Below are 144,179 nucleotides of genomic sequence, written 5' to 3' on the forward strand. Positions count from 1 at the left end.
CCCTTGCCCCATACATGCACAGCCTCTCCACTATTAGCACCTCGCACCACGTGGCACATTTGTTACAACCAATGAACCCACACTGACACATCATTACCACCCAAAGTCCATAGTTTACATTAGGGTTCACTCTTGGTGTTATACATTCCATGGGTTTTTGACAAATACACTAATTAATAAATTAATATGGTGATGGCTTTTTATTGTGTAAGAACATTTAGCACAAGATCTGCCCTCTTAACAAAATTTGAGTGCGCAGCACAGTGCTGTTAACCATGGGCACGGCGCTGTGCGGCAGGCTCTGTGTGACTGAAATGCTATGCCAGTCGTGCAGCTCCCTCTTCCCTCTTCCTCCGTCCCTGCTGACCACCATTTCCCTGTTTCCATGAGTTTGGCTGCTATCAACAAAAGATAACAAGTGTTGGTGAGGATGTAAATTGGTGCAGCCACTATGGAAAACAGTATGGCGGTTTCTAAATAATTAAATAGAACTACCGTATAATCCAGCAACCTGACTTCTGGGTATGTATCCCAAAAAGTTGAAATCAGGATATCTCAGAAACATATTAGCATTCCATAATCACTGCAACACTATTCACAAAAGGCAAGATGTGGAGGCAACCTAAATGCCCATCAACAAGTGAATCCTATATAATAAAGAGGTAATATTCTAATTAGACCAACTGCAGAATGACCTTCTGGAATGACCAGTGGGCAGGAGGCGGGACCTCAGGGCCACAAGGTGGGGCTGTGAGGGCCGAGGCAGCCAGGGTTGCAAGGGCCAAGCCCTTTGCATGAATTTTGTGCATTGGGCCTCTAGTTAATAAAGAAAATGTGGTTTATACACAGAGTGAAATACTGTTTGGCCTTAAAAAGAAGGAAAGCCTGCCATGGGCAGCAATATCTATGAACCTTGAGGACATTATGCATAGCAAGAAAAATCAGTGACAAAAGGACAAATACTGCACAGTTCCACTTAGGCGAGGTATCTAAAGTAATAACATGTAAAGTATGATTTTAAAAATAATTAAAACATTTAAAAAATAATTTAAGAGTGCATTTAAAAGTAATATTTTGAAAAGCATCATATTTTATCATATACTGTTCTGTGGCAGGTCGGGGTAAATAAATATTATCAGCTAGAGTTTATAAAGGCAGCGCTTCCACCACAGGGACACCCGGGAGAGAACAGGCAAGGCCGTCACCCAGGCGCTGCTGACTCGGCCGGTACCGGAGCAATGTGCCCAGCAGGCTGAGAACCAGTTCAATGTGTAAACTAAAGGCCTTCTATTGTGAAAGACATTTTCAAAACGCATAACTGCAGAGGAACTGCAAACACAAATACAGACATGTGCCAGCCATGCTAAATACAATGATAACCGCATCTACTGTTTGTAACATACCTGCTCTGCTAAGAAATTTACATACCTTGTTGCTAATTATCACCAACCACTTGCATAGTTGGGACAACTGCCCTGATGATGCAGAAGCAGAGACTAAGGTTCAACGACGTTTGTAACTAAACAGCTAGGCCAGTGATGGCGAACCTTTTGAGCTCGGCGTGTCAGCATTTTGAAAAACCCTAACTTAACTCTGGTGCCGTGTCACATATAGAAATTTTTTTATATTTGCAACCATAGTAAAACAAATATTTATATTTTTGATATTTATTGTATATATTTAAATGCAATTTAACAAAGAAAAATCACCCAAAAAAATGAGTTCGCGTGTCACCTCTGACACGCGTGTCATAGGTTCGCCATCACGGAGCTAGGCAGTGGCCGTGGTGGATTCTGAGCCGAACTGCTGGTGTCTGACAGCAAAGCCCATGCTTTTTCCTTTGCACCTCAGTACCTCACCACCACCACCAACAACAACAGCCATAAGTAATTCTCTGTTCATTACTCACAAAAATCTTCCTGGGAAAAATGAGAATTGAGTGTCTTAAAGGAGAACGAATAAAGGTGAGTCACCAGTGTTGAATGCATTCTGTTCATTCTCGAGAATGTAAGAGCTCAAACGAAGTCCCAGAAACAGTGGTGAACAAGAGAACATGTTCAAATGCTTGAATTCAGCTGGGAGGACTGTAGGTATTTGAACAATCCCCTTCTGAGATAACTATGAGTTGTAACTATGTTGTAGCCAAATAAAAAAGGAAAAAGAAAAGAAAAGAAAAGAAAAAAAGTGTGCCATTTCTTTTCTTCTTCTTTTTTTAACGTTGGAGCCTTCTTTTTTTAAAATATATTCTTATTGACTTCAGAGAGGAATAGAGAAGGAGAGAGAGATAGAAACATTAATGAAGAGAGAGAATCATGGATCGGCTGCCTCCTTCAAGCCCCCTAATGGGGACCGAGCCCACAACCCAGGCATGTGCCCTTGACCGGAATCGAACCCGGGACCCTTCAGCCCACAGGCCGAACTCTATCCACTGAGCCAAACCAGCTAGGGCTAGTGTGTCATTTTTATCATTTTTAACAATTTGTGCAATTCTGTAATCTACCCAGAGACACAAACGTAGGTAATATTCAGTAGAGTAGTAAAACCTAGATGGAATGAGTCAAGTTCCCATCATCATATTACACCCCATTACACTACTGCTTCAGCAGTAATGTCAGTGATTAGAGACTGGCTATGCACCTAAATGCTGGTCCGGATCTGTAGTTTAAATACATATCATACGGAATGTGTCGCTGTGCCACAGCCAAGAGGTATGCAGTGGTTGGCATTTTCTGTCTTCCTGTGACACAAAGGAGCTTATTCTGTTCTCTGGTTCACAGGTGTAATGTTGGAAAATGCCTTGAAAGTTCCACCGTGCATTTGTCTGGGAAATTAACTGACATTTTTAAATTATAAAAATATACTGGCTTTCCCCTCTGAGTGGGTGGATAGAAATGGGTAGAAATGTGCCATTTCCAGCAGATATGTTTATATTATTGAAACCTTGGAAACATTTCAAAGTAAACAGCCCTAAATAGTCAGGCTAATAGCCTGAAATGTTTGTCACACTTTTCTTTTGCATTGAATCTTCACTTGTACAAATGAAAATTAGATTAAGACCTTTTTAGTACATTTGGAACTTGGCTTTTCAAAAAAATCCCTTGTTATAGATGCAAGGTCAGGAAAAACTCAAATGTTTTCTTAAACTTAAGTGCAGAGAATTTATGGCAAAAAATAATTTTTAAAAATATATCTTTATTGATTTCAGAGAGGAAGAGAGAGGGAGAGAAAGATAGAAACATCACTGATGAGAGAGAATCATTGATCAGCTGCCTTCTCTGCACACCCCACATTGGGGATTGAACCCACAACCCAGGCACGTGCCCTTTATCAGAATCAAACCCGGGACCCTTCAGTCCGCAGGCCGATGCTCTATCCACTGAGCCAAAACAGCTAGGGCAACAAAAGAATTTTTGAAAACACAGCTGGGAAATGGCAATCTCACTATGAACACCTTCCCTCCCCACACCGAGTGCCAGACAAATGGGAAGTGTTACATATCATCTGCATACAGTATCAGTAGTTGGACTTACACTTCATTGCAAAATGGCCTTGGTAACAACTTGGGCTGTTTACACAAAGCCTATTTCAATTCTCCTGAGCCCAAATTCAACAGTCTTAGAATATGGTACTTACAAGGAAAGGAAAGGTCTATTTATTTGATATCATGAACCAAAAATTAAAGATGTAAGTGGCATTGATACAAGCGGCATCATCTTTCTATACTTACTCCCCTGGTCCAGGGCAGTACTGTCTCATTACCTGGGCACTCTTACTCAGGATGTTGTAGGTCAAAGAAGCCATGTCAGTGACTTCTCTTAATCACTGGCTTGGCACTGTTGGTCCCCTGTTTACTGTGACTTGTCTTATTCTCTTGGGGCAGTTGAGAAGAGGGATACAGGTCTTCAGGCATAGTGGCAGATTGCTAAATGGAGCCACAGATTATTTGTAGCTTCATTTGTCAAGAAGTGGAGCCTCTTCTCCGCCTCTTAAAGTTGGGATGCTCATGACCTCTCTGATCAATAAAATGCAGTGGAGTTAAGGTGTGTACCTTCCAAGCCCAGGTGTCAAGAGGCCCTGCTGCTGCTCCTCTTGCTGCTGGGAACCTCTGTTCCACCATGTAGACAAGCCTATACGGGCCTAATGAAGGAGAGGGCCTGTCATCACAGTGGTGCCCGCCTTCCCAGCTGGGGGCCCAGACATGTGAGTGGGCCTAGCCTAGAAAATCCAAGCTGGGAACAGACAAGAAAGGCTCCTCAATGGGCTCCATCCAAATGGCCTAAGTTTGGGGTAATCTGTTACACAGCAACCGGTAACTGTTACAAGCACTGTCTGCAATACAGGTGTGCCCCATGCCAGCACCCTTATGATTCTGTCTCCTCTCTCCTTTCCATTGAAAGGAGATTGTTTCTTTTTTTTTTAATTAAATGTACCAGGGTAAGATTGGTTAATAACATTATATAAGTTTCAGGTGTATCATTCTATTAACACATCATCTGTATATTGCATTGTATGCTCACCCCCCAAAGTCTAGTCTCCCTTCCCTTCTGGTAACCATCATACTGTCGTAGTGTTTGAGAGTTTGTTTGTTTTTTGTTAGGTTGTTGCTTTCAGTTTTATATCTCACATATGAGTGAAATTATAAGCTCCTTGTTCTCTTCTGTCTTATTTCACTTAACATAATACTCTTAGGATCCATCCATTTTGCTGCAAATGGAAAAAATTTATCATTTTTTATGGTTGAGTAGCATTCCATTGTATATATGCAATCATTCATCAAAAAACACGTAGGTTGTTTTCATGTCTTGGCCATTGTGAATAATGCTGCAATGAACATAGGGACACATATATCTTTACAATTAAGAGACTTCAGATTTTTAGGGTAAATACCCAGAAGAGGAGTTGCTGGGTTGTATGATAGCTCTATTCTTAATTTTGTTAGTAGCCTCCATACTGTTTTCCATAAAGACTGCACCAATTTACATTCCCAGCAGTAGTGAACAAGCATGACTTTTTTTCTAGCAATCTCTCCAACACTTGTTATTTCTTGTCTTAGTTATAATAGCCATTCTAACAGGTATGAAGATACCTCATTGTGGTTTTGACTTATATATCCCTTATAGCTACTAAGGTTGAGCATCTTTTCATATATCTATTGGCCATCTTGGGAAAAGTGTTCAGATCCTCTCCCCATTTTTTAATTGGATTGTGTGTCTTTTGTTGTTTTTGTAGTTGTTGAGTTGTATGAGTTCTTTATGCATTTTGAATATTAGCTAAAGAAAGATTATTTCTAACAGATCCTTATCTGCCAAAGGCATATCAGCACCTGCTTTACCTGCCGAGGGAAGACACACTTACTGGTGAAAATCAAAAGGTTTCTCTAGATAAGGTATGCTGGTCAACAACAACAAAATAACTCTATTGTACATATCAAATCCAAAGAAAAGCATTCTCCTGGGTAGAGAAGACTTCAAATTAAAGGTGACAAGAATCCCCAAGGAACCAACAGAAATGCCCCCCAAAAGAAAGACTAAGTTTTACAACTCTGCCAGCATCAGAGCACAAGGCTGTCCTGGGGCGTCCCAGTGAGGCCGCGCTCCCCTGCCCACGCCGCAGCCTGTGCTCCACTCCGCTTTGGAGAGCAATGGGAACGGAGCTGAGGGAGAGAAAAGGATCATGCTCCTTTCCTGCCTTCCTGTAGAAGACACAGCTGGGAGGGGAGGCAGTTTTCAATTAATTCAAGTTTAAAGACAGCTATTGTAGACAGGAGGGCACACCAGAGGGATCCACTCCTAGGCTTGAAACTACACCTCTCCTGCCCAGTAAGGACCAGAACTAGTGGAGGTGATAACCACACTGTCTTAGTACTGCATTCGAAAAGGGAAACTGGTGTTTTCTTTGACTCGCTTTTGTTCTTGGTGTCCTAAGCCTGCAACTTAAAAAGAACCAAAGCATCACCTGGCTCAGAGATGGCAAGTTATTTCTGAGCTTAGTAATCTCCAAAATGTTCCTGGGAGGGTATGTTTTCACATCAGTCCTGTATGTCAGAGAGCCAGGCAGGAAGAGGGAGGAGAAGGCATCTCAGATGACACCCAACATGTTTTACCTGCAGTAACAGTCATGGGCTGGTATTGGTAGTATGGCAGGAGATACAACAGACTTCACTTAGCACCAGATTTACTTACCTTTGAAAACAGATACAAATGCGTCACAGACTTAAATATAAAACGTAAAACTATAAAACTGAGAAAAAAGTAGCATGGGACAAAATCTTCAAGTTTTTATACTTGGCGCCAAAAGTGTGATCTACAAAAGAAAAATGTAATATATTAGACCTTAACAAAATTAAAAAACATGTGCTTTGTGAAAGTGGATGAAAAGACAAGGCACAAAGTAGGAAACTCAGATCTGGAATATATAAAGGAGTCTCAAAACTCATCATTAAAAAATATCCATTGGAAAATGAACAAACATTTTGCTGAATTGGACATACAGATGGCAAATGAGCACGTAAAAAACTGTTCAGCCTTGGCCACGAAAAGTTTGCCAGGTTTGGGTTTGATTTCTGGTTGGGGCATGTGCAGGAGGCAGCCCCTGGATGTTTCACTCTCACATCAATGTTTCTCTCTCTTCCTCCCTCTACCTCCCTCTCTCTTTCTGAAATCAGTAAAAATGTTTAAATAAAACAAACAAAAATGGATACAGGATGGGCGATAAAGCACACACCGGAATAGCAAAGACGAGGCCTCGTGACTCCAGGCACATGCTCCTTCCCATACACCTGGCATTCATTCGGGATGGGTCAGGGAGGTGAGGCTGAGAGATGTACACTCATGGAGGCCTTCCTCTGGTTGGACCTATGGCGCCCATTCTCCAGGGCAGCTTCACTCCGACAGCGGGGTGACTCCCCACTCAGCAACCTCAGCAGTGAGGACAGGTAGGTCCTGGCACATAGACCTGGGCTCACTTCTCACGTACCTCAGACTTCTTACAGATCTTTCTCACAGATCCCATGTCAGTATTGGGGAGGGTCTTCAAGCCAGGCTCAAAACCTCTGGCATCCCCGGAAGAAGCTGGAGTCAGGGCCACACAACCAGCAGGTCACCCTGCCCGCCCAGTGACATTAACTAAGAGCTGCCAGGCATCTGGACTTGGTCTGTGCAGTGACTTTCAGTCTAAACTCAGGGATATGTATGAGAAAGAGCGTCCAGCAAAATGAAAATGATCACTGCCCGGGGCCTAGGGGACTCTGCACACCCTGGGAATGGGCAGGCGCCAGCTCCTGGATTGGCTCTTTCTCATTCTAGGAGGAAGAGCATACATGTCAGACACACCTTTTCATTGCTCGTCAGGGAGATAGAGCATCATTCTGAAAACTTAGAATCTATTTCTAAAAATGACTAACTACGGAAATCAGAAGACAGTTTAAGGAATAATTGGGCGACTTTATTGGGGTTAAAAACAACCATGTCCTCAATGACACCAGAAAAAGGAAGTCATAATAAAATGCTACACCAAGATGAAAAGAAAGCTGGAAGGGACGAGAAAGTGTTCGAGGAAATCACACGGCCAATAGCACATCTATAACTTTCAGTTTTTAGAGGATGGAGTAAAGGAGGATTGCACTTCCCCTCCTTAGAAATCCTCCTCCGGTACTCAGAGAATAAGTTTGTAGAAGAGCATTAAAATAATAAGAAACAGAAGACAAATCCATTTTCAATGAAACTGGAAGACATCTGTGACCTTGAACCACAACATACGAGGAAAATAAGAGGTCACATAGAAGTGCAGAAGGGAGAAGGGAGGCTCCCCGTGGCAGAACTCCGGCGGCACGGGCAAGGCATGAAGCCACTCAGCCGCAAAAGCAAGGCCCTTCTCACGCTCTGCGCTGCGGAGACTCTGCACATCGAATTCTCCTAGATCCTGCTGCTGGGGGCGGGGGGGCGGTGCTAGAGGAAACCAGAAGCTGGAAGAAGAGAATTTCAAGGGCTGCAGTTCATCCCAGGGGTGGCAGTGGGTTCCAGAAACAGTTGATTCCCGTTTCCAGTTGTTTCTACATTCCCAGGACATCAGCCTCATCTGACCGCCTCTGAAATGTCAGTAACCACTGTCTGATGCTTCTCCTTAGCGGTCTGCCTCCCAACCCCCCAAGCTTCTAGATTGGAATAACTCCAAGCTGTCCCTTTATTCCTCCCAGACTAAGAGTAGTGGCTGCCTCCTGCAGTTACCGTCTCTAGGTGAGGTCAGTGGTCCTTTTTCCATTTTATATCCTCCAGAATCTGTTTAATCGAGTTCTTATAATAAATTCACTCTGTTGAAATAACTGGTGGAATTCTGTTTGCCCACTGGACCTCGAGTAACACAGTGTGGAGGGCAAAATCAGTAACTCCTGGGGGCTGGGTGATGGGCGGCCCTGACCTTAGTTTGAAGTGAGGCTTCCAGAAGCAGGAAGGGTGCTGCCGGATACACCATCACATAGCCAGTGACGGCGAACCTATGACACGCGTGGCAGAGGTGACACGCGAACTCATTCTTTGGTTGATTTTTCTTTGTTAAATGGCATTTAAATATATAAAATAAATATCAAAAATATAGGTCTTTGTTTTACTATGGTTGCAAATATCAAAAAATTTCTATATGTGACACGGCACCAGAGTTAAGTTAGGGTTTTTCAAAATGCTGACACGCCAAGCTCAAAAGGTTCGCCATCACTGGCATAGACCATGATTGGAAGTGGGAGGGAGGGAGGAGGCTCGGCCACAGGAACTGACTGCAGGGCTGAGGTCCCTGGTCCAGGCAGGCGTCACCAACAGAGACTCACACTGTTACATCGCGGGGCTCGCCACCTGGAGCGGGACCCTGCCTGCCTCCAACACGCACCTCCATAGACAACTGGTCCAGGAAGAGTGCGTCTCCTTCACGGTGAGCAGCAGTCCTAAACGCAGTCGGCAAGTTCTGTGCAATACAGCCCATGTCCTATGTGAGAAAACAACAACGTCAAAATAACCAAAACTCTAAGAAAATATTAGCAAATGGAGTCAAGCAGCAAACTAAATCAGATTTAGTTTTTAATTGATAGATGCGTCAGCACTAAAAACTAAAACTGTTACATTATTAAATGAAAAATAAAAGCTAAGTAACAGGTGGTGACTTAATAAACACAAAATAGCTCATAAAATTCTGTATCTATTTATTAAGAATGTTTAATAAAATAAAAATATTTCCTTAATTATTTTAAACATTACTTATCAGAAATCAATAGTAAAAAAAATTCTGAAAATTTAAAGGCATTCTGACTAATGCCAGCAGCAAGAGAAGTGTGCTGTCTGTATTAGCTAAAGAAAATTGAACATAATTCCTAGGGTCTCCTACTAAAATTTAATTTTCTCTCGGCTGAAAAATACCACAGGCAAAGTGAAAAGTAAATGACAGATCAGGAGAGAATGTCTGCAACTCCCAGAACACAGAGTGGCCAGCTGGGCCCTGCGCCTGCTTTCACCTGGAGGGCACGCCATGCACCTGGTGAGCCCACTCAGGTTCCACCAGCTCAGCAGAACAGGAGCCGAAGAAAGGGCCAAGGTAGGAGCTAAGGAGGACCCTCTCTTTCCCCCTCCACCCCCCCACCCTCCCCCATGGGGCATCAAAGAGCTACAAGTTCACTGCAGAGTTAGACTGAAACTAACACTGGCCCTACTACATTGAACCATAAAGATACTACCAATCTCAAAAGTGGTTGTCAAGTAGCATAACTAAACCCATTCTTAATGTGACCATATACCCTGAATTCATCTAAACGGGATTTCAAAAAGCCTCCAGCCAAGAATTTAATTTACAATGGTCCTGGGCTGGTAGTGTCCCCAGAAATCTGGCAAAAGCAAACTCAAATCCTTTCTTCAGAAATGCAACTTCATCCCATGTCCCAAGTATTTCCCTCAAAGCAAGCAAACAAACAAACAAACAAAACCACAAAAAAACAAAAACACAAGCAGAGAAAGAGACAGAGAGAGACAACAATGGCTAGAAAAATTTCACCTACAAATACTTGGGATCAGTTTTCCTAAAAATATGATCCCTAAACTAACAGCATCAGTGTCACCTTGAATGTGGAAATATACATTCCCAGAGTCCACTCCATACCCCCTGAAACTGTAGAGGCAAGTCCAGCAAGCTGTGTTTTAACGCGTTCTCAGTCATTCTGATGTACACCTACATTTAGAAACCATTGCTTTAAATATTAAATTTAAAAACCCAATATGTAGCATAAATATGTTAATGTTTCCTAAAGAGGTGTGAAGACATAACAAAAGCACAATATTGAAAAAAACAAGCATAATTTTCAGGAGTGAAAAATAAAATTACTGGAATTTAAAATCCAATTGAACCATTCAGCAGCAGACCAGATGGACAGCTGAGGAAAGAACGAGTTGCCTGGAATATAGAACCAAATAAATGCTATAGAATGAAGTGCAGAGTGATAGAGAAGGGAAAGTATGAAAGTGAGTTTAAAAGATATGAAAGCTGCCCTAGCCAGGTTGCTCAGTGGTTAGGGCGTCGGCCTGTAGACTGAAGATCTTGGGTTTGATTCTATCAACGACATGCATCTCAGTTTCAGGTTCCCAGGCTGGTTGGGGCACATGTGAGAGGCAACCAATCGATGTGTCTCTCTCACACAAAAAAGCTTATAATATTGAGTTAGACTAAGGTTAGTAGAGTTGGAGAAATCTTATATTTGCATTGCTTTTAAGAAATGAATGTAAGAGAAAATTATCGAATTTCATTTAGGCTTAAAGAAAAATGTCTTGGCTCTTTCCTCCAAAAGAATTCAAGACATTTATTTACTAGTAAATTGAAGAGTGTGAATTAGAAGTTGTTTATGGTAATCAATCCTTACAAATAAGCAATACTTACAAGTAATCTATTATATGCAGATTTTACATATTTTAGAAAGTATATGGTTAAAAATTAATATTTAATTTATAATGAAAAAAATACAAAAACACTCAGAAAACCAAAAACAGAAAGCTATCTCCTGGACATGATAAAGAAAATCTAACTTAAAACAACAGCCAATATCATACTTCCACAAATCACCCAAGGGGTCTTCATTGAAGACTGATGACTGCTGCCCACAGATTATTTATTCTCATGTAAGAGTAAAACAAGAAAATAGACTAAACAACTCTACCAGATTAATTTATAGAACCCATGAGAAATTAAAATAAGTATAGTTGAATAGGTACATGAATTTTCTTCTTTGTCTTTGAGATTCTTTAATTTTACTATCTTGTACTTAGATGTAGGATTTTATTACCCATTCTGTGAACTCTTTCATTCTGTGATGTCGTTCATACTTCTTTTATTCTAGAAAATAGGATATTAAATTCTATTTAATAATAGGCAGTCATTTAAAAAAAAGAAACCAAGTGGAAATAATGATTGAAACTATAATTGCTGACATAAAAAAAAACTGGATGGAGGGTGTGAATCTCAGAGAGTATTCTCCTGGGGGAAAAAAAAAAAAGGCTTCTCGATCAGATAAGATTAAGAAATCCTCCCATAAGGCACTAGGAAGTAATGAAGAGTCAACATGCTGATGATAGGAGTGCCAGAAGGAGAAGGAAAAACAGGGCAGGACACATGGGAGAACACTGATGATGATTGAGAATTCTCAAAACTTACGTAGACAAAGCAAATCACATACAGAGAACCAAAGTACATCAGACTTCTCGACAGCATCTTTGGCATCAAGAAGACAGTGGTGAGACTTTAAAGAGATCCAAAGAGGACAGCTAAGTGAGTCTGCATAAAACATAGGAAGGAATTTCTTTTTGCTTCTGAAGAACAGGAAAAGAAGAGAAGAAAAGTGTAGAGAGAGAAGGTAGCGGTGGAAAACGCAAGACAGTCGGCTGGAGAGGATGCCCTAAGAGGCAGCCAGAAGAAATTTTCTGATTGGCAAAGTAGCCAAAGAATATTTAAAGACACAGTTTTCAAGATTGAACCTAAGGTGATTCACATTGTTCTCCGGAAACTACTCTCCAAGGCCCAACCCCCCTCGCTTCAGAAACGTATCGTAAAATATACTAACTACTCTCCTGAATGCTTCCTATGGGTGTGAGTGTGTGTGTAGACCTAACTCATGGAAGAGGCTGAACAGTCATATCTGGATTGGTGTGCGTGGATAAGACAGCCTCACTTGAAGAAGGAGTTTGGAGCCAGAGGTGGCCGAAAGGATGTAAGTTCTCGAGAATTGTTAGAAATCTTGAGAGGAAAGAGTGTAGAACTTCCACAGAGTTTTGAGCCAACCCTGTCTGGATAACCAGGGCCTGGGAGACTTCATTTTAGCTGGAATCTGGTTTGTGTAGCCTTCCACTTCCAGAACAAAACTCTCCACAGCGGCTCCTGTGCCGTGGGATCTTTCTATAGGAATCTCCTGACATTCTTTTCTCTAGTTCTGGTGCTCAGACCTTCCTCAGTTAACTGCCGTACACCCAGCTGTTCATCTTGATTAGCATGCCTCTATCCCCTTCCTTTTGTCAAAATCCAGCATTTCCCAAGGTCCCCAAGCATTTTCTCAAGGTTCCCCAAGCATTTCCCAAGGTCCCCAAGCATTTTCCTAAGGTTCCCCAAGCATTTTCCTAAGGTTCCCCAAGCATTTTCCTAAGGTTCCTCAAGCATTTTCCCAAGGTTCCCCAAGCATTTCCCAAGGTTCCCCAAGCATTTTCCCAAGGTCCCCAAGCATTTCCCAAGGTTCCCCAAGCATTTCCCAAGGTTCCCCAAGCATTTTCCCAAGGTTCCCCAAGCATTTTCCCAAGGTCCCCAAGCATTTTCCCAAGATTCCCCAAGCATTTTCCTAAGGTTCCCCAAGCATTTTCCTAAGGTTCCTCAAGCCCGGCTCTTCTCATTCCCTAGCTCGTCGTCTCCTGAGGCCGCCTGAGAAACCACTGCTCACACGGTTTCATGTTAAGTACTAGTACATATACAAGAACTTCCCTGAACTCAGGTCTACAAATCCATCATGTGCTTGGGAAGAAGGGGTACTTTGTTATACTATTCACTTCATTTCAGACTTTTTAAACTTTTCTGTAAAGTTTAGCAACTATTTTAGATCTTACACGCCATATGGCCTCTGTCGCAGCTATTCAGTTCTGCCATCTCGTGTGGAAGCACCACAGCAGTGTGTAAGCAGATAGTTGTGCTGTGCTCCAGTAACATTTATTTACAAAAGCAGGCGAGGAAAGGATTTGGCCCACACGCCTGAGTTTGCTCTAAGCAAGCACCTGCCAGTGATTACCAGTCTCCTAGGACGTGGAGCATCGTGAAGGCCTTCAGACCGCAGGGTCGGGGTAACCTGGGCCTGATCTTCCTGTGGATGTCCAACCCCTGCCCCATGTTTTACAGGTTCCAAGGTTTCTCAAGATGAATCTGAGCTCAGACTTCTGCTTTTGTAGGGGTTGCCTCTGTTTTGCACCTGGCCTGCCCTGATTTATGCATATAAACTATTCACGGACTTATGCACCTACTAAGCTATTCACGCCATAGTTTGGGAAATAGATCAGTTCAACAGGGTTAGCGTAACAAAGTACCACAGATTGGGTGACTTAGCAGAAATTTTTTTTTTCAAAATAATTTCTGGAGTCTAGAAGTCTAACAGGATCAAGGTGTGGGCACGGTTGCTTTCTTCTGAGGCTTCTCTCCTTGGCTGGTAGGGGGCCACCTTCTCCCTCTGTTTCCACACGGTCTTCCTTCTGTACTTTGTCTCCTCATCTCCTTTTCTCATAAGGATACCAGTCGTATCGGACTAGACCCCCACACTAATGAGCCCATTTTAACTTAGCAGCATTAAAAAACTAAAAATATTATGTCACTAAACCAAAAATAAAAGCCAAATAACTTGTGGTGATTTTATTTTTTCAATAGATACAAAATATTTAATAAAATTTTGTATCTGTTTATTAAAAGTGTTTAATAAAATTAAAAAGTTTTCTTAAATATTTTAAACAGTATTCATCAGAAATCAATAGTGAACAATTCTAAAAATGTAAAGGCTTTCTACTAATGTCAGGAACAAGACGAGTGTACGCACTGTCTGTGTTATTCAACACTACTCTGGACAGTAAACTAATGAAATGAATCTAGAAAACAAAATGAAGAAAAAATTGAAGATCCTTTTGTTGTCATTGGAATGTTGACAGCACACAGAGTAGTTTCTACTCATCTATCCATAGGAACCTGGTTCTTGGGAGGCTTTTTGTAAACTGAAGGTTTCAGATAAGTAAGACTAGTGATCCCAGTTGGCTCTGAAGGTACATTTATAGCTTACTTTATTTTTTAAAAATATATTTTTATGGATTTCAGAGAAGAAGGGAGAGGGAGAGAGATAGAAACATCAATAATGAGAGAGAATCATTGATCGTCTGCCTCCTGCACGCCCCACATTCAGGATCAAACCCACAACCCAGACATGTGCACTGACCAGGAATTGAACCCTGACCTCCGAGTTCATAGGTCGACGTTCAACCACTGAGCCACGCTGGCTGGGCTATAGTTTACTTTACATATACAAAGCATTTTAACATAGAGTTGCATTTTTCAATTATGAAAGGATTAGATGTTCAAATAAAACATTTACAATGTACAGGAAGAAGGAAAAATCTCCCAGTCACACCAGACTGCTTAGCCACTATTAACATTCCGGTTTTTACTTCAAGGACTTTAACGCTTCTTAACACAGTGGTGACTACAACACATATACATCTTCGTTTCTTGCAAAGAATATTTTTATGTCCACAAAGATAATTAACTGGGTTACTGGGTTTATTTCCACTTTATAGTTTGGAATTACATCTCACCAAGTACAAGGAATTTATCAGTACCTTGTACCATTAAGAGATGGCCCACCATTCTCACATGGCTATTTGTCTGATGGATAAAAAACAAAAATTAAAGCAACAGTAGTTACAGTTAGTATTCACTAATAACTTATCCAATAGTCACTATATTTTAAGTCAGCTAATGGAGAATTAAGCATTACCAAGGCCTGTTTTGCGACTTAAGAATTATCAGCTTCCTGATAGTTAACTTTTGGGTTGAAAAGGTTTTTCAAAGGAAATGTGTGCATTTGATGAATGCTAATTACCTAGTTCCAAATTCTTTAGCCAATCCGTTTCAGCTGTTATCAAATTATTTTCTAAAGGTCTGAAACAGCTGTCAACATTCTGAGGGGGAAGCTCTTCAATCAATGAATTGACAGAAATGCAATACTTAGATTTTTCTGAGCAGAAGGCAAGAAAACATAACATACATCTATTTAGTGATGTAGCCAGCAGTGAAAGGCAATGTTTGATATTGCTATTGTTTTAAAGTGCTGAAAATTTTCACCTTGTGGGCATGGAGAAGACATCATCAGAGCACTCTACTGGCGGGGAGGCCACAAAGTCAAATGGGACGTTCCAGTGTCCTAAGGATACAAGCAGTGCAATCTTATTTCCCATCAATAAGGATGCTTCGAGTGGTGTATAGCAACATTGTAAATCATATTTTAATTAAAATTTTAGTACTTGATGTCATTTGTTTATTGTCTCAATAAAACATTTTTAACAGATGACATCTGGACATTTTGCTTAATTTCTCTCATTTTTTTCTCTATAAAATTCTTTAGTAAATCTAATTATTGAGAAAGGCATCAAACTGACAGTTCTGGAAAATGAAGCCTTTTATTCAGTCTATAATCCATGTGTTCAGAAAAGAACTGCCTTCATGCTACTATTAGCCTCAATTTCACACTAGAGAGACAAGGTCTTAAGAGAGGGCTTAGGTCACTTTTTTAAAAAATATGTTTTCATTGAAGTTTTAGAGAGAGAAGAAGGGAGAGGAAGAAAGAAAGAGAGAAAGATCAAAGTGAGAGAGAAACATCAATGGGTTGCCTTCCATACGTGCCCTGACTGGGAATCAAACTCACAACCTAGGTTATGTGCCCTGACCGGAAATGCACCTTTTGGTGCACGGAACGGTGCTCCAACCAACTGAGCCACACCAGCCAAGGCTCAAGTCACTTTTAACTTTAATCTAGCATTTGCTTCTGTGCTACGATTGCAGCCTTAAGTGTAAAGATGTGCAACTCTTATAGTAGTGCTTAGATTGAACCCACTATGTCTTACCATCTGAAAGTGGCCCAAAAATGATGCTTGAACTACCATGACCTACTTAAATGTTAGACAATATGCCTGAATTGTAAAGTGAAAATGAATGCTCATTCAGAAATCATGAGCTCCGTCTTAGAGTATAAAGATGTCTGAGCAGTCATATTCTGAATAGCATGTTTATTGCCATGAGGGAAAGGAATAGAACAGAGATTCCTATGCTCATTAGAATCACCTGGGGAGTGTTTAGAAATGCCAAAGCCCAGGTCATTCAATACCCCTGACCACTTAACCAGAATTTCTGGGCATGGGAGCAGACATCAGTGCTTTTTCAACATGTAGCCAATGTTAAAAACCCTTGGCATAAGCCTGGTACTGGCACAAGAATAGGAATTTAGATCAATGGAACAGAACAGAGGCCCCAGATATCAATGGTCAATTAATATTTGATAAAGGAGGCAAGAGCACACAATGGAGTAAAGACAGTCTCTTCAATAAATGGTGTTGGGAAAATTGGACAGATACATGTAAAAAAATAAAACTAGACCACTAACTTACACCAACACAAGAATAAATTAAAAATGCATAAAATACTTAAACGTAAGTCGTGAAACCATTAAAATCCTAGAAGAACTATAGGCAGCAAAATCTCAGACAACTCAGGTAGTAGTATTTTCACTGATACATTTCCTAGGGCAAGAGAAACAAAGGAAAAATAAACAAATGGGACTACATCAAACTAAAAAGCTTTTACAAAGCAAAATAAACAATCAGTAAAATTAAAAGGGAGAACATATTCTCCAAAGATACATCTGATAAAGGGTTAATATTCAAAATATATAAAGAACATATACACTCAATGGAAGACAAACAACCCAATTAAAAAATGGGTAAATGACCTGAATAGACACATCTCCAAAGAGGACATACAGATTGCCAATAGACAGATGAAAAAATGCTCAACATCAATAATCATCAAAAAGATGCAAATTAAAACTACCATGAGGCATCACCTCACATCTGCCAGAATGGCTACCATCAGTAAATCAACAAACAACAAGTGCTGACAAGGATGTAGAGAAAAGGAAACCCTAGTACACTACTGGTGGGAATGCAGACTGTTGCAGCCATTATGGAAAACAGTATGGAGTTTCCTCAAAAAAATTAAAAATGGAACTGCCTTTTGACCTGGTGATCCCACTTCTGGGAATATATCTGTAGAATCCCCAAAAAGCAACTAAAAAGAATGTATGCACCCCTATGTTCATAACAGCGTTATTTACAATAGCTAAGATCTGGAAACAGCCCAAGTGACCTTCGGTAGATAAGTGGATAAAAGGCTGTAGTACTTTTACATAATGGAATAATATGTGGCTGTAAAAAAAAGAAAGATCTCTTACCTTTTGCAACAGCATGGATGGAACTAGAGATTATTATACTAAACAAAATAAGCCAGTCAGAGAAAGACAAATATCACATGATTTTAATTATATGTGGAATCTACAAACTAAACTGATGAACAAAATAGGTCCAGAGACATGGATGCATGGACTGACAGATCTCAGGGAAGAAAGGTGGGTGGGTGGGAAGAGATTAACCAAAGAACATACAGTATATGCATATTAGAGCCCTGGTGCACAAAAATTTGTGCACTCTGGCGGGGGCGGGGGGGGTCCCTCAGCCAGGCCTACACCCATTTGCAGTCCAGGACCCCTTGGGGAGTGTCCACCTGACTTAGGCCCCCTCCCCGGGGGATCAGGCCTAAGCTTGCAGTCAGACATCCTTCTGGCATCCAGGGAGCCCTCAGGGGATGTCCGACTAAAGGCTTAGGCCCCCAAGGGATCAGACCTAAACCGTTAGTTGGACATTCTTAGTGCTGCCACAGAGGTGGGAGAGGCTCCTGCCACCACCTCTGCACTGGCCAGGCATAAGCCAGCTTCTGGCTGAGTGGCACTCCCCATATGGAAGTGCACTGACCACCAGGAGGCAGCTCCTGCATTGAGCGTCTGCCCCCTGGTGGCCAGTGCACATCATACTAACTGGCCATTCTGCCGTTCAGTCAATTTGCATATTAGCCTTTTATTATTATTACTAGAGGCCCGGTGCACAAAAATTTGTGCACTCGGGAGGGGAGGGGAGTCCCCCAGCCCGGCCTGTGCCCTCTCGCAGTCTGGGACCCCTCGGGAGATAACGACCTGCTGGTTTAGGCCTGCTCCCGGGTGGCAGAGGGCAGGCCCAATCCCTAGGTGCAGCCCCTGGTGGGGCTCAGAGCAGGGCCGATTGGGGAGTTGGGGCACCGCCCTGTCATGCACAGAGCAGGGCGGATCGGGAGGTTGCGATGCCACCCTCAGTCACACTCAGGGTAAGGCTGATTGGGGGGTTGGGGCACCGCCCCGTGTCACACTCAAGGCAGGGTCGATGGGGAGGTTGTGGTGCCACCCCCTGTCACGCACAGAGCAGGGTCGATCAGGGGGTTGGGGCGCTGCTCCCTGTCACTCACAGAGCAGGGCCGATCAGGGGGTTGGGAAGCTCCCCCCTGTCGCTCACAGAGTAGGGCCGATAGGGGAGTTGGGGCACCGCTCCCTGTCACAAACAGAGCAGGGTCCATCAGGGGGTTGGGGCGCTGCACCCTGTCACACTCAGGGCAGGGCCAATGGGGAGGTTATGGCTCTACCCTGTCACACACAGAGCAAGGCCCGTGGAGGTGGGTTGGGGAGCCATCCTATATCACCCACAGAGCAGGGCCGATGAGGGGGTTGGGGCGCAGCCACTGTCACACTCAGGGCAGGGCTGATGGAGAGGTTATGGCTCTACCCTGTCACACACAGAGCAGGGCCCGTTGGGGGGCGGGGGGGGTTGGGACACCGCACCCTGTCAAACACAGAGCCGCAGGGCGATCAGGGGGTTGGGGAGCTCCCCCCTGTCACACACAGAGCCGCAGGGCGATCAGGGGGTTGGGGAGCTCCCCCCTGTCACACACAGAGCCGCAGGGCGATCAGGGGGTTGGGGAGCTCCCCCCTGTCACACACAGAGCCGCAGGGTGATCAGGGGATTGGGGAGCTCCCCCCTATCAGGCACAGAGCAGAGCTGATCAGGGGGTTGGGGCGCCTTCCCCTGTCACACACAGAGCAGGGCGGATAGGGAGGTTGTGGCCCCACCCCCTGTCACTCACAGAGCCGCAGGGCAATCAGGGGGTTTGGGCGCTGCCCCCTGTCACGCTGATCCCGGTGCCGGGAGCCTCTCGGCTCCGCTGATCCCAGTGCTGGGAGGCATATTATCCTTTTACTATATAGGATAGAGGCCTGGGGGCCGGCTGGTTTGCCCTGAAGGGTGTCCTGGATCAGGGTGGGGGTCCCCACTGGGGTGCCTGGCCAGCCTGGATGAGGGGATGATGGCTGTTTGCAGCTGGTCACACACCCTTCAGAGTGGGGGTCCCCACTGGGGTGCCTGGCCAGTCTGGGTGAGGGGCTGAGGGCTGCTTTCAGGCTGGCGGTTGTTGACTGAAGCTCCCAACCGCTCCTTTTTTTTCTCATTTTTTTATTTTATTCTGGGCCAGCTTTAGCTCTGGCTCTAGCTCTGAGGCTTCCGCTGCTGAAAGCAGGTATCTGGTTTGTTTGCGTTCTATAATTGAAACAATGTATAACTCCAGCTCTGAGATCCCGGCCTTTTGAAAGCTGGTTTCTGGGGTTTTGTTTAGCTTCTATATATTTGTTAGAATGTTTCAAACTGCCAGCTCAGAGGCCGGGAAGTCAGGCGGGGAACGTTGGAGTCTGCAGTCACTGGAGCATGCAAGCCTCATGTTCGCTTCCAGCTGCCTGGCTGCTGGCCGCCATCTTGGCTGACAGTTAATTTGCATAAGGTTATGTTGATTAGCCAATGGGAAGGGTAGCGGTCGTACGCTAATTACCATGTTTCTCTTTTATTAGTGTAGATATAGGATGTCCCTATTTCCCCCCTTTTGTCCCCTCTACCCAACTCTTGCCCCCCACTTCTCTCTGGCCATCACCATACTGTTGTCTGTGTCCACGGGTTGTGCATATATTTTCTTTGGCTAATCCCTTCTTTAAATTCACTTCTTTAAATTTTTATTTTCAGATAAGTGCTTATAACTGCACTATTATATATTTTCTATTATATCATTTAGAATTAAGATATTTTTTAATTGAACCCTTGTAAATTTTAGCACAATTTAATAAATTATGCTAGAAGCAATTAGGAGATTTTTCATGTAATGCAGATACATTTCAATTAATATTTTATTAATTTTTAATTTTTTAATATTTTAATTTGAAATAATCTCATACATGTAAAAAAAAACTATAAAATACTACAGCATATTATATGTATTCTTCACCCAATTTCTTAAGTGTTAATAATTTAAACATAACCATTATACAACTAACAAAATTGGGAATATATTTTTCTTATAATCTCTTTAATGTTACTTAATCCATTTACTTTGTTTTTGTTAAACTTCACCCAAGGATATTTTTCCATTGAATTTTAGAGAAAGTGAAAAGAAAGGGAGAGACACATTGATTGGTTGCCTCCTGCACATGCTCTGATAGGGACTGGGGATCAAGCCAGCAACTGAGGTACATGCCCTTGACTGGAATCGAACCTGGGACCCTTCAGTCCACGGGCTAATGTTCTATCTACTGAACAAAACAGGCTGCAGCTTAATTCATTTACTTTTAATCTATATGTGTCTTTATATTTAAAGTGGGTTTTGTTTTTTGTTTGTTTGTTTTTTAAATTCAATCTTTATTGTTCAGATAATTACAGTTGTTCCTCTTTTTTTCCCCCATAGCTCCCCTCCACCCAGTTCCCATCCCACCCTCTGCCCTTACCACTACCCCCCCGCCAATGTCCTCATCCATAGGTGTATGATTTTTGTCCAGTCTCTTCCCGCACCCCCCACACCCCTTTCCCCCCAAGAATAGCCAGTCCACTCCCTTTCTATGCCCCTGATTCTATTATATTCACCAGTTTATTCTGTTCATCAGATTATTTATTCACTTGATTTTTAGATTCACTTGTTGATAGATGTGTATTTGTTGTACACAGTTTGTATCTTTACCTTTTTCTTCTTCTTCCTCTTCTTAAAGGATACCTTTCAGCATTTCATATAATACTGGTTTGGTGGTGATGAACTTCAACTTTTTCTTATCTGTGAAGCTCTTTATCTGACCTTCAATTCTGAATGATAGCTTTGCTGGGTAAAGTAATCTTGGTTGTAGGTTCTTGCTATTCATCACTTTGAATATTTCTTGCCACTCCCTTCTGGCCTGTATAGTTTCTGTTGAGAAATCAGCTGACAGTCATATGGGTACTCCCTTGTAGGTAACTGACTTTTTTTCTCTTGCTGCTTTTAAGATTCTCTCTTTGTCTTTTGCTCTTGGCATTTTAATTATGATGTGTCTTGGTGTGGTCCTCTTTGGATTCCTTTTGTTTGGGGTTCTATGCACTTCCTGGACTTGTAAGTCTATTTCTTTCACCAGGTAGGGGAAGTTTTCTGTCATTATTTCTTCAAATAGGTTTTCAATAGCTTGCTCTCTCTCTTCTTCTGGCACCCCCCATAATTCGGATATTGGTATGCTTGAGGTTGTCTCTTTACACTATCTTCATATTTTGGGATTCTTTTTTCTTTTTGTTTTTCCTGTTGGTTGTTTTTTGCTTCTTCATATTTCAAGTCTTCGACTTGATTCTTGCAATCCTCTAGTCTGCTGTTGGAACTCTGTATAATATTCATTATTTCAGTCAGTGTATGCTTAACTTCTAGTTGGCCCTTTTTCATAACCTCGAGGGTCTCACTATATTTCTTGAGGGTCTTACTAAATTTATAGGCGGTTTCTAGAAAATTCTTGAAAAACCTTATAAGTGTGGTTTTGAACTCTATATCCAGTAGTTTGCTTTCCTCCATTTCTGTCATTTGTGACCTGTTTCTTTGTCTCCCCATTTTTTATGCTTCCCTGTGTTGATAGAGTGGCTTTCTGTGCTAGGTGTCCTATAGGGCCCAGTGGCTCAGCCTCCCCAATTACCTGAGGTGGACACTCTTGGTGCATCCCCTTCGTGGGCTTTGTGCACAGTATTTTTGTAGTTAAGCCTTGATTGTTGTAGGTATCACTGGGAGGAATTGACCTCCAGGCCAATTGGCTGTGAGAATCAGCTGTGTCTATGGTGGGAGAACTTCTGTGCTGGAGACACCCTTCTGGGGCAAGACTTGCTTCAGTGGGGCTTTGGTGCTCACTGAGTCTGCCCCCTGAGTGTGTCCCTTATGGATCTGAGGAGTTGTAATCTGGATGGTCCCACTCTGACCACTGGGTACGCTGGCTCTTGGATCTCTAAGGAGGTGCTAATTTAGCCTCTACCTGAGGCTACCCAGCAGGAGCTATGGAGAGATCTGCAGATTCTTCTTCTTTGTTTGAGGTTTGGAGGTGCCCAGATGAGGCCCAGCTGTGAAGCAATGCAAGCTGCTGTGGGGCCTTGGGCCTTCTTTTGGAAGTTCTTGGTCTCTCTGACCCAGCTGCAGTTTTTTAGGTAATTTTCAGATTGCAAAGGGTGAGGCCTTTCATGTGCAAAAGCATCTGTGCACAGCTTGGGTGGGGCAGGGTCTCAGGGAATCAACAGAGTGGAGCAAACAGCTATGGCTGCTCCTCAGTCCTACCCTAAGAGGCCCTGTGTCTCAGTGTCCTGGTAATCGCCGCAAGCACCTCTGAGAGAAAGCCTTCCCCGAGTTCCAATGGATGCCAGATAGTCCAGTTTCTCCCCGTATAAGTCTGGATCCCCAGAGACTCACCCGGAACTGGAGTTCAGAGCAGTTGGGAGCTTGAGACTCCCTCCTGATTGAAAAAGACAACCGTGTCCTCGGTTGCTAGCGCTTTCCACATGCGCCTCCATACCTCTGCACTTTACTTCCACACTGCACCTCCTCTGAGTCTCAGTGTGCTTTTCTCTTTCCTTCTAGTTGTAGAATTTCCACTCAGCCAGCCTTCCTGTGGTTCTGGATGATGTCTGTTTTGTCTTTTAGTTGTATTTTTTAAGTAGTTGTTCGAGGCAGCAATTTCCAGTGTTTATCTATGCCGCCATCTTGGTTTCTCACGGGTTTTGTTTTTGATTCACCCTCATAATCTGTCTTTTAATTGGTGCATTTATGCCACTGACTTTGAGTGCTTACTGATAGAGTTACTGCCATATCAGGTGGCTTCTGGGGCTTCTGGGTCCGGCCAGCGGCCCAGGATCAGATCCGGTCACAGGCAGCAGGCAGGCAGCTTCTGGGGCTTTGGGGGCTTCTGGGGTTGCACACAGGTGCCAGCCTGCGGCCTAGGACCAGACCTGGTCATGGGCGGCAGGCAGGCAGCTTCTGGGGTTGCACACAGGGGCCTGGATGGTGGCTTGCACTGGCAGCTCATGCTGTCCCACCTTGCCTGCAGTATGCAAATTAGCCGCCATCTTTGTTAGCAGTTAATTTGCCTATTGTGCTGATTAGCCAATGGGAGGTGTAGAAAAGGTATGGTCAATTACCATGTTTGTCTATTATTAGATAGGATATGCATAGCCCACGGATACAGACAATAGTGTGGTGAAGGCCTGTAGTGGGGCAGGGGCTGGGTGGAGAGGGGAAAATGGGAGGGAAATGGGGGCATTTGTAACACTATCAGCATTTTTTAAATCATCTCAATAACAATGAGAATAAAAAAAGTAATTCGCCCCCCCCAAAAAAAAACCTTTGACATAGAGTATAAACACAATATTAATGGCACCCCCAAAAGGTGTAGCTGCCTTACTTAAAATGGTTTTTATTTGTAAACACAACATTCTGCTCCTTGATATACTAACATGTTAATGGGAAAATGTCTTGCTTTGGGCAAAATCATCAGCCTTTTCCCCCCATTAATATATTATTGAGCATTTATTTTAAAACTGTTTAACTGTGCAAGGACAAGCGATTAAGAGATTTGCAGAAATATACAGGAAAATATTTTTACTATTTTAAAATACAAAACAAAGGGGATTAGTTCAAGAAATAATAAGCTACTGTTTATCTATAATAATAAAAGCGTAATATGCTAATTAGACTGAACAGCTGAATGAACTTCCTGACATCATTCCGGACGTCTTTCTGGACTAAGCCACTGTGGCAGGGGCCGAGGCAGAAGTGGTTAGGGGCAATCAGGCAGGCAGGCAGGCAGGTGAGTGGTTAGGGGCAATCAGGCAGCAGGCAAGTGGTTAGGGGTGATTAGGCAGGCAGGCAGAGGCAGTTAGGGGTGATCAGGCAGGCAGGCGAGGGGTTAAGGGGCGATCAGGCCAGCAGGCAGGTGAGCGGTTAGGAGCCAGCAGTCCCGAATTTTGAGAGGGATATCCCCTGAGGGGTCTCAGATTGCGAGAGGGTGCAGGCTGGGCTGAGGGACCCCCTCCCCCCCGCATGAATTTCGTGCACTGGGCCTCTAGTCTTTTAATAAAGGGCAAGTTCTTGAAAGATGGCAGAATAGGAAGCAGTAGGAATCTAACTCCCTGACTGGGCAACAATTGCACTGGCAGAATCTGTCTGATATAACAATTTTGTAACTGGAGTCAATTGAAGGCTACCAACTTCTAGGGGAAGGCTTGGGTGGTAAATTGCACATAATTTCCATCAATTTCATGGTAACAACTATCCATGTCCCAATCCTGGCCCCACAACAGGCATCTGTGCACACGTTTCAGGAGCAGCTTGCACACAGCTGAGTGATCCAGGATGATAATAAGGACCCTGCCTCCAAATATCAGGGATCTGTGCTCTGATCTCTGCTACTTCTGATCATAGAGGTGCAAACACAGAGTGTGACACAGAATCATCGCTGTTCTCCTTCCACTGTTCAGGCTGAAATTTCGTTCAGAGGGTTTAAAGGGCCAGTGTCTTTTTACAATTTCTTTTGTTTTTCTTCCCCTTCTCAGTTTCCTTCCCCGACCCTGCCTTTAAAAGCCAGGCATTTAAGGTCTAGGACATTCAAAAATCAAACACATACAGGAATTTAGAAAATCATCATGCATGCCCAGGGAAAGGGGCAGGTTCAAAAAAAGACCTGAGAAGACCTTAAGTTTACACCTCTGGTTGATCCCCAGCACAGAGATGGTCTATAACAATCAAAAATAAAAAACAATAACACAAAATTCAACAAGTAGAGGAAGAGGAAGAATCTGCTTTCCAAAGTTATCATTATTAGCTTCAAATGTCCAGTTTTCAACAACAACAAAAAATTTGTAACACATACAATGAAAGAGAAAAGTATGGCCATAAATAAAAAATAAACCAAAAAAAAGCTGTCCCTGAGAAAGAACACTTGGAGAAATACCTAAACAAATACTTTAAAAATGCCTGTTTTAAAGATGTTCAAAGAGCCCAGCCAGTGTTGCTCAGTGGTTGAGTGTCAACCTATGAACCAGGAGGTCACGGTTTGATTCCCAGTCAGGGCACATGCCTGAGTCATGGGCTTGATCCCCAATTTGGGGTGTGTGGGAGGCAGTCTATCAATGATTCTCTCTCATCATTGATGTTTTTTTATCTCTCTCTCCCTCTCCCTTCCTCTCTGAAATCAATAAAAATCTATTTTTTTTTAATTTTCAAAGAATTGAAGGAAGATGTAGAAAGAATGGAGAAAATGATATATAGCCCAACTGGCATGGCTCAGTGGTTGAGCATCAACCTATGAACCAGAAGGTCACAGTTCAGTTTCCAGTCAGGGCACATGCCCAGATTTTAGGCTCAATCTCCAGTGTAGGGTGTGCAGGAGGCAGCCAATCAATGATTCTCTATCATCATTGATGTTTCTCTCTCCTCTCTCTCTCTCTCTCTTTCTCTCTCTCTCTTTCTCTCGCTTATCTATCTATCTATCTTATTTCCTATCTCTGAAATCAATAAAAACATATTTTTAAAAAAATTATGTATAAGCAAAATGAAAATTACAAAGAAGAGATAGAAAACCAAAAGAAAAAGGAAAAAATTTCTGGAACTGAAAAGTACAATAACTAAAATAAAAATGTCAATATCAGGATTTTAAGGCAGGTTTGAGCAGGCAGAAGAAAGAATCAGTAAACTTAAGATAGGGCAATTGAAAATATTGAGTCTGAGGGAAATATATATATATATATATATATATATATATATATATATATGAAGTGAACAGTCTAAGGAACCAGAGGGACACCATAAATAGCTCAACATATGCATATGGGAGTCATGGGAGGAGAAAGTAGGAGAGACAGAGAGATAATTTGAGGAAATAATGCCAGAACTTCACAAATTTGATAAAAGACAGGATTATAAATATCCAAAAAGTTCAACGAACTCCAAGCAGAATAAACTCAAAGAAATTCACACCAAGACACAGAGATAATCCTGAAAGCAGCAAGAGAAAAATGACTCTTCACAATGAACCTCAGCAGATTTCTCATCAGAAACTTTGAAGACAGAAGACAGTGGGCTGACATATTCAAAATACTTAGTGAAAAAGCCATCCATAAAGAATCCTATGTTCGGCCTGGCTGGCGTGGCTCAGTGGTTGAGTGTTGACCTTTGAACCAGGAGGTACAGTTCAATTCCTGGTCAGGGCACATGCCTGGGTGTTGGCCTCGATTCCCAGAGTGAGGCATGCAGAAGGCCACCAATTCTCTCTCATCATTGATGTTTCTATCTCTCTCTCCCTCTCCCTTCATCTCTGAAATCAATAAAATATATATTCTTTTAAAGAATCCTGGAGAACCAAGATGGCCATGTAGGTAAATGTCTATACTCACCACCTCCCACAACCACATCAAAATTACAACTAAAATACAGAACAACCATCATCCAGAACTGCCTGAAAGTCCTACAACTTCCATTCAGAGAAGTAAAGAAGAAAGCACATTGAGACTGGTAGGAGGGGCAGGGGCGCAGAACAGGCTGGACTGGCACCCACCTGTATTGCTTTTATAATCAGGAGGGAGGTCATCTCTGCGGAGGCCATCCCTGAAGACCAAGGGGTCCCAGCCCCACACCAGACCCCCAGCTCTTTTCCCCAGAGCTGGGAAAAATGTCCCCATAACTGCGGACTGTAAAAACCAGTGGGGATGGGGGCTGAGTGATACAGATGCCCCTGGAGAGCCAGCTGTTTCTCTTAAAGGACCAGCATAGGAACTGAACTTACAAGGTACTGCTTCCTTTGAGCTCCAGTGCCAGGGCGAGGCTCTGGGAGGACACAAACATATACAAGGAGAAACTGGATTGTCTGGCATTGGGGAAGGAATTAGGGGGCAGCTTTCTCCCAAAGGGATGCACTCACAGGAGTCATTGTTCCTGTGCTGGGACCTTCCTGGTTGCAGGCTGACTGGCAGCCTTTTCTATTTGCTCCACCCTGGTGATTCCCTGAGGCCCTGCCCCATCCAATTTGTAACCCCACTCAACCTGTGTGCAACAGCTTTTGCATATCAATGGCCTGTCCTTGCTCAGGCTTCAGACTGATAAAATCTCTCAAACAAGCTGCAGCTGGGTCAGGGAGCCCCAAACCTATCAATAAGAGCCCCAAAACCCAGCACTAGCACCAGCCTACCTTGCTTCACAGCTGGGCCTCGCCTGGGCACTTCCAAACCCAATACAAATAGGAGGAATTTGCAGATCTCTCTGTAGCTCTTGCTGAGTAGCCTCAGGCAGTGGTGACTTTGCACCGCCCTGGAGACCCAAGAGCCAGTGCACCCAGTGGTCAGCATCAGACCATACCATATTGCAACTCTATATATCTATCAGCAACACACTCCAGGGGTGGACTCAGTGCGCACCAAACCCCCACTGAAGCAAGTCCTACTCCATAGGGCTATCTCCTGCACAGCAGCTCTCTCACTGTAGTGCCAGTTGGCTCTCACAGCAAATTAGTCTGGAGGTCAATTACTCCCAGTGACACCAACAGTAATCAAGTCTCAACTACAACAGACTGTGTACACAACCCACAAAGGGTGCACCTAGAGTGCCCAGCTCAGGTGATTAGGGAGGCTAAGGACTCCTACTACACAAGGCGACTCTACCAACTCCAGGAGACATAGCAGCTCTACCCAATACTTAGAAACAAACACAGGGAAGCAGCCAAAATGCAGAGACAAATAAACATGTCACAAATGAAAGAAATGGAAGAAAGCAAACTACTGGATATAGAGTTAAAAACTACAGTTATAAGGTTACTCAAGAATCTCCATGAGACCTTTAAGGGACTTAGCAAAACTTTCAAGGAACTTAATAAGAATGCCAAGAAAATGGAAAAAGACCAGTCAGAAATTAAGCATACACTGACTGAAATAAATAATACACAGGGATTCAACAATAGAATAGAGGATTCTGAGAATCAAATCAAGGATTTGAAATATGACAAAGCAAAAAACACCCAATCAGAAGAGCAAAAAGAAAAAAGAATCCAAAAATATGAAGATAGTGTAAGGAGCCTCTGGAACAACTTCAAGCATACCAACATTCACATTTTAGGGATGCCAGAAGGAAAAAGAGAGAGAGAGCAAGATATTGAAACCCTATTTGAAGAAATAATGGCAGAAAACTTCTGTTACCTTGTGAAAGAAATAGGCTTACAAGTCCAAGAAGCACAAAGAGTCCCAAACAAGATGAACCCAAAGAGGCCCACACAAAGACACATTAAAATTAAAATTCCAAGGGCTAAAGACCAAGAGAATCTTAAAAGCAGCAAGAGAAAAACAGTTAGTTACCTTCAAGGGAGAACCCATACTGATTTCTCAACAGAAACTATGCAGGCCAGAAGAGAGTGGCAAGAAATATTCAAAGTGATGAATAGCAATGACCTATAACCAAGATTACTCTACCAGCAAAGCTATCATTTAGAATTGAAGGTCAGATAAAGAGCTTTCCAGACAAGAAAAAGACTAAAGGAGTTTATCACCTCCAAACCAGTATTACATCAAATGTGGAATTCTTTAAGGAGAGGAAGAAGAAGAAAAAGATAAAAAATATGAGCAACAAAAAAGCAATAAATACATTACCAACAATTGAATCTAAAAATCAAAATAGATGAATAATAAATCTAATGAACAGAATAAACTGGTGAATAAAATAGAATCAGAGGCATGGAAGTGGAACAGACTGAAGGTTCTTGGAAGGAAGGGGGTGGAGGGGTGGGAAGAGATTAAATAAAGATCTTATATGTATATATGCATTACCTATGGACATGGATAGTGGGGTGGCAAAGGCCTGGGGCACGGCAGGAGCCAGGTGGAGGTGGGCAATGGGGAGAAAGAAATAAGAGGGACTCTCAACAATAAAGATTTTTTTTAAAAGCCCTAGCCAGTTTGGCTCAGTGGATAGAGCTTAGGCCTGCAGACTGAAGGGTCCCTGGTTCTATTCCGGTCAAGGGCACATATCCAGGTTGCGGGCTCAATCCCCAGTAGAAGGCATGCAGAAGGCAGCCAATCAATGATTCTCTCTCATCATTGATGTTTTTATCTCTCTCTCCCTCTCCTTTCATCTTTGAAATCAATAAAAATATATATATTTTAAAAATATTTTTTAAAAAGGAATCCTATGTTCGGCAAGAATGTTCTTCAAAACTGAGAGAGAAATTAAGACATTCCTAGATAAACAAAAGCTGAGGGAGTTTGTCATGTCTTTTTAAACCTGTCCTGCAAGAAACGCTAAATGGAGTCCTACAGGTTGAAATGAAGGACACTAGACAGTAACTCAAAGTTATAGGAAGAAATAAAGAGCTCAGTGAAGTTAAATACAGGGGCAATTATAAAAGCTAGTACTAATGTAACTTCAGTTTGTAACAATGCTTTCTGTTTTCTACATGATTTAAGAGACTATACCTTAAAAATTATTAGTCTAAAAGCCAGTATCACCTTAACTTTGGTTCGTAACTCCACATTTTGTTTTCTGCATAATTTAAGAGTCTAATGCAAAAATTATTAGTCTATGTTTTTGGGACACAATGTATAAAAATTCACAATGTAATTTTGTGACATCAGTAACTAAAAGTCAGTGGGTATGGAGCTGTACAAGGGCAGAGTTTTTATATGATGTTGAATTTAAGCTAGTTTGATTTCAAATTAGAGTGTTATAAATTTAGGATGTTCAATGTAATCCCCAAGGTAACCACAAAGGAAATAGCTATAGAATATATACCATAGGAAATTTAAAGGGAATTAAAACATTTTACTGCAGCCTGGTCAGTGTGGCTCAATGGTTATGCATCAACCTATGAACCGGAAGTCACAGTTCGAATCCCAGTCAGGGCATATGCCCAGATTGTAGGTTTGATCCCCAGTGTGGGGCATGCGGGAGACAGCCAATCAATGATTCTCTCTCATCATTGATGTTTCTCTCTCTACCTCTCTGAAATCAATAAAAATATATTTTAAAAAAAACACTTTATTGCAACAAAAAATCAACAAAACTCAAAAAAGATAGTAATATGGGAAATGAGGGACAAAAAAGCTATAAGCCATATAGAAAACAAATAGCAAAATGACAAAAGTAAGTCCAACTTACCAGTAATTAAGTATAAATGGATTAAACTCTCCACTCAAAAGACAGAGATTGGCAGAATAGATTCAAAAACATGATCCACCCTGCCGGTGTGACTCCGTTGATTGAGCATGTACCAAGAGTTTGCCGGTTCAATTCCCTGTCAGGGCACATGCCCAGGTTGTGGGCTCAGGGTTGTGCAGGAGGCAGCCAATCAATGTTTCTTTCTCTCCCTCTCCCTTCCTCTCTCTCTAAAATCAATTAGAAAAACACATTTTTTAAAAAATGATCCAATTATATGCTATCTGCAAGAAACTCACTTTACATCAAAGACACAAATATCTTGAAGGTGAAAAGATGGTAAAAAATATCCCGTGCAAATAGTAACTACATACCAGTATTATTCACAATCATTAAAATGTGGAAGCAACCCACGGTCCACTGACAGATGAATGGTTACGCAAAATGTGGTATATTTACAAATTGGAATATTATTTGGCCTGAAAAAGCAAGGAAATTCTGACATATGCCATAAGATGAGTGAACTTTGAGGATATTATGCCTAGTGAAATAAGCCAGTCACAAAAAGACAGTATATAATTCTACTTACCAGGTATATGACATTCCCTAAGTAGTCAAATTCATAAAGAAAGTGGTTGGTGTCAGGGGTGGGGGAGAGAGGAATGGAGAGCTATTATTTTGTGAGTTCAGAGTTTCAGTTTCACAAGCTGAGAAGAGTTCTGGATATAAATGGTGTCATGGTTGCACAACAATATGAATGGACTTAATGCCACTGCGCTGTAGACTTAAAATACTTAAGATGACAAACATCATATAATGTGTATTTTACTACAATAGGAAAAAAAGGGACATCCCTATCAAGCTAAGTGAGAGAAGGTTGATGTGGAGAGTATAAAATCAATGAAGGGAAATGGCAAGAATGTGATAGAAGGAATATCTTAGCCAGTTGTTTTTCTAAATCTTTATTTTTTGTCACTCTTACTCTGAATTTGGAGAATAAGCTTGAGGCCCTGGCCAAAGGAGAATTTCATGAAACCTGTATATAAACATGTAGGGCAAATCAGTGTTTGTGGTGATAAGATTATTTCAAAAATCACTAAAGGACTTTAAAATATTATTCAGGGTAATTTTATTTATGGTGTGTGTGTGTATATGTGTGTGTGTGTGTGTGTGAAGGTATTAAGAACATTTAAGAAAATTTAAGAGTTTATTCTGTTTTCAAAAACCAATCTACCCTAGATACTTCATTTTTCCTTTGAAGTATTTTATTTTCATGGTATTAACAGGTTTTTTCTTTCTTAAGATAAAATAACACTGTTCCACTGTTAATATGTGATTTTAGCATTTAAAATATGCAAACCAGTGTATCCAAACTGACATAGTTTCTAGGATGCTTAAAATGTAATTAGGCTGTTATGAGAATCAAATAAGGCAAAAAACATTTAAAACACTTAGGAAAACATAAATTACTGAATAAATACAAGGTATACATTTTGTTCTAGATATGGTTATAAATCTAATTTTGGAAGAAACACGTCTTACAAAATGCAAATTTGTAAAATAAAGTATGGAGTTGGGTATAATGCACAATAAATTAATTTTCATTTTACTTCAATTAAGTAATCATTATAATAATTCATTTATATAAATATGCAGGTGCTGGGTCTACACATAAAATAAAATTGAGGTTTCTACAAATTCTGAACAGAAAATGAAACAGCAATGATTTTTTTCAGGAAAGGAAAAATTAGAGTTTTTAAAATAATGAATACAAAAATAAGTGAAAAACCCCTCTTATTAATATGGAAACAAGAGAAGGAGGCATTTGCTAAACAACTACCGGTTCTTCTTATTGTCCTTCCCCCCAAACCACAGAAATAAAGCCGCATCAAGAACGTGATATTTGGAAAACTGATATGACTGTTGTTTTCTGATTAGTCATGTTGCATTCGCCTTGCTTTAAAAGCTAACGTTATTTTCAGTGATTAGAAGGAAGGCATCTTCTGCAGGGAGGATAACTTTTCAATGATACTTTCTGTGCAACAAAAATCAAAATGGACCCTTAGACAACTACACTCTTCTTGTGAATACCAGCTTTCCACTGAGTTAACTGAGCATGAAAATAAATTGAGCTTAGTGTTTGTGGTGATGAGATTGTGCACACAACATACTCACAAATCCTCATTTGTATACATTCTCAATTTAGGAAAAGGAAATCAAATGACAAAATTACCACATATAATAGCTATGTGATATTAACAAAATTGGAGAATAATCTGTATATAAATTTTGGCCACTGAAGAAACGTGGCGATAGGAGGAAAAGACAACTTACATCTTATGTAATCATTCATTCAACCAACAAGCATTTATTGATTGCCTAGCATTGTGCAAGGCACAGTCCAGCTGGGGATACAATATGAATAAAGACAAGGACCCTGCTCTCACGGGATTTGAAAAGGACTTTAAATTTATCTCATATAACCTTTTACCAGACACTTAAGCCCCCTTTAAAGCAATATCCTCATTAAGTTGTTGCAAAAACCATGAATTAGCTTGCTCAGCAACCCTTCTATTTCTTTCCTTCAATAAACATGTGTGGTCCAGCTTCTAGATACTGGGTACTGTTTAGAAAACTGTTAGGAATAGAGCAGGAAGCAAAACAGTTAAAAAATTACTTCCCTCCTGACTGCTAAAGCTAGAATGTTAGACTCCTTTGCAGCTAGAGTTCCATAGTTTCTGCCAATCAGAGGTATTCACGTGAGACGTAAATTTGTAACTGGATTAAGTGGGGACAGATGGGCAGAGCATGAGGCATCCACTTGTTCCTCCAAGTTCAGCTACAGCTTGACCCATCTACTCTTTCAATCATTTTATAAATTAGTTAATGCCTGGTTTAAAAAAATCCCTGTGCAATTGAGCACAGATGAATACAATATTCCTAACCCAGTATTTGTGCTCACTGTTTAGCAGAAATTCCTTCCTGCTGATAGGAAGGTATGAACCTACAATTCTGATTGCTCACATAACAAAAGACAAAATATGAAAACTAAATTCCCATTTTTTCCCTTGTGTTTTCTTTTTCCAACATGGGCCAAATGTATTTTTTAAAATCTGAAACTTATACTAACTCGTACTATTAATTTTATCTTCCCTGTTATAAATTGCATGAATTGTTGAATTCTTAAACTGAACTCTTGATTCCGACATAAAGAAATCCTATATAATAAAGAGCTAATACGCAAATGGTCATCACATCCTCATACCCTTGCACCCTTGGGGCCTCGTGCCCTCACACTGGGGCCATGGGACCTGAGGCCAGGCAGGGGGACCTGAGGCTGCGCCCCCCACCCCAGTGCCAGGCCAGGGAACCTGAGGCCACGCCCCCCACCCAGCACTGGGCCAAGGGACCTGAGGCTGCACCCCCCTCCTGGTGGGGCTTGACTGGGGACCTGAGACTGCACCCCCTGCCCTGCGGGGCTTGACGGGGTTGGGGCCGGCCGGGTCTAGGTCTCGTGCAATTTTGAGGCATGCACGGATGGGCGGGGTCTTGACTCTGGGTCCCCTGGCACAGCCCAGACTCTGACAAGAGGGAGATTTTCATATACATTTTACTAATTTTCTTTCATCTCTGACACTTCTATTATAGAGAAAGGGCAAATAGCAATGCTAAATTATTTTCTCTAATTAATTCCCTTTTAATGTGCATGAATTTTGTGCACCAGGTCACTAGTAAGTTATAAAGAATACGATTATTTGACAAGTGTATGCCTGAGGTCAGAAATCTGTATCTAAAGAGAGCTGGCTATATAAATGAAATGATAAGAAATCATGGGTATACCATTTAGCCATAAATATTTCTAAGCTTTAAAAGTCATTAAAAATGTAACTCTTATAGCTTCATTTGAAAACTGATGTTTTCATTTTAGGAATCTGTTTTTGCAGGATAAAATGTTCCTTTAAGTCTAAAGTTAAAATAACACCATGCAGGTGTTTACAATTTAATCATAGCAAGCTTTATTCATAAAGAGATAAGATACTTTAATCACACACGAGGCTGTGACATGCTTGTTGAAATTGGACAAATTTCAGATTTCAAATATGATACTTTATTTTGTAAAACACTTGGAAAATGGGCCAAGAAAGTTTCTTCAGTGAAAGTAGAAAAGGTGGAATGCAAATCCTTAAGAGTCATCCTATATAATAAAAGCATAATATGCTAAGTGTCCAATCATCCATTCAATCAATCAAAGAGTAATATGCTAATGATATGCTAAGGCCTCTCAACCGCTTCCTATGATGTGCACTGACCACCATGGGGCAGACATTCAACTGGTCGACCAGTCGCTATGACATGCACTGACCACCAGGGGGCAGACATTCCAACTGGTAGCTTAGTTTGCTGCTGGGGTCTGGCTGATTGGGACTGAGCAAGATGGGCCGGACATGCTCTGGAGCTCTCCCATAGTCCCTCCCCGGCTGGCCAACCTCCCATGTCCCTCCCTGGTCCTGATCATGCACTGGTGGGGTCCCTCGCTTGGCCTGTACCCCCTTGCAATCTGGGACCCCTCGAGAAACGTCAGAGAGCCTGTTTCGGCCCGATCCCACAGGCCATGCCAAGGGACCCCATTGGAGCACGAATTCATGCATTGGGCCTGTAGTTTAAGAATATTTAAGAATTAGAGGCCCAGTGCATGAAATTTGTCCACTGGTGGGGCATCCCTCAGCCCAGCCTGCGCCCTCCTGCAGTCTGGGAGCCCTCGGGGGATGTCCGACTGCCACAGAGGCGGGAGAGGCTCCCACTGTGCTTGCCAGTTGTGAGCCCGGCTCAGGGCTTCTAGAGGAGCGGCACTCCCCCTGTGGGAGCACACTGACCATCGGGGGCAGCTCCTATATTGAGTGTCTGCCCCTGGTGGTCAGTGTGTGTCACAGTGACCAGTCGTTCTGCCATTTGGTCGATTTGCATATTAGCCTTTTATTATATAGAATAATTTTTAATCACCTGATTCGTTAAATTGAGATAGAAAATTCAACTTTGTAGGTATTATATGATGGGGTAGGTTAATTGCTTTCAGAACAAGTTTGGAAGTGGTTCTGCAAGATGGTAAATAAATGAGTTAGATGGTTTCCTTATTTTGATTTTCAGTTCTATAAAACTTGTAGGAACTCTTGACCCATTTGGCAAGCAGTAATGTTTTCCTTTTCAAACTCCCACATTACTTTACAATGCTTTCATGACTATATCATAGTCTTTCTAAAATAATCATATTTGTGTATCACCCCCCCCCCATATCTATCTAATCTATCTAATAATAGGATAATGTGCAAATTGGTCGGGATGCCGTCACATAATGACCGATCAGCAGGCTGCATCGCTGCCCCCTGCGCCGGCCCGGAGACATGAGGTTTGCATCCCTGACCCCAGTAACGGGCCCCAGGATGTGAGACGCGTGTCCCTGTCCCCTGCACCAGCCCGGAGACAGGAGGCTCGCATCCCCAACCCCGGCAACGGGCCCTGGAATGTGAGGCTCGCATCCTCACCCCCTCTGCCGGCCCGGAGATATGAGACTCGCGTCCCCAACCCTGGCAACGGGCCCCGGGCCCCAGGCCCTGGGATGTGAGGCTCTTGTCCCTGCCCCCTGTGCCAGCCCAGAGACATGAGGCTCGCGTCCCCAACCCCGGCAATGGGCCCTGGGATGTGAGGCTTGCGTCCTTGACCCCAGCAATGGGTCCTGGGATGTGAGACTCGTGTCCCTGTCCCCTGCGCCGGCCCGGAGACATGAGGCTCGCGTCCCCGACACTGGCAATGGGCCTCAGGACGTGAAGCTCGCGTCCCCGCCCCCCTGCACTGGCCCAGGGGTCTGCACACCTCCGCCACAGGCCCAGGCGGGAGTCCACAGGCCAGGGGAGGGCAGTTGGGGTGATCGGGCCAGCAGGGGAGGGTAGGTGGGGGTGATCAGGCCAGCAGGGGAGAAGTTAGGCATCATCAGGCTGACAGAGGAGCGGTTAGGAGGCAATCAGGCTGGCAGGCAGGTGAGCGGTTAGGAGCCAGTGGTCCCGGATTGTGAGAGGGATGGCGGAGTGGTCCCAGATTAGAGAGGGTGCAGGCCAGGCTGAGGGACAACCCCTCCCCACGTGCATGAATTTTGTGCACCAGGCCTCTATTAAGTTTATAAGCTGCTGAAAGAGTTACCATCTGAATACCCATTTCAGAGCCTTGCAAAGTATGTATCGATAAATACTGGATGATAAAGATAAAACAGTCTTTATGTAAATTATACTCTTAAGTATCAAAATTCAAGTCCCAGCTGGGCAACAAATTCAGCAGCAATGCTGGGCAGGTTGAACCATGTCTCTGAGTCATGAAATACCCAAGTCCCTGGTTAGCCTTTCTGGAAGAATCTTTTGTGTCCTAGAGCCCCAGCATTCCTAACCATCTTTGAGTAGGCAAAGGTGGAATGGTTTGGTGCTCATGCTTGTATCAGAAAGTATTCGTCATGTGCATAGTGTAGCACTCATAGTGGGCACCATGAGAGCTGGGATATAACAGGAACGTGGAAGTAAGGCACCAAGAGTGATGGGGACATGATAAATGGGGGTGCGGTCAACCTTATTTAAATTTTTCACACACACACACACACACACACACACACGCACACACACTCACACACACACACACGCACACACACTCACACACACGCGCGCACACACTCACACACACACACTCACACACACACACTCACACACACACATGCACACACACGCACACACACTCACACACACGCGCGCACACACTCACACACACACACACACTCACACACACACACACACACACTCACACACACACTCACACACACACACTCACACACACACACACTCACACACACACACACACACTCACACACACACACTCACACACACACACACACACTGTGCAGGCCAAATAAAACCTCTGAAGGACAGTTTGGGACCTCTGCAAAGCTACGTAGACAGCTGTGACCTCCTGTGCTTACCCAGGCGATAGGAGAGGCGAGGACAGTGAGAGCAGCAGACACAGGGAAGTGGGGTTGGGTGCTGAGGCAAGAGCACAAGTGCACTGGGTCCTGAAGCGAATGGGAACAGTGAGCAGAGGCCATGGGTACAGGCGAGAGGGAGGGCTCTTAAGACACCCCTGCCTCACTCACAATTCTGTGTAGTCTTGGAGATGGTAGAGAGCAGTGGTGCTAAGTGTGTGGACTCCTGAGTCTCGCTGCCTGGCTCCGTCCCTCCCTGGCTGTGGGGCCTTATGTAAGTCATTTAACATCTCCATGCCTCTTAATAAGAGGATAATAATAGTGTCTTCCTCATAGGGCTCTTGCTATGATTAAATTAGGTAAAACTTCAAATAGTGCTCAATTAATGCCATATGTTATATAGTGCTTTTACTTCTCAAATATTTTATATGTGTTTGTGTGTATATGCATGCAGAATTTTATTCTCATTTCTATTTCTTAGACTTGTATCTCATGGTGCATCTAAACCCACACTCTTTCTAATAGGGACACTAGAGATGGGCTGCTCTTACCATTATTTATTTCCACAAAAGAGTAAGAATGAAAATTACATTTCTCATTTTTCAGGTTAGATCACAATCTTCTTTTCCTTATTTACATTTTTCAGGATGCATCATTCTTAGGAGTCTCCCTAATGTGTAAAGTTATATTTCCTCTGTCCTAAAATAGTCTCTTTTATGCCTCCAGAAGTTCACTTTGGGTCTAGTGTTATGGAATCGAATTATTAAGTCTGTTTGTATTAGCCAGGCTCTCAGTGATTATATTGATTTCAATTATATATATTTTTTCATTCTGAAGACCTAGTGCATTGACTATATTCAGTTTATACTTTGACTATTTAGTTCCGTTTCTAGGTCTTCTTTACCTCCATGCAGCATCCACCACAGGGGCTCCTGTTCTGAACCCAAATCTATGCTTAGGGCATGGGTAAAAGAAATAGCCATAATGTCACAGAATATTTCCTACACACTATTATTTCTTTTTTTTATGGAAATGAATTTCCCAATTTAGCAAATTGGGAAAAAGAAAATATAGAAGGTGAAGGTAATAAGTAATTTTGAAAGATAATAAAAATAAGAATAGTAATATTTACAGTCCATGTACAATATTTTGATATGCTTTTTATGTTTCTTTCCTTCTGTGTCTTTTTAAAAGGAGAGAGAGAGAGAGAGAGAGAGAGAGAGAGGGAGAGAGAGTGAGTTAGTTCTCAAATAGGGGAACCACTCATATTCCAACCAACCTAAGAAAATAATTACTTTCACTGTCTACATGCAACTTTTAAAAAAATGGCAGAATCTATGCAAAGTAAGTGTAAGTGTGGTGAGGAAAACACCAGGCCTAAGCACACTGCCCTGAACTTGCGCATGTTGGAAGTCATTTTCAATGCACAGCGAATGGTGTGATCAACCCGTCTTTACGTTCCATGTAAATTTGTTTTATTTTTGATAATGAAGCTTGGAGAAATGATTCTTGAAGCATTATAACAGCTTTGACTGACAGCTCCCTTGGTGCTGTCTCTTTCACAGCAAGCATAACTGACAGCTTGTATGTGGAGAGCACATGTAGATAGATTGAGTCCGTAATGGGGGAAAAACAAAGAAGATATTTGTTCTATTTGTTATTTATTAAAATTCAGCTAATATGGTAAAATATATGCATCTTGGCAGAATAGATTTAATTTGTAGGCTGAGAGGGTTTTCTGTTATGGAAGCTTGATATATAGCAATTATGTACTAAAATTACTTCTCATAAATATTTTCAAACTCCAGTGAAATTTACATTACTCTTTTTCATACCCATGAATACCGTTTATTTAGCTGGGTATGGTCTAGATAATTAAAGACTTTTCAAGTTGCATATTTAAATTTCATTCAAGTTATCTTTTGTGGGCACCTGCCTGTGTAGATTAAGTTAGAAACCTTGTCACATCAAAAACAAGAATTCTGCAATGCCACTTGTAGGTATAGACCGGAAAGAACTGAATGCAGGGACTTGGACAGATACTTGTGCACCCACATCCATAGCAGCATTGTTCACAATAGCCCAAAGGTAGAAACAATCATGTGTCTGTGGACAGATGGATGGATGAACAAAGCGTGATATATACAAAGAAATATTTACTTAGCTTTAAAAAGAAATGAAGTTCTGATACATGCTACATTGTGGAGGAACCTTGAAGACACCATGCTAAGTGAAATCAGCCAGGCACAAAAAGAACAGTCATCTAATGATAAGGAACACTGGCAGGTGCAGCGATGCCACCCTGTGTGCCTTGCTCATGGCTTCATTCTCCTCCTCCCTGGATATTCTCTGTCCTGAAGTTTGGATGTATCATTCTCTTGCTTTTCTTTATTGTTTTACTACATATAAATAAATCCTTAAACAATATATTGCTTGGTTTTTGAACGTTATATAAATGGAATCATACTATGTAAGTATATGTGTCTGTTTTTCCCTCCTGGTGAAACTCATCCATATTCATATGTGTAGTTCTGGTCCATTTATTGTCATTTCTCTATGGTGCTCTTATCCATCCATCCTCTTATCCATAGACAGATATGTTTGTTGTTACAAAATTTCTGTGCAAGACTTTCTACGGTGTATATACCTAGGAATGTAATTGATAGATTGTAGGGTTTGCTCATCTTAACTTTAGGTCATTGATTCATTGGTTGATTTCAGGAGAGCTGTACCAATTTATTCCCCCACAAGCAGCATCTAACAGTTCCTCCTATCTCACATCATAGCAACACTTGCTGTTAGCCCAACATTCTGACTCTCCTATGTTTACATTACCAGATGACTTTAGAACCAAATCCTCACATTGGACGTGACTCCACCATATTGGGCTTTAGGGACCTGATGCTTGATGCCTATGCCATGCTTAGTAAATGATAGAAAAATTAAATGAATCTAGACCGGCCAGTGTGGCTTAGTGGTTGAGTGTAGACCTATGAATGGTTCGTAGGCTCAATCCCCAGTAGGGGGTGTGCAGCCATTCAATGATTCTCGTTCATCATTGATGCTTCCATCTTTCTCTCCCTCTCCCTTCCTCTCTGAAATCAATAAAAATATTTTTTTTTAATGAAATGAATCTAAGCTTTAGGTGTTTGGTAAAATTATGGATTTTTCATATTTTAAATGTTTATCAAATTATTATTCTAATCATTCTTTCTCCTCCTAATTATGTACCCAATATCAACCTATTAACGGTGTATCTGTCCCCAAACGCAAATGCTACACAGGAAATTTAATGCAGCAGTCCACGTGTTGCCCGTAGAAGTGGGAAATGTATTATATTTGCTTTACTGTAATCTAATAAAAGACTGTAACATGAATTTTAGGGGGAAAAAAATAAAGAATAAAATCTGCAAAATTCTTAACCTAACTTCAGTACTTAACATAGTTCTTATATGTTCCAACATACTTATTTAAAAATTGGCATAACCTTCCCCCAGTGGCTGTCAACCCCGCTTCTATGTCACGGTGGGCACAGCACTCCTTGAACCTCCATGCCCGTGGCCACTAGACTCAAGAGGCCCACTTTCAACTCCTGCTTTTCCTCCTTCACAGAACAGACAACGAGGGCATGCGTGGCACCGGTGAAAATGTGTCTACATGCAAGAGGTCTGCGGTAAGCATTAGCTTCTGGGATGACCTTTTCATCCAGCATTTTGTGAAACTGTCTAAAGAAAGAAAGGGCCCTGAAATTAACAGTTATTTTGCTTGAGTCCATGGCACTGGTCAGCTTGCAAAGGCATTTATACAGGCATGAAATATTTTCAAGGTGACTTTCCAATGACAGTCATGAGAAAGCTACACAGCATCAAATTCAAACCTCTCGTAGCAAAACCCATTTTAGAATTACATTCAAAGGACACATTTCAAATCGATGGACTCATGTTGGATTCAAAGAGATGTGGAGCAGATCTTCAAGATTGACCTTAACTGAAGAGAAACTAAAGAAAAGTAGTATGAATACACAATTGTGACTGCCATCATAACTGAATGTGTGCTGGTCTACAAGACTCTGGGGCGGTCTGCAAACCTGATCAAGCGGAAAGCCAACAGTGTTGGGACTGCCACCGTCATAAACTATGAACAGGTGAACATGGATGACCGGCTGGGACACCTGCGGAGGCGACAGTGTGACCTGGCAGGGGTGGAAACCTGCAAGTCCTCAAAGTCTCAGAAAGAATGGCTCCTGTTGAATGGGTGGGAAACAGCATCAACCACTAATATTCTGGAATTGTGCAGCAGATTACTTCAGACCGAAGTCGGCAGAATAGAGCCCCTTGAATCCTGGAAAAAATGGAGCTTCGAAGCAGTTCATGCTGCATTACTGCCCGTGCTGGGCGACCAGACGAGGAAGTGTGCTAGGTTTGAAGATCATGGACTAATCCATTTCAGGCTCATGCTGAGCCCCAAGCTATAGCCACTGGCCTCCCCCGAGTTGGTACACTGAGCTTCCTGAGTGATGGCCAGGCCCCGTCTATCAGCCCATCGCACACTCGAGAAACCTGTCACTACGGCTGCTGAACCACTTCCTGTTTCTGTTGACTTGTTTAAATAAATCTCATTTGCCAATTGAAAAAAATATGGTATAAATTCTGCTTCTACAAACTTATTTGCTTGTTTCTACTTAAACTTCCACAATTAAATTAAAATTTTTTTTACAATGTATAGAAACTGTTATTTAGAGATATCTATTGGGGGGGGGGGGGGAGAGAAGCTGAATGAAAAAAGGTAAAGGGATTAAGCAAAAAAAACCCCAAAAACCACCATATATATAACACAGACAGACACAATAGTATGGTGGTAGTCAGTGGATAGAGCGTGGGCCTGCAGACCAAAGAGTCTTGGGTTCGATTCCAGTCAAGAGTACGTACCTTGGTTGCAGGCTCCTCCCAGGCCAGGGCCCTGGTCTGGGCCAGTGCAGGAGGCAACCAATCTATGTGTTTCTCTCACATCGATGTTTCTCTCTGTCTTTCCCTCCCTCTTCCGCTCTCCCTAAAAAAGTCAATGGAAAAATGTCCTCAGGTGAGGATTAACAAAAATAAATAAATAAATAATACTAAACAAATAAAATAAATCAGAAAAAGAGAGCAATCATTAGCTCAAAATTCAGACCATGAAGTCTGATGTTTGAATTTAAAAAAAAGACAACTATTTATGCCACCACCGCCCCCTCCCAACTTGCCCCTGTCCAGATGGGGTTGGGGATCAAGCCTGCAACCAAGGTATGTATGTGCCCTTGACCAGAATCGAACCCAGGACTTCAGTTCGCAGGCTGATGCTCTATCCACTGAGCCAAACTGGCTAGGGCAAGACATCTACTTTAATAACCTATAAAGTTTGGTTCCTGGACCTCTGCCAATTTGATGTAAGTTTCACTATCCTAAAAGGTAACAAAAGAAAGAACAACTGAGTGAGCTTTTTGTACAACTAAATGCATTCCATTTAAAGGACTGCTCTTTATTCTGAGATTATGTCAGTTCTACCTTTTTAATGTTGAAATGTTCTGCATTTTAGGAAATGATAATAAATGGTATTTATTTACTTGATAACTTTGTATGACTTCAGATTTTCTGTATGTCTGTGTTTTAATTTTACTGGTCCTTCAAATCTAAATGTTTAGGAATCCTTTCAGAGCCGTTGACTACATCATTTACTATGTATTCCGTGTAAAGCAACCTGGAGCTACTGCCAGGAGGACCGCAGTCCCAGAAGGGAAAGCATACTCATCTCTAGTTAACACCTACTTACTTAATTCTGATTGGGTTTCAAGTGAGGCTCGGTACCCACACTATGGGGAGTGACGTGCAAAGATGGGTAAGGCAGCATTTCGTCCTCACCGGTGTCCGGCTGGGCCTGGTAGAGTGATTACAGTCAAAAAACAACGGAAGAGCGAATGCCTTGGACCTAGTGGTCTGGTGGTTGCCGGAGGAGGTGGAGACCCTGGACCCTGGGAAATGGGAAACGCAGGAAGCGGGGCAAACCCATGCGAGGGAGCGAAACCTGGACTCCACTCCTGCGTGAGGAAGACGGGAGCTACGGAGCGTGGGAAGACAGGATGGAGGGAAGAAGGTGCAGCGATGCGCCGGGAAGTCAGACGGTACCGAGGAGACCCGGCCAGCGACCTAACCCGAGGGCCGCAGGAGAGGCGAGCGCACGCACCACCCACGGCCTCCCCGGGCCAGGGGTGGGGCCGGACACGCCCCGCGGGCTCGCGCGCCCTATCAGCCGCCTCGGGGCGCAGGACACGCCCCCTGTCTCTTCTGGCCGGAGCTTCCCGACCAGCCCCGAACCGACCCCGGCGCCTGCGCAGTCCCCGGGCCCCGCCCCCGCTCAGCCAAGATGGCGGCCTCCTGTGTGTCCTGCGGTGCCGTGGTTTCCCAGCGGCTCCTTCTCCGGCCAAGGGTTAGCCTGGCCCCGAGACAGGTCCTCTGGAAAGCCGCGGAGTTGCAGTCGGTTCCCGGGCCCCAGGTAAGGCTGGGCGGAGGGAGTGCCGGGCCCTGTAGCGCGAGGATAGGGAGCGGGCCCTGCTGTCGCGCGCGCGGGCCTCCCCGCGACCTCGGGTCCCCGGGGCTTGGCGGCAGAGTCGTGAGGTTAGGGAAGCGGGCACTGGTCCCGCGGCCTCTCTGGAGGTGGTTTCTGGGTTCGCGGGGTGTGAGGGGAGTTACCTGGAGCGCCCCCCGCCCGCCCGCTGGGTCCCTGCGTGGGTGGGGGTGGTCCCGGCCTCCGCGCGCCCTGCCCCGAGGGAGGAGGCCGGCCGGGCGGTGCGCGGACCTGGGCTCTCGCCGGGACCGGAGGGCCCGGTGGGGAAGTCACTCCGTGGGGAGGGCAGTGACTTCAGGGTGCCTCGCATCTGTGCAGCTTCTGTTCTCTTACATTTCCCCAAACTCTGTGGCGAGAGGAAGACAGACTTGCCCCTTTCGCTAACCCTGAGGGCGGTGGGCGGCTGCCTTCCACGCGGGGGGTGAGGACGTTCACGGCCTCGGGATCCGGAAAGGAGAGCAGGTTTGAGAGGAAGGAAAGGGGTTTCCTTTTGGGTATGTCAGCCCCTGTGGGTGCGCACGTGGGGTTCCAGGAGGCGCGCAGGTGGGGAAGTCTATTCAGAGGGAACTGGTCTACGGGCCCCGAGTCGCCCTGTGGGTGAGTGAGGCCCGGGCCACGGTAGGTCGCCGAGCAGAGGTGCTGACGGGGAGCGAGCAGGACAGGGCCCCGAAGGCAGGCAGACAGCACAGAAGAACCCCAATGGATGAGCGCGGACTGCGGCGTGGAAAACTGGAAGTGTTTCCGGAAGGAGAGTGCTTAACTTACCAAATGCTGTGAAGTCAAGTACTATGACCTAAAAACTATGTTGAAAAAGACTTCTATCATTTTCCTATCTTTTTAAATTGCTTTAACCTAAATCAACCCATCTATCCATTCATTTATCCACCAACCTTTATTTTTCTTATTGGAAAATATTCTGGGAGTTATTTTTTCTTGCATCTCTTTTGAGTATGTCTTTGCTGTTATAAACCCAAGTATCTAAAAAGGACTATAGCATACAGAATATTAGAATATTTTTATTCGTTAACACTTCGTGTGTGCCATGTGGGGGAGTTGCTAACTTTCCTTCCCTGGGACTCCTGAACCTAGGTGTCTTCTGTGGCTTTCTCTGTGTTCTTTTAGTCATACACAAACATACATGCATATGTATACTTTTTAAAAAATGGATCTCATTGTATTTTTACTTCTCTAAACTTAAATATATAGTAGAAATCCCTCCAAGTCATTTTGAATCTAACTGCTGTCTAATATTCTTGGTGTGAGTGTGTCAGTGTTAATTTAACAATTGATGGGCATTTGCTTTGTTTCCATTTTCTTCCACTAACAAAGTATTCAGTAAACCTCCTGGTACAGTTCTTAGGTACTGACTGATGCTTTTATTTCTGTGGGAGAGAGTTTGAGTTTTGAGGTTATTGCTGCAAAGGATGTATACATCTTAAATTTTTTGCAATATATGTTTTTATTGATTTCAAAGAGGAAGAGAGATAAAGATAGAAATATCAGTAATGAGAGAGAATCATTGACTGGCTGCCTCCTGCACACCCCCTCCTGGGTATTGAGCCCGCAGTCAAACCATGACCTCCTGGTTCATAGGTCAATGCTCAACCACTGAATCACACTAGCCGGGCTACATCTTAAATTTTAATAGTTATTCTTACATAGCTTTTCAAAAAGGCTGTGGCAATTCACATTCCATCATTGAATTATGAGTGTGCCCCTTTTTCTATCTACATTAGGTATTACTATGTTTTCAATAAGATGGGTGACAATTTCTCCTTGTTACTGTAATTCTCATCTCCCCGATTATTCTTGAAATAAATCCTTAGTCCATATGGAAAATGTTTACTGAGCACTTTACTTGAGCCAGACACTGTGAAATAAATAAAAATCAAACAAATACCAGACAGTATGGACCCTTAGCAATCCCCAGATTCCTAAATACCACCCCATTAGGGGGCGGGCTGGCTGGCCAATCTCCTGCAGCCCCTCCCCCTGCCCGGCCCCACCCCATATCAGCCCCCCTACCCTGATCAGGGGCAGGGACAGCCGGCCAACCACCCATGGCCTCTCCCCTAGGCCGCTGGCCCTGATCAGCACCCCCCACCCCATTCGGGAGAGGGGCCCACTGGCCAATTGCCCACTGCCCCTCCCCCCAGCTGGCCCTGCCCTGAGCCCTGATCTGGGTGGGCCAGCCAGCCAACTTCCCACCATCTCCTTCTCCTGATAGGCCCAGGCCCAATCTGCCCTGATTCGGGCCGGGCTAGCAGACCCCACCCGTGCCATGAATTCGTGCACTGGGCCTCTAGTATAATAATAGTAAAGTGCTTCTCGTACAGGATAAGTATTTTTTACATTTTTTTAATGTGCTAGTGTATACTAGGTGGTGATATAAACAGTAAATATTGTGGGTCACAGTGAGAAACACTGATACAACAAGGAAAAAGAAACAAGTTTTGTTAAGCAGTGACTTTTGAGTGCTCAATTGGGACCTCACTAGCAGATTTCCTCTTGCATACCAATCTTGTGGCACACATGTTTCATATTCCGATATATAATTGCAAATATCTCAATGTCCCAAATTTTGGGTGGAGGAGGGAATCTTGCTCGTGATTGGCTAAACTTTTTGGATTATAAACCCATGATTATCAGGGATCTATATACAGTGTACTGTAAGATTTACAGAGGTAAATATGGGGGAGCACAGAAGTGCAATGCCTAATTCAAAGGAGTGGTGATGGATAGAGTGGTGGGCAGCTTCTCAGAGGAGGTGAGAGTAGTCTTCAGGAGCAATTAGGAGTTTTGTGAAAAAAGGTATTCTGTTCTAGGAATGTAATAGGTACACAAGGGACAGAGTTGTACAGAGTGGATTTCAATTATAATTGATATAATGGTGAGAGACAGGATTGGAATGTTTGGCATACTATTTTGCTATACTAAGGCACTTGAAAATTTTTTAAAATCTCTCATATATTAGATTTTTATCTATATAATAAAAGCCTAAGCGACCGTACAGTGGAACAACCAGTTGCTATGATGCACACTGACCAACAGGGGTCAGACACTCAGCACAGGAGCTGCCCCTGGTGGTCAGTGCTCTCCCACAGCGGGAGCACCGCTCAGCCAGAAGCCGGGCTCACGGCTGGCGAGAGCAGCAGTGGTGGCAGGAGCCTCTCCTGCCTCTGCAGCAGCGCCAAAGAGCGGCGAGCCGAGCAGTAAGGAGCAAGCAGGCGGGTGGTAAGGAGTGAGCAGGCGAGTGGTTAGGAGCAAGCAGGCGAGCATTTAGGAGCGAGGGGTCCCAGACTGCGAGAGGGATGTCAGCCTGCAGGTGGACATCCCCCGAGGGCTCCTGGACTACAAGAGAGCGCAGGCTGGGCTGAAGGACCCCCCCCCCCCCCTTCCCCAGTGCACAAATTTCGTGCACTGGACCTCTAGTATATTATAAGCAGTTTACAGTCATGGTATCCTATAAAGGTTACCCATGAATTCTTAAATCATGTATCAATATAATTTAGGAATGCTAATTTAGCTTTCTATAATATTTATTATTTATAAAAAGGAAAAGCAGTAGACCAATTTCTGTTTTGAAAAATATTACTACAAAATTTTGGTAATATTCCCTCTTACTTTTATTTTCTACTAAGCACTTTCTATTTTTACTGAGCCAGTATGCTCTTGTTGAATTGAACTGTCTGCCAGAATGATCGATGGCATATGGTTGCTTAGCCCTTGTATATTTTGGTTTTATCGTAGAATCATTGCTATCTTTGTCTTAAGTATCTGTTTTTCTCATCTCTCATCTTATAGGCTCTTGGAGGTTGTAATATCCTATATTTGTACACATTTTCTTTAATCTGTATATGTCTTTACCTTTTCTTTTATTCCTCAAAGTATTTTTTTGCTTTTTCTATTCAAATTAGCAACAGATTCTTTTTGTTCCATTTTTATCCAGTTGAACAAATACTTCATACTTCTGTGATACCATTAAGGTAGTGTGTAGCACTGGCATTTGGCCAAATTTGGGACATCACTGCTTTGTCAGGATGTGTCTGCTTTTTTGGCAACCTGCTGGATTAAAATTACAGTTGCCTGACATACTGATTATCTTTAAAAAGAAACATATCTGTCAAGTTGTATCAATACAGTTCCATGAAAACAAAGTCTGAGGGAAATTCTCTGTCATAGCTTCTCAGATGGAAATAGAATCTGCAGAAAATTTTGTTGGGAGTTGTACTTAGTGGCAAACCAGAATCTCTCCAGGGATTCTTACTGTTCTCAGCTAAAGGTCTAGTCGGTTTGCTTGAAGCCTCATCTTACTTGATGGCTTGTACTGATGAATAATGGATGCCTTTGAATGTAAGTATTTTTTGTGTGAATTCGTTGCTGAAATAATTCACAACACTTAATAAATATATTTAGTAGTCTGGTGCTGATGCTATGATGGCTTTGTAACTTAGTCATAATCTTCAGCAATATGTACAAATGTTTTTTAAAAGATCCTAAAGAGATTGAAAAATAGCAAATTAGGAGCATGTTAAAGAAAAAACCCTTTATGAACAACAATAAACATTTTACAGATCTTTTTAACGTCTCATTTATGTTAAAGGTACAAAAGCTACTACCTCATGTCACAAACTCCAGAGAATAGAGAAAGACAAAAAGTAATTTTATATTTTTATTGATTCCAGACAGAAAGGGAGAGGCAGAGAGAGAGAGAGAGAGAGAGAGAGAGAGAGAAATGGTGAGAGAGAATCATTGATCAGCTGCTTCCTGCATGCCCTCTACTGGGGATCAAGCCCAAAACCCAGGAATCGAACCTGGGACCCTTCAGTCCACAGACTGATGCTCTATCCACTGAGCCAAACCAGCCAGCGCAAAAAGTAATTTTAAATCAAGTGAAGAATTGAGTTTTCAAGCCAACAATCAACTCTTTTATTTGAGATGATGCTAAAATGTAGGAACAAAAGAGGAGCAGTGTGAAAAAGAGATAAAGAAAAGGCAAAGGAATATTTACTCAATAAAATGGAAGTTATTTTAATTACTTAACACTACCAAGGACATTTTTTAAAATGTTGGGTGAGGGAGAGTTCTGTGAAACAGATATGATTAAAATAAACTGTTATGGAAAGAATTTTGAAGATGGACTAATGATATATAGTGAGAAGCTAAAAACTGAGAATGACTGCAGAATTGGCACTGCAGAGAAAGGGGAAAAACACACACCAAGAAACCAAGGAGTAAATGTTTATAAATCATACAGAATGCAGAAAAAAGGGACAAGAAATAAGACTGAGTGGGGCCATATATATATATATATATACATATATATATATATATATATATGGAGGACAGAATAATAGATAATTACTGTGATTGAAAAAGGAGATTAGTAGGTGAAGAGTTCATTGGGTATTGTTTTATTGCTGAAGTTGGTAGGAGAAATACGTGTAAACATTTTATCAGAGACGTGGATGAAAACTAGTAAAATAAAAACAGGCTATGTACTGTCTAAATTGCCAGATCAAAAAATGAATTTTAAAAAGCACAGACCATATAGCAAAAGAATGAAAACAGGAAGGAAGCATAAAAAATGTAAAGATAAAATAAGATAAAAAAATAAGACAATATCTATTAAAACCCACTTAAATGGGATAATCTCATATTTTTAAAAAACTCATATTGGGCCAAAAGAACAAAACCTAAGATGACTAAATTTAAATAAAAAATGTGGGCAATGACATTCAAGGGTAGTCCTAATGGGAGTTTAAAATAGAGTTGCAATACTGTGACCCACTAGAACTGAGTTCAGGATAGAAGTGTTATGTGGGAATGGCACACTTTATAACGCTGAAAGGTACAGTCTGCCTTCAGATAAAACTCTCCTGAACTAAGTAGTGCATTGAGTATACCACTGAAACAAAGGAAATATATAGGAAACAAAAATATAACTGGTGAAAAAAATTTGCACATAGTATAAACCATGTAGATTTTTGTTTCTTTGATATTATTCCCTTGGCTAATATTCAGTGTAAATAGCCATATAAGTTTTGTTGTTGTTTTTTTTCCTACTTTTTCCCCCTTTGCTCTGTCTACCCTTTACAACCACTGTTTGGATATGAAGTGTGCAGTCCATCAAACCTATCACTTCTCACCCTATAGACCACCTCATGACCTACCTCACAAAAGAAAATAGTGGCCAGAAGATATAAGTAACCTTACTTCTCCACCTACTCACCCTCACAAACTATTTTGCTTCTTTGCATAGAAGAGATGTTTCTCATTGGAACACTAATGCCTGCCATTTCCCCTGCTTCATGTCCCATGTGATTAACAGACCATATCTCTAGCTCAGATCTTTCCTGTGCCACACACACACACACAACACACACCACACACACACACACACACACACACACACATACACACAGCCATCTGCCTCCTAGACCCCTCTCCTGAGATGCCCGTAGGCATCTGGAACCCATCATGCCCAAATGGAACACATTCCTTTTCCTCCCTAATGTTCTTCCTCTAGCATTCATTATGTCAGTGAATGGAGCCATGTTCACTGGAAGACTCCTTTTCTCCTCCTGAGGGTTGTGGTTGGTGATTGGTGGGAGCCATAGTGGATTTGTTTGTATTATGAATGGATTGTTTTAGCTATGGACAAAAATATTTGTCATACTATTTACAACACCAGCAGTGTAATCATTTTGGCAATGAACATTTGGAAGAATTAGCTCTACTCTATGACTATTATTTTTATTCCCCAAATTCATACCTTTTACCATGTCTCTTGGGGCAGAAAAGCATTTTCACTTTGAGTATGGGAAGTAACTTTCTCCACTGTTCAGAGAAGACAGTGGGATCTAAAGAAAAGCCTGGGAAAAGATGATAAAACTATTGACATAGGGAATTGGGGCTGGTGGCACTTGGCTGTGGGGAGAGGTAGCAGGGGTGTGAAAACAGGCTCTCTATAAAAGGGCAGTCTAACTATATACATAAGCCAGTTTGGGTCATGGTTTTACTCATTGGTAGTAACATTGTGTCTTCATAGAGCATTGTAAGAAAACAATTGTCTGTTCATAATACCGAGAGAAACTGCTCTGTGCTTTCCCAAGGAAAAGTGAACTATAAAGTTTCATGGAATTTTAAATTGCTCTTTCTTACTCATCAAAGAATAATAAGAAACTATTTTATCACTTTAAATTTGTGAGAGTTTGGAACATAATTTTTCTATTAATTGGATATTTTAATATTTGTCCTGAATATTTTTTCCTTTTCTATTGTAACTGTGGTGACAAATTACTATAGAGTTATTTGAATCTCTGATTCTCAAAGGGTTGCAGCCGTGGGCAAACTGGCCCGCGGGCCGGATATGGCCCGTTTGAAATGAATAAAACTAAAAAAAAAAAAAAGACCGTACCCTTTTATGTAATGATGTTTACTTTGAATTTATATTAGTTCACGCAAACACTCCATCCATGCTTTTGTTCCGGCCCTCCGGTCCAGTTTAAGAACCCATTGTGGCCTCGAGTCAAAAAGTTTGCCCACCCCTGCGTTAGGGAATGGATGCAGGAGGGATGGTGCTAGTGGTGTCTCACATCTTTGTCTCTCTTTCTGTCTCTCTCTCTCTCTCTTTGCCTCCTCTCTCTCCCTCCTCCTCCCCCGCTTGCACTCTGAAAAGCACTGAAAAAAATTATCCTACAGTGAGGATTAAAATGTATACATACATATATCACAAGTAGCTGAAGTTGATATATCAGTATCAAATATGAATGTGAGTAGTATTTTTGTTTTTAATGTGTTGAAATGCTAGTCACTTAAACTACTTTGTAAGCACAGGCTTTAAAAAGAGATTTTTATGTTTATGAAAAGGGAATTAATGAGTTACTAAGTCTAAATATTGCTTAAGAGTGTTTAAAATTGTTGAGGCAGGAATCAGGTTGAGAACCACAGATTAAAGATTTTGAGAAAAGCCAGGACAAGATCTGTTGTAATTCTCTCCAGCAACTGAATGGCCATTTGAAAACATTTTTCAGGTTCTTTTCCTTTGGCCAGGGGAGGGATTCCTATTGCCACAGCATAAAGGATTCACAGCAGCAAGTGCGATATCATTACTGATAGTTTAAAAGGATGTGAAAGCCCTTATTTCTATTATTTCTACAGAGCATATTGAACCAAATTAATACTAAGAAATTGACTTTATTTTTAGTGAAGCAGTTTCTTCATTGTGTCAATTTAAAATAAGGACCATGGAATAAAGTTTCAAACTAAGCTAAACCTATCACTTTTAAGGCATTTAAAGATAGGCTGCATTTGTACCCTAAACAGGGTGAGTGCCTATATTCTAAGGCAGTGGTTCTCAACCTTCTGGCCCTTTAAATACAGTTCCTCATGTTGTGACCCCCAACCATAAAATTATTTTCGTTGCTGCTTCATAAGTGTAATGTTGTTACTGTTATGAATCGTAATCTGATATGCAGGATGGTCTAGGCCACCCCATGAAAGGGTCGTTCGACCGCCAAAGGGGTCGCGACTCACAGGTTGAGAACCGCTGGTCTAAGGGTGCATGTCCCTTTACCCCCACTTCTGCTCGTTAGTTTCTGTCTGCTGGTACCTTTGCCTCTTTTTAAGTAAGTGGCACGGTCACTCTTCATTTCGTGTATGTCAAATATCACAAGTAGCCCTGGCCTGCTTGCTCAGTGGTTAGTGGCCCACAGACCAAAGGATATTTTTTCCATTGCTTTTTAGAGAAAGTGAAAGGGAGGGAGGGGAGAGAGAGAGAGAGAGAGAGAGAGAGATTGATTGAGATTGAGTCAGAGACATCGATGTGAGACACATTGACTGGTTGCCTCCCACCCACACCCAGCCAGGACGAACCACAACCAAGGTAACCATAACCGAGGTACCCCCACTGAGGTATGTGCCTTTGACCAGGAATCAAACCCGTGAACAAGTAGTTGAAGTTGATGGATCAGTATCAAATATGGATGTGGGTAGTATTTTTGTTTTTATTGTGTTGAAATGCTAATAATTTAAACTACTTTGTAAGCATAGGCTTTAAAAAAACAAGTTTTTGAGCAAGGGACAATTCTAACAGCTTCCTTCACAGGCCTTTTACCTGGTTTGCAGATTCCTGCCAACTGAGTTCTATAATAAAGAAGACAACTATTTGAATATCCCATTTTATTTAGAGACAATGGCCTACAGATCATTGTTTAATATAAATTTTTTTTCTTTTCTTTCCACATATATTTTCTGCTAGATATTGAGGCTAAAACATGTCACAGTTGTAACAACAAAGAAAAATGTTAAAGCCTTAAGACGTGAAACCTACACAGTGGATTTTATTAAAAAGCAGATTGAGGAGTTCAACATAGGGAAGAGACATTTAGCCAACATGATGGGAGAAGATCCAGAAACTTTTACGCAAGAGGATATTGATGTAAGTACAGTTGCTCTGTGGAAAAGTAATTGCTGTAAACTTTTAGATGCTGAAGGCACTGTTCTTCACCCCGAGCCCTTTAGGTCTGTGTAAATTTTAATCAAACTGTCAGAATAAGGAAAAGTACTTTGCAAGTGGAAACTATAGTTTCAAAGAGAGATTCTACTCTGTATTTGAAGCATAATAAAGTGTGGTGAGTTTTAGATTTCAACTAGAAATGCATGTTTTCCTTGATTTAAGGTCATAGGAGCCACTATGAATGCTTATACAGAGTTTGGAAACATTTATCCTGTAGGTAGTCTTAAATTTAGCTTTCTTACAAAATGATAAAACAAATGGTAATGGAAATAGAGTCAGGTTTATAGGAAATCCCATAAATAAATCTAAGCCCAATGTTTTTTATCAACTTAACTATATATTTGAATTTTTAAAGTAACAGCATGTCCTAAGTGATTTGAGAATAGGTTAGAATGCTAGTCACATGCCATTCTTGAATTATAATCCTGAGAAAAGTAGTAATAATATTACTTTTATGCTAGACATGCCAAAATAGCTAGCAAAAGAACTTAACAATTTAACAATTTTGAAGATTGTTCTAATTTTATAAAAAGTAACGTATGATATCCAATGGCGATCTATATTTAACAGAATAACATCTTTGTATAAATTTAACATTTTATAATATTTCAAATATATAATTATTTTAATCATTTTGTGTTTTTAGACATTTTAGTTTATTTTCCATCTTTTTGTATGCCTTTCTTAATTATTTGTAAATGGTACTTCAGTATCTTTCTGAGGCACCAGACCAACATGTTTGACTAAGCTAGAAGGATTTCTTATTGCCCTTGTAGGTCCAGGTGACTTAGAGTTATGGACCTCTTAGCTGCTATCCTGTTTTTTGAATTTTATGGTAATCTGGACAGTATTTAGGGATATTGAGAAACCTGTATTTTTATAAGAGTGATTTTAATCAAAGGTCCTGTTCCATTTTTAGAAGAGGAAACTGAGGCACAAAAAATAAGCATCGTATTTAAATATCTAAGTATGGATAAAGGGGAAACATTTAAAACTTCAAACTGTGAACCTTCTATTCTTTCTTCATATCTGCCTCATTTCATAGATAATGGATATCTGACAGTATCCAGAATGTATAACATAATTTTTAGCTACATACTCAAAATATTATGATTTTCAAGAAGAAAGGGGCAACTTTCAACAATAAAGATTTATTTTTAAAAAAGGGCAAAAAGTAACTAGTGTTTGTATACTCAAAAATTTTTTATTTTTTAAAGAAGAATTAAAGGACCAAAAACTAAATAAGGTCTTCTTCTGCCTTTAATAACATGTGTCCTTCTAAAACATAAGGGAATAATGAGCATCTTAGCATAGTAGTAATGCTACAGAATTATGTTTTTCAAAGAGAAATACACTTCCATATCTCTGCGCCTCTAAATCTTCTCTCTTGAGATAACTTTTGCTGTTTACTTGTTTTTTGTTTTTGTTTTTGTTTGGTGGCTGCTTTATTGAGACATACTTCACGTACAATCTCAAGAGTGTACTTCACTGGTTTTTAGCCTGTCCACAGAGGTCTACAGCCATTACCACAGTCTAAGTATAGACCGTTTTCATCACCCCATAACAAAACTTTGTACCCTGTAGCAACCACTTTTCAGCTTCCTCCATTCCTCTCAGCTCTGGGCAACTAATTTCTACTTTATATCTTTATAGATTTGCCTACTCTGGACATTTCATATAAACAAAATCATAATTCTTGGTCTATGGTGATTGGCTTCTTTCACTTAGCATATTGTTTCAAGATTTACCTATGTTTTATCATGTGTCAGTTATGCATTCCTTTTTATTGCCAAATACTTTTCCATTGTATGGATATACTACATTTCTTTTTAATCCAGTCATCAGTTGATGTGCATTTGGATTGTTTCAAATTTTGGCTATTTTGAATTATGCTGCTATAAACATGTGTAAAAGTTTTTGTGGCGGTCACATGTTTTCAATTCTCTTGGGTATGTACCTAAGATACCATTGCTAATTCAGTCTTGAAGATTTACACGTATGTTTTTTTCTGAGAGGTTTATAGTTTTAGTTTCTTACCTGAGTCTTTTGTTCATTTTGGGGTAATTTTTATATGTAGTATGAGATAGGGGTCCAGTGTTACTCTTTTACATGAGGCTATCCAGTTGTCCAGTGGCATTTGTTGAAAAGACTGTTGTTTCGCCATTGAATTGTTTCATCACCCTTAATGAAAATCACTTAGCTGTAAATATAACGGTTTATTTGTGAACTCGCAATTATGTTTTCTTGATATGTATGTTTATAGTTACACCAGTATTCACTCTCTTGATTACTGTAGCTTTGCAATAAATTTTGAAATTGGGAAGTACTCCTACTTTGTTCATCTGTTTCAAGAACATTTTTGCTATTCTGTGCCCCTTGAATTTCCTTAAGAATTTTAGGATGAGCTTGTCAGTTTCTATAAAGAGCCAGCTAGTATTTTAAAAGAGATTGTGTTGAATCTCTAGGTCAGTGATGGCGAACCTTTTGAGCTCGGCGTGTCAGCATTTTGAAAAACCCTAACTTAACTCTGGTGCCGTGTCACATATAGAAATTTTTTTATATTTACAACCATAGTAAAACAAAGACTTATATTTTTGATATTTATTTTATATATTTAAATGCCATTTAACAAAGAAAAATCAACCAAAAAAATGAGTTCGCGTGTCACCTCTGACACGCGTGTCATAGGTTCACCATCACTGCAGGTCAATTTTGGGAGTATTGCCATCCTAATATTATCTACTGATCTGTAAACATGGATGTCTTTCAGTTTATTTAGATCTTTAATTTCTTTCAGTGATAAGTTTCCAGAGTTTAAGTTTGGCATTGTTTTTCTAATTCTTAAATTAAAATCATTAATTTCTTTTTAAAATTTTAAGTGGAATTGTTTTCTTTCTTTTATTTTTTTTTAAAATTTATTTTATTGATTTTTTACAGAGAGGAAGAGAGAGGGATAGAGAGTTAGAAACATCAATGAGAGAGAAACAGCAATCAGCTGCCTCCTACACACCCCCTACTGGGGATGTGCCCGCAACCAAGGTACATGCCCTTGACCGGAATCGAACCTGGGGCCCTTCAGTCTGCAGGCCAACGCTCTATCCACTGAGCCAAACCAGTTAGGGCTCTTTTTGGATTCTTTATTGCAAGTGATTGAAATACAATTAATTTTTGAATATCGATCTTAAATCTTTCAACGTTGCTGAATTCATTTACTAATTCTTATAGTTTTTTAGTGGATTCCTTAGGATTTTATGTGTTCAAAAGGTCACCTGCAAATAGAAATAGGTATAGTTTTTCTTCTTTTCAGTCTGGATGCCTAATTGCCCTGGCTAGCATCTCCAACAATGTTGAGTAGACATGATGAGAGTGGACATCCTCATCTTGTTCTGATCTTAGGGGAAACCTTCCAGTTTTCACCATTAAATATGATGTTAGCCAGGGGTTTTTATGTAGATGCTCTTTACCAGATACAGGAAATTCCTTCCATATATAGTTTGTTGAACATATTTATCATAAAATGATGTGGGATATTGCCAAATGCTTTTTCTGCTTTTATTGAGATGATCATTTCTTTTATTGGTATGGTATATCATGTTAATTGATTTTTTCTTTATCTTTATTAAATTGAAATAGTATCAATTACTTTCATATTGTTAGTATTGAAGAGATAAGCAAGCCTCCCCAAAAGCTTATGACATAACAAATCATAGAGTCAGTCATAAAGCACAGTCTTATATTGTTACCTATAGATTTGTTCTAGGAATGATAGAAGCAAATCTAGATTTTTGTTTGTTTTTGAATATTGCTCAATGAAACATTACTTATTAATAGTAAAACTTCTAACAGGACCTAACACAAAGCATAGGATGTCAATTAAGGTTCATAAGAATCATATTTTATTCTGTATCATACTTTTTGCTCATATACATATATTAGATATTTTATTCATAAACATGTAAGGATTTTTTAACAAGAAGATTTTTAGATTAGATTTTTTAAATGTATTTGGGGTTATATAAACTTCAGGTGCACAGTTTATAATATGGCATCTGCATACTCCATTGTGTGCTCACTATATGATGTCTGTCACCATATATTTGACTGCCTTTACCCTCTTTTTTTTTTTTTATTCTGTATCAAATTTAATTAAAACTTTAAAACAGTGATTTTCCACCAGTGTGCCACAAGAATTTTTAAAGCCTATGATATCTGACTATTTAGTCAGGGGCACTGACTTTTTCCTTTAGATTGTTAAAAAAAATGACAACAGCCAACACAACAATAGCTGTCCGATGTGAAAGAATCAAAATTATACCTTTTTTTTTTTGTCAGATTGGCAAAAAATATAATATGGTTTTTGGTGTGCCACACAATGTTAGTAATTAGTTGACTAGTATGTGTGCTATGATATAAAAATGGTTGAAAGTCGCTGCTTTAAAGAATACAGGTTATTTGGTTTTTTGGTGTGTTTTTTTTTTTTTTACATTGATTGATTTGAGTGTTTAACTTTGTGTTCCTGGAATAAGCCCCACTCTGTCAATGTGGATAATAATTTTTTATGTGTTTCTGGATTAGGCTTGCTAGCATTTTGCTAAGTTTTACTTCTAATTGATACTGGTCTGTAGTTTTAATGTCTTTGTCTGATTTTGACATCACAGTAATATTGGCCTCATAGAATGAGTTGGGAAATGATCTCTTCCATATTTAGGAGAGTTTGTGAAGAATTGGTAGTAATTCTTTAAATATCTGGTTGAATTAGTGAAGCTATCTGGGCCTGGCAGTTTTGTAGGGAGGATAAAACTGGTTTTAAAATTACTTTTAAAATTAGTTTGCTTTTTTTTTTTAAACCCGAGGGTATGTTTTTATTAAATTTAGAGAGAAATGGAGAGAGGGAAAAACATCGATTGGTTGCCTTTCATATATACCCTAACTGGGATCAAACCCGAAACCTGGGTATGTGCTCTGACCGGGAATTGAACCCTCGACCCTTCGGTGCAGGGGAGGACACTCCAACCAATTGAGCCACACTGGCCAGGGCTTGTTGTTTGCTTTTTAAAATGGTCCACCCCTCTCTCCTGTGACCTCTGTGTTCCTGAGTTCTCTGCAAGATCCCACTATCTAACTGACTTTACCCGCCTTTACAACCTTTTGGGATGTACGAATGGCATATTTAGCTCACTGAGAGAAACAGAATCAGTCAACAGGTTTGTAATTGTATCTGAAGGGATAAACATTTTCACAGCCTAAGTATAAAAATGAATTAGGTTGTTTGGGATGGTTAGTTCATTGCTTGGATATTTAATCAGAATATTACTTAGGGATGTTAAAATTATTTTCATGAGAATTTAATTTCTACAAAGTAGACATGATCTATAATTTAATTCAACTCAGTTAACTCATTAAAAGTCTAGGCTCACTGTATGTATAATGTTCATGTAGGTAAATTAGGTGCCATTGTATTTAGATTAAACCATTTATTCTTTTATATATTGGAAAGTTTTTTTCTACTGCTTATTAATAATTGCTAAAGTAATGATAGCCAAAACCATCTATGAAATTAATTTAAGTAAATATTTTTAAGATTTAAAATCTCTGCCCTGGCCAGTGGTCAGAATGTCGGCCCGTGCACCAAAGGGTTATGGGTTCAATTCCTGGTCCAGGGCACAAACCTGGGTGTGTGTGTCTCTCCCTCTCCTTCTCCTTCCTCCCTCCTCTCCACTGGCTCTTAAAAGCAGTGGGGAAAATATCCTCGGGTGAGGATTAACAATAACAAAAAAATGTTTTCTTAAGTATCTATTTTCATATATGAAATATCTTTAAATTTTTGTTTGTTAAGGTGTTTACAACAGACATACATTGGTATTTCCATCTAGAGTATACTTTTTATATTATTTAGAGAAATCTTAAAGGATTCTATCATTCAGTCAGAGACAATATGTTTAGTTCTGGTTTTTAAAATATAGAATTGTTTTCCAGAGAAGACATGTTAAACATCACTATGTAAATGTATTAGATGTTAGCTATTCTGTACTTTTAAAACTGTATGTGTGTGTATGTATATATGGTGAAAGTAAGTTGATGTAATTTTGTGTCATTGTGCTAATAGAATATAACTTTTAAAAATCTTCCTTAGATTTAGGAAAAAAAGTAATGAAATCATGAATTAATATGAAAAAATCTCTAATTACTTGTTTACAGTATAGAGGATCTTCTTAAATGAAGCTTAATTTCTTGTATTGTGAGGGATATAGATGCAGAGCATGTGCAACTTGTTAAGTGGATTTTTAAAAAAATAAGTTCATTGTTGTTGAAGTGATGTTGTAGGAAGATGCAGAGATTTTTTGTGGTGTCACTAACTAGCACTGTAATATTAGCAAGTCACAGCATTCTGTCACTTGTTTTTCTGGTCTCTAAAGTAATACCAGCTGCTTGCCTAACGAAGAATATAGGAATGTGAGATTAATGCAGTGTATTAATAAATAAATAAAATCTACCGTAACCTGAATCACTTCCTAGTTTTCTAATTTCCTTTGCAACACAAATCTTCCATGCCATCTGACACTGAATGTTGGGGAGAATAATCTGAAATACTGTTGAGTACATTGCTTTATCACTGAGTGACATAAACTGGAGGTTGTGTTGTATAATGGGTTGGTGTTTTGTCTCACCTCACTAAAAGCCCGTGTGAGGAAGTGTTGCCATTTTCCTGACACCAGTGACCTAATTCTGCTATGCTAGACCTTCCTCAAGTGATTGATCTGCTTCACTAAGTCTCACGTATTATATCAATTAACTGTTGGCATTTTATTAAATTTAGTGGACCCCGGTTGGCATCTGAGTAGATATGAAAGCAAAGAGGACAGTGACAACCAACTGTTATCAAGGCATTAAAATTATACACCCATTCTGGTTCCTATTTTCAAAACTATTTTTATAAGAGGTTTCAGCTGTGTGTATAACTTGAAAGACATTATAACTGATGAGTCTTATTTAATTTCCATACTGACATAATGTTTAATTATTTCTAAACACAAAAATAAATGGTTTAATATCCAAAATCAGGAAAATACGTTAAGCCTCCAAATAGTCTTTGGAAGAGCATTGCAGTTGCTGCTATATCGAATTTACAATGCTTTGTATAATGTGTTTGGCTTTTAACATATAAATTAAAACCAGGTTCAGTAATTTTTCTTTTATTTAATATGATCATGAAATTAGATAGTCCACATAACGGAATTTTTCCGAAAAGGGAATCCTATTTTTAATGATTTGTAATGAAAAATGCCACCACTTACTAAATATTGCTTATACATGTTCAGTTTGCTGTCTGGGAACCTGATACACATTATCACATTTAATGTTTATAAAATCCGTATGGGGTAGTGAGTATTCATTGTTGAAGAAACCAAAGCTATACAAGGTCTTTCTGAACCCAAAGGCTATTTTTCTATACTTTCAAAGATTATTGTTTTGGGTAACATTTTCTAAGATAAGTTGTAGTTTCCCCAACCTTATATGTAGAGTTTAGTGAGTATAACTTAATCTTACAGTGCCTTAGGATTTTCCTTTATAGTATGGTTGTTAAACAATGATACCCGACTGTGGCTCATAGTGAATGTTTGTTCCTGTACTGAATGGCCTGGCTGTGCTTTATTCTGGATCCTGCCATCTCCTTTCCTATCAAAATGTCCATGTATATGTGTCTGCCTCTAGCCTCCCTCATGACTTCCAGCCTTCTAGCATAACTGGACTTGTTAGTTATGTGAGTTAAAACTAAGGGCCATTGGCCTCAGCATGAGGACCTATATGACATTCCTGCTAAATAAAATCATGAATTTATGTCAGCTATTTCTGCTCTTCATAGGCTTTTTTGTTGTTGATTTCTAAGTTTACAACTTTGTTCCCGAAGATTGACTTGAATAGAATTCTGGCCTCTGGCCTCACTGAGTGTAGTGTATATAACTTACCTCTGAAAGTTGTATTTAGCTAATCTTACATGCTAGTACAGCCTTAACTTAATAAGGCTTTAAAAAGAGTTAAGTTACATTATTTAGAAGATTTTAAATTATTAAACCTACAGCTTGTGTATCTGCTACAATTTTTTTTTGCAGAATTTGCTATATTTAATGCTCAATCTTGATATTAAATTTATATGAAAAAAATATTTTTAGTTGGTAAAATACCAAATTAGCTAAAAAGAAATTGGTCATGGACAGGTATAGATTTTCTCCATTTCAAAAAGTTTAATTTTTGGCTGATTTTTTAAAGTATATTGAAAAAAAAAGAAACCACTTATTGCTCTTTCACGGTAAACCACTATGGTGTTACTGATAACCTTCAGAAAATCTAATAAGAGAAAACACAGGTGAGTAGTGTATATGGTGTCTTGCTGGAAGTGCTTAGAATACAAGCTAAATATTTTGAAAATAGATCGTAATACAGTGGCTCTCAACTCCTGTTCTCTAAACCATTCACTGGTAACTGCCAAATGCTGATTAGTGTATATAAAAGAAGTATTTTTGGCTGTAACAGTATATATTACTATGAGGGGGAACCTGTCAACTGAACATTGAGCTGAGTGGGTTTTGTAATTCAATGTAAAGCCGTTACACTTTGGTCAAAACAAGAACCATCCTATATAATAAAGAACTAATATGCTAATTAGACTGAACAGCAGAACGTCCAGACATTCTGGATGACCATCTAGACCAGTGGTTCATTACGATTCCTAACAGTAGCAACATTACAGTTATGAAGTAGCAACGAAATAATTTTATGGTTGGGTCACAACATGAGGAACTGTATTTAAAGGGCCAGAAGGTTGAGAACCACTGATCTAGACAAACTTTTGGACGAAGCCGGGCCTGCGAGGGCTGAGCCCCTTGCACAAAATTCGGTGCATCAGGCCTCTAGTAAAGAAATAAACTTCATAGTCTGTCACAGAGGCAGGGCAGAAAACACTTGTCCTTAAAGAGTGACCGAGGCTAAAGACTGGCCAGTGAATAGTCAGTGTCCATAGAATTTTATAGACATTATAACTCATTGTTATGCTAGAGTAGATTCCAGGTTACAGTGATTGCTAACATGTTTAGTATTGTTTAGTCTTTTAATCCTTTCACATGTACCATCAAAAATCATTTTTTTCAAAATCATGCTATAAACACAGAGAAGTTGAGGGCCACTGATATTTGCATTTTCTTTTTTGAATTAGGCAGTATCAGTTATAAATATTTTGGAGACATTTCAGTTATATTAAATAATATGAATGCAGAATTGCATTTACATATACTAATTGTCTTTATTTGGGAATTAAAAGTTAACTTCTACATTACTACAGAATTTCAGGAAAAAAGCCAGCAAATTGATATATAACACTGTTGAAGTCTACCAATTACTTTTTAATTGGTACTATAGACCTCATTCTGAAACCAGAATGTTTTATTCTCCTAAGTGTGAATATGCTGTATGAAGTTTCCCTAATTGATTTGCTGTGCCCATTCCATTTGATGTATCATTTTTCACAATATTTCATAATTTGTGCTCACTTCTAATGAACAGAGTCGTTAGGACAAGCATGTCTAAGTACAACTGACAGTTAACATTAGGTGCCAGATGCAGTTTATAAAGTAATGTAGAAATGTAGAGAACAGTTTAAATAAATTAGCACCTGTACATTAGTCTCACTTGCTGGTAATTTATAAGCGCATCAGTAGAGATGACATTTAGGTAAGTCATTGATCAAGTTAACAGCTGCAAACCCACTGCCCAGCTGGGATACCTAATTAATTGAGATTGCATTCCTGACCCAGAGCTTCTCCTGGGTTCAGCCTGCAGTCCTTTTATACTTTGACATAAAACTAAGAATATAGTTAAATATTCTGTCTTCATTTCAGGGAACCAATATTCAGTTACCAATATTCTAGTTAAAATCTAAAAAAGTAAGAATTATGTTTACAAATGAGAATTACTCCATGACTTATTTGAATTAATTTACGAAAATTTTTAAATTCTTTACTTTTGTCAGTACTTTTTGTTTTAGATTCAAGTAAGTCTTACTGTAGTCTAATAAATCTCTAAAGGATTCTATCTATACTTATCATTAAATGTATATAGATGCTTTTCAATGTACGATAATGTTACATCTTAATAAACCCATTGGTAAGCTGAAAATATGTCAGAAATAGAATGTTTTAAAAAAAGACAGACTACACCTAACATACTGAACATCATAGCTTATTAGCCAGCCTACCTTAGCCTATAGTTGGGCAAAATCAGCTCACACAATGAACATACTGTGGAGTGTGTTGGTCCTTTACCCTTGTGATGGTCTGGCTGGCTGAGAACTGTGGGCACTGCCACTGCCCAGCCTCAGGGGAGAGTATCATACTGCATATTGCTAGCCTGGGAAAAGATCAAAATTGGAAGTATAGTTTCTACTGAATGTGTATTGCTTTTGCACCTGTGTAAAGTCAAAAAATTGTAAGTCAAACCATCATCAGTTGGGGACCATCTGAACTTCACCATTTTTTTTCTCAGAAGAAGCAGGAGTTTTTTTGTGTTTTGTTTTATTTTTGTGCTAACCAATCATCAACCAAAGCCATGTATGTAACAATTTTTTCAAGTGTGAGAAAAGTTTAAAAGAACTTTGCTAGGTTGAATTCCATAAAAATTGAAGTACTTAATATAGGAACTATTAAGGTTGAACTTATTATAGGAAAACATCCTTTGTTTTCTATTTCTATGGCTCAGATTTTTTTCTCTGTGAATATAAAGCTGAAAGATTAAGGCATGAACAACCTTAAATCAAAGTAATAATTTTGTATGTATTTCTACCTGTTCATGGATGTTGATATTTGAATACCAGTGTGTTAACTACAGGCCACATCTAAAGTCTGGTTCCTAAGCTGAGAAAAGGTCTCTTGACACACAAATGATAATTCTTAAACAAAAATATTAGGCTAGTAATACTGTGTTCAAGCTTCTTGAAAAATCATTGAGTTCCAACGGATAGACATATTTTTTATTTTTGTGGAAGGATTAGGTTTCTTAGTCTAAAGAAAAGATTGGGTAGATTGTTCAGAAGTGAAAAAGTATTTATTTCAGATAATTATGAAATTTCTGTTAATTCTGTCATGGTTGATAAACTTGGTCCAGGTGGGCCAAACCCCAGTTCTGATATGGAATGCCAATTTTCTGTAATATTAAGGCACCTGACGGCCTACGCTGTTTCCTGCTGATTCTTTTCCCCTTGTGCCTGGGAGGTGCCACATATGAACCAGGATGTGATAACACAGAGCAGTTGACAGATAGTTGAACGTTAGCAAAGAGTCAAGTGTTTCCTCCAGTGGCTTTCTGGTTGACTTAATTTCACCTATCATAATATTTCAATTCTGCATTTTTATTGTGCTGAGATAGGTCTTTTTGAATAACATTGCCAGAAAACTGCTAAAAAAGCCCAAGTATTTTTACACTTTCTTTACCTTAGTGTCTTATTTTCTTTTCCAGCTGTACTCTGAACCTTTCCTAACCAAATCTTTACCTTAATTTAAAATTATATATGAAATCGTTCATTTATTCCCAACCATGTTACTTATTCGTCATTATAATTCTTATCTGAAATACTCTCTTTAGCTTTATGTTGAATTGGAAAATTGTAATTTTGAGAAGCCCCAAAGACTCAAGAAATCAGCCTGTGGGAAATTTTATCTTCCATGAAATGTTTCCCAGTGTGGGACAGAGGCTGTCCGGTGTAAGGAGTGAAGGCAAAGTTGTCTACCATCTGCAAGCAGAGCTTGAGAACTCTCTTGAGCTTTTTGAGAGGAACTGCTTGAGGAAGCCAAAGAGGCAAACTACTGGGGATAAGGGTAGAGGTGGAGAGTTTAAATTATATTTGGAAGGGCTTGAACAGATCCCTTTGTACTAAAATCAATGTCAATGCCCTAATAAACCAATTTAGGGCCAAGGAGTATACTTGCCACTGACCTAATTTCTCCTAGCCTGGCCTTGAATTAGGGCCCAGTAATCCTGGTCAAGTAAGGTGAAATCTTAACATTGGGACTTGTGGGGTGGGAAAGGAGGAAAGCTGTTGTACTCCTTTAGTGGGTCTTCCTCCCATTACAAGGCAAATTGGGATCAGTGCCCTTGTAGCTCATACAGAGCTTCCAGTAACAAGAGATTGCAGTAACTCCAACAAGATCGTGCTGGTGACATTGGTGCTGAAACAGATGACTGCAGTACACGTATTTTCATGCTGTATAGACATGTAGCCTTTCCAGTAGCTGCATCACTACCAGCAGCAGGCTTTGGAAAGAAAGATGATATGCCCCTTCCTCCCCCTACCATCCCCATCCCTACTTTGAAGATGGTGGTAGGAAAGAGTTACTCTGGACTTGGACTGAAAGTCACAATGGAGAGCCAGGAGGGCACTGCCTTGCGGGCATGTTGCAAACAAAGCCCTGTTCTTGCAGGATCATGTGCCTTCAGGTGAGCCTCCTAGGAAACGAGGAGGTGGGCATTTGTCATTTTTGTCATTGTTATGTTTGGTTGGTTTTCCCCGTGCTTTGTTTCTAGGAGGAAGGAGTTACAAAACATGCAGAAGGAATTTTCAGTATTTGTCAACAACAACAAAACAACACAGCTTTTTCTTTTCAGTGGTAGGTTAAGATTAACTACAGAAAGGAACAGAAGGTTGGGGGGACAACTAGAGCTGTGCCAATAAAGACCCTTGAATTATTAAAACTACAAGAAGGCTCACTGGGGACCTGGAGACTTTGGTGATGTTACTCTCATTTTCAGCCAGATGTATGTTTGTGAGCATGTCCATTTTTTAGCGCTTTCAGTATATAAATGTTTCCCACTCCTGCCCCAGCTTTGAAACTCAGGTTGAAATGGGGTAGTTAATACAAGCTCTCTTGCCTTAGACATGGTAAATTCGGGCCGTCTGGTCAGTAGCACATGGCCTCAATAGTGCCAAGAGAGTTGTCAGGAAAGTTAGCATTCCGGATGGTTCCTGGGATAGCATTACCCATGCAAGCCCCAAGGAACCAAGTCATAGGTCAGAAGTATCAAAATGCCACTGTCCAACCCTCTTACCTCACACAGAAGACAAAATTAGGAATGCTCACGACCAGCTTCACTGCAGAAATCTTCTATTCGAAGACTATTTGGTTGTTAATACTCTCTTGTGACAGTATATGCTTATTAATTTAGACCAGTACAATTTAATTACAAACTTTGTAACCATTTAATGACATTTAAAAACCTTGCCAAAATATACAACAGTAACATCAGTACAGTGCTAGCTATACTGCATGAAAGCTTTGGTTAAAATAGTCAAGCGCTGTATGGTTGCCACTAGCTGTGTGTTTCTAGAGAGCTAGAAGGGGAATATGGCTATAAGAGAGGAGAAGACAATGACCTCAAATGGAAGAGATCTAAAAAGAAGCCTTGGTGATTCCTGACAAAGCAGTTGCAGGATTGGAATTACCGTGAGGCTAGATTGAATTGTGTCAGGAAAGAATGGGTTATTTCAATAGGTGAGTAATTGTTACCCTAAATGTAAATGGTCTGAATTCACCAATAGTAGCAGAGTGGATTAAAAAAAAACAACAACCATATCCTGCCTACAAGAGACATCTCTAAGCCTTAAAGATAAAGGCAGATTCGCAGTAAAAGGGTGGAAAATGATTCTCCAAGCAAATAACATCCACAAGAAAACAGGTGTAGCCATACTTATATCTTCAAAATAGATTTAAAGATAACAAGAGACAAAGATGGGCCTTAATACTACATTGACAGCACTAGACAGAAGAACCAAACAGAAATTCAATTAAGAAATATCAGCCCTAGAGCCAAATGGTGGTATAGTAAATGCTGATACTCGCTGCCTCCCACAACTCCATCAAAATTATAACTAAAATACTGATAAACTATCATTCAGAACCACCTAAAAGCTGGTGAAATGGAAGGCCTACAACTAGAGAAGTAAAGAAGAAAGCACATGGAGTCTGGTAGAAGGGGTGGAGTTATGGAACGGGCTGGTCCGACACCCATGTGTCTTTTTTTTTTCCAATTGGGAGGGATATCTCAGCTGTGGAGGCCTCCCATGAGGAGCAAGGGTTTCCCAGCCCCACACCAGATCCCCAGCCCAGGATTCCAGAGCTGGGAAGAGAAGTCCCTATAACTTTGGGCCATAAAAACTAGCAGGGATTGTGGCTGAGTGACACAGGCTGCTGGAGACTCATTCAGTTCCTGGTTCATGAACTTATATGGTCCCACTCCCTCTGACCTCCACAGCCCACACAGGGCACAACTAGAGTGCCCAGCTCAGGTGATAGGAAACTAAGCCATTGGGCCCTAAAGGACACCTACTGCACAAGGCCACTCTACCAATTCCAGGAGACATAGCAGCTCTACCTGATACATAGAAACAAACACAGGGAAGCAGCCAAGATGCAGAGATAAAGAAACATGTCACAAATAAAAGAACAGAAGAACTGTACAGAAAAAGAACTAAATGAAATTGAAGCAAGTACACTACTAGATATAAGGTTCAAAACAATAGTTATAAGATTGCTCAAGGATCTTAATGAGAGCTTCAAGGAACATAGTGAGACTTTCAGGGATCTAAGTAAGAATTTCAAAGACATGAAAAAGGATCTGTCAGAAATTAAGCATACACTAACTGAAATAAAGAATAATTTACAGGGATTCAACTGTAGAGTAGAGGATTCTGAGAATTGATGATTTGGAATATGAGGAAGCAAAAACCACCCAATCAGAAGAGCAAAGAGAAAAAAGGAGTCCAAAAATATGAAGATAGTGTATGTAGCCTCTGGGACAACCTCAAGCATACCAACATTCTCCTTATAGGATTGACAGAAGGAGAAGAAAGCAGACAAGCAAGCAAGGTATTGAAAACCTATTTGAGGAAATGACAGAAAATTTCCCCTACCTGGTGAAAAAATAGCCTTACAAGTCCAGGAAGCATAGAGAGGCCCAAACAAAAGGAATTCAAAGAGGCCCACAACAAGATACATCATAATTAAAATGCCAAAGACAAAGAATCTTAAAAACAGCAAGAGAAAAACAGAAGAAGAAGGAAAAAAAATAAAGGTCTAAAATAGGAACAATAAAATACATGTCTATCAACAATTGAACCTAAAAATCAAAATAAATGAACAAGGAATCTAATGAACAAAATAAACTGATGAATAAAATAGAACCAGAGGCATGGGAACATGAAACAGACTGACAAATTTCAGAGGGAAGGAAGGAGGGAAGAGATTACCGAAGAACTTAATTGCATATATGCATGACCTGTGGACACAGAGAGTCGGGTGGTGAAGGCTTGAGTGAGGGTGGGAACCAGGTGGAGGGGGGCAAAAAGGAGAAAGGGGGAACATCTGTAATACTTTCAACAATAAAGATTTTTTAAAAATAAAATACATGAATAAATAAAAGAAATATCTGCCTTCAATGAAGCACTAGACCAAATGGACATAATTGACAATTACAGAACCTTTCATCTGGAACATCAGATTATATATTCTTCTCCAGTGCACATGGAACATTCTCAAGGATAGACTATATGTTGGGTCACAGAATGAGCCTCAACAACTCCAGAAGATTGAAATTATACCAAGCGTATTCCCCGACAATGATGCCTTGATATATTAGAAATCAACTACAAAAAGGAAGTAAAGAAATGCCCAAGTGTGTGGAGATTAAACAACATATTACTAAAACATGACTGGGTCAAAGAAGAAATAAAAGATGAGATCAAAAGACATACAAAGACAAATGAGAATGATGATACAACATACGAAAACTTCTGGCATGCAGTGAAAGCAGTAATAAGAGGGAAGTTTACATCATTGCAAGTCTATCTCAAGGAACAAGAGATATCCCAAGTAAACAACCTAACATCAAATCTTAAAGAACCAGAAAAAGAAGAACAAAACCCAACATGAACAGAAGAAAGAAAATAATAAAAATTAGAGCAGAATTGAGTGAAATAGAGAATAAAAAGACTCTACAAAAATTTAAAACAAAGAGCTGGTTCTTTGAAAAGATTAATAAAATTGACAAACCTCTGGCTACACTCACTAAGGAAAAAAGGGAAAAGACCCATATAAACAAAATCAGAAATGAGAGAGAAGACACCACAGACATCACAGATATACAAAGGATCATACTTGAATATTGTAAAAAAAACTATATACCACCAAATTAATAACCTAGACGAAATGGATAAGTTCCTAGAAATATATAACCTTCTTAGACTAAGTCATGAAGAATTGGAAAATCTAAATAGATCAATCAGCAGTGAGGAAATTGAAACAACCATCAAAAACCTCCCAAAAAAGTAAAAATCCAGGACCAGATGGCTTCACCAGTGAATTCTACCAAATATTCAAAGAAGATTTAAAACCCATTTCTCAAATTCTTCAAAAAAATTGAAGAAGAGGCTTTACTTCCTAACATTCTATGAGGCCAATATAGCCCTGATTTCAAAATCTGGCAATAATAACACAAAAAAAGAAAACTACAGAGTAATATCTCTGATTAACACAGATGCAAAAATCCTAAACAAAATGCTTGCAAATCGAATACCACAGTACATTAAAAAATAATAATTCATCACGATTAAGTGGCATTCTTTCCAGGGGCTCAAGGATGGTTCAACGCACACAAATTGATCAATGTAATGCGCCACATTAACAAAAGAAGGCATAGAAATCATATGATCTCATCAATGGATACAGAAAAAGCATTTGATAAGATACAATAACCATTTATGATTAAAACACTCAATAAAATAGGAATAGAAGGAAAGTATCTCAACATAATAAAGGCCATATATGGTAAACCCTTGGGTAATATCATACTGAATGGTGAAAAACTGAAAGGTTTTCTTCTAAGATCAGGAGCAAGACAAGTATGACCACTCTTATTCCATACTAGTGACCTGGTGTGCGAATTTGTGCACATTGAAAGGAAATTAATTAGAAGGTGGCCAATGGGGCGAGACAGGCCAGACATGCCCAGGAGCCAACCTCTGGTCCCTCCCTGGCCAGCCACACCTGGGGTGGCACCGTGGCTCGAAGGGCGTCTGCAGAGTGAGTGGGTTCCCTCTGGGAGGTGGGGTCCCTCAGCCTGGCCTGCAGGGATCGGGCTAAAACAAGGTCTCCGGCATCCCCCGAGGGGTCCGGGAGTGCGAGAGGGCACTCTGCAAAGTTGCTGTCGTACTTTGGGTGTGGAACATAAACACAAGTGTGCAGTAAACCAGATTCGGGACCAATAGTGCCCCGGCAACAACATAACCCACGGCCGAAGTTGGAATAGTGTGGCCCCGCGAGGAATCAGGCTCCCTCTTCTCTGGCTTTAGGGTGCGTCACCCGAGAACTGTCCCTGCCAATGCAGCTCCTGCATTGAGCGTCTGCCCCCTGGTGATCAGTGCACATCATAGTTACTGGTTGGATGGGCACTTAGCTTATTAGCCTTTTATATGTATAAATAGTGCTGGAAGTCCTAGCCAGAGCAATAAGGCAAGAGAAAGAAACAGAAGACATCCAAATAGGGAAGAAAGAAGTCAAACTGTCACTTTTGGTGGATGACATATATATCATCTGTATATAGAAAACCCTAAAGACTCTACCAAAAATCTATTAGAAACAAGAAACAAATACAGTCAAGTTGCAGGATAGAAAATCAGTTTGCAAAAATACATTGCCTTCCTGTATAGTAATCATAAAACTTCAGGAAAAGAAATGGAGAAAAAAAAAAAAAAACAACAGTTCCTTTTGCAATTGGAACCAAAAGAATAAAATACTTAGGAGTAAACTTAACAAAGAAAGTGAAAGACCTATATATGAATATTACAAAGCATTATTAAAAGAGATTGAAAAAGACACAACAAAATGGAAAAATACCCTGTGTTCTTGGATTGGAAGATCAACAATAATTAAAATGGCCATATTGTCCAAAGCAATATACAGATTTAATACAATCCCAAGGTCATTTTTTAAAGAAAGGAACGAGAAGTCATAAGATTTATGTGGAACCATAGAAGACCCCGAATAGCCAAAGAAGAACAAAGCTGGAGGTATCACACTGCTTGGCTTCAAATTATGCTACAGAGTTACGATAATTAATACAGCATGGTATTGGCCAAGAAACAGACACACAGATCAATAGAACAGAATAGAGAGCCGAGTTATAAAACCACATGTATATTGTCTCCCACATTACCTCTAGTATATCTATACAGTTATAATGCTGTAATATCATATATAGTATCAGAAAATTTTCCCAGTTTTCTGCAAAATGTCTTTATAGCTAGCTAGGGTTTTTGTACAATTGTCCCGCAGTCTGGCTTTCTAATTGCTTTCTCATGATACATCTTAGGATGTATAACTGAAACTACTCACATGATACCGTAGCCTTCTCATTGCCTCACACCAGGAAGTACATAATCTGTCCCACTATTGATTGTATGTCTGATCTTTGGTGAAGGTGGTGACCACTAGACCTCTTTACTGTAAAAGTAGTTTTTCCTTTTGAAACTAGTAATTAGTAGGGTATTTTTAACTCCATGTGAATATTCTATTCCCCAATAACCTTTCATCAGATGACTTCAGCATCCATTGATGATCCTTGCCTAAAAGTAATGATTACCTTAGAAGTTGTAAAACAATGATTTTCTACTTCTGTCATTCTTTCTACTTTCAGTTACTGGTATTGCTTTATAGAGAGGCTTTCTGTTTCTCCTTGCCATCTCCCCCACCTCGTCCCCACCCCCCCCACCCCCCCCAGTGTGTCCATGCACACTGTTGAACATATGCAAACTCATATATTGAGTGTTATAAGGCAATGTCGTTTTTTATGTTCACATTGTCCCAAGTTTGGACAGTGGGAGACCTTTGAAGCTGGCTTCTGTGACCTTTTGAACACTTGCCTGTTTTTTGGCCCAGGAAGAAGCCTCAGGCTCATTTTGTACTTTTCCCACCTTAGGTCTAGAATCCATCTTTTCTATGACACTCTGTTCCTTATACCAGGAAACTATTAGAAACCAAGATTTAGATGCTAGGGGTCACCCATTGCTCCTAGAGTCCCATTGCTTCTATGCTTGTTCAGGATACAACTAGGAAATTAATATCTTTTGCCCAGCTGAGGTGGCTCAGTGGTTGAGCATTGATCTATGAGTGAGGACGTCATGCTTCGCTTCCTGGTCAGGGTACTTGCCCGGGTTGTGGGCTTAATCACCCAGTAGGGGGTGTGCAGGAGGCAGGCGATCAATAATTTTCTGTCATCATTGATGTTTCAATCTCTTTCTCCTTCACCCTTCCTCTCTGCAATCAATACAAAAATTTTTAAATATATTTTAAATACTACAGAAGTAATATAGAAAATAATTTTTTTGAGATCATCTACACTAATAAAAGACAAACATGCAAATTGACCATACCTTCACTACACCTTAAGCCATGCCCACCAACCGATCAGTGACTACATGCAAATTAACCCAACCAAGATGGCAGCTAGCAGCCACGGAGCTGGAGCAAGCAGAAGGCTTGGTTGCCCCATGATGGAGGAAGCCAAGCTTCCCACTTGCCGTGTCCGGCTCTGAGCTCCACTCAGAGCAACAAAGTTTCAAGTATAGAAGGTAAATAAACCCCACATACCTGCTTTCAGCCCGCTGTGGCCACAGAGTTGGAGGGAGCAGGAGGTTTCCCTCCCTCCTGCCCACCCTGGCCAGCTCTGAGCTCTCAAGGCTACAAAGTTTCAATTATAGAAGGTAAAGAAATCCCAGAATAAAAAAAAAAAAGAAAAGAAAAGGAGAGGCTGGGAGCTTCCGTTGCTGGGGGTGCTTGGCCAGCCTGAAAATGGCCCTCAGCCCCTCACCCAGACTGGCCAGGCACCATAGTAGGGTCCCCCACCCTGAAGGGGGTGTGGCCAGCCTTCAAACACCCATCAGCCCCTCACCCAGGCTGGCCAGGAACCCCAGCGGGACCCCCACCCTGATCCGGGACACCCTTCAGGGCAAACCAGCTGGCCCCCACCCATGCACCAGGCCTCTATCCTATATAATAAAAGGGTAATATGCAAACTGACCCTAACAGCAGAACGACTGGGAATGACTGGTCACTATGACACACACTGACCACCAGGGGGCAGACGCTCAATGCAGGAGCTGCCCCCTGGTGGTCAGTGCGCTCCCACAGGGGGAGTTCTGCTCAGCCACAAGCCAGGCTGACGGTTGCCAGTACAACGGCGGTGGTGGGAGCCTCTCCCGCCTCCTCGGCAGCACTTAGGATGTCCGGTTGCAGCTTAGACCTGCTCCCCGCTGGCAAGTGGACATCCCCTGAGGGCTGCCGGGCTGCCAGAGGGATGTCTGACTGCCAGCTTGGGCCCGATCCCCCAGGGAGCGGGCCTAAGCCAGCAGGTGAACATCCTCCGAGGGGTCCCAGACTGCAAGAGGGCATAGGCTGGGCTGAGGGACCCCACCGAGTGCACAAATTTTTGTGCACCGGGCCTCTAGTGATTTTATATTGATTTGTCTAATTCAAACTTAACATATTTCTTTTATACTTGTATCTCTTCTGCAATAAAATTTTGGTAGTTATAAAATTAATATGTTTACTTCCTTTATGCTATAATATATACAAAATATTTCAGAGTTATAGTATTAATATTACTACTAACAATAAGCCCACCAAGTTGAAGATTATTTGCAGTTATTTTTGTTGTTAGAAGTTAGGTTTATTTGTTTCTGTTTGTATTAAGCTTTTAGTTTCTTTTGAAAATTTTAGTCTTGAATATTTAAAACATATGCATGTTACAAAGTTTAGTGTAATGAAAGGTATACTTAGAGAAGTGTTACTTTCATCCTTGTACCTGTCACTGTGCTCCCACCTATCTATACTAATAAAAGGGTAATATGCTAATTAGACCAGAATTCTTCCGGATGACCTTCCGGACAAAGCCATGGTGGCGGTGCCGAGGCAGAGGTGGTTAGGGGCGATCAGGCCAGCAGGGAAGAGCAGTTAAGGCAATCAGGCTGGCAGGCAGGTGAGTGGTTAGGAGCCAGCAGTCCTGGATTGCGAGATAGATGTCCAACTCCCTGCAGGGATCGGGCCTAAACTGGCAGTCAGACATCCCCGGAGGGTTCTCAGATTGGAGAGAGTGCCGGCCAGTCTGAAGGACCCCTTTGCCCCCATGCACGAATTTCGTGCACCTGGCATCTAGTCCTATATAATAAAAGCCTATTATGGTAAGTGTCCGATTGTCCTGTCAGCTGTTCAACCAATCAAAGCATGATATGCTAAGGCCGCTCAACCATTTTGCTATGACATGCACTAACCAGGGGGCAGATGCTCTGACCGGTAGGTTAGCTTGCTGCTGGGGTCCGGCTGATCAGGACTGAACAAGACAGGCTGGACACACCCTGGATCCCTCCCGTGGTCCCTCCCTGGCTGGCCAACCAGTCGTGTCCCTCCCCAGCCCTGATCGTGCACCAGTGGGATCCATTGGCCTGGCCTGCACCCCCTCGCAATCCGGGCTTAGGGACCCTCTCCCTAAGTGCATGAATTTCGTTCACCGGGCCTCTAGTCCTTCAATAGGTAATGATTTTTCTTATTTGCCACTTAATTCTTTCTGTGTTTATGTTTGCCAAAAAGAAACATGTGTATGTTATTCTTCTATTCCAATATGTATTTTGTTATTTCTGTTTCTCTTTCTCACACTAGTGGTCTCATTCTAAGTACATTTCTTTTGCATCTTGTTTTTCTCAATCTTTTTTCTTTTATGTCTCTAAAGTATTTGGTCACATAGATGTACCATCATTTATTCAACCAAATTCATTTCTGGGAATTCGGTTGTTTCTAATATTTTGCTCTTATAAATCAATGAATAACCTGTGCTTATGTTGTTTTGTATTTGTGAGGGGGTGTATCTTTAAGAGCAATTCATAGAAATGGGATTGCTGGGAGAAATATGTAGTTTTGTTAGATAGTGTCAAACTTTCCATGTTTGTAGCACCATTTAACACTCCACCAGCAAGGCACTGCCAGAGCTTTCTAACCTTCAGCATTGTGCTCTTAGGCTTTTGAATTTTTGCTAGTTCTGTTGGATGAAAAGCATTAACTTAGTGGTTTTAATTGTACTTCTCTTATTATGAATACATTAGAGCCATATTTTTTCATTTTTTAATATAGCTTTATTTGGTCAGTCTTTTTTGCTTCTGAATTTTGAGTCATAGTTAAGGTAGACTTGGATATCTACATTATAAAGAATTCACTGATGTTGTTTAGTACTAGTTTTGTTTTGTTGCCATTTTCTATGTTTAGCTCTCTAACTCATGTAGAGTTTACTTTAGTGTATGGTGTGAGGTTTGGGTCTAGTTTATCTTTTGCCTATGGCAGTTATTCACATTACTTATTAAAAATTCCACCTTTTCTCCATCAGAAGAAAAGGACAGGTGTACCTGGTTTTAAAAAGGAGAAGTTCACAAAATTAGCATTCTGGTATTTCACTTTTTTTAGTGTCAATTTTATTGGCAAAAGCTTTAATGAGAATAAGCTTGACTCAGACACAGCTGGGCTCCTACTATAATTGAATTTGTACCCCCAAATTATAGGCCCCTACTTTCAGGAGCGAACTGGGACCAGCACACGTCCTTGGTGATGGAGGAGCAGGCCCATCCTGAGAACAGGCTTCCAGGCGAGTAGCACAGTGCTCACACAGGCCGCCAGTTCATTTAGAGTTCAGAGGGCACAAGACCCAGGGCCTCACTTCATCTGACATCGCTCAACAAAATGAGTGCTTTTTTGGGGGTGTTTTTGCTTTTAATTGTGACAGGGCTTTTGGAGAAGACACAAATGGCTAAAGCCGTTCTCAAGTTTCCCGCAGTGCTGCTCCTTCAGAGCTAAAGGACATTTGGAAATGTGTGTGCGTGAGATTTGTCACAAGCACTGGGGATGACTTGGCACAGATTTTTAATAAAGAGCCAGGGATGTTAAGTGATCTACAGTGTAGAAGAAAGTTGCCTGCAATGGAGCTATCACACTCAAAGTGCCAGTAGTATCCTCATCAAGAAACAGACATGTTTCGAGAACTTGTTTGGGAATATGTAGTTTAAAATCACTTAAAACTTCTAGGAAAAGTTGAAAGAGCAGCCAGAAAATCAGTGGGTGTTACTGTGGGTAAGACGTCGAGCCTACTCTGTTCAGTGTTCTGCCTGATATTTGCACTTCCAGCTGGGCGTTAGGGTTGCATTGGAGCACATTAGCCCAGCAGTTGTGTAGCAGCCAGTCTAAGGTTCCTTTGAAAGGGAGAGATGATCTGTATGTGTACTATTACTTTCATGTTTGAGGAGACACTTGAAAATTGTTCATAACTAGTTTAATATGGTAATGCCCCCTTATCCACAGTTTCGCTTTCCTCAGTTTCAGCTACCTGTGGACTTTCTTACTCTGAAAATATTAAATGAAAAATTCCAGAAATCGCTGTCCCTTCCATCTCACCTGGGATGTGAATCAGCCTTTGTCCTCTGTCTCCAAGCTGTATTCACTCCCCTCCCCTTAGTCATTTAGTATCAAATTCACTGTTGAGGTATCACAGTGCTTATGTTCAAGTAACCCTTATTTTACTTAACAATGGCCCCAAATCCCAAGAGTAATGGTGCTGGCAATTCAGTTATGCCAAAGAGAAGCTGTAAACTTCACCATAGGTATATATGTATGTATAGGAAAAAGCATGGCATACATAGGGTTGGGGATTATCAGCAGTTTCAGGCATCTACTGGTGGTTGTAGAACTAGGGACTACTTTCCTTACAATTTTTCTTTTGGGGGTTGTGTATGTGGTAACATTCTTTCATTTTGATTATGTTGAAATGAGATCATGTATATGAAACTGTTAATGTGATATCTGGCACATTTGCACTCAATAACTGTTTTTATTAACCTTTATGTGTATTTTCAGAGAGCTATTGCTTATCTTTTTCCCAGTGGTTTGTTTGAGAAGCGAGCCAGACCAATAATGAAGGTAATTATCTTAATTCATATTTTTAAAAATTTCACTTAGTTTAATATGTTGCAATAATTATCTAATGCATTTTTAAATTTATTTTACAGCATCCTGAACAGATTTTTCCAAAACAGAAAGGTAAGTTTGTTAAGAATGAAATAAGCAGTTATTGTTGCTATATTGTTATGTTATACTAGTGGCCCAGTGAACAAAATTCGTGCACATTAAAAGGGAATTAATTAGAGGAAATATTTCAATATTGCTATTTGCCCTTTCTCTATAATAGAAGAGTCAGAGATGAAAGAAAAATTAGTAAAATGTATATGAAAATAATATATAAATTTATTGATAAATAAACAATCACAACATGATATAACAACAACAAAGACATGATATAAAAACAACAAAAACATGATGTAAACATCAATGTTAACTGATACAAACAATGACTGATAAATTGATTAAACTTATTCTAATATCTCCCTGTATACCACATTAAGAGTGAAAATACTTCCAGCGTGTTTGACTAATTTCCCTTGTGATGAAGTATTTACAACTTTAACTTTAATATCACACGCTCTTCGAACTGAAGAGAAAGCAACATATAACTGACCATGTGCGAAAACGGGTTCAGGTAGGAATATTCCTACTCTCTAGAGCAGTGATGGCGAACCTTTTGAGCTCGCCATATCAGCATTTTGAAAAACCCTAACTTAACTCTGGTGCCGTGTCACAAATAGAAATTTTTTGATATTTGCAACCATAGTAAAACAAAGATGTATATTTTTGATATTTATTTTATATATTTAAATGCCATTTAACAAAGAAAAATCAACCAAAAAAATGAGTTCGCGTGTCACCTCTGACATGCGTGTCATAGGTTCACCATCACTGCTCTAGAGTTTGTCCTTGTGATTTATTAATAGGCATCGCAAATGCTGGCATCACGGGAAACTGTCTTCGAATTAATTTAAATGGGAGGCCAGTGTCAGACGGGGACATATCCATTCTTAGAATCAGAACAACCTCTCCTTCTGCAAATCCTGTTAATACTTCAACTTCAATAATGTTAGGTCGCAATCTTTTGATAATCTAGTACCATTACAAAGATCCCATTTACTATTAAGATTTCTCAGTAGCATGATGATTGCACCCACTTTCAATTTTAATTTATGACATGGCTTTACTAAGGAGTAATACTATTAAGAAATTCGATGGAAAAATTTTCCTTTTCAGCATTATCTTTTGAATCAATGGAAGCATCACTCAAATATGTGTGAAAATCTCCATCAAGTATATCCAAAATTTCTTCATTTAATTTTTGAATGTGCTCATTTTTTGGATAAAAAAAATCACACATTTAGATATATTTTTAATATTATCTATAGATAAAGTATTTCCAAAGGTAGCTTCAATAATAGATCCATTACAAATCATTTCACAGGGGATTTCAATAATATCCATTCCTAAATGAAAACTGCTATCAAGTTTGCCATCTCCAAGTTTTACTAACCATTCACTATAAGCAGAATCTTCTGATCTCATATTTGTTTTAAGAGACAACTTTCTGAAACATCCCCAAATACTACAGTACTTTAAACTCATTTATACTATGGCTGATCGCATAGCATGCGGTACAATACTCAGACATTGTCGAAAATCCCTTCTGAGAAGGAGAACTTTCCCACCAAATACAACATTCAAATTCATAATTTCTCTTAGTAATCTGTCTATGGCGTTTATAGCATGACTGGATGCTATGGTGCATTCATCAATAATGAGAAGTTTGGCCTTTTTAATGGTTTTAGCAACTTCACTCTTTATATCAAGTCTAGAAATTGAAGTTTCATGTAATGGAATTGGTAATTTATATTGGGAATGAAAGGTTCTTCCACTGAGAAATAAATTTGGAGCAATTCCTGTAGACGCTGTGGGTAAAACAGTACCACCACGACCTCTAATATAATGTATTAAAATTTTATAAAGATACATTTTTCCACTACCACCTGGACCATCAAAGAAAAAGCATTTGGGGCGTACAGTTGATTGCTGAAGTTACTCTTTCTACAATGCCAAAGTCCTGTGTCATCCCCCACACTAATCCCTCCTATGGCTGCCTTACCCAGACCACAGGCCTCCTGGCCAGGGCTCTGCCCTCTACTCAGCCTCACCTCCCTGCTCATCCAAGATCGACTCCACCCCCACTAACCCCCTGTTGGTCCCTTATCCTATGTCATTCTCACTCACCCTCTCACAATCCAGGATTTGAACCAGACCCTCGGTGCAGGCATGCGGAGAGGCGTCCACCATGGCCCTGCCCCCATTGTGGACCCCCTGCTGTTCTGTCGTCCGTCCGGTCATTTCGGCTCGATGGCCTCTAGTTTTTTATGTATTAGGATGTCAGCAGTCATTCACATAGTATGGAAATGAACTCTTGTATATCATGATGGTTGTGTGGTAGGTCAAAAATATTTTGTAACTAATAATGGAGTTTACAACTGATTCCTTTCAAATTAAAAAATATTAAAATTAGACCAGATTAGAGTTTATGCTTATACTAATGTCACACCAATTTGCTTACATTCTAATATGACTTTGTGAGGAAGAGTTTGGTACAGATTTCCTGAGTTTATATGAAAATTTTACATTTATCTTTATTTTGGAAGAATATTTTCACTGAATATAGATCCCCCATCTCCGTTTTTTGGTCTTTCATTACTTTATTGTGATTCCATCATCTCTTGTCATGTATTGTTTCTAATGAGCATTTAACCATCATTTTTATCTGGCCAATGTTTTCTCTGGCTTCTTTATGATTTTACCTTTTAAATCCATAAAATAAAATCTTAAAGAAAACACAGGCTTTAAGGTTGCCAGGAAGTAATACATTTACTATTTTTTCCTTTACATTTGAAACCTCTTATTTAGAGTGGACTGGTGGTAGTTGTCAGTTAATTTAAAAAGTAATATTAAAGCAAGAAATCATTTTTTTAGCCTGGCCTGTGAGGCTCAGTGTTGCGCATCAACCTATGAACTTCTGTTCGTCCCTGACAAGTGCCCATGTGTTATTTTAGAAATATGTCAGTGTTGGTAGGATTTTCTTACATAGGAATTAAGCAAAAACAAACAAAAATATAGTCACAGAAAACAGTGTGGTGATTACCAAAGGGAAAGGGGGTGAAGGGAAGTAACAGAGGGTAAAAGGGGTGCCCAGCTAGTGTTGCTCAGTGGTTGAGCATCAACCATGAACAGTTTGATTCCCAGTTAGGGCACAAGCCCGGATTGCAGGCTCTTTCCCCAGTAGAGGGGTGCAGGAAGCAGCCAATCAGTGGTTCTCTCTCATCATTGATGTTTCTTTCTCTCCCTCTCCCTTCCTCTGAAATCAATAAAAACATATTTTAAAAAAAAAGAAGAAGAAGAAGAAGAGGGGAAAGAGGTCATAAACAGTGATGGAAGGAGACTTGGGGTGGTGAACACACAGTACAATATACAGGTGATATATTATAGAATTGTACCCCTGAAACCTATTTAGTTTTATTAACCAGCTGGTGCATGGATTTGTGCATCGGTGGGGTCCCTCGGCCTGGCCTGCAGGGATCGGGCCACAACTGGCAGTCCGACATCCCCCAAGGGGTCCCGGGTTGCAAGAGGGCGCAGGCCAGGCCGAGGACCCTACCAGTGCATGAATCCATGCACCAGGCCTCTATGGTGCATATAAGATCTTTGGTTAATCTCTTCTCACCCTCCTTTCTCTCCCCTTCCCCCATCCCTCTGAGATTCATCAGTCTGTTCCATGTTTCCATGCCTGTACATTGAGCATCTGCCTCCTGATGATCAGTGCATGTCCTAGCAAACAGGTGGACACTTAGCATATTAGCCTTATATATATATAGACTAGAGGCCCAGTGCACGAAATTTGTGAACGGGGGTGTGTGTCCCTCAGCCCAGCCTGCACCCTCTCCAATCTGGGACCCCTTGAGGGATGTCCGACTGCCCGTTTAGGCCTGATCCCACTGCCCATTTAGGCCCTATCCCTGTGGGTAGTCGGACTTACCTCTCACAATCCGGGACTGCTGGCTTCCAACCGCTCACCTGTCTGCCTGCCTGATTGCCCCTAAGCGCTTTTGCCTGCCAGCCTGATCACCCCCTAACCACTCCCCTCCCAGCCTGATCGATGCCTAACTGCTCTCCTACCAGCCCAATTGCCCCTAACTGCCCTCCCCTGCTGGCCTGGTCACCCCTAACTGGTCACCCCCAACTGCCCTCCCCTGCAGGCCTGGTCACCACTAACTGCCCTCCCCTGCTGGCCCAATTCCCCTAACTGCCCTCTCCTGCCGGCCAGGTCACCCCTAACTGCCTTCCCCTGCAGGCCTGGTCCCCACCAACTGCCCTCCCCTGCAGGCCTTGTCCCTCCCAACTGCCCTCCCCTGCAGGCCTGGTCCCCCCCAATTGCCCTCCCCTGCAGGCCTGGTTGCCCCCAACTGCCCTCCTCTGCCGGCCCAGTCACCCCTAACTGCCCTCCCCTGCAGGCCTGCTTGCCCCAAACTACCCTCCCTTGTAGGCCTGGTCCCTCTCAGCTGCCCTCCCCTGCTGCCCTGTTAGCTCAAAACTGCCCTCCCCTGCTGGTCATCTTGTGGTGGCCATCTTGTGTGTTGGAGTGATGGTCAATTTGCATATTGCATCCTTATTATATAGGGCGTCACCCCAATAAATTAAATTAAAAAGAAAAATAAAACAATAAACAGTACTCCCATAGAATCAGCAAAATATTTTTGCCACCTACCTATGTACCAATTTTGCTTTATTTTGTGAATAATAGGACAAAATGATTTTTTCTGTTAAAAAATGTGAGTGAATTTTAGAGTTGAATAGATTATTACACTTATAATACACTATTGCTTCCCTAGTTAAAAGTCGAAAGCTTATAGATTGAGATAACATAAAAATCCTGCTTTACTATTTAAAGCAAATGACAAAAGTATTAGGATAAGCAAAGATATTTATGAATTGATGACAGAAGCAAGGAGTGGTACCTAATACTAGACAAAATGGAATTCAGGGAGATTGGGGAATGGTTCAGTGAGACAAGAACATTAGTTTATGTTGATAAAACCTAATATCTATTAAGTGGATTTGACGACTATGAACCTTTTTGCACCAAGCATTTAGCATTGAAATGTTTAAAGCAAAAGCTGTTAACTAAATCTCTAAAGAATTTGAATAACACAGCATGATTTTATAGCTACAGATACAAGTGCAAAGAATACATTTGCTATGCAGATGCCAATGGAATATTAATAGAAATACCATGTAATAGGTGATAGAGAAAACCTAACAAATTCTCAAAAGTAGGTGTTACATAGATTAGATTTTTCTGACTTAAAACGTAACAGAACCATAAAACTATGGGGTTAAAGAGGAAACCAAAATTGAGATTTCAGACTATTTAGAAAAACAGAGGGGGCAAAAGTAGATTTATACTGTTCATATGGAAAGTAATATAATTATTAATAAATAAAGAATACAAGAATAAATTCTGTTTTGCATACTCAGAACTGTATTGTTGATTTTTCCTGTTCACTTTCTTCACCCATCCCTCCACCCCTCTCCCCTCTGGCAACCATCAGTTTGTTCTTTGTTTCTGTGAGTCTGTTTTTGTTTTGTTTTATTTGTTTGTTTGTTTTTTAATCCACATGTAAGTGAAATAATGTATTTGTTTTTCACTATCTGACTTATTTCACTTAATATGATACATATGGGTCCAGCCATGGTGTTGCAAATGGCAGGTTTGGGGTTTTTTTTATTTATTGCTGAGTAATATTGTATTATATATATATGTGCCACTTCTTTATTCATCTGTCGATGGACACCTATGTTGCTTGCACATCTTGGCTATTGTAAATAATGCTGCAATGAACATAGGGGTGCATATGTCTTTTTGAATTAGTGGTTTCACTTTCATACCCAGAAGTATTGCTGAGTCTTATGGTAGATTTAGTTTTTCAAAGGATATATATTTTGAATATCAACATCCCTTATTGGACATGTCATTTGAAAGTATAATCTCTCATCTTATAGGTTGTCCTTTTGTTTTGTTGATCATTTTCTTCGCTACATAGAAGCTTTTAGTTTAATGAAGTCCCTTTTGTTTATTTTTGTTTTTATTTCCCTTGCCTGAGGAGATATATCAAAAAGATATTACTAAGACTGATGTCAAATAGTTTACTGCCTGTGTTTTCTTCTAGGACTTTTATGGTTTCAGGTCTTGCATTTAAGTCTTTAATTCATTTTGAGTTTATTTTTGTATGTGGTATTAGATAAATGGTTCAGTTTCGTTTTTTCTACATGATCTGTTCAGTTTTTCCAACACCATTTAAGAAACTGTCATTTTTCTATTGCATATTCTTCCATCCTTGTCTTAGATTAATTGACCATATAAACAAGGGTTTATTTTAGGGCCATGTCTGTTTTTGTGTCACTACATTGCTGTTATGATTATTACTAGAGGCCCAGTGCACAAAAATTTGTGCACTCGGTGGGGTCCCTCAGCCCAGCCTATGCCCTCTCGCAGTCTGGGACCCCTCGGAGGATGTCCACCTGCTGGCTTAGGCCCGATCCCTGAGGGATCGGGCCCAAGCTGGCAGTCTGACATCCCTCTGGCAGCCCGGCAGCCCTCAGGGGATGTCCACTTGCCAGCGGGGAGCAGGCCTAAGCTGCAGCCGGACATCCTTAGCGCTGCTGAGGAGACGGGAGAGGCTCCCACCACCACCGCTATACTAGCAGCTGTCAGCCTGGCTTGTGGCTGAGCAGAGCTCCCCCTGTGGGAGCGCACTGACCACCAGGGGGCAGCTCCTGCATTGAGCGTCTGCCCCCTGGTGGTCAGTGTGTGTCATAGTGACCAGTCATTCCCAGTCGTTCTGCTGTTAGGGTCAGTTTGCATATTACCCTTTTATTATATAGGATAGAGGCCTGGTGCATGGGTGGGGGCCAGCTGGTTTGCCCTGAAGGGTGTCCCGGATCAGGGTGGGGGTCCCGCTGGGGTTCCTGGCCAGCCTGGGTGAGGGGCTGATGGGTGTTTGAAGGCTGGCCACACCCCCTTCAGGGTGGGGGACCCTACTATGGTGCCTGGCCAGTCTGGGTGAGGGGCTGAGGGCCATTTTCAGGCTGGCCAAGCACCCCCGGCAACGGAAGCTCCCAGCCTCTCCTTTTTTTCTTTTCTTTTTTTTTTTTTTCTGGGATTTCTTTACCTTCTATAATTGAAACTTTGTAGCCTTGAGAGCTCAGAGCCGGCCAGAGCGGGCAGGAGGGAAGCCTCCTGCTCGCTCCAGCTCCATGGCCACGGCCAGCTGAAAGCAGGTATCTGGGGGTTTACCTTCTATAATTGAAACTTTGTTGCTCTGAGTGGAGCTCAGAGCCAGGCCACGGCAAGCAGGAAGCTTGGCTTCCTCCATCATGGGGCAACCAAGCCTTCTGCTTGCTCCAGCTCCGTGGCTGCTGGCTGCCATCTTGGTTGGGTTAATTTGCATGTAGTCACTCTGATTGGCTGGTGGGCGTGGCTTAAGGCATAGCAAAGGTTCAGTCAGTTTTGCATGTTTGTCTTTTGTTAGTGTAGATAGTTTTGTAGAATAGTTTGAAATCAAGACATGTGATACTTTCAACCTTGTTCTTCCTTCTCAAGACTGCTTGAGCTACTGTGGTCCTTTGTGATTTTTATAAATTTTAGAATTATTCTTGTTTTGAGAAGAACTCCATTGGTATTTTGCTAGGGATTGCATTGAATCTGTAGATTACTTTGTGTAGTATGGTCACTGTAATGAAAATAATCCTTCCAATCTAAGTGTGGCATATCCTTCCATTTATTTTTGTCCTCTTCAGTTTCTTTATTCAATGTCTTACAGTTTTCAGAGTACAGGTCTTTCATCTCCTTGTTTAAATTTATTTCTAGGTATTTTATTTTTTTATTATTATTATTTTATTCTTTTTGATGCATTAAAAATGGGGTTAATTTCTCTTATGATCATTCATTATTAGTGCATAGAAACTTGACAGATTTCTGTAAATTTCTATATATTTCAGTTTTACTAAGCTCATTTATTAGTTCTAATCACATTTTTGTGTGGAATTTTTAGGGTTCTCTCTATATTGTATCATGTCATCTGCAAATAGGGATACTTTTACTTCTTTCTTTCCAGTTTGGATGACTTTTACTTCTTTTTCCTGTCTGGTTGCTGTGGCTAGTACTTCCAGTACTATATTGAATAGTAGTGGTGAGAATGAGCATCCTTGTCTTGTTCCTGATCTCGAGGAAAAGCATTGAGTATGATGTTAGCTGTGGGCTGGTCATATATAACCTTTATCATCATGAAGTAAGTTTCTTCTGTACCTACTTTGTTGAGAGATTTTATCATAAATCAATATTGTATTTTGTCAAATTCTTTTCTGCATCTATTGAGATGATCATAGATTTTTATTGTTGGTTTTGTTGATATTATGTGCCACAGTAATAGTTTTGTGGATATCAAACCATTCTAGTGTCCATGATATAAATCCCACTTGATCATGGAGTATGATCTTTTTAATATTGTTGAATTTGGTTTACTAGTATTTTGTTGAGAATTTTTACATCTATGTTTATCAGGAAAATTGGCTTGTAATTCTTTTTGTAGTGTCTTTGTCTGGTTTTGGTATCAGGGTAATGTCAGTCTCATAGAATGAGTGTGGAAGAGTTCCTTTCTCTTTAATTTTTGGGAACAGTTTGCGAAGGATAAGTATTTATTCTTCTTTGAATGGTAGAATCCACCTGTGAAGGAGTCTGGTCCTGGACTTTTATTTGTTGGGATTTTTTTTTAATTGATTTCAAAGAGGAAGGGAGAGGGAGAGAGAGAAATATCAATGATGAGAGAGAATCATTGACTGGCTGCCTCCTGCATGCCCCACACTGGGGATTGAGTCCGAACCTGGGTATGTGCCCTGACAGGGAATCGAACTGTGCACTCCTGGTTCATAGATCAACCAGTCAACCACTGACCCACACCAGCCAGGCAGGAGTTTTATGTGTTTTTTAATTACTGCTTCAGTTTCATTGCTAGTAATAGGTCTGTTCAGATTATTGTTTTCTTCTTGGCTTATCCTTGAACGATTGCATATCTCTAGAAATTTATGCATTTCTTCTATATTGTCCAATTTGTTGGCATATAAATGTTTCTGGTATATGTTAATGATCTTTTGTATTTCTGTGGAGTCAACTGTAATCTCTCTCATTTCTGATTTTATTTATTTGGGCTCTCTTTTTCTTGATGAGTATTGCTAGAGATTTGTCAGTTTTGTTTATTGTTGCAGAAAATCAGCTTTTAGTTTCATTGATCTTTTTAATTGTTTCTTTTGTCTTTATTTAATTTATTTCCCCTCTGATCTTTATATTTCCTCCCTTCTACATAGTGAGGGATTCAGTGCCTTCTGAGTTCCCACTTCCTGGTTCACAGACAGCTGTCTTCCCCTGTGTCCTCACATGGTGGAAGGGACTAGGGGTCTCTTGGGGATTCCTTTTCTGAGAACACTAATCCTATTTATGAGAGAAGAGCCCCAATTACCTCTCAAAGACCCCACATCCAAATACCAGCACATTGGGAATTAGGTCCCAATATATGAATTTTGGGGAGGATACAAACTTTCAGTCTATAGCAGTGGTTCTCAGCCTTCTGGCCCTTTAAATACAGTTCCTCATGTTGTGAACCAACCATAAAATTAGTTTCGTTGCTACTTCATAACTGTAATGTTGCTACTGTTATGAATCGTAATGTAAATATCTGATATACAGGATGGTCTTAGGCAACCCCTGTGAAAGGGTCGTTCGACCGCCAAAGGGGTCACGACCCACAGGTTGAGAACCGCTGGTCTGTAGCAAGTACATAGTTTAAACACAAATTAAAACCTGTTTTTTAAAAACATGTGAAAAATCTTTGGTCTCCGTCTTGGAAGAGGGGCTCTGGCAGCAGCTCCGGATTGTGTGTGCGCATGGGAGACCGCTTCTCAGACCACTTGCAGTTGTGAAAGCCATGTGATGATTAGCCCATGTCCATCATAAAATGTTTGGCTGTTTTATTTGTGTGGACATTTACTTGGTATGGCCAGCAGGATTCCAACAAAGCATGCCCTGAACCACCCTGCAGACCCAAACCCAGTGTCAGGCACTTTTCAGGAGTTTATGGAACAGAATAAGTTAAAATCAGTAAAAAGAAGAAATTCAACCATTCTTGGTGGGCCAGCAACAGAAACTCACATAAAAAACCAGGGCCTGAGGAAAGTTCCTCAGTGGCGACCATGGAGAGAAATGTTTTCAAGTCAGAAACTAACAGGAGAGACTCAGCCGTAACATCTCCAGTAAACTACAGAGAACAGCGAGCTTGCTTTTATTGACACCATTTCAAGTAGGGTGTATTTCTTTGTTTCTTCTCCTTCCCCAGGACTTCCCACCAGAGGGGCTTGAGATGTCCAGTTGGGGGACAATGGAAGATACCCCACTCTCCATGCCTAGGGCACGATTCCCACCTGAAGTGGTCCTGAATTGAACTGGGGAGAGTAATACCAAGTTCAGCATTCTGTTTATTGTACAGGACAAGTTATGAATACAGACTATGTTGCAAATTGAAGGGGACATTTTTTTTTTAACTTCAGATTGAGCAAAATGCCATAGCCCTGATGATATTTTATCCGATGGCTGGGAAAAAATAAAAAATAAAAATGTGAAAAATCTTCTATATTTCAATAGGTATACATATGTAAGTTCAGCAAAGGAGTTTAGAACAATAAACTCTAACCTTGCCTCTGGCGCTAGCAACCCAGGTTCCCAGCCCCTCCTTGAGTGGAGGCCAGGGCGGGCTGGAAGCAGGTATCTGGGATTTATTTATCTTCTGTAATTGAAACTTTGTAGCCTTGAGCGTAGCCCAGGGCCGGCCAGGGCAGGTGGGATGCTTGGCTTCCTCCATCGCTAGGGGCAACCCAAGCCTCCTGCTCGCTCCAGCTCCGTGGCCTCCGCCATCTTAGTTGTGTTAATTTTCATACTTGCTCCTGATTGGCTGGTGGGCATGGCTAGAGTGTAGCGGAGGGACGGTCAATTTGCATGTTTCTCTATTATATAGGGTATATACATATATACATATGTGTATATACATGCATACTTTATGAAATCAAATATACACATACACACTCAAACACGCACATGAAATGAGACCCAACTCAAAATTCCTCCAAGCTTTACAGTAAAGTCTCATATGTAGCCATGATGTTTGTCTTTCTTGGTCATTTTTTTTTAACTGATTGCTTTAACAGTATAGTGAAAATGTATCACATAGTAAAGTTATAAATATTGAAAAATTTGCAATCTATGATAGGGATGTTGGAGAACTATTTAATTCATCCTCAAGACATTGACAAATAAGAATCTTGTTTTATTTTTCAAGCTGAACTCTATCAGGATTTGTTTTTCACCAGTTACTGTGAAAGTTTGGTCTTCTTTTCAGGTGTGTTCACTTAAAGTGGCCCATGTGTAATACCAGTTACCCTCAGAAGGGAAAGATTACTTATATGTTGTGCAGGTGGCATTTCAACAGAAAGTATAGTATTTTAAAAACTAATGGCCGAAACCGGTTTGGCTCAGTGCATAGAGCGTCGGCCTGCAGACTGGAGGGTCCCAGGTTCGATTCCGGTCAAGGGCATGTACCTTGGTTGTGGGCGCATCCCCAGTGGGAGATGTGCAGGAGGCGGCTGATCGATGTTTCTCTATCATCGATGTTTCTAACTCTCTCTCTCCCTTCCTCTCTGTAAAAAATCAATAAAATATATTTTTAAAAAAACAAAACTAATGAATAATGACTCACCTTGGTGGGCAAAATAGTTACATTTCTGTCTCACAAATGTAAATTCCAGGTAGATTAAATTTCTAAACATGAAAAAAATTTCAGAGTATAGGAAAATAATTTTTAGTAAGCACACGGTCTTAAAAGCATGCTTTCTCAATGGGAGTGGTGTTGAGCCTAAAGGGGAATAAATTGGTTCAGAGGAAGTGAAAAAAATCTCAGCTATTACAAGGTTTCGGCTCTCTGATATGCAGTATGTTTGGTATTAAAATTTCATGGAGAAGGAGGCAATTAGGAAAAAAAGTCTAAAAAGGCTCCATAATAGGGTTGATAATGAAAAAAACATTTGAGAAACACTGCAATAGAGAAAAAGTTACAGATTCTACAAAAACATGTATGTTAAACTTTTCAATTATGAAAGACACCACAAACACAATGAAAAGGCAAGTGACAGATTGGGAGAAGAGAGTTTACAACTTATGTAATGGACAGAGGAGTATAATTTTTAACGTATTAGAGTTCCTACAACTTGTTAACAGAAACAAGAGGAACATGGGCAAAGGGCATGGAGTTGGTGTTTGCTTTATTTACTACAGGGACTCCACTCGCAGTTTGTTTGGTGTTCGTTAGAGGTGAATGGCCATCTGTATTTTAAAGGGTATTACTCATAGCACCTTTTGGGGGCCACTTCAGTTTTAGACATTTTAAACGTTTGGAGGTATGTCGTCACAGTTGAAATAAATCATGTGGCATGGAAAAATCCACTTAGTTTTTGTTTGTTTTTTATTATGCCTGTTTCTCATTTTCTGAATGAAGTACATTATTGACTAGCAGTTTTTGTTTTTAAGAATATGGGAGTGCATTGTATTTGCAGTCACACCAAAATATTTTTGTCCTAACAGGATGATTTTGGCTATTTTATGTGTGTTTATTTAAAAAAAGTTATAGAAATTCTTGTGGTAAGATATTTAGAATAGTTACTCAAATACATTGTTTTATGTCAATGGGTATTAAATAAGTAGCCTAAATATTTACATGTTAAACATGCTAAACTAAATATTAAAATTTTAAATAGTAATGTTTTTGTTACTTTAAAAGTTAATCAGAATTACTAATGTGTATCATAACTGCAATTAAATACATCTATTTGGTCTCTTTCCGTGTATTTTATTTTATTCGTTTATTTGTTTTCATCTGGCTTTTTATTAGCAACCCAGTGGGGAGAAGATGGCCGTCCATTTCATTATCTCTTTTATACTGGCAAGCAGTCATACTACTCATTAATGCATGTAAGTATATTACATTTACGATAAATAATAGGAACTGTAAGCTAAGTAACTGATTATACCAGAGGTTTTGCTAAGCTTCACAGTGTACCTAGAATGGTTCATAATGGACAAAAATAAGACTTTTAGAGTAAGACAGTATGTTAAAAGCTTTTTATTTTATTCATTTTTCTAAAGGTAAACATTATAGAATTTATAACAGAATGGTTTGTCTTTCAAATGCTTTTACTGATAGGAGATAGATGCTCCCTAAGCCATAGTGCGTGTATGTGCAGTGCAGTCCAGGAAAAACGTGAGGCTGGGCAAGGCCGAGTCTGTGTGAATGTCTATGGAGTGTGGTGGGAGCTGCAAGGCACCTTGGGAGAGAGTCAGACAGTTAACTGTACTTGTTACTTAGGTACAGTTGTTGCTCCTCATAGACTTATGCAGCCTAGCAAGACTAGAAAAAAGACCCAAGAAATTATTTTATTACGTTGACTTCCACCTGCATTGGAGTATCCTGGAAGTTTCCTTTTCAGAGCCAAAGTGTGTGATAGTGCGTAAACTCAGGAATTCCCCAGAATAACTATTGGGGAGACCTGGATGCCAATATCCAGGTTTGAGCAACAGAACCCATTTCATTCTTAGAACATGTCAAGTTTTACTTTATTCGCTGTATGACTTTTTAGAGTATTTATTGGGTCCCGTCCCCTCCTCCTCCATCCTCCCCCATTGATTTCAGGTTGCTTGAATCCCATGCCCACATTTCCTCTGCTCTTTAGGACTGAAACCCAAAGGACAAAATCCTCACTTGTCAGGTACATTTATTTCTTGGGGGAGAAAAAAAGAAAACCTTATTTTCGTTTTTGTTGACCTTGGGCAAATGAGCTTCTTGCCCTGGCAGAAATGAAATGAATGATAAATGTAGAATGTATCTTTGCTGAGTAATGGAGCTGAGGCGCAGGCGTTCCACTGAGGTTGTCTCTGCACAGCCCGAGGCTGCCCGAGGACCCCTGCTGTTCATTTAAATAGGTATGTCAAATCTGCCTGCAGACGCCGCTGGTTTGATCTGTGGTAATATTTGTGAAGGTTCCATATGGACTTAAGCCCCCTGCAGTGCTAAGAAATAATGTACAACGCTTCATGGTGCAGACGCAAATTTCCTCTGAAAAGGGATGCAGTGCTGCGTTTTAGCTGTCGGAGGGGATGATGGAGCTGACGCGCTAGGCCTGTCAACTTGTTACACGGATGGGTTGCACGCAGCGAAGCTGTGGAAAATCTGTGCCTTTTAACTTTTCTACTTAATCACGGCTGTAGCATTGCCTTTAGACTGTATGCTACATTAATTCCCTTCCTGCCTCCTGCCTTTCATCCCAAGTTTCACGGGAGAAAGTAAAGCATGCAGGTCTTGTGCAGGCGCCTTATCAAACAGCTGTCAGCCCACAAGCCATTTGCATTTGTTTTGGCTGAAACTGAGCAACCCAAGGGCAAGATGTGTTGCTGCATTCCATCATAATGAAGAAATTACACATTGTAAGAGAAGCCTAACTTTATTTTTGTTTATGTCTTTTAAAAAGGTATTGCTCAAGAAACTGGTTAGTTTCTCAGTGGATAAAATAGCATACTCCGACTGAAAAGTCAAATTATATATGATTAATAAACTTTCTTTTTTAGTAATATGGTTCCTGTTACATATAGGAGAGTTCTTTGGCTTTTATATTTCAGTTAAATTCTGTAATTTAATTTAGGTCAGTTTGTTTTCTTGGGTGTTTGAACTTCCCAAACTGTATGGGATTTAGGTTTGGTTTTATTGCTGATCAGAACAGTTTACAGATAGGAATTACAGATATTTGGGGTTAACTTGAGCATTTTAATTTTAATTCAGATAATCATAAAACCTTGTATTTTCATCAATGTGTTTTATGGAATTTTAAAGTAATTATATGTATGGGGAAAAGGATAAATGTTTTCCTAAATGTATGCCCATCACTTTAGGATCATGTGTGGCACTTGTTATTAATTACAGCTCTAGTCACACCAGTCTCGTTTCCAAGATCATGCAGACCAATGTCATCTCAGATTCAGTTTGCTGCTTTAAATAGCATGTGACTCAGTGCTTGCTGGTGGGCTTACAGGACTGGTTTTGTAGTGAAGTCAAGTATTGCACATAAAGTAAAACAATGAAAATGGAAACTGCTTCACGTGTTTGCTCTCTCCTTTGTTCTGCCTTCTCTTGGTGGTGGGGCTGCTGTTCCATTCTCTGTTATGTGAGTCCACCCCTGCCCTCCGCTGCAGCAAGGGGGTTGGCCCCAGAGACTATGGGGCATTAAGTACTTAGAAATGAATGATTGTTGTTTCCATTTCTTTTTGTTGATACAATTGCTTTTCATGTGATGATATAAAAGATACTGAGCCATATCAGTTTTCCCAATTGAAGCATGGCAGTCATCGGCCAAGCTTTCTGACACAAAGACACAGGCCTAGAGCATGTGTGCAGTTCTAGGAGACCTTTCTGGTGCCATTTAACCATCCTGTCCTCTGTGCCAGTCTTCCTTTTAGTATTTACTCCCTGCTTGCATGTTAAGCCTATATGTTACATTACAGCAACTAATAGAAGGGAGTCCTGATACAGCTTACAGTTAAGGATATATAATCCTTTGGTGAACACTGTCCACTTGGCCTGTAATTGGACCATCTAATTTTTGTGGAGAAGCAGGGAGATTTTTGAGGGAGGATGAAGATGAAAAGCAAGAAGCAATTTATTGTTCCATTGAAATGAAGTATAGGAAAGAATAAAGTGAGGGAAAGTTTGCTGATCCATGGGGTCTCCAACTTGTGTGTTACATTCTGAAGGTTCGTTAGCAGGTGAGTTAGAACTGCATTTTCCTATGGACAGTGATATACTGCTTCACATTCCTGGGAAAGTTGGTAACATGCCACTTATAATATAGCGAATATGATGTCCATGTGTAGTGAAAAGAAGTATAAAACAATGCTAGCAGCTGATTCCTTAGCAATAAACCGTCCTTTAAGTAAGAAGAAGCAGGAGACTTCAAGAGTCTCTCGAAGGGTGGCGAGAACTGAAGAGGGAGCTCCAGCCCAGATGGCACTGCTCATCTGTCTTTTTCACCCAAATGGATGGCTTTCTGTTTCTTTAACAGCCACTTACCAATAGAACTTGTATACTTTTTAGACATGACTTAAGAGTTTCAGTTTAGGGTTTCAGGAGCAGAATGAAGAACTAGAGGAAGAAGAAAAGAAGTTTCCTAGAACAGCTGAGCAGAAGTGTAGAGGAAAGGGAAGACTTGTTAAAGAGGGATGTCTGTGCAATGCTATTAGGCCATTGAGCAACTGCGTTGTGAGTGGCTGGGGTCTAGGTGAGGGACCAGTAAGGGATAGGCCAGAAGGATGTGCTCTTTGGGTGCACCAGCCTGCCAGGGGTACCCCTTGTCTGCAGCAGTTGCAGCCTGTCCGGGCTGACCGAGCCAGTGGTGAAGGGGAGAGTGGGCTGCAATCCTGAGCAAGGCCACCTGGGTAGTCATGGTTGAGTTTGACCTCAGGTCCTTAGATTTTCAGAAAAATGTTAATTCAGATTGACTCATTTTATTAATACATACATTTCTGAAATTTTTAAAATTCTCTCACAAAAAAATGAGTTGGAAATTATCTAAAACTCATTATAGGGGGTGATTATTTCACTCTGAAGTGGGAACCCGTTTGTAAAATATGATTCATTATGTCCCCATGTTTATAATGCAGCTTTCCCAACATGTTTTCTGAGGCACACAGGTTATAAAATAATCTCCAAGAAAAGGTCTCTGAAGTTAAGTTAGTGTGGGAAGGTGGCAGACTGAGAAACTAATAAGAAGATACTTATTAGTGTGAGCAGCTCTGTGAAGTCCTTCAGTGAAGAAACGTGTGGCATTAATGCACTGCTGCTGAAACATGCTGGGTCTGGAGCTCTTTCTGCCCAGAACACCTTTTAAAAATCCGGGGAAACTAGTGCTTGGGAAAGGCTGGAAAGCGAATTAAAACGCTAAGCTGTGAAGTGCAGTAAGAGTTCATTGAAATTTTACATGCGCTCCCCTCCCCAGTCTTTAAGGTAAGATTAGTCAGCTCTAACAACTACAGTGGGAATAATCATCTTATAGAAATCTCATTGATAGTTTAGGGCAAGTTTTACAGTAAACAATGGAGTATTTTCAAAGTATTTTTATAAATTGAAGGAATCACATGGTCACAGATGAAATTTTTACTCCAATAAAAGTATAAAATTAGGGAATACGTAGATCATTATATACTTAAACTACTCTGCTGAATTAAAAAAAATCTGGAACAAAACCAAGTAATTCTAATTCTGATAACTTACGCATAATCAAGATATGCTGCCTTTTGAAAGAAGGCTTCTTTAAAAATCCTCCAGTTTGTTTTAAGTGACTGGCGTGGCCTTCTGTGATCGTGTGCATGCGTGTGGAGAGCAGCCAGGAGCAGCGTGGGGCTCCTCGGGCGAAGACTCCAGACTCCAGAAAGCCCTCTCCTGGGACCTGCAGTCACAGGCCTCACTTCCTTCACATCTTTGTAACCTTGCGATGAATATTGAAAGCTCTTGATGTTCTGCTTGTATCTGTAAAAATGGAATTAAAACAGTGAGCCTTCTCACCATGAGGTGTTATGGAATACCTACACTATGTAAAGGGCTTGGTTTTAAAAAGCTACAGACGGATGCTGGCATTTCGTGGGCTGTTTTAAGACTTCTTGACAGCAGGAGTCAATTCAGGAATTAACTCAGCAATAGAAACTGCTGTTCCTGAAGTATCTTTAATATGCATTAGAATAATTACCATTTTATATCTTGCATGTACTAAATGTAACGATTAAAAATTAAATTTTAAAAGCTGATTCAACTTATTGCCTCTGTGATTTTAATCAGATTACTCTTATAATGGTATAATTGTTATTATAATATGTGGTGAAGCCTTACTTTGAATAGTAAAAGTATATGGTATGAGAGTTACAAGCTTTTTTATGTAATTACTCCTGGGTGTGCTTTCCCAAAGTACTTTTCTGTATGCCATGTATAAGAGTCTATTTCCCTTTTTATGTTGACTAGCACTGTATGATGTGTAAACTACATAGCATATTGTTTTCACAGAGTGATAGCAAGAGTATACAAAAGAACTATGTTGCTTGGAACTTTAGATAAATAGCAGAAATTATGATAAATGAATTATATTTATATTTATCTCATTTGATTTTGTATATGCCAGTAGCCATAAAGTCTAGAAAAATGTTATTTAGGAAATTGATTTTCTGTGATAAAAAACACAAATACATAATTTTAACTATGTTACTTTTTTGTTTGTGTCTAGTATCTAAGATGATAATTATTAGTAGTATGTTAACTGTAAATAAGTACATCAAAATTCAGTTGACTTTTCCTATACCATTCTCCCAAGAAACGTTATTTGTTTACCCTTCCTAAATTTGGAATTTCTACATGATTAATTCAACCAAATCAGGTTTTAGAAGACTAAAATCAGCTTTTTTTAGACCAAAAATCATACTGCTCAGGAGGGTTTAGTTTAAGCACTTCTTTCCTGAACCTGAGCATCTGGTATGTTCAAATTAGGCACCTTCTAAATTTGACTCATGCATTATGGAAATCTGATGGCACAAGGGTAGATAGGCTCACTTTGATTTTATGAAATATTAATCATAACTGTGATTAATGATTCAGCATTTCACATCTGGGTTATTCCTGTCATATTTTAAAAAGATACTATTAAATACAGTATACAAACTTAGTGTCATACTAATTCTCTAGTGTCCCTTAAAAATTAAGTGGAAATTTAACAGTATACCAAAGCTACCAGTGATAATCTGTGATATTGACAGTTCCTGGCATATTTTATACCCTCAAGAATTTTTTTATGTAAATTAGTACACATATCTTCAGGGAGTTGAAGCTATAGAGTCTACTTTCCAGAGAACTGTTGTTTCTAAACAAGATAGAATTTCAGGAATGGTTGTATTATGTAGGAAAAAAAAGAAAAATAGAAATGGTGCACCAGGAAGATCGTTTCTCCATTATTAGGCTCCCAGATGTCAAACGTCACCACTGCTGCCATTTCTTGCCCATTAGCATAGGTTAGGCACTGTGCTAACTAGTTTACATATATTTCCCTATTTGAAGAAGTACAAGTAATGAGTATTATGTAATTTGACAGATTGCAGCCATCAAAGTGTTAACATTTGTCATAAATGAACAAAATTTACCGTGCTTAAAATTTGACATGAGCTCTGTTATTTTCTCATATTTTTCTGGTTATTTTACTTGCACTGTTTATAAATTATTATGGAGCCAAGTGGAACACTGGATGGTAATGGCATAGTGAAAGAAAACAGTAAGAAAAATATGGACTTAAAGTAAAAATTGCTCAAAAGTCACCTGAAAATAATGATGAATTTTGCAGCCCAAACTTTGACTTGAAACTTTCCTGTGAAGCAGGTCAGTTATTTTTATTTTAGTGGCTTGGTTATTCCAGAAAATTAAATAGACCCTCACAAAAAGGGGAGAGTATCGTATTACTGTTGGTGGTGTGTTCTCTTGAATTTATGTTTCCTTAGCTAGATCTGAAAGACACAACATCTGTGACTTACCCACTCAGAATCTTTTTTTTTTCTTTTTTTGTTAATCCTGACCCGAAGATATTTTTCCATTGATTTTTAGAGAGAGTGGAAGGGAGGGGGAGAGAGAGACACATCGATTGGTTGCCCCCCATACGTGTCCTGACCAGGGCCGGGGATTGAGCTTGCAACCAAGGTACATGCCCTTGACTGGAATCGAACCCCAGACCCTTCGGTCCACTGGCTGACTACGCTCCATCCACTGAGCCAAACCGATTAGGGCTGCACTCAGAATCTTAACTAGCACCATCCTTTTACCAGTGTCCCCAAACATGGCAGTCTGGCTGGGGTCCGGCGCCCAGTGTGATGCTGTTTGTACTGTGTCCACTTCAGACACGTGGGGGAGGGTCTTTTCCTTTTATTTCACCCGTTCAGGGCACTTGAGAATTGCTTTCTCAAAACAAGTGCATAGAAGTTTTTCTGATATACTATTCAATTAGGGTCACAACCCACTATTGATCCTTTAGAAATGAGTCAAAGTTTCACTAACCACAGTCAAATGAGGCTTACCAGTTCGTGGGAGGCAGTTGTAATATTTTAAGTTGAAAAGCAGGAACATGTTTATCTGTGAGGGTTCACGTTAGGTTTTGCTTTCTTTAGTGTGGACAGATGGTTCACATACGTTTTGCTGCTGCTACAGCTGATGGATTTGTACTTTGGCTGTGTTTGTAGAGATAGTTATCCTTAATAGGACACTAGAAGCAGATTAACTTACTTTGTCCTCTTGCTATCGCATCGAACCCAGCTCTCGACAGGTCTAGTGTACAGGTCCAAGCGTGACCGCACATCTCTTGGGGGCATCATTAAACACATCGCTGGCCTTACCAGGTTCCTTTTCAGAAAATCTGGTGAGGAGCCTGTGAAGTGACATTTCTTTTTTTTAATTATTTTGGTTAATCCTCACCTGAGGATATTTTTCCATTGATTTTTAGGGAGAGTGGAATAGAGGGAAAGACAGAGAGAAACACATCGATTGGTTGCCTCCTATATGAGCCCCCACCAGGGCCCGGGACACTTTGGTCTGCAGGCCAACGCTCTAACCATTAAGCAAACGAGCTAGGGCGAGAAGTTACATTTCTAACCAGTCTTAGGCTTGGATGCTACTGCTGCCCTGACCTTTACAATTCCTGAACTAGTAGGTGTTTCACTCTGGAATACTCGTGTCCACCGTTAGAATCTGTAGCTCAGCCCGTGTCATAGCTTCAGACTGCTGCTTCTCTTCTTTCTGTTGCTTTTCTTGTCTCTCATGAGCTGTCAGTTCTGCTAGTCCTGCTGAAAACAGAACAAAGGCGCTCTGCTGAGTCTCCCCAGCCACAAGGAATGAACTTTTACATCCTTATCATGGGAAGTCTCAGCCCATAGAGTTAGCCTCGGCTTTTCTCATCTATATTTGTGAAACTCAAAGGCTCTGTATTTACATTCCTCTTTTTTTTTTAATTCTTTATTATTGAAAATGTTACATATGTCCCCTTTCCCCGCTACATTCTTTTTTCTTTTTTTAAAATTTTTGTCCCCCATGAGAGAAATGGATCCCTGAAAATAGGTTCCTGAATTAATAATAAAATGTAAGCAGTGGTAAATACAAAGACAGTGGCAAAGGGATACTTCCTTTTAGAACAAACTAGCAGCATTGTGATATAACATGGCAGTCTAATCAAAGCCCATAAGAAATTGCCCCTCAAATCTGAAATGATTAGTTAAGACTGTCTGTGATCTGGGTGAGCATCTCTATCAGCAACAAGCTGTCTTCCGACGTTCGCTAATGACATTGGAAGATGTCATGAGTAGCGAGGCAAAAAACGTCACTCATATCATGTCTAACTCACTCTTTGAAAATGCCTCTTTGTTCGTTAGGAATTAGTAAAGTAGGTTACGTGTAATTATAGATGAATAGTCACATATTGGATGTGAATCCAAATAAGTTTGCTCAAACAAAAAATTGGGAAACAATTGCATTACTTTGTTGTAAACTCATTTCCTGGAAAATGTATTTTGTTAATAAACCTCTATTGCCAAGTTCTAGCAAAATGGAAAATTTTCCCCTATTTGTATTACAGTTTAACAAGTGCCATACATTTCGCAGACTTTATTAGAAAGTAAATTAATAAAAGAAAACAGATAATGAAAAGTAAATAGAATAGAACACTATTTTTAAGATACAAACTATATAGTGAGGACTCAAATATTATATAAATATACATGAGATAAGCACTTCAGCTGTAAATGCCATAACTTTTACTGGTTAATTCTCTTAAGTTTAAAGTACATGCTGCTATATAAATGAAGATTTTTTTTTCTAAGGAAAATTTTTGTTCCTGTTTGTGGGACTCTAAGGAAAATAGTTTGTGGTTTGGTTTTGTTTTTACCAACTTCACTAAAGTTGTGTCTTACAGTTACTTAAAAATTAGTTATTTAAAAATTAGTTAATGTATGCATTATACTAAATTCTCATTGAAATTACTCTTCCATTCAGCTAGATTATTTGAGGAGGTCACTTTTGAAGTAAGGGGTGCTCAGGGAAAATGTAAAGTAAAAGTAATAATGTATCATCTCCCTTACTTTAGCATGTGTATTTTATTTGCCACAGGACACATATGGGAAGATACTCGATATAGAAAAACATAAAAATCAGTTGCAAGCCAAAGGTCTGTTTTCAGAAAAAGATAAAACCACGTAAGTTCTTTTCTTCTATTAAAATATATGAAAAATTTGAACTAACATGCCACTTATCATTGGTGTTTTTAAAGCATACCTTAAGCCTAAAAATTGGTTCAGTATTTCAGCATTAATCATTAAAGTTAGAGGTCAAAATAGTAGGTGATTTTTTTGTATGTTTGTTTGAGAGAAAGTAAATATTAAGATTATGTTTTTATGGTACTTCTTTCCAAATTTATATACAAAATGGTATTTAATAACTATACTAGAGTATGGCAGCCTCAGAATTTTTGTGTATATAGCTACACACTTAAATGTTACATGCTTAAAAAATTTTTTTTTAGTATTTTAAGGTTTGAGCTTTCATTTAGCAAACAGTGATAGATTAGATCCATCATCCTGAGCAACCAGTTTTACATTTTAGCCTGGTTATTAACATACTTATCCTTATGCACAAGACATAAATCTTTGAGCATATCTTGTTGAGGTTGTAAATACCACGCCTGGCCCTTCGTTTGGATGTGTTACTATTTCAGCCCATTGGCCGATTCACAGTGCACTCAAAGTATCTTCTGTGAAGTAAATTATGAAAAACAAGTGAACTTTTAATTTTTAAGAAATATGATGGCTTTAATTATCAAATTAATTTCACAGTGGCATGTTAACTCTTCAAACAAAACATTTGCTAGATTGAGTATCTTTCCTAGAGTAGATTGAGGAAGTGAAAAATTATATCTGAAAATTAGTTTACTTGGATGAAATTTTACAGCTATATAGTACAAAAATTTGTTTCCCAATCAAGTATTGCTACTACATGTGGGATCCTTTGTGATATAACTCTAATTGCATGGTTAATTTAAAAGAGAATCTATGTGATATTTTAACAGAGACCTGATTGGCAGCAGATGGCTGATTAAGGAGGAACTAGAAGAAATGTTGGTGGAAAAACTGTCAGATCAAGATGTGAGTAATTACTCTGTAAAAAATCAATTTAAAAAATCCTCGATGAGGATTAACAACAAAAAAAAGTGTGTAATGAATCATTTTAGTTTAAGGGGACCTGTGCCCTAACAATGCAGACAATATTGTATTTAGAACCCTAATAGTGATGTTCCTCAGAGGTGGTTGTTCCTAAGACCGTTTTCTTTTGATAAACATATTTATAGTTGATTTCTGCCATGGGTCAGGACCTTGCCTGTGGTCAGGAAGGTGACATGCTTGGTCTCCAGACCCTCCTTGTGTACATGCCCTCATGTCCTCTGCTTGTCCTTCTAGGGAAGCCTGGTCTGTTGATGCCAGTTTTGTCTCAGTAAAGCAGGTAGCTCATTTTATAAGCTCATGATAAGTGTAAGGTGCTGTTACAGGGAAAGTAGAAAAGGAGTGAAGCCCGTGGTGACCTTCATACAATTTCCTGCTATTTGGCTGACCTACATGCAGTATCTCGAGGCCACTACTTTTCATCCTGGATCTGGAGAACCCCTGTGACAGAATCACTTGGAATGCTACTTACAAAATGCAGTCCTCATATTCAGACATAGCTCGGAATTTCTAGGGAAGTCACCCGGAATCAATACTTTTAACAAGCTTCCAGGTGAATGCTATATCCTATTGCTTTTGACTCCTGCTTTAGGTCTCAGTCAGATTGTTTACAAAATGTCCTAATATATGCCAGTATCATCAGAGGAAATTTGATGTTTTACATATTTTTATATCCTAAATTTAGATTATTTTTGGAAGATTTCAGTGTAGATTAATTTAAAATTGTTCCAAGAGTGTTTTTTCTTACCTGGCAGTGGCTAACAGTGGTTGTGCCTTGCCACCAAGTAGATTTTAAGTCATGTACTGACATTGCCCTTTTTCTCATGGAACATATTGGATAAATTAATGAATTAGAAAGTTGCTTAACCAAGGTGTCGGGCATCCGGTGAGTGAGTGGTAGGTCTGGAGTTAATTTCCAGCTGACTGCAAGTCGCTGTTGTTGAACTCAGATCTCAGTAGAAAATCTCCCTTTGCTTCTCCATGGAACACAGCACTTCATGGTTTCCTGTTTCTGGTTGCTTTGATTTTCATACTGCAGGGTTGTGTTTTTTATTTTGAAAACATCTCAAAGACTTTATACCGGTGTACATAGATGTGTATGTCTTCTATCCTTTTGGGGAGTGGCTATCAGCTGAAGTCTGGTATCAAGAAGAAGGAGGCAGGAACAGTCAGTGGCTTCCTAAACTTCTTGGCTCATGAGCACAACTATGTCATCCCTGCAGTTACCCCCTTGGTAGGTTCACCAGTAGTCACACTGTGTGCAGTGGAATTGAGAGAATCACTGAGGACCAAGGATATAGGCCTGTAGTTGGAGGGAAGAATGGAGCTTTATCAGGCCAGCATCACTGGTGGCTGAGTGCTTCACCTCACTTGGAAAATGGCCTTCTCTTATTGTAACATCACAGGGAGCAGGAATGGAAGCAGTGCTTTTGATCTTACCAGTGAGATTCTTCTATAATTCAAGTTACCAATAGCAGATTTTCACACTAAAGGCAATGGTAACAAAGACGAGTGTGACTTTTAGGGTTGGCAAAACATAAATAAGATGATCAGAATTGGTTTCATACTGCACATACCTGAGGATCTCAAGTATTAGTTGTTTCCTTCTGCAAAAACACTTTAGAATGATTATTCTGACTTCTAATTTTAAGGGGTTAATACCAAGTTGTTTACTTTCTAATCACATGTTCAAGAACTATTAAAAAAAATGCACAGAGTAGCAAGGATAATTTATTTCAAGAGGTTGCCCTTTAAGTCAAGTATCTCTTGAATTTTTAAATAGCTTGATTGTTCAGTTTTAAAGGAAATCATAAACATTAAAGTAACACAGCTTGAACAGCTAAAGATATATTTGCCAAGTGTATTATGAAATATAATTTAAGAGTACATTTTCTCAAAATCAAACTCTTCCCATTTTACTACACATAACTTACTAGAAATTATTTATGAAGCTCCTCTAAATACGGTTCTAATAAGAAGTAGAAATTACTCTTGAAGATCATCTAAATATTTTTTTGAAATGAATTTAAATCTCAATTTCACGTCATCAAAATATGGAGAAGTTGACTTCTTTGAATGACATATTCTTTGTTTCTCAAAGAAATGAGTGAGCCCTGAAGATCCACGGGTAAGTGCTGCGTCTCTGCACGCTGCGTTAAAAGCAGCATGAAGGTGCCCACGTGTCATCCTGTCAAAACCATCATGAAAGCAACATTGGAAAGATCGAGTCTATCAAAATAGAAAAAATTTAGCAAATGCAATTACACTTGCATCTTCTAATGAGTTTTTATTGTGTGCAGTACGCGCAGTTCGTGCGGCTGATGGAAAGGTTACTGCAGTGTGGTGCTGCCGAAGAAGAATTTGTGCAGAGCTTCCGCAGGAGTGTCACTGTGCAATCAAAGAAGCAGCCGATTGAGCCCGTGCAGCATGACGCGCAGGGAATGGCCTTCAGCACCAGCGAAGGTAATGGCACTCCACGGAGAGAAGTGAGCTCCATGACGACTATGAAACTACAGGGATTTTTATTTGCTATTGCTCTCTGGGATTCATTCGATTGGCTTGTTTGTTTATTTTTGCTATTGTTACCTTGGAATTCCTCATTTTTAAGATTCTATTGAAATTTTAAAAAGCAAGACCTTATAATGTCCTAAGAAAAAATGTGGACACATTCCTACACAATCATATTAACCCTTTTTTATTTTCACATATTTATGTTAAATCTTTTTATTTTTACACTTTCAACTGGTAGAAACACTAAAACATTTATAATAAAGGTTTCTTATAAAAAATGAAAGTGCCCATCAATCTGCATATCAGAAGCTAAAACTATGAGACTTGAGAACTTTAGGCCCTCACTCACCTTCTCCTTGTAGGTGTGCAGACATTTGACATGGTGTGACTTTTAAAAATTAACGTACTAGCCTGGCTGGCATGGCTCAGTGGTTGAGCATAAACCTATGAACCAGGAGGTCACAGTTCGATTCCCGGTCAGGGCACATGCCCAGGTTGCCAGCTCAATTCCTAGTGGGATGTGCAGGAGGCAGCCAATCAGTGATTCTCTCTCATCATTGATGTTTCTATCTCCCTCTCCCTTCCTCTCTGAAATCAATAAAAATATATTTTTTTAAAAATTAATGTATTAAATGATATACCTGCAACTCTTACAAATTTAACATCTTGCCTCGTCATTACTTTCATTTCTATCAATTATATCTTATACTTTTCAAATATTTAAAAATTATATGATTAAATATATTCTTATTGAATATAAAAGAACACTGTAAATTGGTTGATTTTTTAAAGTAATATAAATAAATATGAATTACTTCATATTTAACTAACTTAAAATCATTGTAGTGTTCAAAATTACCACATAATAAGCTCTATTACATTGATTATGGCATAAACTGATGCAGTTTATTTTTGGTTGACTTGTATAGTAGTTGTAGAGTTTCCTGTGTAGTGCTATATATTGTTATTTGAAAGAAAAAATTTTAATGTGACTTTATTGTACCACAGCCCTGCTCTTTCAGATTTTTACTATTAGAAATTTTATATTTTTAAAGGTAGAAGAAAGAGTGCAAAAGCAGAGGCAGTTGTTTATGAACATGGAAATGGAAGAATAAAAATTAATGGCATCGATTACCTGCTTTACTTCCCTGTGCTACAGGACAGGTTAGTGTCTGGTTTTGCTTTTGCTTTTTGTTTTTAAAGAAAATATATTTCATCATGATTAGTTCATTAAGGCTTGTGATTTGTCTAATTGCATTTGTCTTTGCTAATGATTTTCCTTTTTTACTAATATAATTTATCAGACTAGCTAGAGGGAAGCTATCACTCTTTTGTAATATTTTTCCACAGATATCTCTTATGTTCTGAAATGCAGACTGTGCCAAAATGTAAGAAAAGTAGATTTCCACTTTCTGTTTCCCTTGTTTAGGGGTGGGCATAAACAAAACCAAACAACAACAAAAAGCAGCCATGGCCAGCATGCATATTAGAAAAAGTCTGCTCTGTCACTTCAGATTTTTTCCTATTCAGAGGAAATAAATTATATGTATACTAGAGGCCCAGTGTACAAAATTCATGCACGGGTAGGGTCCCTAGGCCTGGCTGGCGATCAGGGCCGATCGGGGCCTTCTGGCTGCCAGCTGGGGGCCTCCCTTCCCCAGCTGCTGGCCGGGGCCTTCCTTCATTCTGGGTCGCCCCCTGGTGGTCAGTGCACATCATAGCAAGCAATTGGTCTCCCGGTTGAAATCCCATGGGGACAATTTGCATATTCATGCACTGGGCCTCTAGTATATATAGATTGAGCAACCACTTCCACCTTAAATAAGAGCCCATGAGGCTTGGCTGCACCCCAGTGCTAAGTATGGCAGTTTTCTTTTTGAGCTTTGTATCCCATGGGAAACAGACGCGAATCACATAAATCATTAGTGGGTGTTACAGTTCAGAGCCTCCACATGTGCTCCTCTCAGGTCTCTGAGCTCCTGCAAAGGCCTATTCTTGAGACTGTTATTGTCTTTCCAGTATTTACTGTCAACCACAAGGAACAGAGCTCTGCGTGATTGCTCCTCCTTTTCTAACCCTCCTCCCACTTCTTGAATGGGGAGAGGTTTTGAGGTCAGTGCAGTAGGGAAAGGGGAGCTGCTGATGCAGTGTAAGCTCCTGGGCAGAGTAATTTCTTCAGGAAATGTATGTTAAATCATCAGTTATATCTGAAAATAAATGAACAGGCAAATATCGGTCAAATGTTATTCCTCCTAGCAGTCCCCAGTGCTAAAGTGATGGGTCTCTCTGGCTTTTCATGAGGGAAAAAAGAACTTCCTCATCTGTTCCCCTGCGAGGATGATGGCAGAATTAGTTTAATTCACATTCAATGGAATCAGAGCAGACACAAACACACCACAATTAAAATATATTCTTAGAACTTATTCATTTAGAATTCAACAGACTTTTAATAAGGATTGTCTGAGTCGAGGCTTGTTCTGGATAGTGTGAAGATATTACAGCTATCTAAGATCTGATTTCTGTCATTAGGAAACTCTGTTGGGAAACCTATAGCTAAGCTAGTCATGGTGGGAATGGGTGGCTAAACCGCCTCATCTGTAAGTAGCTGGAGGGCTCCCGGCGGCCACACTGGCATGGACTGCCTCTCCTCCTGACGGAGCAGCCCAGGAGCTTGCAGGTCAGCAGTGAGGGCGCTGGCCAGGGCAGGACCACTGAACCAGAGGAGGGTGATTTTGATGCTTCCCAGCTGCGGGACCTTAGCCAAGGTGCTGATCATAAGATAATGCTGACGTTGGTTGTACTGCTTGCTTTCCAGGCCCTTTCTTTAGGCTGCCTTTACACAAACAGCAGCAGATCACTGGGAAGGTTGACCCTGCTGCCTTCCCAGCACCCTCAGAAATTTTTTATTCATTCATCCACTCACACAACCACCGTTTATTACAATATGCGTGGCACTGTGGAATGCAAAGATCAATAACCTTTCCGATTTGGAAAGGCTTTTGCTCTGTCATTCAACCAATAAAGCAGCTCTAAGTGATCATCACTCTGTACTGAAGGAGTGCATTCCTCACAGGACATGAGCCATGTAGACGAGGAGATAAACTTAGCGGCTCAGGCAATTATCCTCCTATATAACAAAAGCCTAATATGCAAATTGTCCCCTCGACCAGGAGTTCAACTAGGGGGCAGGGCCAGTTGGCCAACCACCCATAGCTCCTCCCCCCAGCCTGCCCAGCCCAATCAGCCCTGATCGGGGCAGGCCAGCCAGACCACACCTGTGCACGAATTCATGCACCTGGCCTTTAGGAAAGAAATAAGGGACTATGCAATTATATGTATTTTAAGTTACATGCTAATAGAATTGATGCCCTAGAAGGTAGTGTTCAGAGAAGATAGAAATGAGAAAGTTGTGGGGTTTTTTTTTTTTTTTTTCAGAATAACTTTTATTATATAACAAGGAACAAAGTAAATTTGATTCTTTTAACTCAGGATTTTATCTGGGATTCCTGAGTAGAGAGATGAATTGTGAAATATTTTCAAGCCATGTACCAGTTTGTAGTCAGATTAATTTAAATCAATAGCTATATAATTACTTTTTATTATTACCCTTTGGGTATTTTTTCATCTACTTATAAATTTAGAATTGTGCCTCAGTGTATACCAATTTCTCAACTATCTAGATTCTTCTTAATGGTTCTTTCTTACCTGGACTACTCTAGTGATATATCTTGAGTAAATTATAGTATTTTTTCCAAGAAAAAGAAATAAACCTTCCTCTCAGCAAAACATTCTAAATGTCACAAATATCAGTGGTCCTGGCCTATGTGGCTCAGGTATTTGGAGTGTTGTCCTGTACCCCGAAAGGTTGCAGGTTCAACTCCCAGTCAGGGCATGTACACGAGGTAACCAATTGATGTTTCTCACATCAGTGTTTCTCTCTCTCACCCCCTCTACCTTCCTCTCTAAACATCTCCTCCGGTGAGGATTTTTTAAAAATAAAAGAAAAAGAAAATCCCTCATCGGTGTGGCTCAGTTGGCTCAATTGGTTGGGTATTGTCCCATGTACCAAAAGGTTGCTGGTTAAGTTCCTGCTCAGGGCATGTGCCTGGGTTGCAGGCTTAATCCTCAGGAGGGAGTATGTCCGAGGCAGCTGATCAATGTTTCTCTCTCATCGATGTTTCTCTTTCTCCCCTCCCCCTTCCTCTCTCTCTAAAAATCAATAAAAATATTTTTTAAAAAGAAATATTAGTGTTTCTTCACAGTGGATTGATTAAAAAGTATGAAAATATAGTAATGGATTCATCCAGAAGTATGAACACTTAGTGCACAGTGTGGCTTTTGTAAATGGTCAGAATGTGAACCGTTTATAAAGTCATGTGCTGTAGTGAACTTAACCACATTTCTGGTGCTGTGCTTTAGAGAACAGTTGATGTTCCCTTTTCACTTCCTGGACCGACTGGGAAAGCACGATGTGACCTGCACCGTCTCCGGGGGCGGGAGGTCGGCGCAGGCTGGAGCCATACGCTTGGCAGTGGCCAGAGCTTTGTGCAGTTTTGTCACCGAGGAAGAGGTCGAGTGGATGAGACAAGGTATGCATTGCTGGGGGAGGGACGTGTTTCTTTTATTCTTGTGCTACTTACCTGAACTCAGTGAGAAAACAGTTCACTGTGCAGTATTGCAATTCGTTGCCTTCTCTTTTCCTGCCCCAGAACTATAGCATTGTTACTCAGTTTTGATTTCTACAAAATGAACTTGAGTTGGGAAAAGGAAAGGGAGGCATTGCCAGCATCAGAGGAAATTTATTTGGATCTCAAGGCATAACCAGTTTATCCAGTGCTGCTCAATTGTATTTAGCAAATGGATTGGTTGTTTTTGTTTTATCATGGAAAGTTATAATAATTATTTCATTTAATGGTGAAGCCCTTAAGGTATATATTTCTTTCCAAAATTATTGGAGATTTCCATTTTTCTGTGGTGATGTTAAGTTCGAATTTCATCTTGTCTCGCTTCATATAACCCATGACATAGTCGTGGATATAAGTGTGAGAATGAATATGCCCTAGACTTGTTTGTTAGGGCCCTGCTTTGACATTTATAATAAATCAGGTGGCTCTGGCGGAAGATTTTCTTTACGCTGTTTGTGACAGTGCTGCGGGTGCTGCGGCTCCTCACTCACCACCTCCCCTAGCCCCTGGCTCCCGGAGCAGTGCTGCAGACAAGCGCCACCTACGGCTGAGCCTCGTTAAATGTGTCAGCCTCTTCACAATCCATTCGTTCATAAACAGTTCACCATTTTGTGAAGTTCATATCTGGTCATTAAAATCATTTTATAGGATCTTAACAATTCTGCTAGTTTGAGTTACTGTGCATATTGAAAAGTAATAAAGCATTATCACTTATAATTGTCTGCATTTTGTTCAAAATATTTTTAATTCCCTGCCATTTAAATACAGGTAAATTGCAAAAGCTATGGGTACATGATAAGCACTTGAAGTTTTCCTTTGCTGGACGGTCATTACAAGACCCCTCATGAAATACTTAAGCACGTACTAATGTTGGAAGAGTTTAAAAAAAGACAAACAGTGAAACACTGTGGTCTGTTTATATATTTATAAACGCTTTCTTATTGCCGGGAGTTTTGAAATCTGTGGTCTTTGCTGATATACTGACTGCATCCACGTCAGGTCCTCATTGGCCGTGCACTACGAGCAACTCCTTAATTGTGGAGGAAGCATATTGCTCCTGGAGACTGCCTAGGAGCGTGGAAGCCTTTAATTTACACAGACTGTTCTTCTGGGATAAACTGCTTATCATGAGAATGCAACCCTAAAACTCACTCTTTAGATTCTGAAACAAAATACCAGGGATATTCCCCTAACCGGTTTGGCTCAGTGGATAGAGCGTCAGCCTGCGGACCGAAGGGTCCCAGGTTCGATTCCGGTCAAGGGCATGTACCTTGGTTGTGGGCACATCCCCAGTAGGGGGTGTGCAGGAGGCAGCTGATTGATGTTTCTTTCTCATCGATGTTTCTAACTCTCTATCCCTCTCCCTTCCTCTATGTAAAAAATCAATAAAATATGTTTAAAAAAAAATACCAAGGATATTATAATGACAAATTAGAATAAGATTTTTTTCTCAAATATGTTCAGTAAATCATATTTTTTAAGTATATGTATATTCATGTATACTAGTAATATCTGGTGTCCACATACCTCCTACTTCCCTGTGTAAGTGTTTCTTCTCTGCCTCTTGTGTTCATTAAACTCGCTCGCTCACATCTGGAATGATGTGAGCAGGAGTTCCACTGCCATGCATAGCAACCTCCCACACAAGAGCAGCTTTCGCTTAAGTTAAACAGTTTTGAAAACCTGAAAGGAATCAGTCCTCACTCGATAAGGAAAGCAGACCAAATAATGTAGCTGGTGTTTGGGAAAATATCCTGAAAGAGTGCGTTTCCCATGATTTGTCACAGCTTCTCTCTCTCTGCTGCAGCTGGACTGCTCACGTCTGATCCGCGCGTCCGAGAACGGAAGAAGCCGGGCCAGGAGGGAGCCCGCAGGAAGTTTACCTGGAAGAAGCGCTGAGTGTTGCCGGGAAAGGAGGGGGAGCGTGCACCTGCATGTGACGAACACACATCAATAAGTGCCGGCCAGTGGGAAGGCCACAGTCAGACACTGGGTTGTGAGAGCTTATTTTCAGATGCTACTTTGCAAAGGTTACCTTTTAAAAATGTTAGCTTCTGCCCTGACTGGTTTGGCTCAGTGGATAGAGCGTCGGCCTGCGGACTGAAGGGTCCCAGGTTCGATTCCGGTCAAGGGCATGTACCTTGGTTGTGGGCACATCCCCAGTAGCAGGTGTGCAGGAGGCAGCTGATCAATGTTTCTCTCTCATCGATGTTTCTAACTCTCTATCTTTCTCCCTTCCTCTCTGTAAAAAATCAATAAAATATATTTTAAAAAATAAAAATGTTAGCTTCCGTCTGCTGCTTTATTTTTGTAAACTTTTCCAGAGGTAGTTTTAGAAGAAGTATAAATTCATAGAATCTTGGCATATCAACCTGAGGGAACATTGAGCAAATCCCCATCGAGTAACCTCGTTTTGTGGACAAAAAAGCCCAGGCCCATTGAAGGTGAAGCACATTGCAGTTTCTGATGGGACTGGGCTTGAGCTCGCTCTCCTGACTTGTTTGCCCGCATGGCAGTGGCTCACAGTTTTCACACTGAGGGGCGAGCTTGTTCAGGAGCAGAGGGAAGCTGAGCGCCCTCATCAGGAGCTCAGGAGCGGAGAGGCGAGCTGCCCGGAGGCTGTTGAAGGCAACAAGCCAGTTTCCCCACCCCTCAGCCCTGGCAGGACCATCTTCCTCTGCGTCTGACTTTTTTTTTAATACATTCTACATATAATTGATACCATGCAGGTTTTGTCTTTCACTGTCTGGCTTATTTCACTTTGCACAATGCCCTCCAAGTTGGGTACAAACTTTCAGGTATAAGGCGAGTTAATTCTGAGGATCTCATATACAGAATGGTCACTGTAGTTAATACCACATGGTATTGAAATTTGTTAAGAGGGTAGATCTTTAAGCCTTCTCACACACAAAAAAAGGATAACTATGTGAAATGATGGGTGTGTTGATTAACTCAAGGGGTGGGGCTCCTTTCACAATTTATACATATGTCAAATTGTCACACTGTGCACTTTAAATATATTACCATTTTATTGGTTAACTATCCTTCCATAAGGCTGGGAAACAAAGACAGTGAGCCTGCCCCCGAGGCGGGAGCACTGGGGACAGCAAGAGGGCCGCGGGACTGGAGGAGCAGGCACTAGTGAGGTAGGAGCTGCTGTGAGCAGCGTGAGATGACAGCAGTGCCCGCTGGCCGCAGCCGGCACCTGCCCCTCAGTGTAGCTACTCCCCACAGTGTCCTGGTGTGGACGTCAGTTACGTGGTCACTTGTAGCTTTAGGAGATGTGTGAAACATTGAAATACTTTCCAGAGTGTTCTGTATGTGGGGTTTTTTGCTGGCCTCTGTCGATTCATTGCTTTCACATATGCCCAGAACCACTGGCTTAAGGAGGGTTTTTTTGTTGTGTGTGTGGTTTTTGTGTGTGTGTGTGTGTGTTTTTAAGGAAAATAAGCCTGGTTTTTGGGTGCAACAGTGACTCCAGCAGGGAAAGCAGAGCAGGTGTGGGTAGGACTCTGTGATGAGAGGGCCTGCACCCGGCAGGAGTGGCGAGCAAGGGCCTTGGTAATGGCCTTTATCTTAAGCTGGCATGCGGGCGTCCACTTTGTTATACCCTCCCCGTGGGGTATATGCGGTCTTTATTATGTGCTGTTGTAGGAAACAAAAACAAAGGCCATCCCGCGGACCGTGCAGAGGTTCAGAACAGTCTCTGGAGGCCATGTGTGACCTTGGGCAGGCTGACCTCCCTGCACCTTGACTGCTCACATGAAGTGGGGAGAATGGCAGCGCCTCTCTAAGGCTGATGAGCGTCCCGTAAATCCAAGTGAGCAGCACAGCCCGCAGGAAGTGCTCTGTAAAGGCTGGTGTGGGTTCTCATAAAAACGTCTCTCCTTGTCCCTGTCATTTGGTGAAAAAAAAGTGGACAGCAGTCGAGAGGGAAGGAATACGATGGTGAACAGGCGGTTCCCTTGAAAGTGAATGGCAGTCGGTCCCTGTGTTCTCTTCAGGTAGAACTGACTTCATTGACTGGACAGCAGGGAAACAGCATGATGGGAATGTGGTCATACTGTGATGTCATGGACCCAATGTCTCCACATCTATTAGAATCTGTAGGTGGGCTTGATGCAGGGAGCCCCCCAGACTTGTGCCCAGCCTCTCACAGCCAGCAGACCACAGAGGCAGCGGCCAGCGCGGACTTACAGACACGACAAGGAGGGGTCAGTGAGCTGTCCCTCACAGATACTGGAGTCAGGTGCCGCCAGCAGAAAGGCCGTGGCACATTCCACAGAATTTGCAGGCCAGAGACCAGAAGTAAGTCATCAGTAAATGGTCTCTCAGCATTGCCACCTACTTTGGTGAATGACTGTGGGCTAAAGAACTTTCTCTTATTCTGAGCCTTTGGTTAAAACACAAACTCATTGCTAAAAATTGAAAGTAGTATTTGAACACCATGCTATAAAAACTACTGTACTTCAACACTGAGCAAAATCTTATCAAAGCATTTTCAGAACCGACAGTCCTTGGTACACAGCTGTTCCCAGTGTTGACCCAAAAAGTTGAAACTGCTTCAAGGAGACAGTGAGCGCCGACCACAGGCAGTGTTTGGAGAGGCACATGACGTGGATATTCACAGCCAGTTCATTCTTTTCAACAGCCCCTCCGGCTTATCAGGCCCTTTTCCTCCTGAGAAGGCCATTCCCATTGACTCCCCTGGGTCTGCGTGCAAGCGGGATTTTCTCCCTGCAGCTTGGTTGCCTGGTCGGAGTTCGTTCTCTCTCCTAGGGCTGCTCCTCGATTTGCTTCCCTTCACCTTGACTTGCCTACCAGACTGACGAAGGTTAGGTAGCTGTAGCTGTACCTGTACCTGTACCTGTAGCTGTAGCCTGACACAGCCTGGGAGGCTTTCTCTGTAGACATCTTTGCAAAAAAATGCCCACGCTAGAGGCCATATGCAGTCATCAGCATTAGTCTTCTTTCAAAATTTTTTCAAAAATTGGAAATACAGGAAAATTCTACTAATCCACGGTGGAGTAACAGAATTGGCTGAAAGCAAAGGGCTCTTGCCCGGGGAGACATTACAAAGGGAGAATCCAAAGACAACAGTAATGCCGAGGGCTCCACGGGCCCCGGCATCCATCTGGGGAGCAAGAACATCAGAAATTAAGTAACTTGACCATAACATTTTGAATCTGACCTATTGTGACAAACTGCACGGGAATTCTTCCTGGTGTGAATTTAATACAGGACGACATTTGAAATATAACATGTTTTCACAAAAACAAAAAAGTTTCAAATTTATATGTACCAAAACGTGAAACACTATTGGCAATGACGACAGTAGGTAGTGCAGTATTTGTGACATGGAGCATCAGAGAAAGCATTTCCTGGCTTCCTCCTGCAGCTGACCCATCACACCTCAGCCTGCTGGCTTTAACTACAGTGGTCGTACTGTACTTCCCTAAGAGAATGCCCTCGCTTGTTGCCCCAAAATATGAGATGCTGGGGCATTAGGTCAACAACTTCCTCTCAAGTGATTTGGGGGAAAGTCCTTGTACTGCCACTGCAGGTGGTGGGAACAGAGGCACCAGGTGCTAGACCAGTGGGGCAGGCAGACCTGGGTTCCACAACCTTGGTGCTGGCCTCTGGCTGGGAAGGAATTCAGAACCAAGACCCAACTCTAAGAGAACATTTATTTGGTAAATCACAGAGGCAGAAAAGGTAATTCCTAGAAGAAACGGGCTGAAGAAACAAGTTGCAGCGGCAAAGGAAGGGCCCTTGGAGCTCGGGAGTGAGGGAGGCCGAGGTGACCTGCCTCCGGGAGGGGGAGGAGGAGGAGGAAGGAGAAGGGAAAGGTGCGGGCATGCTCCTGGGAGGGAGAGGCACTGGGTCCTCGGTCCCAAGGGCTTTAGGGTGGAGACGCTAGGGGAGGTCCCAGGGAAGATCGCAATAGAACAGTCAGCAGCTTTCCAGGTGTCCTTTCTGGGCTGGGGTCTCCGCTGACTGACTGGCCAGCGCCAGGGCAGGGGGTCACTTCCCAGAGCAGCTGGGCCTGCGGCAGCTGTGGCTGGTTTTGTTGCCTTTCTGGGCCTGGAGCTGAAATACAACTGAGGCCTGGATATTATCTCCAGGGAGGAAAGGTCGGGGGTTAGACCACATGACCAGCGATGTGCTAGGGGAGGAAGGTCACCCTGGGGGCGAGACCCACCCTACAGTTGTCCATTAACTCCACATCTTCTCAGTATTTTCACTTTCAAAGATGGGTAAACTCAGTGTTTTATAGGGTTGCATACTGTTTGCCCAAATGTAAATATAACCATATATTCTTTATGAATAGATTTATCCTGTAAGACATTTTCAGAAAGAGATTCTGTGATGTGTGAATTTGAAGTTAAAAACAAAAATACGAACGGGTTTTCCTCAACACATATCACTCTGTTAGTCCTTTTCAGCGAAGTCTTAGGCCTGGCTCCCGCAGGAGCGGACTGGGTGCAGGCACAGCACGCTGCCCTGGGAGGAGTGAATCCCAGCAGCGCTGGGCGGAGGCGGGCTGGGCTAGAGAGAGGGGGTCCGTGGGGGCCCAGCAGCACTTCTCCTTCCCCGTCGGAGGCAGCCTTAGTGTTCATGGGCTGCTGCTGTCCCCTGCGCTCTGCGCTTTCAGCCATCCAGCAAGTCCTGGGGCAGGCCTGGAGGTGTCCCCGGAGCACACTCACACTCACACTCAGGGCTGGAGGTGTCCCCAGAGCACACTCACATTCACACTCACTCAGAGCTGGAGGTGGCCCAGGAGCACATTCACATTCACACTCAGGGCTGGAGGTGTCCTGGGAGCACACTCACACTCACACTCAGGGATGAAGGTGGCCCAGGAGCACACTCACACTCAGGGCTGGAGGTGTCCTGGGAGCACACTCATACTCACACTCAGGGCTGGAGGTGTCCCAGGAACACACATTCACACTCACTCAGGGCTGGAGGTGTCCCAGGAGCACACTCACACTCACACTCACACTCACACTCAGGGCTGGAGGTGGCCCGAGAGCACACTCACATTCACACTCAGAGCTAGAGGTGTCCCGGGAGCACACTCACATTTACACTCACTCAGAGCTGGAGGTGTCCCAGGAGCACACTCACACTCACACTCAGGGCTGGAGGTGGCCCGGGAGCACACTCACATTTACACTCACTCAGAGCTGGAGGTGTCCCAGGAGCACACTCACACTCACACTCAGGGCTGGAGGTGGCCCGGGAGCACACTCACATTCACACTCACTCAGAGCTGGAGGTGTCCCAGGAGCACACTCACATTTACACTCACTCAGAGCTGGAGGTGTCCCAGGAGCACACTCACACTCACACTCAGAGCTGGAGGTGTCCGGGAAGCAGACTCACACTCACACTCACACTCAGGGTTGGCAGTGTCCGGGGAGCAGGCTCAGAATTCCTGCTCCGCCAGGTCCACATTCCAGCAGGAAACAAGTCGAGTACTGGCGTTGCCCCTGGGGAGTGTCATGAACTAGGGAAGGGAGAGTGAGGAAGGGAGAGCGGGTGAGAGGTTGTAACTTAAACCGGCAGGTCAGGGAGGGCCATCTCAGCAGAGACGCGGAGGCAGGGAGGGAGCGGGCAGCGTGCACTGTGGACCAGAAGCCCTGGGAAAGGGCTGAGCTAAGGCAAAGGCCCGGAGGTGGGGCCAGGAGGGGAGGGGAGGTCGGAGCAGTGGTGGGAGGGACCTATTAAAGTTATTAGGGCACTGGGCTTTGGGAGAGGGGTGTCTGAGCATTTGGAGCAGTTTGGTGCACCTGTGTCAGGAGTGACTGCAGAAGTCGGGGGGCAGTGGGGAGTGTGGGGGTCAGATGCAAGGCTTCCACACGCCAGGTGACGGGACGGTGGCCTGGCCTGCAGTGCTGGCAGTGGAGGTAGAGAAGGGGTCTGATCCTGGGTTTTGAAAGCCAAGTCCAAGATCAACCGAAGGACTTGTATGCATGCATGTGAGCCCAACCAATGGACACAGGCAGGCACCTGGGGGTGAGGGCATGAGTGGGGGGTCTGGGGGGGTAAGGACACATATGTAATATCTTAATCAATAAAGAAAAAAATTAAATTAAAAAATATTAATTTAAAAAGAAAGAAAGAAAGCCAAGTCCAAAATTAAGCCAACCTTGATTTACTTACAGTTCATGTCACTTCATCCTGTGACTGTCAGGATTGCCTGTAACTTCCAGGCCAATTAATATTAAATCCCATAGTTGTGATCAGTTGAATTGGAGTTGTCTAATGCTGTATGGAGGGAAAGTTTCAGAAATGAATAATGTGAAGGTGAAAAATGAGTGACTAAGAAAGACTGGGGTTCTCATTGATGTTCTAGAACAGCGGTTCTCAAATTAATCACCTGGAAGGCTCTGGCCGGGTAGCTCAGTTGGTTAGAGCCGTGGTTGGCAACCCGCGGCTCGCGAGCCACATGCGACTCTTTGGCCCCTTGAGTGTGGCTCTTCCACAAAATACCACGTGCGAGTGCGCACGTACAGTGCGATTGAAACTTTGTGGCCCATGTGCAGAAGTCGGTATTTTGTGGAAGAGCCACACTCAAGGGGCCAAAGAGCTGCATGTGGCTCGCGAGCCGCAGTTTGCCGACCACTGGGTTAGAGCATCATCCCAATACGCCACGGTTTGGGGTTCGATCCCCGATCAGGGCACACACAATACTCAACCAATGGGTTCATAAATGGGGGAACCAGCAGGTTCTCTCTCTCTCTCTCTCTCTCACCACCCCGCCTCTCAAAATCAATACATTTTAAAAGAAGACAGTCGGGCCTGCCCCGGCGTTGCTGCAGGAGTCGTCTGGGAGAAGGCCTGGGAGTCTGCATTGCCAGTGGCGGCTCAGGACTATGCTTGGGAAGCACTGCTCCAGCTTAGGCACAGAGCATTAGACACCTCCAGTGGAGGGGGACGTGGGCACGTTTAGTTCAACTCTGCAAACCGAGTGCCTCCCAGGGAGGCCACAGGAAGGTGTGGGACAGGGAGGCCCGACACCAGGTCCGGAGCCGGTTCAGGTCCCGCAGGTGCGCAGCCTGATGGCCACCCCCAGCCCCGGGACAGATCAGGAAGCCGAGGCCCGAGGAGGCTGCCGCCCTAATTTCCATGGAACTATTTTGGGGTTTTATTTTAACCTGCGGCACAATGCAGACCTGAGTGGCTCTCATTCCTGAGTTGTGCTGAGACAGGGATTCATTTCAAGTGGAAAAGGGCAAATAACAACTATTTCTTTCATATAAAAGGATGCGCACATACAGTGTGTCTATATTTGACCTTTAAAGTTTGTGTACATAGATATCTCTAGATAGTGAAATTATTGATCATTTTTTACTTTCTTCTTTTATGTAAGGCTTGAGTTGTTTAAAGCCCATTCATAACTTTTACGACAGAGAGAAAGAACATAGTGATTTTTGCTGTGAGGAAGTGTCCATCTTCCTAGTTACCAGTGTTCTTGCTTAACCACAAGATGGAGCAGTTCACAACAGAATAAGCACTAAACGCAGAGAAAGGCGGAGAGGGGATTCCTGCCCCTCCCCAAACTTAATCCCGCTGATTCGTGTACATTGTAATTCGTCTTAAAAACATCAGGTGTGTTGATTACATCTTTAATTATTTTTTGTTTTGTTAATTCTCACCCGACGGTATTTTTTCCATTAATTTTTTAGAGGGAGTGGAAGGGAAGGAGGGAGGGGACGAGAGAGAGACATCGCTGTGAGAGAGACGCATCTGTTGGTTGCCTCGGACTGGGCCAGGATGGAGCCTCTGACCGTGCAGTGTGCGGGCTGACGCCCTAACCACTGAGACGCTGGCCAGGGCTTGGTTACATAGTTAAATCCAGCTATTGCAGACACATCTCTGAATTCCAATTTATCGTTATGTGTATGCTTCCCCTTCATGTGTTGGATCGATTACTTTTCTCCTTCTTGGCCTTTGGCTAAGATCAAGTGTATTCATTCATTCCCTTTAAGGAAGGGAATTGCTAGGGAGACTAGAAACAAGTGCAGTGCGAAACCAGCGAAAGGCTGCGCACACTCCTGCGTGCGTGTTGGAACCTTGAATCAACTTTTTAAAAAATAAAGTTTCATTATTTACATAAGGTGTGTGGATTTTTTTCCTTTTTTAAAAATCCTCACCCAAGAATATGCTTAAAGAGAAGAAGGGAGGGAGGGAAAGGGGTTGGGGGCAAAGGAGAGAGAGGGAGGGGGGGGGGGGAGAGAGAGAGAGAGAGAGAGAGAGAGAGAGAGAGAGAGAGAGAGAGGTGAGAGGTGAGAGAAATATCAGTTGTGCTCAGGGATCAAACCTGCAACCCAGGTCTGCACCCCAGGTATGTGCCCTGAAGGGGAACTGAGCTGGCAACCTTTTGGCACCAAGGACGATGCTCAACCAACTGAGCCGGGGGCCCGGCTGGATCAGCTTTAAGGGGCTATTTTTCCAATTAAGTAAAGAGAATAGCCAGGTGCCACCAACCAGCAGGCGCCTCCCCTTCTTGGCTACACAGTGACTTTCTGGCTTTGCCCACACCGATCCAAAGGAGCACAGCTTCCCCCTCCAGGCCCCGCACCTGCCCCGGAATTAGCCCTGGTCGCCTCCCACCCCTGCGTCTGGCCATGTAAATTCTTTCACGACAGCTTACATCTTTCCTCCCCATGCTGTTTCCATAGAAGCGCCCCTCAGTCCCGGACAGGGGCACGAGCCTTCCCCGGCCCTGCTGCTGCGGCTGGTGTGGCTGCACCTGAGTCTGGCCAGCCTAGGGCTCAATAGAACCTTCTTTTCAGAAAAGCTTTTAGCCATGAACGCTTTCTGTTGAACAGCCATTGATAAACTATAAATGTTAGTGTACAAAAAAAAGTAGAGAGACTTTGATTAAAAATAGAGGAAGACAAATTTTAAAAATTAGACTCACAAACCACACATTTAGGACCCAATTCCACCCTGAGGCTTGGAGAAGGGCGTGGGGGTCTGCTGAGGGCGTGGTGGGCTCGTCGAGACGTGCCCAGGAGAAGGCGAGCTAACTGGCCACGTGCTGCGCACAGATGGGCAGAATGGCCCGCTCCCCCTTCCCTGCCTCCCACCCGCACCCCTCCTGCTTGGCGTGGGGCCGAGAACGGTGTGCAAGCTGAGCCAGCCCGTTTGCCTCCAAAAGCATCAGTGCCCTGTGGGCGAGGCAGGCTGCCGGGGTCAGGAGGAGGCCCCCCACACTCCACCTCAACATCCCAGCAGAGGGGCTCCTCGTGGAATCGCTACATCACATAAAGCCACCTACTGGGCCTCGGTGCCATCAGAGCACAGGGAATGCGTCTGCCCGCTCCTGCGCGCGGCAGTAACAGTAACAGTGAGATACCCGGCAGCAGAAGGGCAGCATTAGGACTCCACATGCGTTTGACAAATGGAGAAAGAAAACAAATCACCCATAGTCTTACCATCTCCCCATCCAGTAGCTAGTCTCATTCTTAGGAATTTCGTTGTGGTACATTTTCATGGGACACCACGTCTCACATCATTGTAATTAGAGTGTACACACAATTTAAAAATTGATTTTCCATTTACTACCATAACCATTTTCTGTGTAGCTATAAGGTTCGTAATTATAATTTTAATGACCTCATCATATTCCATCCATTGAGCATATGTTCCATGATTTACTTAACTAGTTTTCATACCATTAGCCACATGTGCCTTTAAAAATAATATTGTAAATAACATGCCGCAAGCACATTGTATGTGTGCGTGCATTCTCGCTCATTTGTCCTGAGGGTAAGTCCCTAGAACTGACTTCAGGGAGTCCATGGGCGGAACTGAGACTTTACACCTGATGCCACCGGCCACAGCCAGGCTGAGCGCCCAGCACTGAGCCTTTTCATTTCAGAAGGCCCCAGCTTCCCACGCCCCCTGCCCAGGGGCCGTGCGTCTCCACCCTGGCCCTGCGTCTCAGGGTGCCCCTCCACGAAGCCCAATACTCCTGCTTGAGCCCTTATCTCATCGTTTCCCTGACAGCTGGGCTGTCCCCCCCGGCTGACCTGGTTGCCCTCGGTCGTGAGTGTGCTCAGCGCTCCGTCCCCAGGCGCCCTCAGAGGCCCTGGGCCCCACTGGCTGCTGCCCGCCCCCTCTCCTCCCCAGGTGCCTCTCCACACTTCCTGCCTCAGGTACACTCCATGCCTCTGTCATATCAGTCCAGGGCAGCCGGCTCCTGCTTCTGCCTCTTCTACACATCAAAGGTCCATGCACATCTTCCAGGAAACTTCCTCCTGCCCAGCGTCCATGTCCTCCTACCCTTCCGACACTCGTCTGCAAATGTCTGCCATCTTCTCTGTTCACGCAGCCCCCAACCATTGGTGTTGCCCCACACAGGAGCACAGTGAGGTGAATGCCCATGGGGCAATGCTGTCATAGCGGTTCTAACATTTGCAAACCATAAGGTCCCCTCGCCCTGGCTTTGGGACTGTCAGTCCTTGGCTTCAGTCTCCACTTTCTTTTCATTCCACACATGATACATGGACAAGCGCGTCTGCTTCCAAGATTCTCACCTTTCCCTGTGCAATGACTTCCCAATCCACCTCTACAAGATCTTTCGCTGAGTCTGACTCTATCTATCTGCCTATTGAACGCCTCTACAGGGATGCCCTCCAGGTGGCTCACACTCAGCAGGCCCCTGGAAGCATGATTTCCCACTGAGCCTGCTGTCTATCCGTATTCTCCTCCACTCTTCACTATCAAGTTCAAAAGCTGTCCATCACTTCACACCCATCCAGGGTTCCTCACTCCCTGGGAGCTTGTCCGGCCCCATCTCTCCAGTCTCTCTCCTCGTGTTCATCCGTCACTGAGTTCACTTCACAGCTCTTGTCAGCTCCTAGGTTATTCCAACTGCCTGGCAAATGGCCTCCATTATGTAGCTCATCCCTCCCCCTTCATAATCGGCAATGAGCTGCTGCAGGGAGTGGGTAGGCACTGCAGGCTGACTTTCTGGGCTCGATTACATTCTGTCTTCAGCTATCTGTGCACCTTTGGGAGGTTCTTTAGCTTCTCTCCATGTGTCCACATGGAAGATGGAGGCAGTAATAGCCTCTACCTCAGAGAGCTAGGGTGAGGATGGGATGAGGATTACAAGAGTCAATCCAGGTCAAATACTTGGGACATTACCTGGCACATATTAAGCGCCCATTGAATGTTAGTTGCTGTCATCATCATCATCATCACCATTATTAACTTCTTCTGCACCACTTTCTAAAGGAAAAACCTGGTCAAACAAGATTCCACTCAAAACCATTCAGTTCAGATATTTGTATACCCACGTTCATAGCAGCAGCAATCTCAACAGCCAAAGTTTAAAAACTGCCCAAGTGCCCATTGGCAGATGATGGATAAACAGAATGTGTATCGTAAAAAGGAAGGAAACTGACACATGCCACCGCGTGGGCGGGCCTTGCGATCACTACGGCAAGTGCTGTGAGCCAGTCAGAGAAGGTGAACACTGTCTGACCACTTATGTGAGGTGCATAGAGCAGCCAAATTCACAGTCAGAAAGTAGAGTGGCCGCTGCCAGGCCTGAGGGCAGGAGAAGGAGGGGATAGTGTTTAATGGGGATGGAGTTCAGACTGGGAAGATGAGCATGTTCTGGAGGTGGACGCGGTGATGGTTGCACAACAGTGTGAATGTACTCAGTGCCATTAAATGGTCCACGTAAAAATGGTCAAAAGAGTAAAAATTATATAATTTTTACCCAGTATCTCCTCTTTGCCTATAAAATTGCAACACCAAAGAATGCGGCCCAAACCCTGAGGCTCTGTCTCAGGTCACTGTTCTGGCCTCTCCTGCCGCTCCCTGAGCACAGCCACTCGACACTATGTGTTCTCTTATGCTGGGAACTTGGACAACACTCGCCTCTGCCAGGCTCTGCATGCCGTGCCCTCCGTGTCTGAGACTTGCTCCTCGCCCACTTCCTGTGCTCTGGTCTTCTGAGGGGCTTCGCTAGGACAAAATTAAAGCATAGAATCGTGGAACATTATAAATGATTATAGTTGAACTCCCATTTACAGATGGGGAATAGGTCATCAATTTACCCGAGAACATGCAGCAAGTTGGGGTGCAGCCAAGAACCCAGGTTTCCTGCTTCCCAACATTGAACTCCTGGTATTACACTTTGACAACCAGGGCTGTGTCTGGGCCAGGAATGAGGCCAGACACTGACATGTGGAGGCCAGACAGGCCCTGGGAACCATACCTCCCAGGTTATGGCCACATTAGACAAACTTGTTCATTTAATCACTTGTATGTCCATCCATCCATCCACCCACTCTTCATTCAAGTGGGAGGCCTGATCTGAATCCTGACCTCTCCAGGTGACCGTGAACAGGTTATTTGCCACCCTGTGCCTCACCTTCCTCATCTGTAAAATGGGATAACAATATTATTTACTTCATAAGGCGACTATAAGATAAATTAACATGTAAAATGCTTAGCATAGTGCCTGGCACTTAGTAGGTTGTACAACGATTCAGCAATAAATTGAGAGAGAAATACCTCCAAGTTATGCACATGCTGGGGTGTGCGCTGCCTCCGCCGGGTGGTGGTGATAATGAGCCTGACTGTGTCAGGCAGAGCCGCGCAGGTTCCCGAGGGGAGGGCTCTGCAGTCACAGAGGGTTCAGTTCACCTTGGGACCCAGTGTCTCTGAGCTTGAAATTAGCTACGATAAATGCATGTAAGATTTCAAACACTTTTTATATTATGCAAATATGATAGTAAAGTTTGTTTAACAACATGAGCACAAGTAAAATGTAAAGTTTATGGTTTTTTCTGATGAGAAAGAAGAGAAATAAAGCCTTTACTTACATGGTAATTCCTGATGATGTATCTAACAGATGGGCGGGGCCGCGGTGTGCTCCTGTTGGCTGAGGTCGGCAGGGCTCTGCATTTAAACCAGAGAAATTTCTCTCTGCTTCTGTCTCAAAACTCATCACAGATGTCAGAAAATCTTCTTTGAATACTAATAAATTAAATAGAAAACTTCCCTTCTTACCATTCAAGAGCTTTTTCTGACCATCCACTAATTTGTATCATCTACAAAGCGGGACTTTCATAAAAGGCATGTTTAGCTACTGATGTTAATTTGTTAAGTGTGGAGGGTGTTATTTTTGCAAGCACTGGTGAATATGGCTAATTAAAAACACTTCTCCACCTTAAAATATCTTTTACTGAAACTCAAGGTCAAGGGAAAGTGCTGTGAAAGCCGTGCACATGTTTCTGTGTGGCCCTGTCTTCAGTTGCTGGGTCGTGTAGAAGTGTGTTTGTTTTTATAAGAAACTGCCAACGTGTGTGCAGAAAGGCTGAACAAACTTACACTTCTTCCGGCAAGTGTGAGTGACCCAGTTTCTCCACACGGTCACCAGCATTGGTGCTGCCTCTGTTTTCTAGTTTAGCCACTCTGATGGCATGTGGCGATAGCTTCTTGTGGCTTTGGCTTGTGCTTCCCTAATGGCAAAGGACTTTGAAGTCTTTTCATGGGCTGATCTGCCGCCTGCGTGCCCTCTTCTGTGGACAATGTCATGACTCCATTCATGTCTCCTGCCCATTTTTAAATTGGGTTGTTTGCTTTTTACTGCTGAGTGTTGGAAGTTCTTTTTGTATTGAAGTCCTTTATCAGACGCATGGTTTGCTAATATTTCCCCCCACCCTGCAGCCTGTCTTTTTACCCTCCTAACAGCTCTGCTCAGAAAAAGAGCTTTTCTTCAATTAGGTCAAGTTTCCCTTTCACGGATCCTGCTTTTGGTGACAAGTCTAAGAACTCTAGTCCGAGCCCTAGCTCACGAAGATATTCTCCTTTTTTGGTAAAAGTTTTACAATTATACATTTTTAAGGTCTGTGACCCATTTTGGATTAACTTTCAAGGAGTGACATTAAGTCAAGGTTCATGTTTTGGGCTGTGGGTGTCCAATGGCTCCAGCACCACTTGTTCCCAAACAATCTTCCTCCCTTGAATGGCTTTGCACCTTCGTGAAAAGTGGCTTCAACTTTTGACCATAGACACCCACAGCAGGGCTTGTTCCAGAGGAGGAAAGCAGAGTTAGCTGGTCAAATAGTGTGTGTTTTCCTCCTCTTCACCAACACTGAAGTCTCACAAGGTGCTGAGACACCGGGGTGTGGTTTATGTAGAGGAGAGCCTGTGGTGGGATTAGTCTTAACCAACCGGATGCTAACATTTCCGATCACACTGCGCCCTTCCGGGCAGCCGCCAGGGCCATTCTCAAACCTGTACCCCCGCGGCCTTGCTTTCAGAGCAGACAACCGAAGAGAATCGTCTCACTACTCAGAGTGTGGGCCAGCCTGTTTTTAGTCACAGGTGGTGCTTCCTGTCCTGAATACCCCCACCTTTCCCCTTATTCACAAGTGGCTTTTGCATGTCACTAGGGCCACATCAGCAGTTAGTATGGGGTTTCACAGCAAAGGACTAGCTGTGAAATGATGAACTACTTACCTTGCTCAGTCTCATTGGCTTAGCTGTACCATGGACGCAGAAAGTGAGGACTAAGAAAGCTATAAAAGCAGGGGGCATAGTACAGTGCCTGACATAACTATTTAATATGTGATAACCAGTATTGTTAGCGCTTTAGGCTGCTTTGAAAAATTTAATCTTTGTGAGGACATTCAAAGAATATGATGGAGGCTTCTAAGGTAATTCCATTAAAGACCACCAAAACGTTTTGAGCAGTGTGAGACGATTACTTTGAAAGGGTGACACTCATTGGTTATGTCATGTCTGGCATGTTTGTTGACAAAGAATTTCAATGGTAAATACAAAACTCAGGACAGTGGTCAGCTCTGGAGGCGGGCAGGGGGGTGGGGCGGGCCAGGAGCAGACAGGAAGTTGGAAAGTGTGGGAATGTGCTGGTGAAGTTGGATGGTGTGTTTTTGTTGTGCTTAGTACATATTACATAAGTTCTTTTCAATAAATCAAATGCTACACAATAAATTCTCCTTAAAAATTAGTCTCATTGACTCATAATCCTACCTGACGCATATGTGCATAATATTCACATGGATATGTAAAACATAAGTCAATTTAGTTCAACAAATTTCTATTGAACTGCTACTAGTGCATAAAAATAAATATGTAAGTGCTATCCAAACATGCTGAGACGGTTTAATGGAGGACAAGATAAGTTTCAAATGTAGTCAATATTAACCAAAGAAGGTGTCTTAGAAGAGGTAAATTTTAGAGTTAAATGAAACACCAATCAGAAAGAATGTATGCACTTCTGTGTTCATTGCAGCACAATTTCCAATAGCCAAGATCTGGAAGCAGCCCTAGTACCCTTCAGTAGATGAGTGAATAGAAAGCTGTGGTGCATTTACACCATGGAATACTACTCAGCAGTGAAATAGAAGGATCTCTTACCCTTTGAGACAGCATGGAGGGACCTGGAGAGCATTATGCTAAGTGAAGTAAGCCAGTCAGAGAAAGACAAGTATCACATGATCGCACTCATATGTGGAATCTAATGAACAAAATAAACTGACTAGCAAAATGGAGTCAGACGCATGGACACAAGGAGCAGACTGGTGGGAGCCAGAGGGGAGGGGTGGGGGACTAGATAAAGAAGTGAAGGGTTAGCTAGAGAACCTAATCCATGCCCCATGGACGTGGACAATAGTGTAGTGAAGGCCCAGGGAGGGGCAGCAGGGGTGGGTGTAGGTGAGCAAAGCGAGGAGGGAGGGAGACATCTGCAATAGTGTCAACATTAAAAAAACCTTTATGTAAATATTTATATGTGTAATTTAATGACAGAAAGGTCCAAGTGGAGAGTGGGCATTTCTGGGATCTTGTTGTTTGCCTCCGCCCTCCAGAGCGCTGGGTTCCCAGTGCGGACGCACACAGGCGGAGGCTGGAAGCCCCGCAGGCACCTCCCTGGAGGTGAGACAATGACACTGTACATTGACGGCAAGATTGGAATCTGACCTCCAATCCTTCCGCTGCGCCACAGCACCCCTTGCCGTCAGCAAAGGGCAAGGCCCGCCTCAAGGATGCCGCGGCAAGCGATGTGCTGCGGGTGCTCCCATCTCCTGGTCTGGGGGTAAAAGTTTTGAGCCAGGAGGCATGGCAATTGCCAAAATTTAGGTGTGCTGACTGCGAATAGGATGGATTGTGAGAGGGTTGTCAGGAGCGTAGACTGGGTCATGCCGCAGTAACAAACACAACCTCGGAGGTCCACAGCAGCTCGCTCAGCAGGTCCTCCTGGGTCAGCCGGCTCTGCCGGGAGGGCTTCACCGCTGGGTGGAGGCAGGGAGAGAAGCTGCCAGAAGCGCCACTCTGCTCGGGTTCAGGGGCCAAAGCAAGTCCCTTGGCCAAGTCTGGCCTCAGTGGGGTGGGACAGTATAATTCTCTCACAGGAAGGGGCGGTGAACATTTTGGGGGAAAAAATGCAACCTGACATAAAGAGTAAAGCAACAAAGCCAGAAACATCTCAGAGAAAGCTGGGTAACAGCTTCAGCTTTGTCTTGCTATCTCACATCTTAAAGCAAGTATAAGAAAGGGTAAGGGAATCCTATATAATAAAAGGCTAATATGCAAATTGACCAAACGGCAGAACGACTGGTCGCTATGACACGTACTGACCACCAGGGGGCAGATGCTAAACGCAGGAGCTGCCCTCTGGAGGTCAGTGCTCTCCCACAGAGGGAGCGCCGCTCAGCCAGAAGCCCGGCTCGTGGCTGGCAAGCACAGCAGCAGTGGTGGGAGCCCTCCCACCTGCACTGCAGGCAGGCGGTAAGGAGCAAGGGGCCCAGGACTGCAAGAGGGCACAGGCTGGGCTGAGGGGATTCCCCCCATCAAGTGCACAAATTTTGTGCACTGGGCTTCTAGTTCCAAATAATGCAAAGTCTGCTTTTACATGATTTCCTGGTACCTTTTATTCATAAGGCAGGACTAAAACCAGGGAGCAGAACGAGTCCACTGGAGGGAGGATGGAAATGTGAAAGGATGAATATTTAAAAGTCAGTGCACAGAGCTGGTAGCCATGCAGAGAGGAAAGAGTGCAGTTTCTAAAATAAAAGTTCACATCCCTGCAGCCATTACGACTTGGATGAGCACTTTAATCTGGACCTTCAGTTTCTCCAACTTTATTGAGCACCTACTCTGTGCCAGGCTCAGGAATAGATGGTGCGCGAACAAAGGAGGTGGGACTGTTTGCAGAGCGCCTACAGGCTGGCGGCGTGCAGACAACTTTGATGAGAGTGGTCAGTGCTCTAATCGTAACTGGGTGGAAGATATCCCCGGGAGAAATGGAAAAGCTAACCCAGAGGGTGGCGGAGCTGGGCAGGGGAGGAAACACGAATTCTAACAGCACCCACGTGAGCTGTTTAGCAAAGCTCCCTACTCCGTCCCTCAAAGATTTAGGTAAATGTGGCCTAAATCTAGTGCCCAGGGCCTGGCTCAAAGCCCTTCACGCAATTTCCACACTTACTCCCCCATTCTCGTCTAGATTCTTCTGGAGGGAACTTTGGGTTTTCTTCTTTTTCCTAAGAAACTCGATCACACATCACTCTGTGCTCCTCCCGTCTTCGACCCCCCCCCCTTCCTCCTCGCCAGGCAGTGTGCTTGGTGCTGAGACTATGTCACTAAACCAGCACGGTCTCGACCCATGGAGCTTATGTCTTATGTGGAGATAAATGGTCAACACTTATTAGAAGACCTCGTGAGTAAATACAGTAATTGCTGGTAATGATAAGCACGGTAATTAGCAGTTTCCTGAAGGTTAGTGTATTCCGAAGTGTTGTCCAACACTACCAAACGGTTCTCCTGTCCTCAGGGATGGAGCGGGTGCCCACAAATTTAACTCAGTCCTGACAGTGTCTGCCTGGGGAGAGCATCAGACCCCAAGGTTCTAGCCCCACCTCACACACCAATCACAAGTCCTTCCGAATGACTGGTTAAAAACAGAGTCCTCAGCTTCCCCTCGGGTCCCATGATTTGCTAGGATGGCTAACAGCACCGGAAGCATTCACTTCCAGGTGCCAGTTTATTATAAAGGGCACGGATGAAGCCCAAGGGAGAGGTGCACAGCGTGATGTCTGGAAGGGTCCCAAACACAGGAGTGTCTGTCCCCCGGGAAGTGGGTACACCACCCTCCAGATGTGTCGATACAGTCACAGCCCAGAGGCTCCCCAAGTCGCACTGCTCAAGAGTCTTTACACAGCTTCCCCGCAGCCCCTCCACCTCCTGCCTCCCCAGGGGCTGGTGGGTGAGGCTGGAAGGTCCCTCCTCAAATGTCCAGCTGGTGACCAGCTCCACCCCGTCACCCCATTAACATCACTCAGGTGAGCTCCAAAAGGGGGATCCTTATGGATAACAGAAGTCACCTTCAGGCTTCTCATCACATAGAAAAGCCCAAGGGTTTAAGGTCTCGGTGCCCAAAACAGGAATGAAGACCAAATATTTATTTCTTATTATAAATCACGGTATCACATGTACCATGGAGGAAATGGCAGAGACTAGAGTGGCAATCAAGGAGAGGAGTGGGTGGCTGGAGAGGCAGTTGGGAAGACAGAAGCCCCAGATTTGTGGCAATTTGATTGGAGGTGGAGCAGGAGATGAAGAGCGTGCTGGTGGTTCTGTGCAGGCCACTCGCTGTGCTGCCTGCAAGCAGGTGTCTGACAGGCAGCGGTGGAGCGGGTGTCTGGAGTACAGGAGGCAGGTTACAGCAGAGGCGGGGGTTGGGGGCATGCAGGTGGTCTTTGAAGCCATGAGAGTGAATGACATCAACCAGGAAAGGAGGGTATGTTGAGTGAAAGAAAAGGTGTGAACAGATGTGAGCTCCACTTATAGTTAAAGGATAAAGAGAGAGAGAATGAGAAATGGGGGGAGGGGGGGGGTGTGTCTTTGTTCAGGAATCCATTGGTAGGAGGTAAACACAAAGAAAAGTGATGGTGGGAGGAGGAAGCGACACGCCCAGCTCTCTGGGCTGGTGGGATAATTAAAGCTACATGGGGCAGATCAGCAAGAGGAAATGACCGTGTGAGAACATGTCTGTGCATGGAACCCACATGCAGGAGAGGTTCAGAGACGGGCAGGCATGTCATTCTGAGCTAAGGATGCGCAAGGCACCTGCGGCTTCAGAGGGGCAGAAGGTCTTTCACAGGATGATGAGAGCAGATGCTCAGTAACTGGACGTTTGCCCGGCCCTGTAGACCTGTCAGAAAACGTTATTTCTGGGCAGTCCCTAATGTTAGTTATCTAAGAGAGGTAGGAGTTTCCTGAGCCTGCAGGGTCTCCATGGCCTGCAGCTCAGAGTACCCACAGGCCCAAGGGCCCATCTTGGGGAGGCTGTTCTGACCCAGTCCAGGGAGACTGTGAGGGCAGGGCGGTGGAGGGAGCAAGCCCTGGAGGGCTTCCAAGGGGCCAATAGGTTCTATTTCTTGATCCGGGCAGTGATCTGTCTCCTGTTCACTCTCATGTTATCTGTGAAATGGCATGTGTCTGTATGGATGTTATATTTCACCATGAAAAGTATACCTTCTGTGTTCAGAGAAGCAGCAAAAACCCAGAAGCCTATTTAAAAACACGATTTCATCCACTGATTCCATTTCTCTAATTAAAGTGCCTATTAAATTTGACAAGAAGAGACTTATATGTAATTTAAAATAGAACTAATCCTATATAATAAAGAGGTGATATGCAAACTAACCCTCACGCACTCGCAAGATGGTTGCCTACGACCAGAATGGCAGGGGGGTTAGTGAGGGACAACCAAACGACTGAACAGCAGGCTGTGTGGGGGGACCAGGCAGGAGGGGGGAGCCATGAGGGGTGACCAGGCCAGTGAGGGGGCAGTTGGGGGCAACCAGGCCAGAAGTGGGGGGCAGTTAGGGGCGACCAGGCAGGCAGGCAGGTGAGCGATTAGGATTGTGAGAGGATTGTGAGAGGGATTGTGAGAGGGGTCCTGGGTTGGAGAGGGTGCAGGCTGGGCTGAGGGGACCTTCCCCCGGTGCATGAATTTTGTGCACCATGTCTCTAGTTCTTACATAAATGTTACTGAGCAAACCATTTTTTGAAACATCAGATATGGCTCCTCAGATCATCTAAGATGAGAAATATCAAGTTGTCAGGAGATAAATGGCTTTAGAGTCTCTTTCCTCTTTAAAAGGCAGCAGGCTCCCCCGCTGCACAAGGCTCCCTCCCCAAAACAGAGAGTGGAGAGCGGCACCCACGGGTAACCTCCTTCCCTGATTGAATATCAGCTCCCTTAGGGTGGAAGGGGCTTGCTTTCTCTAGTGCCCTTTTAAAAAAGTAAGTTATCAAGTAAATTTGATTTTCACACAAAAGGGATGTGATCAGGCCCGTAGGCTGATGGGAGTGGAAGATCCCCCGCTCCTGCTCACCCCAGGGCTCCTCACTGGTTTTTCCCTCCATGCTCTCTCCACCCATCGTTACCTGGACAACAAAGGCTGGCTGATAGCATGGGCAATAGCAGGCAGACCCCAGAGCTCCCCGCGCAATCTGGGGGGAAAGGAGAGAGATAATGAGAAATCTTGGGGGGAATCTTGTCTTCAGAGAATCTTTTTCTTTCATTTTCACATTTATTCCACTTTGCCCAGAATATTATTTTGGTCTCAGACCATCTTATTCATCCATTCTGCTGGATATTGCAAATGATTTAAATCCAGAAACCTTTTCTATGTGACTTTCAAATGTGGGCTTATACTTACCTTTGATTATGCTTATGCTTACTAGTCTGATGATTCTATTCAGACAAAACAAAACAAGGACTCAGAGGCCTTCACCCCGCCCCTTCTCCCCCCCCCCCCCCCCACCGAGGCCCCTCCTCAGCCCACATCTAACCCCAGGGGACAGGGAGCGTGACTCCAGACTGCAGGACAGAGCAAGGACAGCCAGTGTTGCCCAGGGCCTCCCGGGGGCTCAAGCATCCCAAATACTGCTCACCATCTAAGTAAGCATAATAATTGCTGATCGTGTCTGGGAAGGGGCTTTGCCTGAGAAGATTGCTTTTCCCTGGTACAAATAATGGATTCCTTTTCTAGTCTTCCCTTTCTGGCCAACCCTGAGTTTCAGTTGTTGGCATGGGTCCCTCCCACACTCAAGGGGAACAGATTATACACCAGAAGGTGGAGGTCATGGGAGAACACCCCAGAGTCTGTTCAACACAGTTATTAAAATCTGTCCCATAGCAGACCAATCGGGTGACACAAACATAGGAGCAAACAGTCAAAACTGCTGGCAGCAGCCCTAGCTGGTTTGGCTCAGTGGATAGAGCATCAGCCTGTGGACTGAAGGGTCCTGGGTTCGATTCCAGTCAAGGGAACATGCCCAGGTTGTGGGCTCGATCCTCAGTAGGGGCTGTGCAGGAGGCAGCCAATCAATGATCTCTCTCATCATTGATGTTTCCATCTCTCTCTCTCCCTGACCTTTCCTCTCTGAAATCAATAATATCTATACTAATAAAAGGATAATATGCTAATTAGACCAGGAGATCTTCCAGACATCCTTCCGGACAAAGCCATGGTGGTGGGGCCAAGGCAGAGGCGGTTACGGGCGACCAGGCCATGAGGGGAGGGCAGTTGAGGGTGATCAGGCTGGCTGGAGATGGGGCAGTTGGGGGGGACCAGGCCTACAGGGGGGATAAGTTGGGGGCAAGCAGGCTGGCAGGGTGGGGGCAGTTGGGGGTGATCAGGTCAGCAGGAGGGGGCAGTTGGGGGTGATCAGGCCAGCAAGGGGGGGGCAGTTGGTGGCAAGCAGGCCAGCAGGCAGAGTGGTTAGGGGCGACCAGGCAGGCAGGCAGGTGAGCAGTTAGGAGCCAGCAGTCCGGATTGCAAGAGGGATGTCTGACTGCTGGTTTAGGCCTGATCACACAGGGATTGGGCCTAAACCGGCAGTTGGACATCCCCTGAGGGGCCCCAGATTGGAGAGGGTGTAGGCCGGACTGAGGGATACCCCCTCCCCCGCACGAATTTCATGCACCGGGCCACTAGTGTGTGTGTGTGTGTGTGTGTGTGTGTGTGTGTGTATAAAATTATATATATATATATATATATATATATATATATAATTTTTTTTTTTTAACAAAAACAAAAAACCGCTGGCAGCAGCCTACTGGGCTCTTTCTTCCTGGAGTCTGCCATGCGATGCCCCTGCTCCACTGTCTCTGTGGCGACACTCACCACAGTCCTTCCCAGCATCCTCTCACAATGCCAGCACGCACTGTCCCAGCTCTCTGTTAGCAAAGGTGTATTCTGACAGAGGTTACCACTGGGAGCACGGAGGGTTTGGGCAGGAAAGGGACATCACCAGTCGTGTATCAGAGAGGGGTCATACCGTGTGAAAGGCAAAAAGGAAAGAAGGGAAGGACAAGGAAGCATGAGGATGGGGAAGGAGAAAGAGGGAGAGAGGTAGGGGGAAGAGTGGGAGGGGTGATCAGGGAGAAGGAGGGAGGGAAGGAAGAGGGCCTTAGAGATCTGACCTCTCCTTGTCTTCTGGCTTCCGGCTGAGGGACAGAGAGGGCGGGCAGGAGGCTGGAAACATTTGCCCAACTTGCCCACGTTGAAAGTGCCCTTCCAGCAGCTTCTCCACTTAGGGCATCTCCCTTACCCTTCTCCCCACAGAGGGTGTGGGTGCAGGCAGAAGCAAAACTCTTCTCCTCACGGCTTGGGAGAGTCCCTGGGTTCTGAGTCCTGCCAGTCGCTCACTCTGTTGGGCCAGAACGGCACCAGGTGTTAGACCAGGGGGGTCTGGTGGGGTCCGCACAGTGGGGTCAGCCGGGACCTGGGTCAGCCGCCTTGGTTACTTGAGTTCTGGCTGGGAAAGAATGCAGAGTCCAGACTCAAACTACAAGGGCAAGTTTATTTAGAAATCACAGAGGTAGAGCGAGTGGTCGGGGAAATGGGCACCGGAAACCAGGAGAGAGGAAGGCGAGGGGAACAGGGAAGACCAAGGGGAGGGAAAGGCTCGGCACCCCGGGTCCTTCCTCCCAAGGGGAAGATCTCAATAGAAGACTCAGCAGCCTTCCAGGTGTGTCCTTCCAGCGTCCTGGTCCCCACTGATTGGTTGGTACCAGTGAGAGGGTAACTGTGAACGCAGGCGACCGGGCAGGGGTCCAGTGGAAAACAAAGGCAGCTGAAACACAGGCAGGGCAGACGCGGCAGTTTGAGCAGCCTAATCACAACCAAGCAAGCAGAAATAAGAAAATGTTTCTGGACTCAAAGCGGGAGGCATGGGAAAACAAGGGAGGGCCCGCAGCACCAAGGTGTACGAACTCATAGAAACGGGGAAAGTTCAGCACAGGAACAGAGAAAGGACACACAGAAACAGGGAAAGTTCAGGCCCACTGCTGGGCAAGAACAATTGAGGGGATCAAGCAGGTGACGACCTGGATAGATATAGAAGCAGGCTTGTAGCAAATGTGTACCCCTGGACGACAGGGCTTCACGGGGCAGCCCGTTACTCGCCCCCTCCTCGTGAGGGGGGTCTGAATCTGCCTGTAATACATTTTGCACACTTTTGCCTAAATCTTCTGGTCCTCAGAGTTCATTTTTCCGAATCTCAAGACACGACCCTGAGGGGGTGCGGGGGCGCAGACCTCGGCTCACCGTCCTGGTTATGACCAGGACAGGGGTCAGTAGTCACTGCAGCTGGTCCTGAGGCAGCCATGGTGTTGCTTGTCCGGTTTTGCTGCTTTCCTGGGCCCGGAGCTGAAACACACTGAGGCCTGGACGGATTTGATGCGGGTCAGAGCCTCGTTGTCCTGGGCTTCATGCTGAAGGGCTGTTCTCCGCCCCGGTGTGTCCCCGGGGGAGGTCTAACCCCCAGGACTAGCATCAAGCCAGGGAGGAAAGGTCAGGGGAGGGTCCAAACCGCATGACCAGCGATATGGGGGCGAGGTCCTTGTTTTCCCAGCTTTGCCCCTTGCTAGGCACCCAGGCCTTTCCGCCCTGGTGACCTCTGTACCTGGCCCATCGTCCTTGCTCTGCTCATGTCTAACTGCCCACCACAGCTCCAGGGGCCAGGCTGCCGGTCACTGACGCAGGCCTCTCTGATCCGCACTCTGGGTCTCCAGCCGCCCAGGTGTGAGCGGGCTCAGCCTCCTCCAGGTCTTCACCTTACGGACCTTCTCACCTTGACCTTGGGGCTCTTCCAGTCCTCCCTCCACCTCTTCTCCCCGCACCTGCCACGGGTGCAGCCAGGGGCCAGTCCTTCCCAGGAGAGTTCTGCTGCTCACAAAACTATGGGAAGGACCTCCCACTCCCACCCCTCCACCCCCCGCCAATCCTGTGTTTCCCTCCAGAGCAGTCTAGACATTTCTGGTGGTGGGAGCTGGGGGGGTACTAACTCCAGGCTTAATGAGAATCCCCACTCTGAGCTCTGGCTCAGTGCTCTCCGCTCCGTCCGTGACTGGGCAGTCTCCTGTGTTGGCACAGGCACGGCTGCGACCCTGTGTCCTCAGCAAACTGTGCTCCAGGCGCATGGCTGGGCTCCTGCTGTGCAGTGGGATGATTCTGAAACATAGAAGAAAGTAAAACCCCTTCTTCCTCACCCCGGACGGGCTTATAGGAACACATCCCTGCCCTGGGTTTAAGGTATCCCTCCCTTTTGCCTCATCAGCAGACTTTAGCAGACATCCCTTTTCTAGATATTTTCAGCTCCCCTTTCCAGCTCTGAATGCCATAAATTCAATGGAAGGAAAAACACATCAGTTTAACCTCCCATAAATATTATGCCCGCAGAATTCTTCCGAAAGATCCCTCAGGCTGCAGTGCAGGAGATGAATTAAACATGAGCAAGACTGGCGACAGGCAGGCCACTTAGGATGCTGAGGCCAAACACCAGGCAGAGGGTGACCCTGCGTGTGGCAAAGGCGGCGGTGTGGCCGAAAAGGGATGAGTTAGACGTGTGTTAGGAGATGAATATTGAGGTCAAGCCAGGAAGGCTTCACCGTGGTTGTTTGTTTCAGGAGGAGGCAGCTGTCAGGATGGAAGGGCAGGAGCAGTGAAGCGTCATCACCTATCCGCTGGGCCTTCGGGCCAGCACAAGCCCCACTCAGCACCCCACTGCCCTGGAGCTTCTCACCCTTTCTCCGCTGTTCCCACAGCAAAAGTATGGCTTTTGCGTTAACTCACTGTGGGCCACTGCTTTGGCCATATTTCTCCAGCCATCCAAGTAGCAAGTTCACCCTGTCTCCTGGGGGCCTTGCTAGGGTGTGAACACTTGTATTTTTCAAGTTAATATACTCTTCCCTATTTCATTTTATTTCCTGGCCCTTGAGATGACATACGGTCTCAATATCCTCTCCCAGCTTCTACCAGAACCTGTTGGCCAGGTATTGAAGCACATTTGGGATCGCACATGACCACCCTTGATCAGGGAGCCCAGGCCGGTCAGGATAGATGTACCTAAGAATTTGAAGTTAAGGTTTTCTCTGCTCCATCTGGCAATGCAGCTTTCCTCTCCGAGACTGTGCCTGGCGGGGGAGGGGCTGAGCAAAGGCAAGCAAAATCACCACAAGCATTTCCAGCTGCTTTAAACCGCCCTGTCTTCAGTGTTCACTTCGTTGCTGCAGACCTTCAACCGTTTTCCAGAATCCTGACCATGTTGGTCCTGACAGATGCGATTTGTCCTGTGGTATTTATGTTGGGGAATGAGAGCAGGAAGCTGTCTGACCCGCCATTTTGCGGACGTCACCCCTGTTTCCTCCTGCTGCACAAGGAGCTGTTACGTACAGCACAGCAGAGGGAGGGCTCAGAAAGCTGAGGAACCACGTCCAGGAAGCAACAGTCTGAGAGAATGAGCTTAAATGATGGTTAAATGCTCACCCAGGCAGCTCTGCTATTCCAAGGCCAGGCCCTCGTTAGGCCCTAAGACAGTGATGGCGAACCTTTTGAGCTTGGCGTGTCAGCATTTTGAAAAACCCTAACTTAACTCTGGTGCCGTGTCACATATAGAAATTTTTTGATATTTGCAACCATAGTAAAACAAAGACTTATATTTTTGATATTTATTTTGTATATTTAAATGCCATTTAACAAAGAAAAATCAACAACAAAAAATGAGTTCTCGTGTCACCTCTGACAGGCGTGTCATAGGTTCGCCGTCACTGCCCTAAGACAGGGGGAGGGACATTGAGGAGACGCCCAGCCATGACTCATCAGACACATTTCAACCTTCCGAGCCTACAGATCCACATCACTCCCTTCTGCCAACCATGAGATGGAAGAAAACACAGAGGCCTTTCTTCAACAAAATAACACATGGGCCCCTGAGGACCCACACCTTCCTCTTAGCCCCAGCGATTATCACTAGGGCTCGGCTGAGTTTTACCTAACACAGAGCCTGGCTCAGAAAGGTGGCAGACATTTTTCAGAGCACTTCCAGCCGAATAAGTAACTCGCAGCTGCCTGGGGTTAGGCATTTTAATGTTATGGTCAAAGCATACAAGGATGACATAAGGCCTGGGTGCAAATGCTGAGAGTTGCTTTGGGAAACTTGAATATTTAAAGTGAGACAGGATAGTAAGCCAGGACAAGTGGAACAGGGAAACGGAGACATTGTTAAACAGCCAAGCAGTTCACAGCCATCTAGTAAATCACAGAATCATCTTCCCGGACAGCGCACACTTAGAGTAAATGGTTTACACTTCTCCTCCCCACCAGAGGGTCAGTAGCTTAAATCACTCTACTAGGGAGAGAGATGACAGAAATCCAATTAGTGCCCTATGTGCCAACCACACCCAAGGACAACCGCAGTCAGGGGAATAAATCTCATTTTGGCGCCTCAGCAAAATGCCGATGAATAGCCTATTGAGATCCTCTCCTAAGACCTCCCCTAATATCCCCGCCTTTAGAAAACAGATAAGAACCCTCAAAACAAAGACCCAGCATGGGTTCTTTCTGGAACGCGCCCTTGCCTTTCTTCCCTCTCAGTAGTACATCTTCACTTTCTCTCCTAAGCTGTAAGGGTCCCCGTGAGACTTGCAACCAAGGAAGGAACAGGCAGCAGCTCCTCCTGGGCTCACCCCGAAGCTGTCACCAAGGCCCCTTTCCTCTGACTTCCGTGAGCTACCAGAAGCCTCACTGTAACTCACTGGGTTTCCTACAATGTTTCCAGAGGGCCAAGCAGAGTGCGGCGTAGGCTCTCTCCTGTTGCTTCTTTTCTCTAAGACTTTTAAATACATATATATTTTTCTTGATTTCAGGGAGGAAGGAAGAGGGAGAGATAGAAACATCAATGATGAGAGAGAATCATTGATCGGCTGCCTCCTGCATGCCCCCCACCGGGATTGAGCCTGCAACCTGGGCATGTGCCCTGACTGGGAATCAAACCATGACCTCCTGGTTCATAGGTCGATGCTCAACCACGAGCCACACCGGCCTGGCTCCCCTAAACTTTTCAGTAAGCTAAAAGCAGCCCTGCCTTGGCTCACTTATTTCACTGTAGCTTTTACTTTTCCGTGAGTGCATGAAGCCAGCGTGGCCCACTCTTTCCTATAACATTTCTAGAGAGCCAAAGCAGAGCTGCACCAAGGCTCTCTCCCGCTGCTTCTTCCACCCTAAGCCCTCCCTTTGTTTCACTGTCCCAGCTTTAATAAACATACTCTCAATCCCATCTGGACTTGTGTTGTGAAATCTTTCCTGCACAAAGTCAAGAACCCACACACTACAGGCTGGCCTGAGACACACCTGCTCTGGGACCAGTCCCTTTCCAGTGCCAAAAGCACCATGTATATAGAGAAATTCAGGAAGCCACAAATATCCCCAGGGCAAGGTCAAAGCTCAGAAAACACCCCAGAAGACCCTAAACTGTCCTCTTCGTCTGACTCATAGTCTTTGTGCAAGTATAACTAATTATTAAAGGAGTACCCCAGAACAAAATAAATCTACAAAGACTGGGAGAGATATTGCAGATTTGGTTTATTTTGTGTTTTGTATTTTTCTTGCTCCTGGCATTCAAGAAAATTTCTGTCAAACATAGCTGAACACAAGCTAAGGTATAGATACTTCAATGAACACACACAACAAGAAATATACCCTTTGAAAACTAGTTGAGGAAAGACACACCAATTGGGTTATTACAGCTTTTAATAAAAATAAAAAAAACACTGAGGAATGAGAAGAATCTGGTTTGCAGAGTTACCACAGTACAATATTTAAATGTCTAATTTTCAAATCAAAGTCACAAGACATACTGAGAAACGAAAAAGCATTGTCCACTCAATGTAACAAAATAAATTGACAAAAACCATCCCTAGAAAAACCTAGACATTGAACTTACTAGAGAAAGATTTTAAAACAACTGTTTTAAATATGTTTAAAGGCTAAAGGAAAACATAGAAAAATAACTAAAGAAAATCAGGAAAATAATGTATGAACAAATGAGAATATTAATAAAGATATCTTTTATAGAGAAACCAAATGAATTCTGGAGCTAAAAGTACAATAACTAAAATGAATATTTCACTGGAGGGATTCAATATCAGAGTTGAACAGATAGAAGAAAAAAAGTCACTAAACTTTAAAATAGAACAATTGAAATGACCAAATATGAAGGATAGAAAAGAAAAAGAATTTTAAAAAGTGAATAGAATCCAAGGAATTTGTGGAACAGCATCAAGCAGACATACACACACATTATGGGTCCCAAAAGGAGAAAAGGGAGAGAAGTGGGTAGAAAAAATATTTGAAGAAAGAATGCCTGAAAACTTCCAAAATTTGATGAAATACATGAATCTATAAATGCAAGAACCTTAACAACTTTCAAGTAGAATAAATTCAAAAGCTAAAGACAGAGAGAATCTTGACAGAGAATCTTAATGGCAGCTATTTATTATGGACAGATAAAGGTTTCTTAGTGAAAATTAATAATGAATTTTCACCAGACACCATTAAAGCCAGAAAACAGTGAATGACATATTTAAAGTGCTAAAAGAAAAACATCTGTCAACCAAGAATTCCCTATCTAACAAAACTTGCCTCCAAAATAATGACAGAAAAAGTAGTATTCTCTGTGCCGGGCACTGATGTCCCGCTATTTCCCTCACCCTGCAGGCCCGCTAGTGCCTCTCTGGTCCCCAGGCTGGTCCCCATGTCGCCTGCCTGCCCACCTGCTGTTCAGCACCCCTGGCCTGGTTTCCGTGACCTCCTCCAGACCACTTGGTCTCAACCCGGGTTTCCACTACTAGAAGCAACACCCAATGAACTGAGGATTCTCAGAGAAACTTTCATTCAGTATATTATGAGAAAGTGTGTTTTTGTGGAGTTGAAGAAAAGAAATCATTAGAAATTCTTCTAAAAGATGACTGTATGGATATTGAGAAACTTTATACTTTTAGTCAAAGGTTTCCTCTCCCCTCCACATACCGTGCACTGGTATGGGAGGTGCTTCTAGGGATCCTGCCTCCACACCATGAGTCCCATGCCCAGGGGATGATGTATCATAAGGGCAGTACTCGGATGTCCTTCATGCCCTGAAAGTCGTTCGCTTTGTCAGGGATGCCACACCTCAGGTTGAAGTCTATCTCTGCATGTATCAGCTGGAGTCTGGAAAGTTGCCTTGAAGCCCCTCCTTCCCACTGAAGCCAGAAAATGAAGTGTTTCTTGCCATTGCTAAGGCCATGGGAGAGATGGTGGAAGATAATGTGGACTGTTCCTGGATCACCTGATGCTTGGTGAACCAGTTAAACAACAAGACTCCTTACTCCAGTTGCCAAAGGCTTGTGAACAGTACTTGAATCTGGAGGATAGCAGGCTGTGAGTCGCCTGAAGATGAGTTCTGCCGTGTCCAGACTGCTTTACAATCTCTGGTTCAAGAGGTGCTTCGCAGGGTGCTTGCCCGAATCCAGTTTACAGAGGGTTTGGGATAAAGTTGTAAGTGGATCCTGTAAGATCTTAGTTTTGCAGCAGTGGAAATTTTATTAACCATTAAACTAAAAGTAATGACACTGAACAATTCAGAGAAAATAACAAAGTTTCTGGAAAATATTCCCCAGGACAGCTCAGATGCAATTGTGAGAAAGGCCATCGACTTGTGGCACAAACACTGTGGGACTCCAGTACATTCAGCGTGAACACTGTGGACAGTCTGCCGGGCCTGGACTGATCTAAGCCGATTGAAACAGGATTCTTGCTTTGTTGCTTTTCCTAAATTATATAATTAAGATGCCTGGGGTTGCTGTGCTGTGGAGCAGCATCTTTTGCTTATAGAGATGTACAAAGTTCCACTTTGAATACAATTTAGAGGGTTGTTGGAGTTTCTAAAGCAGTTCAGTGGAGGTGGTGGTGGGGGAATGGCATGGGGGTTAGGTGCTTTAACAAGCAGTGCATGACCACACCCTGCCCTGCTTCTCTCTAATTAGCACCAAGCCAGTGACTTGCTAAGGTCTATTTCTGGAATAAAGAATAACTCCCCTTTGTTCACACACAAAAAGTATTCTCTGATAAACAGAAGCTGAGTTTGTTACCACTAGATTTTCCTATAAGAAATGCTAAAAGAAATCATTCACATTGAAATAAAAGGATTCTAGACAGTAACTCAAAGCTATATGAAGAAATAAAAATCTCTGGTAAAAGTATATATGCAAATATAAAAGTCAGTATTATTATGTTTTTGTTTGTAACTCTACTTGTTATTCCGATAGGATTTGGAAAACAAATGCATACAAATAATTATGTCTCCATTATTGGGCACACACTGTAGAAGATGTAATGTGTGTCAATTATATAAAGAGGACAAAGACAAATAATATAGGAGCAAATCTTATATGCCATTGAAGTTAAGTTGGAATTAAGTGAAACTAGATTATTATAAATTTAGGATTTTAAATGTAATCCTCATGGTAACCAGAAAGAAAATACCTTTTACAATATGCACAAAAGAAAATGAGAAGAGAATCAAAATTATTTATTACAAAAAAATCAACTGAACATAAAAGTAAGCAATAATAAAGGTGAAGTATAAAAGTGGTATAAGACATATAAAAAATAGCAAAATGGCAGAAGAAAGTCCTTCAATATCAGTAAGTACTTTAAATGCAAATAGATTAAACTCTACAATCACATGGCAGAAATAATCCAACTACATGCTATATATAGGATACAAAGGCACAAATAGATTAAAAGTAAAAGAATGGGAAATGTTAGTCCATGCAAAGAGTAGCAAGAAGACACAGAGAACTAAGATGGCTGCGTAGGCAAATACTGGCACACCACCTCTCCAAAACACATCAAAATTACAAGTAAAATACAGAAAAACCACCACTCAGAACTGCCTGAAACCTGACTTAATGGAAGTCCTACAACTAGAGAAGTAAAGAAGAAAGCACATTGAGAATGGTAGGAGGGGCAGAGGCACAGAATGAGCTGGTGTGACACCCACGTGTGGTTTTTTGTTTTTGTTTTTATCAGGAGGGATATTTCCATTGTAGAGGCTTCCTATGAGAAGGAAGTGGTCCCAGCCCACATCATACCCCATGCCCAGGGTTCCAGAGCTGTAAAAACCAAAGGAAATTGTGCTGAGTGACACAGAGTCTGCTGGAGATCCAAGCAGTTCCTCTTAAAGGGTTGGCACACAAACGTATTTGAACTAACTCCCACTGAGTTCCAGTGCTGGGTGGCAGCTTTGGGGGATCCAGGGACATATGGGGAAATACTTGATCATTTGGCATTGGGGCAGGAACTTGGGGGCAGCTTTCTTCCAGATCAGGGTGCTCGAAGGGGTCATTGTTCCTGTCCTAGGACCTCCTCCATGGAAGAGCTGACTGACAGCCATATTTGAGTTTTCATCAGGGTGGCTCACACTGTTCTCACTGCCCCAGTGATTTTCTAAGACCCTGCCCCATCTAATTTGCAGCCTCACCCAAATTGTTTTCAGCAGCTTATCCATATAAATAGCCTGTACTGGCTCAGGCTTCAGACTTTCCTAAAATTTCTCAGACAAGCAGCAGTTGGCATCAGCATGCCCCATCCCTATCAATAAGAGGCCCAAGCACCAGCCTGACTTGCTTCACAGAGGAACCTCTCCTGTGCACTTCTAAGCCCAATGTAAGTAGCAGCCATCTGCAGATCACTCTGTAGTTGCTGCCAGGTGGCCCCAGGCAGTGGCTGACTTTGCACCTCCCAGGAGGCCCCAGAGCCAGTGCACCTGGTAGACAGCTTCAGACCCCACCAGATTACAACTCTACACATCCACAAGCGACACACTCAAGGAACAGACTCAGTGAGCACCAAAGCCCCACTGAAACAAGTCCTGCTCCATAGGGTCATCTCCTGAACCACAGCTCTTCCACTATAGTCCTCACAGCCAATTGGCCTGGAGGTCAATTCCTCCCAATGATGCCATCAGCAATCAGGTCTCAACTACTGCAAGACTGTGCACACAGCCCACACAGGAGCACACTGAGAGTGCCCAGCTCAGGTGACTGGGAAGGCTGAGCCACTGGGCCCTAAAGGACACTTACTGCACAAGGCCTCTCTACCAATTCCAGGAGACATAGCAGCTCTACCTGATACATAGAAACAAACAGGGAAGCAGCTAAAATGCAGAGACAAAGAAATATGTCACAAATGAAAGGACAGAAGAAATCTCTAAAAAAAGAATAAATGAAAGAAAAGCAAGCTAACTACTAGATACAGAGTTCAAAACAATGGTTATAAGGTTGCTCAAGTATTTTTTTTTAAATATATTTTTATTGATTTAAGAGAGGAAGGGAGAGGGAGATAGAAATATCAATTATGAGAAAGAATCAATGATTGGCTGCCTCCTGCACACCTTCTACTGGGGATCGAGCCCACAACTCAGGCAACTTGAGCATGTGCCTTTGACTGGAATCAAACCTGGGACTCTTCAGTCCACAGGCCAACACTCTATCCACTGAGCCAAACCAGCTAGGGTGTTCAAGTATCTTAATGAGAACTTCAAGGGTCTTAGTCAGACTTTCAAGAATCTTAATGAGAATTTCAAAGACATGAAAAAGAACATGTCAGAAATCAAGCATACACTAACTGAAATAAAGAATAACTTACAAAGATTCAAGAGTAGAGTAGAGTATTCCAACAATCAAATCAATGATTTGGTATATGAGGAAGCAACACCCATCAGAAGAGCAAAAAGAAAAAAGAATCCCAAAATATGAAGATATGTAGGGAGCCTCTGGTGCAACTTCAAGCCTACTAACACTTGCATTATGGGGATGTCAGAAGGAAAAGAGAGAGAGCAAGATACTGAAAACCTATTTGAAGAAATCATGACAGAAAACTTTCCCTACCTGGTGAAAGAAATAGACTTACAAGTCCAGAAAGTGCAGAGAGTCCCAAACAAGATGAACTCAAAGAGGCCCACAGCAAGACACATCATAATTAAAATGCCAAGGGTTAAAGACAAAGAGAGAATCTTAAAAGCAGCAAGAGAAAAGCAGTTAGATACTGACAAGGGAGTGCCCATACAACTGTCTGCTGAATTCTCAACAGAAACTTTGCAGGCCAGAAGGGAGTGGCAAGAAATATTCAAAGTGATGAATAGCAAGGACCTATAATCAAGATTACTCTACCCAGCAAAGCTATCATTTAGAATGAAAGGTCAGATAAAGATCTTCCCAGACAAAAAAAAGCTAAAGGAGTTCATCACCACCAAACTAGTATTACATGAAATGTTGAAG

The 144,179-nt window shown here is 42.3% G+C and overlaps 1 protein-coding gene and 2 pseudogenes across 1 annotated transcript; all 3 read left to right on the top strand.

Moving 5' to 3' along the window:
• Positions 1 to 41,214: 41,214 nt before the first annotated feature.
• LOC139019326 (leucine carboxyl methyltransferase 1 pseudogene) lies at positions 41,215 to 42,102 on the top strand (annotated as a pseudogene).
• Positions 42,103 to 44,048: 1,946 nt separating this feature from the next.
• Positions 44,049 to 110,778, top strand: MRPS9 (mitochondrial ribosomal protein S9). Its single transcript, XM_070429840.1, has 11 exons — positions 44,049 to 44,188; positions 53,523 to 53,702; positions 77,765 to 77,827; positions 77,917 to 77,947; positions 90,874 to 90,953; positions 100,204 to 100,289; positions 101,159 to 101,234; positions 103,610 to 103,772; positions 104,876 to 104,984; positions 108,240 to 108,409; positions 110,313 to 110,778. The coding sequence occupies exons 1-11, from the start codon at positions 44,060 to 44,062 to the stop codon at positions 110,402 to 110,404; spliced, it is 1,179 nt and encodes a 392-aa protein (XP_070285941.1). The 5' UTR covers positions 44,049 to 44,059; the 3' UTR covers positions 110,405 to 110,778.
• An 18,470-nt stretch (positions 110,779 to 129,248) lies between these two features.
• On the top strand, positions 129,249 to 140,594 carry LOC139019327 (TBC1 domain family member 7 pseudogene; annotated as a pseudogene).
• The last annotated feature ends 3,585 nt before the right edge of the window (positions 140,595 to 144,179 follow it).

This window comes from Myotis yumanensis, unplaced genomic scaffold (assembly GCF_028538775.1).
Source record: "Myotis yumanensis isolate MYYU_CA2020_CCGP unplaced genomic scaffold, mMyoYum1.0.hap1 SCAF_11, whole genome shotgun sequence".
Classification (NCBI taxonomy): domain Eukaryota; kingdom Metazoa; phylum Chordata; class Mammalia; order Chiroptera; family Vespertilionidae; genus Myotis; species Myotis yumanensis.

Coding starts and splice junctions, on each gene's coding strand:
- MRPS9 (XM_070429840.1), top strand. CDS start 44,060: ATGGCGGCCTCCTGTGTGTCCTGCGGTGCCGTGGTTTCCCAGCGGCTC. Junction 77,948..90,873: donor GATTTTTCCAAAACAGAAAG/GTAAGTTTGTTA, acceptor GCTTTTTATTAG/CAACCCAGTGGGGAGAAGAT. Junction 103,773..104,875: donor GGCCTTCAGCACCAGCGAAG/GTAATGGCACTC, acceptor ATATTTTTAAAG/GTAGAAGAAAGAGTGCAAAA.